Source organism: Notothenia rossii (genome assembly GCF_949606895.1).
Source record: "Notothenia rossii genome assembly, chromosome: 4".
Classification (NCBI taxonomy): Eukaryota; Metazoa; Chordata; class Actinopteri; order Perciformes; family Nototheniidae; genus Notothenia; species Notothenia rossii.
In genome coordinates this window covers 33,869,567-34,013,745 of record NC_136902.1, presented here as the reverse complement: position 1 = coordinate 34,013,745, position 144,179 = coordinate 33,869,567, and the positions used below count along the sequence as shown (strand labels likewise).

Here is a 144,179-nt window from a genome sequence, read left to right as displayed (position 1 = left end):
TACCGGGAGCATATAAGGATTTATCCACCATGTTGAAAATGTTAAAAAATATATGTTTTGAGAACACGGCGTGCGGAAATATACGGGTCGTGCTGCAGCTAGATGTGCCTGTCCTCTGTAAGAAGGTGTCGGCGACTGACATGCAAGGAAGAACGGCTGTCCACAGGCTGTTCCAACTTTAACAACTGTATTAACTTCCAGGGTAGTGAATTGAACATGCAATTGTAATTGGGTGTGTGGTATATTTTCATGCACCGACACGCATGTTCCACAACACACAAACTGAACAACACTCAATTTTCCGATCGCTACCAGCGTCCTTGCGATCTTGTTATAATAACAAGTGCACGTTACTGATGCAATATGGTTGAGACCATTCAGGCTTATTCTAGAGGGGTGCAAGGAATAGTCCAAGTAGTGGGGGAGTTTTATACAATATGTTTAAAACATAAAAATAAAAAGGTTTAAAAAAGTTATTGTTTAATGTTTTAAGGAGGTGACGCTACTCAGCAAATCAAATCGGTGCAGTAAGCACGATAGATTCAAACACACACAGAAACACGACAAGAGGAGAGAAACAGTCGGAGTAATTTCAAATGGCGGAAGGTAGACAGCGAAAACAGAGCATTTAATTACATTTTCTCTTACTGGACCTCTTTGAAATGCAATTGAATACCCCTGCATTATAGCAACAACAACAATAATAATAATAATAATAATAATAATAACAGCAATAATAATTGGGAGGGGGGCCGCGGCTGTTCTTATGTTCTCTGAGGGGAGGCTCACCTACCCACACTTTGAAAACCCCTGCTCTAGTCTAGATCATTCTGTAGAATACTATAAATATGTACTTTTCTATAAACTTCTATAATTAAAACTATAACAATCTAAAGAATTCTATAGGACAGAACCGACTCATGACATATCTATAGAAATCTATAGAAATCTGTAGAAATCTATAGCATTCAAAGAAAAAATGCATGACATTTTCTCTCTGGTGCAACCTACTCAATTCTATAGAATTTAAAATGATATAAAACTCGTCTTTAAATTGGAATAGAGAAAATCATAGTAATCTACATCATTTTGTGGAACTGAGCTGCTTTGCAAAAGCTGTACGGGTAGATCCCTTTGAAATCTTTACAACTGTATACTGGATTATGTGCCCAATTAAATTATGTAACCTATCTAAACAAGTTTCTATGATACAGTATTCTATAGAATTCTATTGAGAAAAACAGTGATCCACAACATTTTATGAAACACATTTAATAATCTGTAGATTTTTTATATCATTCTACAGAACCAGAATTATACCAAATAAATACTATTCTATACAGCAGATATACCGGTAGTTGGCTATTATACCAAATGCTGGATATCCATATATTTGCACAATTTTGAACTGACTTAATTGTTGCTTATATGGGGATATACAAACAAACAAAACAGTAGAGTCACTATTAATGCATTTATTACAATGAAAGGTTCACCCTGTACAATATCTGTACACTGTTGACAGTTGGCAGTTGGCCACCGCGCTGCACTGTGGGATATGCTACATCTGAATTTTGAAATTAAGCGCGAACGGACCGGTACCAGAGAGGGAGCTGACGTTAACTGCATTAGTCTGCAATGACCGGAATAAGGAGCACATCTCAGGTATGTGGCATATTTTATGAATGTATGGATATAGAGAGTATCATACCAACAGCACAAGATAGGTGGCGTTATTGATTAGCGTGTTACAGGCATAGACTGTATATATGGTTATAGGCAGGGCACTTCTGCTTTGTAAGTTGCAGTAAATGTGACCTCAGTAAGATTAATCTATAATTTCGCTATATTGCTAATTATTTGAACCATTATGTTTTAATTATATTAGATTACTCGCTAGCTATAGCGCTTGTTCTGGCCCACAACGTTACGTTAGTATAGCTATATATATATTGAGATTGAGTAACATTAGCAATTGGCCAGCAAGCTAAATAAGGTAGCTCACTGATATCAGTGTGGTTGGTGTGAGAGCGGGAGAGAGAGAATGTGTGTGTTTTGTTTTAATAATACTACACACGTTTCGGATCAAGTTCTAACTTGCGGTGTGTGCGTGTGTCTTGTCTGTGTGAGTGTGAGTGTGAGTGTGAGTGTGAGTGTGAGTGTGTGTGTGTGTGTGTGTGTGTGTGTGTGTGTGTGTGTGTGTGTGTGTGTGTGTGTGTGTGTGTGTCTGGTGGGTATGTGTGTGGATAGGTGTCGTCAGCGTAGCTATATATATATATATATATAGTCTATAGCTAGCTGGCTAGTCTTTTACTGCCTAGTTGCAAACGTTAGCAATGTGAAATGCAGTAACGTTAATGTTTTCACAGGTAACGTTATGTAGAAACAGTGAAGTCCATGCAGAAGTGACCACACTTAGGCCTTAGAAAGCTTAGTGCAAAGCTGACAGCACTTTGATGTTGATTAAACCTGTGGGCTATCTTCACTGTTTTCACGTCCGCTACACCATGATTTCAAATATTCATGTAAATTCACAATTATATTTTGTGTCGTGTAGGATGTGGCGTTCTAGTGGCTCCTGACTGACAGCATTTAACTGAACTACATAGATGCAGAGGACCCTAAGGAGAGTTGGCATATACTGTACTCTGAGCTGCTGTTTCACTTTTTAACTCTCAATTACACTGACTCTTCTGTGCTCTGTCTCGATCCCAGATTCGACCATTCTACCAGACAAAGGCTGCCTGTCCGAACGGCTCTGGGCTTGCAAGAGGGAGATGAAAACCCGAGAGTCTTCACCTCACTTTTCGATGTCACCGCTCAAGTTATCCACACATTGCCTCTAGTTATTGGGTGATAGCTTTTTATTGTTATTCAACCGGATATTTAATGGTTTATTGCATGGTTGAATGGTTGTGGACTTCAGGAAGAAATCACCCGAACCCATCCGCCCCCCCGTGGCGGAGCCCGTCACCGTTGAGACACTTGCACATGATGACCACCGAATGTACTGTACATAGGACATACTACTCACATATCATGCCGCACACACCAGTACACATACACATACACATTACACTATACACACTTACAGTATATACACTACACTTTGTAAATCGTTTTTTTTTATCTTATCTTATTTTGCACTAGTATTTTGTACTTGTACTTTTTACTGTCCTGTCTTTGTTTAGTCCTGTCTCGTCCCTGCACCCTGTCCAATGTTTTCTCCATGTTATGCACCATGCCCGAAAGCAAATTCCTAGTACGTTGAAAAATGGCAATAAAACAAATTCAGATTAAATATATTGTTCCTCTTATCCAGGTGTGAAAAGGCAATGTAACATACCGGTAATATGTATTGTTAATGTCTAAAACATGGAACCGGTTTTGACATGTACTGTTTCCTTTCTGGTCCATATCAGGTCCATTCAGTCTCCAAACTCAATAGCCACTGAGGCTGGTCCCTGGGAGCTGCTCTGCTCCTCCTGTCCTTCCTGGCTGTCATCATCATGGCACACAAGAAAAGAGCTAGTAAGTTAACCTTAATTTATGTCCAATAAATGAGCAGTATGTTTATTTTTCTCCTTTTTGGTCAGGTATTGATGGATGCTTGTTGAATTGTCTTTCAGAGAACAAAATCCTAAAATAAGATAAGATGGTACTTTATTGATCCCAATTTGGGATTTTTTTGTGCTACAGCAGCATAAGAAGACAAAGCAATATACAATGCAAATTAAAAGACTAGAAATAATCAAGAGAGTAGAAAATATACATGTTGAATTTAACAAGGTATTATATATACAAATATATATATATATATATATATATATATACATAAATATATCACAGAGAAGGAATATTAATATTAAATATTGAATATATATAATAATATATATAAAAATAACTAGAGATAATATTCATTCTAAGTGTGTGTAGGATCAGACCACATGTTACCAACACCACAGAAAACCAGCCCAACCCACCAACCAGCACAGACAAGGTTAGAGAAAAGTACCAGCCATATCAGTCAAATAATATCAGTCATTTCATATTAGTAACTCCAGTAGAACATGAAATATTCCTCCATTTGTATGCAAGATCAAGTAAATAAATGCCAAGTTTCAACTGATTAGAGTAACGTTGCAGATGACCTGTTTTTAACGTTTCTATAATCCTACCTTCCACACCTGCAGGATGAACCTGATGACATCATCACCTATGCCTCCATCAACCAGTCAGTCAACATGAGACTGCTCCAAAAGCTGATATCAGGGAAGCTTTTGCAGTATGAGTATACAGCACAACTATGTCATCCCCATGCTATCCACTGTCTAAAGCTTTATTATGTTCTCAGACGGATGATACTGTGGTGATCTATGCCTCGGTTAACACCTCTGCCAGCTGGCAGAAGCCAGAGGGCAGCAGCCAGAGGGGGACCCTGCTGACTACAAGGCCATCCGCATTATCTATGCCGAATTGCCCACTTCAAGGAGGATGGCATCTCCCTTAAAGCTGATGTGAGTATAAATCGCATGTACACACTTAGTGCTATCAAATAAATACTCAAACTTCGACTAGCTGTTAACTTTGGGGGGAAAAAGATGGGATACGCGGAAAATAGCACAGATAATCTAATATATATATATATATATATATATATATATATATATATATATACACAAGGTGGCGTTGGTGGGTGGGCATGATTGGACAATGTCTGGCCATAAATAGCAAATGGAAGTTAAAAACTGGTATTATTCACAAACATTTGAGTTGATAAAACACTGAAACACAACATTAGGTGATAATATATGTATTATGGATTTACAATCAGTTATAAGTAGGGGTGCACCGAATGGGAAATTCTTGGCCGAAACCGATACCGAAAATAGGAAACAGTTGGCCGAAAACCGAATGCCGAAAGGCCGAAAATGATTAATAGAAATATATATATATATATATATATATATATATATATATATAAAATGTATGTACCAATGTTGTTCAGCTACCTGATTATGGAAAAATCCATATCCACAATCAATTACAAATTAAATTACAATTTCAAGAATCTGCAAATAAGGTGGTCTGTCCTCATGAGCAATGTAAACAACAGTGTATCATTTAGATACCGAAAGTACAATATATTGAACACTGTGCTGCTGTCATTTCCCCCTAATGATAACCTGAGATGGTGAATTATAACTCACAATGAAAATTGTTCAGGAAAGTGGGTATTGTTAGAAATTAAAATCAATGTTTTAATGGGGAAATGTAGTTTAAACATGCCATCAGTTTTAATGCTCTTTTATACTGAAAAACCAGAAATTCTTGTGTACAAGCAGTTAAGCTTTTATTCTGAAAATCCTTCATCTCCGGTTAGCATTTAGCATGTGGCTAATATACGATTTCCTAAAGAGGTGAATTTAGTAGCGAAATTATATGGAGTGGTGCAAACCGAAGCCTACTGATTTAACACTACAACTATAGATGTCGAGATACTACCATGCTGAATATTAAATGAAGGTACTATTTGAATACATTATTGTTTACAGACGAGAGTAGCATGTGACAACATCCGGAAACCAAACGAGCCGAGAAGTATTGTTTATTGATTACAGCGTTTAGAATGTGTTAAATGAAAAGTGATGAAAGAGAATATGAGGAGAAACGGCGTGTTAAGCATATATTGAATGTGAAAAGAACCTATCCTCTGTTTAAATGCAATAACGGACATTGGAGACGAGGTGAGCCGGCTGGCGGGGAGGAGCCAGCAGAGGATATATAAACAGCACCGGAGGAGAGATCCAGTCTCTTCTCTTCCCTATCGAGGAGCGGATCACAGCTGTTTGTCTGACTGAACAATATTCTGTCTGTAACACTACCGCGCCTTTTTTAATTAAAGTACCCAATTGAACTTTCACAGAGACTCCATTTAGTCTCCTATTTTAAAGCTTCTCTCCTGGACGGGAGAATAACGAACACAGTTAACAATCTGGTGACCCCGACGTGATCTCGCTGACCGAGGAGAAAAAACCAACCGGCTGTTTCCTGGAGACGCTTGCAGCCATTCGACACACAAGAGCTCAAATCAATCGGTAAGAAGATGCCTGTTATGACAAAGATTCTTCACTAGTTAAACTAGGCAAAGTAAGATTTGTGTGTTTGATGGCAGCCGGCTGATCCTGAAAATAGCTGTGCATTTTAATGTTAAAACAACCCAAATTGATAAAATAATCACTCTAAAACCACGAGGCGTTGTTTTGTCACAGGCAGGGTGAGTTCACATTTTCTTTTGTTCCATTAACCCTGCATGCTATTAACCACGTGTGGGTGTTGAATTTTAAATATATAGTGTGTGGACATTGTACTTCGGATAGGTGCCTTGCTGCTTTCACATGGGTGTCTCTTGTTACGATTAATAGTTAGTTAGCCTATGACGTAAGGGTATATAGCCCATTTGACGACTTTTTGTTAAGATCTGGAGACATAGCGAATCGGTTAAGGGCCGAGAAAGTGAAAACCAGCGGGGCATGGTGAATCAGCTAAGGGTTAAGACCGAAGTCAGTGCTTTAAAGAAAGTCCTTTTCAAGAAAGGCTTGGTTAAGGTCTAAGCCTTTATCAGTGGTTAAAACTGTTCTGTTTAAAAAAAGATATTGCGGGTGGGTTACGGTAATCGGAGTTACAGCAGCAGTGCAGTAATAAGACGACGGTCTATTATCAGTGGCTGATAGGTCTCCATATTAGTCCCAGTTTGGCGTGTCCAAATAGCAACAGTTAACCATAGTCGACTATAAAGTCAAATATTACGTGAACAGGTTTATAGCTAGTGCGTAAGGTATCCTAACTTTAAGTGATGATATCACTAAGATAAAGCCCATAGTCGACTATAAAGTCAAATATTACGTGAACAGGTTTATAGCTAGTGCGTAAGGGTTCCTAACTTTAAGTGATGATATCAATAAGATAAAGCCCATTTTTTCATAGTAAACTAGATAGAAATGTGGTTATTTTAAACTAAGTGTTGTTTTGGCTTGTATTTCAGGGTTTATGATACCACACCAGTGGTTTACTTTGTTACTGTTCGTTTAAAGATCACCTAGCCATTGTTTAAACTCCCACCTGAGAGCCGCATGGACAAATCTCTTTGTCTACAGGTCAGAGTGCGAAATAATCGGGTGCCATCTTGTTTACACCCCACATGTGGAAAAACAAAGACAGGGCAATCGCCATTTCGTGAAATGCTAATTCAAAGCACTCCTTTCTTTGTTCTTATGCAGCTGGTTTCACTCCAATGAGGCATTTTCCTGACCTCCATCTTGTGAAGAACGAATAATACTTCTTGTCACAGTTGGAACTAGAAGGCTGAATCAATTTTTGGATATTAGAGGAAAGGATTGTTGTATTTCCAAAGATTTGAAGTATTGCTGCTGGCAAATGTGTTTTGGCGGTTTTTGAAATATTGCTGCTGGCAAATGTGTTTTGGCGGTTTTTGAAATATTGCTGCTGGCAAATGTGTTTTGGCGGTTTTTGAAATATTCTTCTTTGCAAATGTGTTTTGGCGGTTATGTGTTGTGTTGTTTAACCATAGTGTAAATTCCTATTTTAAAGATATTTTTGAGGAAACTAAGTTTCTCCTTGTTAAAAACGAGTCAGTTTTGAAACAGCTATTCCCTAGTGGATTAAGCTGGAATTTAAAATAGCGCACTCTGGTGGTAGTACAGAATTATTACCCAAATAGCGGAAACACCATAACATTGTGAATTTGAACCAAATTCATATTTCAAAGTCAAAACTATACTGTACACTGTACAATTTTTATTTTTAACAATTTAAAATTTGCACAAATTTTTATTTTTTAAACAATTTAGAATTTGCAAAATTTTTATATTTTAATTTACTTTAATAATATAAAAAAAAAAAAAAAAAAAAAAACCTGATTTAAAGTTAAGATCGGATGACATAGGATATTAAAATCAGGAACAAAGGTGCTAGTCGGAGGATTAGTGCTTCAATCTTTGATAAACTTCATAATTTCATTCGAATAAGAAGAGAACATGTCACTTAAAGACACTAAGTTGAGACCAGACGCAGAACCATGCACAACTGCACATATTAAGGAAAGGGTAAAAATCAGATCAGATGCTACAACAGTTCCAAATCTTAGATGGAAGACATGGACCCAATATGAGAAACTGTTGGAACAGTGGCAAACGAGAGGACTGCTTCCAGCAGATAATCAGCCTGAACCAACGAAAGCCCATAGACAATCTGTAATTGACCATGAGAATGGAGAATACCTGCGAGAGCAACAAGCATGGATCAAAGCCGGACAACCCTCCTGGTATGGACCTGCAAAGATTGCTATGAACAAAGCGGAGATAAGAAAAGTACATGTTACAAGTCTGATGCTCCATTTAAAGTGTTCTGTAACAGTGACGGCAAACATGCACGTCGTTAAAAAACCAAATCCGCTAGAACAGGAACACACAGCGGAAAAAATAGAAGATGTTCCAATAATCCAAACTCCAAAGCTCTATCCAGACCTGCCTCAGAAACCTCCTCCTTACATAACGGAATCAGAACTGTTCTCTCAAGCCTCAGTACAAGCCCCAACTTTTAATGTTTCAGGAGGAATATTGAAGTTCGACGATGTCCCCACAGAAAGAAGTGTTAAAGAATTGGACTATGAAGTAAGAATGCTTCACAGTAAATCTGACCAGCTGCGGGAGATTTTCAAACACGAAATGCAAGAATTGAAGGACATGACTAGACAGCATCAACTTCCGCAAAACACATTACGAACACCTATGTCATTCCAGCCCAACAAGAAACCTCCCAGTGCTGAGGCATCATCTATGGCAGGTTCGGACATGCCGATTTTCTCTCTGCTACCACCAAAAAACACAGGGATGGATGATCAGGAAAAGTCCGGAGTGCAACAGGACAAACAAAAGCAACAAGAAGAGGAGAGATTCCGGGAGATGATGGTAGAAAAACATGGACAGGACAAAGAAAAGGAAGGAAGAAAGAAAACTACAAATAACAGAAACATGGGGAAAATCACAAACAACACGCCGAACAAACTACTCTCCTGACTATTCCAAAGGACAGGAAGATGACGACGGTGCACAGTCGGAGACCAGTGTACACTCCCCATATCATGAACAATCACATCAACAACGCAGTCTTGCAACTCCTACTGAGAATACTAGTAGTGACGAAAATGAGCAACATTACTCTGGGACATGCCCAAAAACTAAAAAAAACAAGACCTCTCAAAGAACCAGGACAGGAGTACATACCTCCATGTCATTGATAGCGCCTGGAAGAGGATTTGATTACCAACCATGGACTCACAGGGACATGGAATCTTTAGTGGCCAAACTACCTCCACTCACCCAAGGAGGACAGAAGTGGGTGAATGATCTGGAGAAATACACAGTCCAAGACCACCTGTGCTTGGGAGACATGAGGGCATTGCTTGGAAGGATAGAGGGAAGACTAGAGGCAAGAACAGTGGATTCCAAGGCTAAATGCACCAACTCTCCAGATGATATTTCATTCAACAAAATCCAGTCGAGGTATTGGGCTGCCATTCGTCACATTTACCCAACAACACGCAGTTTACATGCCCTCAACAGCCTGAGAAAAGAGCCTGGGGAAGACATGCATGCCTTCCTGAAGAAATGTGAAGGAGTGTGGGAGGACTGCACTGGAGAACGACATGACACTTCGCCAGCTGTCATAATGTTGTGGAAGAACGCAGTCATAAAAGCCCTTCCCAAATCAGTGCAGGCAAGCCTGGGAGATGTCGTGGGATTGGAAGCTAAACTCCCAGAAGAATGGAGATTAAATCTCATACACCACGACATGAAATACCAGGAAACAATGGTGGAAGACGATGAAGACACAAAGAAACTGGCGAAAAGACTATTGAAGATGCAGGTAGCTGAGAAAGATAACGAAGCTAATACAAACAAGAAATTGACAAGGCAGATGCCAGCTGTAACAGCAAAAGTCATACTAACAGAGAAATAAGTGCAGACGCCTCAAACAGTTCAAACTCAGATAGTGCCAGAAAATCAGATGCAGAACCAACAAAGAAGTAGAGGAGGTTTCCAAGGAAGAGGCAGAGGAAGAGTTTTCCGGTTTGAGGGATGCTACTTATTAGGGATGGGCATTTTAAGAAATCTCTTTAATCGATCATCGTGAGACGTTAACGATCAATTATCGATTAATCGTTAACATTTATACCCGTCAAAAAAACTGTATGACGTATTGTAACGTCCACCCGGACAGGTCGGAATGACGAGCGAAGCGTATACAATCTTAACAGCTTTATTGCGGTTACAGGAAGGGTCACTGTGGGCCGGGACCACGCCAAAACAACCAAAAACAACAAACCGCTCAACAACGTGCTGCTCTTCCTCTCCCTAACATGCAGCCTTTCTCACCCACACGCACGCGCCCACACAGACACGCACTCAAAAAGCCCTCTGCTCTCCACCCCGCCCCTAACTGCTCTCCTCACAGAAGCCTGACCATAAAACAACCGTTAACAGAACACGTGAACATTAATGCAGGTCGATACAGAATAACAGAAGTGAGAAACTCACTTTTATGTTTATTTAAATGTGCAAATGTTAAACAAAAGAAATATCCCCGACGCCTCCGCGACATTAAAAAAATAAGAGCCAGTGTTCTTAAAACAAACAAAAACAAAATAAATACAATTCCGCCTCTTTTAGACATAAAACATTAACTAACAATAGTATAATGAGAAACTCCTGTGTTTAAATGTGCAAACAATAAACAAAAGAAATGTCGCGGAGGCGTCGGGGATATTAACAAAATAAGAGCCAGTGTTCTCAAACAAAATAAATACAATTCCGCCTATTTTAGACATAAAACATTAACTAACAATAGTATCAGAAACTCACTTCTGTGTTTAAATGTGCAAACAATAAACAAAACAAATGTCGGAGGCGTCGGGGATATTAACAAAATAAGAGCCAGTGTTCTCAAACAAAATAAATACAATTCCGCCTATTTTAGATATAAAACTTTAACTAACAATAGTAAACACAAAACAATAACACGTTATAGGCCTCGGTCTGACTAAAGGCTACGGTGGTTAGGAGGCTATAGCTTACTTAACCTACTGGTTTTTGTTGAGGAAAATTAGCATGTTAACATGCTCGGGGGTGAGACGTGAACGGAGCCGAGTGACGGTCAGTCCAGCGGCTGAAAAGACCCGCTCTGACGGGACCGAGGTGGCGGGGATGCAGAGATAGCGTCTAGCTAATTTAGCCAGCCTGGGAAACTTTCCACCGTTCACTTTCCACCAATCAGTCGGGCTGCACTCCAGAGGTGGGGGTATGTCCCTCAGAAAGTTCTGAGTCTCTGTTTCAATGCCAGTGTCCTGTGGGGTAGATGAGTATTGCTCCCCCAGGAGAAGTGCCATCGCAGAAACGTGCGTAGTGGCAGTGACAGTTGTGGGACTTCCCCGGCATGACAACACCGCCTCCTCTCTCCCAGTCTGTGGGATAGCCGCCTCACCTGCATCAATTGCCTCTCCCAGTTCAACCAGTTTAGCATTAGCAATTAGTCTCTGTGGTGGCGAAAGAAAGCTCAAATGCTTGTGACGGGGATCCAGCATGGATGCAATCATTGGGGCGGATGTCACAAACTCGTCAGACCAAACCTGTATAAATAAATTATAGAAAAATGTCGGATGATCGATAAAAAACGTTTGAAAATATGCCATATCTAAATAAGCAAAGCACATAAGCGACATTTAGCTATGCCTATGTCAGTCTCGTCATCAGCGGCTATTTATTATGAGTGTCATGTCAACTAATTAGTTAGTTTACCTTCATTCTGTTGCTGAGGGAGGACTTCACTTTGGTCTTGAATTCGGTTACTCTGGTCTCGTCTCCTTCTCTCCGCATGAGATGGGTGTTGATGAGGCTGAAGCTTACTGGATAAATGTTTGAGATGGAGACGTCCTTCTCGGCAGACATGGCAGTTGTGACACACTTAAGTGCTGCTAACACAGGCTGTGCGTCCTCCATGAGCCGCCAGTGCTCATCCTTCAGCTCCAGGACCCTGGCATCTTGAAGCTTGGTCAGGGTTCTGTCCGAGAGGACAGCAACAACAGCCCAGCGCTGCTCCACAAGTCGCTCAAACATCTCACAGACTGAGTTCCACCGTGTTTTGCACGATTGAATAAGCCGGTGGGTGGCGAGGCCCATTTGCTCCTGCTTCTCCTTAAGCGCATTGGTTGCCACAGTGCTGTGATTAAAGTGGCTAACGAGTTTACCAGCTGCAGAGATGACCCGATGCAGGTATAGAGCAAACCCGTCATTTATGGCTAATTGGAGAGTATGTGAGAAGCAAGCAACAGACACCCAGCTGACTCTGGTGGGATTGTTGGCAGCCGTAATGTTGGCCGCGTTGTCGTGGACGCAGGCGATAACTCTGGCTTCAAATCCCCACTGCTCTACAGCTTCATTCATCTTCTCAGCGAGAAGGTCGGCAGTATGCCGGCCTGGAAGGCTTTCAGTGAGCAGGACCGCTGAATTCATTTGCCAGTTGTCGCAAATGTAGTGGCATGTGATAGTGATGTAGCTCTCCGCTGTTAAAGCGGTCCAACAGTCTGTTGTTATAGCAACACTAGCTGCTGTGGCTAACTTGTTTAGGAGCTCCTGTTTTCGCTCCTTGTAGTGGGTTTCTATGACCCTGGTGATAGTGCGCCGTGAGGGAATCTGATACGCTGGTTCAAGTAAACTAACCACATCTCTAAATCCTTTCCCCTCGACGACACTTGTGGGGAAGATGTCCACTTCAATCATTTTGGCGATACTTTCTGTGATTTTCTCCGCCCGCTTCGCATCACAGCTCCTCCGGTTTAAAACTGAGGTGATGGTGGGCTGAACGGAGGATTCAGTGCCTCTTAACACGCTGGGATGAAGGCTCTTTAAGAGGTACATCATCGGAGTTGTTGTCGTGTTGTACTTGTAAACCTTGTCGCAGTGTATACAGTGAGCGGACTCGTTTTTTATCTCAAAATGGTCCCACACCGGACTTCGTTTCGCGCGCTTCATGTTGTTATCTTTGTGAGTGAGCAGCTCGCAGGAAGTTTTCTCTGCTGTCGCGACTCCTTACGCTATATCGCCCCCTGCTGGTAGGATGTTTTATTACCGATCATCGATAAGAAAAATACGAAATCGACAAAATCCTTAACGATCAATTATCGATCATCGATTAATCATGCCCATCCCTACTACTTATGCAGTCAGCCGGGCCATTGGGCTAGAGATTGTCCAAATCAACAAACACAATACCCACCACCATCTTTACAATACAACCCTACGCAATTTCAACAGCCCCAGACACAACAGTATCATCCCCAAGCACAGCAACCGCCTGTGTATACCCCTGTCCAACTACAGCCACAAGCACCCATGTACATGCCTTCACAGTATCAACAGAGGGGAGGGCCTAGTGGAGGCAGAGGAGTTCAGGGACAACCAGGAGGAGGAGGAGGGGTGCCAAACATGAACCAGATGCCTCTGACAGCTTGGAGTGGTCCATATGTATGAGGAGGCCCAGAGGATCCAATCACAGGTGATGTAATTCCAGCCCAAGATGAACCAATGGTCACCTGTGAGATTGAGGGGGAGAAGGTGGAAATGATGGTGGACACAGGAGCCACAGCTTCCTGTTTGACAAGATTGAAGGGAAAACCACCACCACTCTCAAATCATACCCTCAAAACAGTTGGATACTCGGGAAAAATTGATGTACAGAGATATACATTACCATTGGTCACAAAAATTGGGAAGCAGCTCTGCAACATCCTTTCCTCTATGCCCCAAACTGTCCCATAAATCTGATGGGGAGAGACCTGCTCGTAAAATCAGGAGCGAGAATACTATGCACACCAGATGGGCTGATAATCCAGTTTCCAGGCCAGATACCACTCCACCAGACATACGACGGACAACAGAGAATCATGATGATGGCAGCAAATCCAGAAAACGGCGAAGAAAATGACACAACCACTGTGTACTGGAGCCGCCTGATCACCACTGAAATCGATACTCCACATGTCCAAAGAACATACATGGCCTGGAAACCATGGATAAATACACTAGGACCCTATGGGCCCCCGCAAGATCCTCTACATTGTACGTACAATTATCTTAGGCGACCAGATGAAGAATATCAAGATGCATGGATGGAAGATAAAGAGGGAAGAATGGAAGATTTGACTGTGGCAGACATCTACGTAGGACCGCAGGGTGTAGCAGCAGCGGTAAAACTCACACCAGAACAAAAACAATGGTACGATCTATCTGAAGAAGCTGTTCCTCATGTCACACTCGCCATGACCATAGGAGCTGAGTCCAGATCATTGGGTCCAATGATAAAGACTGCATTGAACACTGAATGGATGGCGACAGAATCACCTTTTCTGTGGCAATCGATAGACCAGACAATGTGGAGGATTGGGAACAACAGCCAGGAACGAGGACTATTGGAGAAGCAAGAATTGGACAGAGATCATGGCCGAGAACACACAAACCATCCGGACACAGAAGAAATGCTAATTCAGGTGCCTACACATCTTTGGACCACCGGAGACTACGATGTTGGATTAGTGAATCATGAAGTCTCAGTGGAGCTGGTGGAAAATTACAAACCATGTTGGCGGCCGCAATACAAGTTGAAGCAAGAACAAATAGATGGGATAGGAAACACCATTCAAGGATTGTTGCAGGCTGGAGTAATCAGGCACACCGGCTCAAATTGGAATACTCCCATCTTGCCGGTACCAAAAGCTGGAAACAAGGGATGGAGAATGGTCCATGATCTGAGAGAAGTCAACAATGTCACTAAAACTGCTAATATTCCTGTTCCCGATCCACATGTAGCATTACAAAATCTTAACCCAAGTCACAAATATTTCACAGTGATAGATCTAGCTAATGCATTCTTTTGCTTACCATTAGATCCAAAAGTCCAGGATATATTTGCTTTTACGTACCAAGGACAGCGATATACCTATAATCGGATGCCACAGGGTTACAAGGATAGCCCAGGACTATTTAACAGTGCTTTGAAACAAGACCTCAGTGCATTGCACCTACCGGAGGGAGTAATTTTGATACAATATGTTGATGATTTGCTGCTAGCCGGGCCAGATGCAGCAACATGTCTGACGGTGACACAACAATTGCTAATCCTACTGGCCAATGTGGGCTATAAGGTGAAGAGAGAAAAAACACAGATCGCAAGGAGAACAGTTACATTCCTGGGAAGGATGATTTCCTCAAACAGTCTAACTCTGACACCAGCACAACGGACTTCCATCCTCTCCCAACCAAAGCCCAAAACAGTGCAACAAATGCTTGCGTTCCTGGGCCTGACAGGTTACAGTAGGACGTACATACCTGACTATGTGGATTTGACACAACCACTGAGACACATAATTGCAGAAGCAGGAAACAGAAATCTAAAAGCCACTCTCGAGTGGACATTGTTGGCCGAAGAAGCTTTCACGAAGACGAAGCAAGCCCTGAGTCAAGCGGCACACCTTTCCACTCCGGATTATGACGATGATTTTTGCCTTGATGTTTCTGAATCAGGTGGAGTAGTCAATGGAGTCCTGTTTCAGAAAAAAGGGGGAGTGAGACAGGTACTGATGTACCATAGCTCAAAGCTAGACAATATAGAACTGGGCCAGACAGGATGTGCAAGACACCTAGCTGCACTAGCAAAAGTCATTGAGAAAACTGCACATGTGGTAATGTGCCACCCATTGAAAGTAAACACAGCCCATGGAGTAGTAGCATTCATAAATTCACAGTCATTCACATTTTCCCCAATCAGGAAAATCAAGATTCAGACCAGTCTGTTGAAACCACACATAACATACCAAAGTGGTTTAACAAACATGTCTACAGGACTGAGCACGGAAGAGCACACACCCCATGACTGTCAGTTCGTCTCCCAAAAGGATCTCAAGATAAGATCAGATTTAGAAACAGATTCTCTGGACCAACCAGACTTCACTCTCTACAGTGACGGCTGCTGTTACAAGGGAGATGACGGGAATGTGGCCTCCTATGCAGTAGTCCGGCAGGAGGGAGAAAATGTACAAACCATAGAAGCAGAAATCATCCCCCAACCTGCTTCGGCCCAACTGGCAGAAGTAGTGGCACTCACCAAAGCCTTGGAGCATGCAGAGGGACGACGAGTCAACATCTATACAGATTCAGCATATGCCTATGGAGCAGTGCATATAGACGGACCACAGTGGATCAGAAGAGGGTTCCTAACATCTGCTAAGACACCAGTAAAACATGCCGAAGCTCTAAAACTACTGCTGACATCTTTGCTGTTGCCCGCAAAAGTGGCAGTAATGAAATGCAAAGGACATCAAATATTGAACAATGCAATATCCAGAGGAAATGATGCAGCAGACAAAGCAGCAAAGAAGGCAGGAGGGTACAGCAAGCAAATGATATGTACAAAGCAGAGTTGTGGACTCGAGTCACATGACTTGGACTCGAGTCAGACTCGAGTCATGAATTTGATGACTTTAGACTCGACTTGACAAAATCTAAAAAGACTTGCAACTCGACTTGGACTTTAACATCAGTGACTCGTGACTTCACTTGGACTTGACCCTTTTGACTTGAAAAGACTTGCTACTTTCCTCGAACGCAAAGATTAAAAAGTATGTTGACACGGACGTCTCTCTCTCTTTGCACCTGTGTGCATCTGTGTGCGGCACGACATCCAATCAAATTAGATCCACGTTGTTTCGATCTGACAGCATCCAACCAATCAAAGTACGGGACAACCAATGAAGAGGAACAAACTAAATGCGCGCGTCAGTTGGCAAAAATGATACCAAAGGTAGTTTCGTTTGGGTATAAAAATTATGAGGTGCTCAACAAAAAAAGAATTGCAGTATGTAAAACATGCGGGTCGAAGATTACAGACGGAGACGCGACAACTTCGAACTTCGTTCGACATTTGAAGTTGCACAAAGAACGGTAAGTTTTGAATGAAACATTAACACTAAACATTCGTTTTCAAAGATGAGCAACTCACCGAGTGGTAAGTGGTGTTCGTAGTTGTTTTTTTTTAAATATATCGGCGCAATATTTGGTTTCCATCCGTGTTATTTGCTATTGTGGAACTAGCTATGTTTTCAGATACCTCACCGAGTAGGCTATTAACTTGCGCTTGATATTTATCAAATTAAACACGACAGAAACTGTATTTCGCTAAGACACTCGTTTTGGAACATCAACGAACACCACTAACCACTCGGTGAGTTGCACATCTTTGAAAACGAACGTTTAGGGTTGATTTAAGGACCGCTTTATGAATGCCCGTACCTGAAGCATATGGGGGTGATTCTAAATTAACCAAAAGCTCTAGACTGGACCAATCGTCAAAATGTCGGAGTCAAACAGTCTCTTTCATCCTAGACAAACCAGAAATGGGTCTCAAAGTGCAAAATATTGAACTTATCCATACTTATATTGTAAAAGGATAGTTTAGGATTTTTTTTTAAGCGAGATTGTATGTGCTTAGCAGCTAGTCAGTGGATCATACACAGTAGACTGCTGCCAGCAGCAAAACTTAAGCAAGCCTAATCAAATCAAGGTCAGTTTAATGTACTTTATATTAAGAATATGTGTACCATTTTAGCTTGCTGCCAGACGATTTTTTTCCGATAGGAAAACTAAGTATATCTCACTCTCTCCAGCACACCAGATTCCATTGACAAAAATGGCCATTTTACTTTGCAGCACATGGGAGTTGCTAGCTGCTGGTCTACTGCTGCCTCATTGAGGTCGTTTATGTAATTTAGGTAAATCACAACTAAGCTGAACTATCACAGAAGACATAGAATAGCACAATTATACTTAATCATTGAGCCAGCAGTAGACCAGCAATTTCTGTGTGATGCAGGTAAAATTGCTGTTTTTGCCAATGGAATCTGGTGTGCTGGAGAGAGTGAATTAACAAGCATACTTCAGTTTCCTGTCGGAAAGGGCTGTTTGATGGCAAGGTACAGCAGTAAAAATATTATTAATATAGTAAGTGTACACTGAAAATGAAATGTATTTTATCAATGTAATGTTAAAACACACACACTCTTACAGTATACAATACAATTAATATTAACACAAAAATTAATATTAACACAATGTTAGCATTTTCTGACATCTGTTTTATATGCTTACCTGTTACAGATTTGAAGAATACCAGATGAATAAAAGCATCATAGATGACCCACAACAGCCTTCAATCTCACAATTCTTGGACAGTCGTGTAGGGCATTACAGCATGAGTCATCCACAGCAGAAAGCTATCACTAATGCAATACTGTCCGACTTGATTATTGATTGCAACTTTCCCCTGTCTATTGTGGAAAACAAGAGTTTTCGGCACTTTCTGACGGTACTTGATAGTAAGTACAGCCCAGTGTGTCGCAGAACATTGACATCAAAAACAGAGAGCCTCGCTGAGGAGAGACGTTCAAGATTAAAAACTCAATTGAGCAACACTGAGCATGTTTCAGTCACTGTGGACATTTGGTCTGACCGAAAGATGAGGGGATTCCTAGGTATCACTGTCCACTGGATAGAGAAAGAGACAGAGAGGATACAGCTAAAGACTAATCTCTTGGCCTGCAATCGCTTCAAAGGCTCACACACAGCTGAACGAATCTGTGACCAATTTGAGTCAATATGCGATGAATACAGCATCAAAGATAAATTGGACTACATTATTAGTGACAATGCGGCTAACATGCGAAAGGCATTCACTGTGTGCTTCCCCAGTGAACAAGAGGATGATGACGGAGATCATCTTGATGACCCTGATCTCTGGTGTGACTTAACCCTGGAAGAACAGCAAACGGTAGATGCTGCTATGGCAAAGAAACGGCGCCTGCAGTGTTTTGCGCATACGCTTCAGCTGGTGGTGGGAGACGGTTTGAAAGAAACAAAAGTGGCATGTCCTTCTCTTTCCAAGTTATCAAAACTTAGCTCACTGCTGCACACAAGCACAACATTCAAAGATGTGTTTGATAGTGAATTTGGGGAACAGAGAGGCATCCCTGCTGCAGTCAACACAAGATGGAACTCAACACTGAGGCAAGTAAAGGCAGTTCTCCACTGTGATCATATAAAGCTCTGTGCCGTTCTAGAAAAGGCTGGGCATAAGGAGTTGTCATTCACACCGCGAGAGTGGAATCTGTTGAAGGAGTTGGTGGACATCTTGAAGCCGTTTGGAGAAGCAACTGATTTGACACAGGGAGAGAAGGTCGTCACAATCAGTGCAGTTGTTCCATCCGTCTTGTCCCTCAATCACCACCTTGAGAAGCTGAAGCCTAAAGTGCGTTTCCTGAGTGGCCTGGTCAGAAGTCTCCAGGCATCCCTGAACAAAAGATTTCTTGGGATCTTCATTAATGTGAAAATGGCCAGGACTCAAGATGGGATCACTGCCCCCTTTTCAGACCCAGTCTACCTCAAAGCAGCCGCCTTGGATCCAGCCTTTTCTCTGCTGTGGGTGGAGCCCCATGTGCTGGTCAATCGTGACATCAAGGCAGAGGTGGCACAACGAGTTAAAGGTAAATACTATTGACTTCAATGCAACTTTTTTCCTCATAGTCTGATCTAATTGACAGCATCAATAATTGCATTTTTCAGTCTAACACTGTATCACCAACACCAATGGTAATAAGGGCTCTTTTGTTTCTGCTACTGTTGTTAAATGTTTTTCCAGAATTGATCCTGCAAGATGCTACAGAGACTGAGCAACCTGTGCTTCTGGTTGATGAAGAGCAAGATGACCTTGTAGAAGGAGAAGGGCTGTTTGCTGCATACCATAAGAGGCAGAAGAAGGATGTTGGGACCACTCCAGCACTACAGCTAAGTCACTACCTAGACATAGCCGAAGGACAGAACGCCCTTTTGTTCTGGGCACTGAACATGAAGACTCTTCCTTCACTCTTCCGAGTGGCCACCAGAGTCTTGGCAGTGCCTGCCTCTAGTGCTCCAGTGGAGCGAGTTTTCAGCCATGGTGGCATCATACTACGTCCCCATCGTGCACAAATGACTGACAGACTTTTGGCCAATTTGATCTTTTGTAAATGCAATGCAGCATAGGGCCCTGACATAGAAAAGCACAACTCTGTTCATTGTCATGTTCATGACACTTCCAATCCAGTCCCCTTCCAATCTCTCTCTCTCTCTCTCTCTCTCTCTCTCTCTCTCTCTCTCACACGCAGTCTCTCTCTCTCTCTCACACGCAGTCTCTCTCTCTCTCACACGCAGTCTCTCTCTCTCACGCGCAGTCTCTCTCTCTCACACGCAGTCTCTCTCTCTCTCTCTCTCACATGCAGTCTCTCACACACACACACACACACACACACACACACACACACACACACACACACACACACACACACACACACACACACACACACACACACACACACACACACACACACACACACACACACACCAGTCTCTCTATGGATGCATGCCAATTGTTTATCAAGGGAGCAACAGGAACTGATAGAGGCATGAATGTATTACATGTAGATTATTTAGATAATTTTTTGGGAGCGAGGATATCTTTTATAAAGTGGTGACATGTTTGAAAAGGTTAAGGTTACACTTAGGTTTTGAAATGAGTTAAAAAGAGTGTTTGAACAATGTTCTTGCAAAAAAAGGTTTAATAAATGTATACAAATCTTAAAAGCATACATGATCTGTGTAAATATTATTTCCCTGTTGTTAAAAGGACTCGAAAGGACTCGAAACTCAAACGGTAGGACTTGGGACTCGACTTGAGACTTGTCGGTCTTGACTTGGGACTTGCCTGTCTCTGACTCGGGACTTGACTCGGGACTTGAAGGCAAAGACTTGAGACTAACTTGTGACTTGCAAAACAATGACTTGGTCCCACCTCTGGTACAAAGGCTAATAGTCAAGAGGAGTTAACCACTGAACACATCAAAGACATGCAAAAATATGCTGGAGTGTATGAACAGAATCAATGGAGTCAGAAGGGAGCAAAGGAAGTAGATGGCCTGTGGAGAGCCCACGACGGCCGTTTAGTCGCACCTGCAAAGTTATGCCACCTGCTAATAGAACAATCACATGGTCCCACTCATGTAGGCAAAGCAAGAACAACAAAAGACATTGAACAACAGTGGTGGCATCCCTACATGAAGGACATGGTTGAAAACTTCGTTAATGACTGTGACACGTGCAATGCATTCAATGTAAAAAAGCCATATAAGTGCCCAATGGGAAGATATCCAGTCCCAGAAGCCCCATTCAAAGACATTTGTATTGATTATACAGACATGGGAGCAGACAATGTGGTCAGAGGGTTTAGATATATGTTAGTAATGATAGATCGTTATACGAGATGGATTGAAGCCATTCCCTGCAAAAAAGAAGACGCAAAGACAGTCATAAAATGGCTCAAAACAGAACTCGTACCCCGTTATGGAGTGCCAAGGATAATAAGATCAGACAATGGTTCACATTTTACAAGCAAACATTTGGAGGAAGTTGAGTTATATTTCGGTATAATTCATAAGTTTGGGTCAGCATACCACCCACAATCTCAGGGTATAGTAGAAAGAGCAAATAGAACATTAAAGGGGAAAATAGCAAAAGTCATTTTTGGCACAAACATGAAATGGGTAGATGCTTTGCCTCTGGCACTCATGTCAATGAGATCTTCTGAGGGTGCTAAAACACATCTTTCACCCCATGAGTTGTTAACTGGTCGGCCAATGCCTGGGCCTCCTAGAGAAGGAGGGACTGGCCCAGTTTTAGACATCAGACAAATAGAAGTGGATGAATATGTCAGGGCTCTGAGTAATATTATCCAAGTCTTGTCTACACAGGTTCAGAGAACTGCAGAAACACCAGACGAGACACCAGAAGAGACTCCTGTACGGCCGGGGGACTGGGTGAGGTTGAAAGTTCACAAAAGAAAGTGGGCTGAACCCAGGTGGACGGGTCCGTGGGAAGTAGTTGAAAGAACTTCACACGCTCTCCGGATAAAAGGTAAAAAAGGAGCAAATTGGCACCACCTGACACATTGTCGCCCTGCACCGGCACCTTCCAGAAAGCTCTCGGAAGTTAGTACTGATTTGGCAGAGCTGGAACAAAACAAATAACAAATCAAGAGATATTAAGATAGAAACAGCTCAAAAGACGAATTGTCTTTAGGTTTTGTAGATTGAATACTAAAACGGAATAACCAATTCTTGTTTTAGATCTGAGACCTATTTATTTTACTATTCAAAAAAGAGTCCAATATTTTTGTTTTATTATTTTCTATATATTTATTTTTGCTTTCATTATTTGGAACTGATAAAACCATGGGTAAAATTGATGAAGTGCCATTCAAGAAGTCAGAACAATTAAGGGGCACCAAAGGGATAAGAATCGTAATATCATTGTTAGCTCTGTTCATCACAATTGGCATTTTCCTGGTTGGGAAGGGGATACAGCATCATGAAGAACCCGAATCCATTCGTGCACTCGTAGAAAATGCCAATGTCACTAATGAACCTTCAACTGTGTTTGAGAGACTTCCATTTATCCCCAGAGCCAAAAGAACAGCGGAGAGACAGGAGGAAGGGTTAGAAATACTCATCCCCAGAGGTGAAGCGGTTACGGTCAGTCTTGATGTGTGTGATGTGGTTGTATGTGGAGAGCTGCAAGACAAAACAGGCCATGACGTTTATGGGTGCATTCATGCTTGGGGACGGCCAGATGATAATTCATGGTGTCCCAGTTCAGAGAAGGTATATTGGAGTGCTAGGGCAGAAGGAAATAACAATCCCCCTGGGTTGACGTTTAGGTCTCAGCTATCTTTTTCCAAAGGTCGCCATAGTGGAGGCATGAACAAACACAATCCAATAATAATTGCTTTTAAAAGCGCACTCACTCCCCATTTCAAGAAAAAGGGAGACGTCACTGCATTCCATTTATTGATGGGGATAGAAGTTCCAGGAAATGACCCAATGGGATCAATTTTAGTGAAAATAATTGACCCACCAGCTGATATAATTCCTGATCTCGCCCCAATATATACTGAATCCCCTTTTAAAAGAGAACCAGAAATACTCCCTGCTAAATCTGTGAACAATCCATTGGTCACCTATCTGAGTACGACCTCTATACAGAAAGTCATAGCAGTAGAAACAGGATACGAGGACACAAATTCCTGGTTAGACTGGGTTGTTTATTCTGTTAAGCAGAGCAAGATGGCGGACTGTCTGGCTTGTGCGGCTGCCCGACCAAGTTTGGGAACAGTGCCGTTTCCATTTAACGCCCACAATAACCCAAGAGAACAGCTCTGTATGTACAAACTCTATGGGAAAAAATCCCCAGCAGATTGTGTCGACATTGCACAAAAATATCCAGTGGTAAAAATGAATGACATTCCACCTGATTTCACATCTTACGAGGGACTTTATGATTGCATCACAAGGGACTACCTAAAAGGTATAGAAGTAGGTACTCTTAAGTGGTGCAATTCTACAACGATTTTAAGCCAGCAGGATTTTCTCCCAGGTATAGCCATGCCCATCAGGCAGTATCCCAGAACAGATGTGTGGTGGTATTGTGGTACTAAAACCCTGTTCTCAGTTTTACCACGGGATTGGACAGGGACCTGTGCTCTGGTACAGCTAGTGATGCCTTTTTATGCAGTACCAATGACGGCCGAGCAACTGATAAACATGGCGGTCCAACCCAAAGCAACTAGAGCCAAAAGGTCAGTCGGAAGAGGGAGTTTTGATTCCACTGTGTACATTGACAACATAGGGGTGCCCAGGGGAGTCCCAGATGAGTTTAAAGCTAGAAACCAGATCTTAGCAGGGTTGGAATCCATCTTTCTTTGGCCCACCATAAATAAGAACGTGGACTGGATTAACTATATCTACTACAATCAGCAGAGGTTCATAAATGACTCCAAGGATGCGATGAAGGGACTAAGTGAACAACTGGACAAGACCAGCCAGATGTCTTTGCAGAACAGAGTGGCCCTAGATATGTTGTTGGCAGAAAAAGGGGGAGTATGCAAAATGTTTGGAACATTATGTTGTACTTTCATCCCAAACAATACCTCACCTGATGGATCGGTAACCAAGGCTCTGAAAGGACTCACTACTCTGAGCATGGAGTTAGCAGACAACAGTGGGATAGAGAAGAACCCCCTCGAGGATTTCTTGGATGGCTGGCTGGGGAAGTACAAGGGTTTTTTACTAAATGGACTGATCTCTGTCTCAGGTGTGATCGTGACATTGGCACTGGGTAGTTGTTGTTTCTCAACCTGCATCCGCGCTTGTGTAAACCGACTGATTAATGGGGCCCTCAACCAGGAATATGCTAGGGGTCAATATCAAATGGGGGGACAGTTTCCAATGTTAGTAGAACAGGACGATCCACCCCCATATACAGATGTTGATGAAAATGACGAGTTAGTTTGAATGATGTTAAATTATATGGATGTTCAGAGATGAGATTGTTCGATGAATGTCCAGCCGATGAGATTCTTTAAATGATATCATAAGAAGAAGTGAGCAAAATGAAACCATGGAACCAATCCATTTCAATTTATTTTATACTATTCCAAGATAGTATATTTTTATTTTTATTTCAATTTATTTTATACTATTCCAAGATAGTATATTTTTATTTCAATTTATATTATACTATTCCAAGATAGTGTATTTTTATTTCAATTTATTTTATACTATTCCAAGATAGTATATTTTTATTTCAATTTATATTATACTATTCCAAGATAGTGTATTTTTATTTCAATTTATTTTATACTATTCCAAGATAGTATATTTTTATTTCAATTTATATTATACTATTCCAAGATAGTGTATTTTTATTTTCAATTTATTTTATACTATACCAAGATGGTCTATTTTATTGCTATTCTAAAATGGTTTATTTCTTTTCACTTTGTAAAACAAGTGCCTTAACACTGAGCGTGGTATGAGAACGGTTTCTGTGAAAGGAGGGAGGAAGAAATGTTCTGATACCAAGCCATTGCTGCTATTTTGAAGAATGATATTGAATGTAAACACTAGAAGTTATGCACAAGGGAAAACTTTTATGTTTGAACACAGACAAGAATTTATTTTGTATTTTTGTAAAGCCGGCTGTAAAACCATTCCATTTGATTGTATGTTTGTTAATATGCAAAGTTCAGATGAAGAACTCATTGATTTCAGTATTATACACACCTTTTAGGTGTGTAAGGAGGGACTGTTAGAAATTAAAATCAATGTTTTAATGGGGAAATGTAGTTTAAACATGCCATCAGTTTTAATGCTCTTTTATACTGAAAAACCAGAAATGTTTGTGTACAAGCAGTTAAGCTTTTATTCTGAAAATCCTTCATCTCCGGTTAGCATTTAGCATGTGGCTAATATACGATTTCCTAAAGAGGTGAATTTAGTAGCGAAATTATATGGAGTGGTGCAAACCGAAGCCTACTGATTTAACACTACAACTATAGATGTCGAGATACTACCATGCTGAATATTAAATGAAGGTACTATTTGAATACATTATTGTTTACAGACGAGAGTAGCATGTGACAACATCCGGAAACCAAACGAGCCGAGAAGTATTGTTTATTGATTACAGCGTTTAGAATGTGTTAAATGAAAAGTGATGAAAGAGAATATGAGGAGAAACGGCGTGTTAAGCATATATTGAATGTGAAAATAACCTATCCTCTGTTTAAATGCAATAACGGACATTGGAGACGAGGTGAGCCGGCTGGCGGGGAGGAGCCAGCAGAGGATATATAAACAGCACCGGAGGAGAGATCCAGTCTCTTCTCTTCCCTATCGAGGAGCGGATCACAGCTGTTTGTCTGACTGAACAATATTCTGTCTGTAACACTACCGCGCCTTTTTTAATTAAAGTACCCAATTGAACTTTCACAGAGACTCCATTTAGTCTCCTATTTTAAAGCTTCTCTCCTGGACGGGAGAATAACGAACACAGTTAACAGTATAGAGTAGACATGTAGAACTAAATAAGCTTATGATAAGCCAGCCTTGTCTACTTATTAAGGAAAAGTGGGAGGTTCTTTTTAATGAACAGTAGCTTCTCTGCTTTATCAGCCATAAGTCTGTTCCTCTTCTCATCAAGCACATGAGGCAGCGCTGAACAGTCTCTCGCTGTCAGTGGTTGTGATTTGATCATACTCGGCATATTTGTCCGGGTGTTTTGATTTCAAGTGGTGGAGTAATCCCGAAGTGGTGAAAGTCTTTGCAGTTACACCCCCTCAAGAAATGTCAGCTGAACACGTTTTACAAATCGCAATCCGCGCCTCTTTCTCTGATATTTTGAAATATCTCCAAGCGCCAGACATGTTGGCTGTGAGCCAGCCGCGAGCATGGTCGCCCGCAGTCGCGCGCCGTGCTTGTCGCCGCATTTTGATAACGTCATCACAACAACACGTTAGCTTACCTCCAGAAGGACTTTTAGCTGTTTCCCAGTATAGAGACTAGAGAGAGCTGTCAGAGCGGTTGCTCTCAGAAGAGCAGCATTGGGCGGACCAGATAACACCAGAGAAGAACCAGTTAAGCACCAGAAAACCACAAGAATGGTTCTTGAACCGGTTTGGTTTATTGGCAGTTTGCAAACCTCTTAAGAGTACTGGAGTGTGAAACAAAAGCTATTGAGTCAGTGTTGTGGTGCTGTTGCTTTGGTCTAGATCTGTTAGCTAACCACGCCCCATTCATTTGCATATAAGTAATGGAAATGTCTCATCATGAAATACAAGTCACCTGAAATAAATAAATGCATCATTATGAAATACAAGTCATCTGAAATAAATAAATATGTCATTATGAAATACGAGTCTCTTGAAATAAATAAATGTGTCAGTATGAAATACAAGTCTCTTGAAATAAATAAATGTGTCATGAAATAAAAGTCCCATGAAATAAATAAATGTGTATTTAAATGTACATGTATACATATTTATTGCCTCATTTATTTATTTCAGAATTTATTTCATAGGTATATTTATATATATATGTATTTATTTAATTATTTAATTATTATTTATTTAATTTTGGCTTAAATGGCATTCCATAAGTAGACGGTATGCATTCAGATTGTTGCCGCGCATGCGTACCTGCGTACCAGTTATGCACCCCTGTACTACTACAGCAAAAGTATTCTCCGTCGGGACTTCCTGCAACAACACCACGCCGTTATCTTGATTCTGATTGGCCAGAAGACATTATCAAAGATGTTCTATTGAGAAGACGATCACTACGTGACAAAAGTTTTCAAAACCGTTTCTGGTCTTCGGTATTTCCAGAGAAGTGGCTACTGAAATCAATCTTACTAACTGTCTGTGCAATTCTCGGCGCGAGTTGGCGGACGTTATTTTGCTTACTTTAACATCATTTTTCATGGTGGGGCTAAGCCATTTCTTGGTATGGGTGTAGCCTACCCCAGCCATAAACTGGCGCTGCCACTGGTGGGATGTATGGGGCGGGCCATTCTGCACATGCGTTAAATATTGTAACGCAATTAATTCAAAAAATTAATTACCGCCGTTAACGAGATAATCTTTACAGCATTAATATATATATATACACACACACACACACACACAAAAAAACGTATACACACTGCATTGCATTACAGTGTTGTTTTTGTGTCATAATGTCCTCACTCTCTAGTATTGGTCCAGTTACAAACTGAAAAGCCTGAGCTGGCTGTGACTATTTTCCATTTTCAAAGAGATATAAGACACTTCCCACAGGAGCAGGTGCGTGTGCGCGTGTGTACTTCTGAAAGACATCCGACAGAACCTGCATGTATATAGATTACTGGGTTAGTGGGGAATATACATTAAATGATGAAAGAGGCTTATATCAAAATTAGTGCTGTCAATCGATTACAAATATATAATCGCTTTCATCACATAATAACCTGTGAATAATCATGATATATCACAAGTTAATTTAATTTAGTTGACATATGACATAGAGCAACATAACGTTTAGGTGTGTGTGTTCTCAAAAGGCACACACTTTACACAGGAGGTGTTGCAATATTCACAGTTTTTTTGTAACCAGCGCATCACACGTTATGTCCATTTGTTCGTACAGTCTCCAACACTCAAAGCAACACATCTTCAATGGTAAACGACGCTCCGTCAATACCTCGAACGCGTGTAGAGGTGCGAGGACCCTTTCATTGCTGCTTGCATATTTAATTGTTACTGTATTTAGAAGCATTTCAAACCATGAATTCATCATGTTGCAAGACTTTTTCAAGGATACATAACCCCATCTAACATATACTCACACACACACTCCCCCTCACCTTCAGTTTGGAGTAGTCAGACCCAATGTGCATAGGTCCTGTTTTATTATGTTTATTATTCTGTGTATATATAATAGATTGAACAACATCTTTCTCTAAATAAAGGGTCTTTTTTTAAGCTATAGTCTTCTTCTTTCTGTTGCCAGTTGTCATTGGTAGAATAGATTTGAGGTGGTATGTCCCTACTCTAACTGCTCATTGGCACAGTAGGAAGTTATTATGTCTTGGTAAGCTGGATAACTTCTGGGAGGGTTAGAATTGATGCACTGTGGTGACTCTAGTTAACCATAATTCACTTTTGGGTCACAGTTCCTACATGGACCTTGTTTAGTGTAACATCGGAGATATAGGTTGCCAAGCTAGAGCTAGCAACGCACTCTAACTTGACTCTCCTCACTGAGTACATGTCTGATACTACTATTGCTTGATGGAAAATAAAGAGTGGAAATCCATCTTAAATACTCCGCCTCCGATTCCTTCTTACCGGCACTACACTGGTGACCCTGCGTTTTTCGAGATAGTTTCAGATTTTTTTTTAAACAAGGCTGAACGAGATGTTTTCGTTAAGCTGCCGGAGTTTTGGGAGCATGCCGCGGAGGCATGGTTTGCACACGTGGAGGCTCACTTCGCTTGCAAGCATCTCCACGACGAAGAGCTGAGATATTACCACGTGGTGGCTTCGCTGGGGGTTTCTACTTCAGCCAGCTTAGTGGGTTTCATCGCAGCACCCCCACGCCTCGGCAAATACGAGGCTATCAAGGCTCTTCTCCTGAAGACATTTGGTTTATCGACGAGAGAAAGAGCCCGCCAAATTATGGACATTCAGGGCCTCGGAGATGGCAAGCCATCTCAGTTGATGGAGAAGATGCTAAGCCTGCTAGGAGGGGAAGATACCCAGATTTTGTTCATGGAGATGTTTCTTCAACACTTACCTCCCCGGGTCCAGACAGCGTTGGCCAACACAACCATCACGGAGCCCCGCGCGCTGGCCGGAGAAGCGGACCGTTTCTTCCTTGCTACACGACAGTCTGGTGCGGAGGCGTTGGCTGTGGCGCACAGCGGCCCTTCTGCGGGCAAGAAAGCATGGCGGAGGCCGGACACAGCGGCGCCGAGTCGGCGAGGGGGATACCGGTGAGTGCTTCTACCATGCACGTTTTCGGGACAATGGCAAAGAGGTGCATCGCTCCATGCAGCTACAAGCCTCTGGGAATCGGAGGTGCCGACGCTCAGTAGTGGCTCTGAGCGTCGGCGGCACGGGCAGGCTCCTTTTCGTCAAAGACAGTGTTTCAGGGCAGAGTCCTGCACGGGTCTGATTTTCAAGACCCGCTCCCGCCCCGCACCCGCGACGTGCAATACCGAACCCGCCTCGCGACCTGCACATATTACAAATGAGTTCCGCAACCCGACCCGACCCGTCGGCACAGGATCCGCAACCCGACCCGAACCCGCATATATATGAGCAGTGAATACGTGCAATTATTAACACACGCAGTTGCATATTTGTCTCAAAAAGCGTGGGATGTTGGTTATTTTCTCCATCTAGGATGACACCAAAAGCCTCCCAGACGTTGGATTTCACTCTTGAGGAAGTGTTGGAAAATGCTGTATTCTCCGCTAGAGAGCTTCACCTCAGCCATTCAGAATGTGGCGCGCTCAGCAGCAGATAGATTCGCTGCAGAGGTTACGATTATGCTCGGTCCCGCGGGGGAGAGGTCTGAGGATTTAAACATTAAACTAAATTATTATTATTTTAATATATTTATTATGCAACACCCGCGACCCGACCCGCATCATCTTTGTTTTACCCAGAACCGAACCCGGAAAAAAGTCTTGCATCGGGTCGGGTACCCGCGGGTACCACGTCACCACCGAGGGGCCTCCAGTCTACGCCAGGGCCCGACGGTTGAACCCTTCTAAGCTAACCGTAGCGAGGGCGGAATTCGCAACCATGGAACGCCTGGGCATCGTCTGCCGCTCCAACAGCCCTTGGGCCTCTCCTCTGAACGTCGTGCCCAAGCCGAACGGCGGTTTCCGCCCGTGCGGGGATTACCGCCGACTCAACGATGCCACTACACCTGACCGCTACCCGGTGCCGCACATACAGGACTTTTCAGTGCATCTGGCCGGCACAAAGGTTTTCTCCAAGGTGGACCTGGTGCGTGGATACCACCAGGCGCCCATGCACCCCCTGGACATTTCCAAAATGGCAGTAATAACGCCTTTTGGACTCTTTGAGTTCCTGCGGATGCCTTTTGGGCTCAAGAATGCCGCCCAGACGTTCCAGCGCCTGATGGATTCGGTGCTGCAGGACCTGCCGTTCGTGTTCGTGTACCTGGACGACATCCTCGTCGCCAGCGTTTCAGTGGAGGAGCACCTGTCTCACCTCCGGGCCCTGTTCACGCGGCTCAGCGAACATGGATTGATCATCAATCCTGCAAAGTGCCAGTTCGGGGTGTCTGACATTAACTTCCTTGGGCACCGCGTCACCAAGGACGGTGCAACACCCCTGCCGGCGAAGGTGGAGGCTGTTGCGGCTTTTCCTCGCCCGCTTACAGCCCGGTCGCTGCCTGAGTTCCTGGGGATGGTGACTTTTCACCACCGTTTCATCCCCCGGGCCGCCCACATCATGCGGCCATTGTATGAGGCTCTGAAAGGCAAGACCCCCGTTAAGGCGATCGACTGGACAGCAGAGGCGGAAGTCGCTTTCACTGAAGTTAAAACCGCGCTGGCTCAAGCGGCTTTGCTGGCACACCCTTCATCCACGGCTCCCATCTCCAACACTACGAATGCTTCGGACTACGCAGCCGGCGCGGTGCACGAGCAGTGGCTGGGCGGCACGTCAGCAGCGGCAGCTCTCCTACATTTCGGAGTTTACCACAGACATTAAACACGTGGCTGGCAAGTCGAACTTGGTTGCCGATTGCCTCTCCAGGGTCGTCATCGGAGCCTTCCAGCTGGGCCTGGATTATGCTCGTATGGCGGCGGACCAGGTCACCGACTCCGGCGTCCAGAGTCTGAAGACAGAGAGCGCTGGGCTGCGCCTGGAGGACGTGCTGTTCGGCGACGCGGGCATCACCCTTCTGTGCGACGTCTCTACGGGTCTGTCACGACCGGTCGTCCCCGCCGACTGGAGGCGTCCTGTTTTCGAGGCGGTGCACGGCTTGTCTCACCCTGGCGTTAAACCTTCGGTGCGCTTGGTGGCCGTGAAGTTTGTCTGGCGTGGGCTGAAAAAGGACAGGCTTGCCAACGCGCTAAGGTGCACCGCCACACGAAGGCCCCTTTGGAGCGGTTCCTATTGCCAGAGAGGAGATTTGATCATGTTAACATCGACCTGGTAGGTCCATTGCCCTCCTCTCAGGGTTTTTCCTACCTCCTCACCATGGTGGATAGGACGACCCGTTGGCCAGAGGCGGTTCCTCTTGTGTCGACTTCAGCCGCTGACGTGGCTAGGGCTTTAATCGCGACATGGGTGTGTCGTTTTGACACCCCGTCAGACATTTCCTCGGACAGGGGCTCACAGTTCACTTCAGGGCTCTGGGGCTCGGTTGCAGACAGTTTGGGGGTCGAACTGCACAGGACTACCGCTTACCACCCCCAGGCTAATGGCCTCTGCGAGCGCTTCCATTGCTCTATGAAAGCGGCGCTCAAGGCCGGACTTACGGACGGTAACTGGGTTGACAAGCTGCCCTGGGTGATGTTGGGCCTGAGGACCGCGCCTAAGGAAGATCTGCAGTGCTCCACTGCGGAGATGGTTTACGGTCAACCCCTGAGAGTCCCAGGGGAATTCCTACCCAAGGCAGCAGTTCCTTGGTCTCCTACGGCTCAACGGGTTTTCCTGCAAGATGCGGCGGAGGCTTTCGTTCCGGTTCCGACTTCTCAGCACGGCGCGCCGGGGTCTCAGGTGGGCACGTTTTCATCCGCCACGACGCACACAGGGGCCCCCTACAGCCCCCTTACGATGGGCCTTTCCGGGTTTTGGAGCAGGGGGACAAGCACCTGGTGGTCGACATGGGTGGCAAGGCGGAGACCGTCTCGGTCGACCGGGTGAAGGCTGCTCATTTGGACAGCCGGTGGTGTTGGCACGTCCACCTCGACGGGGTCGCCCCCCGTCTTCGATTCCCGCTACAGGTTTGAGTCCTGTGGTCCCGGTTCCCACTTTGCCGGGAACCGCACGTTCAGGAGTTGTTTTGCCTGCCCCCATACTCAGGAGTAGAGGGGGTCGGCGTGTTGTTCCTCCCCGCCGCACGGACTTTGTTTATCTGTGAATTCTGGGGGGGCTTGTGTGGTGACTCTAGTTAACTATAATTCACTTTTGGGTCACAGTTCCTACACGGACCTTGTTTAGTGTAACACCGGAGATATAGGTTGCCAAGCTAGAGCTAGCAACGCACTCTAACTTGACTCTCCTCACTGAGTACATGTCTGATACTACTATTGCTTGATGGAAAATAATGAGTGGAAATCCATCTTAAATACTCCGCCTCCGACTCCTTCTTACCGGCACTACAGCACTGACATTTCTGGTGCCTGTAGTAATTATGAAAGCTGCACTGGAGAAAATCAGTAAGTAAGGAGTTCTTAAAGGTCTACCTATTCAGATATAATTAAACCATCCACATTAACAGAATAAACACGTACCAAAATACAGAGTAACATAAATGGGTTTGACGCAGAAAATGTGTGTGCATTAAGATTAACCATTAAGATGACATAAACATGAAGTCATGAACACTACCCAGACATTAGTTGTCTAACTTGAACCAAAGGCACTTGTAGCCTGTCTCTGCTGACGCACAATAAAATAAATACAGCTTTTAAGCTTGTAACGGCATAATTACAAGGGGCAACTTAACGTCACAGCAGACATAACAACAGCCGGTGTTTCTTGTGAGTGTTTCCCCGGGAAACAAACACAATACACACAAACGCGTCACAGATTATTTCGCGGTATTTGGCTGCCGAACGAAATCATGTACGCAGCTCGCGACGTAACTAGGAGTCTAGTGGATGGTATCAGTACTACAAGTAAAACAAATATATATATAGGCTATAGTTTTTTTTTTTCAAATATAGAGTTCCCAGCATGGCTCCTTGATGACAGAAGGAAGGTCATGTGCTAATGGGCATTAAGCTAGCTCTACTGGTCATTGCCAACAAAGCCTTGAACACTTACTAACAGGGACGTGCAAAGACATTTTTTGGGGCGGGAGCTCAAGTGAGTAAAACGGCCCTTCCCATAATAATTTATAAAAAAAAATGTAAAACTAAAAGTTAAATATAGTTGCACATCTCTGACTTACTGACCAATTTATTTTAATACCCTCACACTCACGCAATTGTTTAATAGGCTACTCAAAAGAATTCTACAAAATAATCAGTTAACACAGCGACAATAGTCTTCTTTAGTATTCACTACGCACAAGAGCAGACAACAAACTAGAACAATTAATAGTTATTAAATGAGCAGCCAACAACCAAAATTATGAAGTTACTGTTTATGGACATTACAGACAAAAATATTGTTTTTTCATGTATTTGTAAATGTTGTTATTTTGGTCTATTTCGCTTCCATGTTTTATTTCACTCTAATGCAGGGATGGGCAAATGGCGACCCGGGGGCCCTCAGATTAATTTATAAACAACGTAATTAATTTAAAAAATACATTTTTTAGTTTTTTTTACTTCTAGTACTGATACCATCCACTAGACTCCTAGATACGTCGCGAGCTGCGTACATGATTTCGTTCGGCAGCCAAATACCGCAAAATAGTTTGTGTGTATTCATTGTGTTTGTTTCCCGGGGAAACACTCACAAGAAACACCAGCTGTTGTTATGCCTGCTGTGAAGTTAAATTACCACTAATTATGCCTTTACAAGCTTCAAAGTTGTATTTATCATCTAAATTTGGCGAAACAAGTTTAATATTCTAAAAACCAAGACTTTGTTTATTTGAAATCATTGTTAGCATACCGCTTTGGGGTTAGCCCTACTCACGGTAAACATTTTGACATGTCATTAGAGTTATTCACTTTTTTTTATACAGGATAATCACAGCCTCACGGAACTTTACAACCATAAGGTAAAGAAAAAAATTGATTACCACAAAAATAGGTCAGGGGGTTAAGTGATCAACTTAGTTGAGAACTTCAGCCATAAGTGGCATGTAGAGTTATTAAGTTTAGCAGTGTAAGTGTACATGCGTGGAAAAGCAGGAACATGCAAAGCTGTGACAAGGAACAGAACTAGCAGCAGGTGCGGCCAATTTACTGATGACCCTCTGCCATGCCCCACCAGAGCAAACACAGCAACAACGAACAGAACATCACACCAAATAAAATGGGTGTCTCTGGATATAAAAAGCCGACTTCCCTATACCTTGATCTAACATGCCAGAGGCTGTTCACCTTAGAGACCTGCTGCAGATATGGGTATACGGCCAAGAGGGTTTTTAAAGGGGCAATGGCACCAGGTGTCGCTAGCCCATGTGTTGCGAACGAGCCCAGATGTTGTGAACGAGCCCAGGTGCTGCCAATTTGCTGATTTACTGACAACCAACACTTACCCGAATAACTTGAGACACTCATTAACTTTGGGACCACTTTATTGCATCACATTAAGTTGTCGTTAGGTTCATCCTAACAATTAGTAAGAGAACACTAGTGGAGGTTACTTAAGAGCACTATGTATCTACACGAACATGGTAAACACATTGGAACCGAGCTTTGCATACACAAGTGCAACTAATGTGCAAAGAATGTTTTTTTTAATGTACAACATAATAGCATCTGTACAAATCATGTTTGTCTACTGCTTCTAAACATGATGCAAAAGAAGATATTTAATTTAGATTTCAAGACAGTTGCTACTATCCTGAGATCAACGCGATTTCCCATAATGTAAAAAAAAAAATCTGCTGCTCTAAAAAAACAAAAACATGATTTAAAATCTGTTTGGAAGGGGCATGCCCACTATCATTTTATAAGTCTGAAAAAAATAAAACCAACAACAAATGCAATAGAATAAATAGGAAAAATAAATTAAATTGAAAAAAACATTTTTTACATGTGGCATCATTGAGCAACAGGGAAAATAGGCATGTCTGTTTATTAATCATATGAAGTCTTGAGAGAATGGAAATAATTACTAAAAGATAAAGAAGTGCAGCTTTGCTACGTGGTAACACGTCTGGCAAAAATGTTATAAAAATAAAGCAAAAAAAATCCTGGCACAGGCAATTTACCTTCAGCACGAAGCACCCTAAAATATGTGAGGAAGATTAAAATAACTTGCGGTATTGGCTGTGTAAAAAAATACAAAAAACCTCTTAGATATGGAAGATCAAGCTTGAATTAATAAAAACTAAATAATAAATACATACAATTGGCCAAGGAAATTTAAATAAACTGATGAAATGCACATACTGTATATTAGGTGACTGTATTATTACGTCTTGATTTATGACGGTGTATTAGGGGACATTTTAGTTAAAGAAAATAATTTTTAGAGATTATCAGAATTTTCTCTTATACATGTTCCGTAATAAAAAAAATACAATGGCCCTAATACAAAGTGTTATACATGTTGAACAGTTACCCAAGTCCGTCTTAAAAAATATATTTTAGGGAATACAAACTGTCAGTCAGACTCGTTAAAAACACGGTAGTAGTGAAATATTCCTTAGCTGCTATAACATTATTGATATAGTTGTGCATTTATTTCCATTAAGTCAATGCTTGGTCTTCCATACACAAAAACAAATTAGTAGAGATTCTTATGGATTTGTCTACACGTTGTTAAATATATTATTGTAATGGTTTTCTTAAAGGACGGATCAGTTAATGAGTCAGCTAAACGCACCTCTTCCAAACTGTCTGTAGTACATGGAAACATAACAAAAAGACCTAAGAAAAGGAACATTCAGAATAACAGGAAGTCATTATGAGTAGAAATAAAATCAACACTTTTTACAAAACACTGATTTTCAGTTCTTCAAACTACAGGCAGCAAATATAAATTGCAGTAAAAAGCACAACTGGCAATGTAACGCTTAACATTTTTTAAGAAAGAAAGCCTGTCCATGGAACCCAAACCTTCCAATAACAGCTCTTTAAACACCACAGAGTAAGACTTGGTAGAATGATTTAAGGAAGCTAAAAGCAGATTGAAACATCCTTCGAATACGGACAGGCCTCAACAGCTCTTTGTCTATTCGTCCTTTACGTAAGACTTGGACATGTTTGAAAACGTGTTCCTTCGTCCAGCACACCTACAGCTTGCGTAGGACTATAAGGAATGTTCAGTGCAGTTCGTCAAGAAGTCCAGCGAACCACGGAGGAAAATGTTTCATATAATGTCTCCCTTTAGTTTGGAAATCCTTACGAGAGAAGTCATGTCAATTCCTTTGTTTTAATGTGCTTCATTTCACATATTCTTCTTTTCTTCCCCGTTAACTCCCAGTGTTCAGCTCATGGGAGTTTTAGAGTCAGTGATCATCCCTCCCTTCACTAAAAGTCAAAATAACAGAATGTGCCATACCTTTCGCATTATAAAAAGATTATTCTTTTCTCCAGGAGACAGAAGCTGCTCCAATTATTGTCTTTTATTTTAGAGGAGAAATGTATCCAGTCCGTTGGGTCATAGGTCAGTGACTTTGTTTTCCACGGCCGCAGCGATCTGTTGCAGCCGGTAACCCAGCTGCATCTTCTGGGCGGTGCAGTCCTCCTCCAGGGCTGTGATGATCTGCAGGGAAAACTACCATTATATGGCTTTCTGTGTTATGTCTGAAATCAATTAACAATTGTGACCCATCGTTTAAAAAAAGAGATGTAAACATGCCACTATAAAAAAAAAAGGCATTGCATAAAGGGGAAGGTTTAAAAATGGATTCTCTGATTCAATAATGGATTTTTATTTGAATGATCTGATATGGATTCATAAAACTCTGATATTCTTCTTTAATATTTGCTTCTTCCGTTGGATGCCCTAATGCTGAGAACTCTGAGATCTCTAGGCATTTGACCAATCACAACAGAGCCGGCCAGCTGACCAATAAGAGCAGACTGGGCTCTGGTTTCAGACAGAGGGTGAAAATCCTTGCTATCCTGGCTCCAAAATGGTGGAATGAGCTCCCCATTGAAATCAGGACAGCAGATAGCTTACACATCTTCCGACGCAAACTGAAAACTCATCTCTTTAGACTCCACTTCGAGCGATAGAATTACTAACAAAGCACTTATATACTAATAAAGGGCTGGCTTTCTAAATGCCAGTTGAGTAGCACTTGAAATGTTTGGCTCTATGAAACCTGATGTACTTATATGATTCTGTTTTCTTAAAGGTTGTATCTTCCTGGTCGAATGCACTTATTGTAAGTCGCTTTGGATAAAAGCGTCAGCTAAATGCAATGTAATGTAATGTAATGTAATGAAAAGAGGTGCTGCAGCACAGGCAGTATGAGAACAATAATGAGCTTTTTGAACATTAAAGCAAGGAGACATGTAGAGACACAGAATACAGATATGAACCTGAAAACGAGCAGAATAGGGCCTTTAAACCAAACCTGAGTATATCATTATTGGGACCTTGTGAATCGGAATCCTCTGGAATTCGGTGGTGATTCACAGCCCTAGCTGCACATGTGAACTGGTATCTATGAGACGCAGCAGATACCATTCCCCTGCTATATTCCAGCACTTACAGAGACTCAATTATTTGTGCATGTAGTAGAGAAGCATCTGAACAACAACACAACATGCTGTGGCGTACTCACTCGATCGTAGTATTTGTTGATTTTTTTTTAAATGTGTATGATAAGACCGTTGAATCCCTATCTATCCCCAAATGAGGTAACACTATGGTAGCTGAGCCTATGGCTAACGGATCAAAGTTATGTATACATTTGCAGTATCACTCCTTGGTGTTTGAGGTCCAGTCTAAGAACATTATGTTGCTAATGCAAACAGAACACTGCAGTTTCAAATTAAAAGCATCTAGCTTCTAAAGCAAGAGTTGAGTTTTTTCCTGAAGAAGCGTTTGCTGCCCCCAGTTTTCCTGGAACTGTAGTAGAATGTATTTCAAAACCAAGCAAAATCGATTAACCCTAACTAACCTGAAATATCCCTCATTAAACCAGTATATAAACAAATCATATTCAGGACCTTGAAAATTGAAATGAAAGAATTTGTTGGCGATACCCAGCCTTGCTGCACATGTGCACTGGTATCTATGAGACGCACAGATACCATTCCCCTGCTGTACTCCAGCACTTACAGAGACTCAATTATTTGTGCATATAGTAGAAAAGCATTTGAACAACAACACAACACGCCCCGGTGTACTCACTTGATCGTAGTATTTGTTGATGTACTTGTACAGCTCATGCAAAGCCACGAGGCAGTTGACCTCTGCTGTGTAGTTCTGTGAGGAGAGAGAAGAGAGAGAGGTGAGGGGGGGGGCGGGGGCTGTTCAGAATTGCATCGCTTGCCATTCATATTTGATTTCAAACTCTACATCTAGCTCGTCAGGCACACAGTGACTTCCAGAAACTTAAGATGATTTATGTGTTGAACCTCGGCTAACATAAAGAAGCTATTCTTGCAGAAGTGGAAGAACAAGAGAGGGGAGCGTACACGAGAGAGTTCAGCCAGAGCGGAGTTCATCTCCTGGTCGCTGGCCGAGATGGTCTGACGGATGTCTGCGTAGTACCTGGAGAGAAAGGAGTTGGTATAGAAATCACGGAAATAACTTCATTGAATTAAGGTTTACATACAAATATATTCATCTTTTCTACTTTTGTATCGTTTGAGAATAAATACACAGCTTTTTGAATTTGAAATGGACTATCATGCTCCTAAGTGTCTTCAATTCTATTGGACAGGACGTTCACCTCATCCTGACTGCTGTCTGCATGAAGTTCAGGAGATACAGACACATTGATCTGAAGTGGCCACATGCAATCTGAAAAGAAACTACTCATCTTTTTAGACTCAAGGATGTTTTCTTCAGTCACTTAGAAAGAAAGACATATTCTCTATGACCTTCAGCTCATCGAGTAGGAATCCAAAAGACAAAGTTGCTTTTGTTATGCAATTGGAATACAGAGTTTGTACATAAATGCAGTGTTGGACCCATACAGCTCTGTTGGTAGAGGGGGGGTGCAGCCAGCTGGGTCCCCCTGTGGAGGACCACGTGTCATCCCCTTACTCTCCCTGTCTCACCACTGTCACTCAAATAAAGGCACTATCTCAATATTTAAAAAACAAACAAAAACGCAGTGCTCAGTCATCTCATATGAAAGGATGCTTACTCCCAGTTGTGTGTTAGGAAATATAGTTTTTGATGCAATTTGGACAAGGTGTATTATATATATTTAGTTCATTGATACCAAAGGAAAGCCCAACAAGCTGTGCACACTGAACCATGGAACTTCCTCTGTATATCTTTCACACCTCTGTTTAAATCAAACATTTAACACTTCAGTGTTTCACAAACCAAAATAAAAAATAATACCCGTCCCTTCCCATGTAATAAATAGAATCAGACACAACTGTGTGATTGATTAAAGGAGCAGCATAAAAAGTAATACCGACTGAAATCAATAACCACAGGGTTGACTAAAACAATTGTAAAATAAGTTTGACCGGGTGTTTTTTATTTTACGCCATGCAAGTTTGATTTCACACAGTTTGCAGGTAACACACTTTTTACTGTTGTTTCAAGTGTCCCACGCTGTTGAAGATTTGAGTCGGACCGTGCTTCTCTAAACCTCCGCCATTTTTCAAATATCAGTGATTTTTGTGACGTAGCCAGCTCCGTAAACAGAGAGTAACAACACAGACCAAACAAATCGATAACTGAATTTGTTGCCAACTGTAATGTATTATTTATAATTAGCATATTTATATGTCTTGCAATTTTCTTAATTTTAAAATAGTTTCAAAATAGTTTTTATAAGTTCTAAAGCAAATTCCTTGTAAAAACTGCAAATTTATATATTGTTTCTCTTGTGCTTATTTGCTTTGGATTTACTAGTTAATGCAACATTTGAACAGTCATCCCTCTCACCCTGAACAGGACCGATGAGGCCGATATGTTCCTCAGGAGTCTGTCAGCAGCTCTCCCAGCAGTGTGAGGAGGAGCAGCAGACAGCAGCAGCAGTGTAGTAGCTGCTCTCAGACCAGCCATGCATAGAGACTGGCAGTCTGCCCTGTCTGCCTCCACAGATTGTCCCAGGCCTCGCTGTCTCTTTCTCTCTTTCACTCCCTCCCTGAGTTGTTATGCCTGGGGTCAGTTGGGAACCTGCTGCCATATTCTTACCTCTCCACCATCTGCTTGTAGCGAGGGATGTCTCTGGCGTACAGCAACTTGTTGATGGGCGAGTCCTGTGAGAGGAAGACAAATGGATATCACGTTAAACAGGGCGTATAAAGAGTTGTTGATTTAAATATGCTACTGGTATTAAACATAGCTTTTTCTCACATTATGAGAAGATTATTACTAATTCGCTGATTTGTTTATATTGTTCTTACTGTACCTAGTGCATTTACATTTAATACAAATAAAACTGTAATTACTTTGCTAACTTATAATGTAAACAGTATATACACTAGTGTTCTATGTATCTGTTATTTTATTATAGTTTTTCATCTGTAGCCCCTGTCTAAAGAACATATCTTTTTTTATATAAATGACGATAGATTCATATAAAGTATAGCATTTTTTAAATCATATTTACTACTACACAGCGGTACAGTGTAATAATGCTTCGTTACAGTGACACTGATCTCACCCGTCCCAGCTTGTGGTCGGCGATGGTGCAGGAGTCCATGAAGGTCTGAGCGATGACGGACAGCACGGCATCCACGTGGTCCGAAGTCTGCACGTCGAAGATGAACTGCGGGTTCTTCAGGATGTTGATCCAGAACCGCAGCGGTAAACTGACCAGAGAAAAAGAGACAGTCATTTATATGGCAGATAATTAATAATAATTATAATAATAATAAAAACTATTCTACTTAGGTTACCTGTTGGTTTTCCAGATATGGATTGTCTCGGGGTCTGTGATGCCGTGCTTCAGAGCCTGATCATCCAGCAGGTCGAAGAAGTATTTGACCGCCAGAGGAACGGGGCGGCTGGTGCTGAGGATCGCCGTGAACAGATCATCCACAAACTTCTGCAGCGTGCCCTGAGACGGAGCGGATAAAAGACAAACAGATGGATAAACAAGATCTTCACGCAAATCTGCACACATGTATCCACACACGCGTTATCTTTCATAGTGTTCTAATTTCCATCATTTATGACAATCATAACAGAGGTTTTAAACTGAAAGTGGAAACTATTCTGAACATATTTCTAGTTATCTTTTTATCTCTATAAGCTTACTTTTCAAAGTGAGGCACACATGTTTAAATATGAGTGTATGTGTGTGTGTGTGTGTGTGTGTGTGTGTGTGTGTGTGTGTGTGTGTGTGTGTGTGTGTGTGTGTGTGTGTTACCTTCATGGAGAGCAGGCGGGTGAGGTAGATCTCAGGGATGGCCTTGGCCCTCTCCCCCCCCCTCTCACTGCCTCTCCTGTGTTTGGGCAGCTCAGACTCCTCGCTGGCTTTCACCAGGTGCCACAGCCTCACCCCCCCCTCCTCCATGTCATCCAGCATGGGGGTCTCTGGAAGGAGGACACAGCATCAGGACAAGATTTGAGAGTGGTTCAGTATGAAAATCCCAACCAAGGACAAAGCATATTTATCCGTCATTTCAGTGTTTTGAATAATGTAAAACAAAGTTTATTTTGTCATTAATCAATGTTAGTATTATTATACATATGAAAACAGATGATGGAATAAAGAAAACAGCTATATTCAATAATATTGCCTATCTTTCTGCGATGTTACCACTACCTTTAATTCTGACTTTGAGTTCCTACTTCCATGTATCCCATGCAACACAACACATGCATACATAGTCAAACAGCGCCCTCTCCTGGTCATTTACACTCGGTTACACTAATAGAAATTACTTTTCCAAATCCAATCAAACATTATTTAAATCGCACTTTTCATACACAAAACGTAACACACACCAGAAACAAAAACAACAAACAATCCCCCCACCATCCTAGGTAATAAATGCCAAGTAACATGATTTTGTGATGGATGAAAACACTTAAAGCCAGCAGAAGTTAATGAACTACGTATGGAATACAATTAAGAAATATATACAATTGAATAAGAATAAAATAAATAAATAAGAACAGACATTTCTTTAATAAATACAATTCCATTAAAAGCCATATTAAAAAGGTGGGTCTCTTTAATTTCCAAAATACAGTATAAAAAAACATACAAATAATGTCTAAAATACATTTTTGTGTATATGTAGACTTATTTTACAAGTGTCAATTCAGAGTATGTATGTACACTCACTTTCTCCAGGCATGTAATCATGGCTGTCATGGACATGGTTTTTGGTGTTCCTGGGGACGAGGGCCACCGTTGCTCCGTCAGGAACCTGCCTCAAAAAAGTGATACCAACTGTAAGACTTCCAGCCTTACACAATCAGCATGCATGTTTAATGAGAGTGTGTGTTGTTGTGTGTGTGACTTGCACTGACCTTATAGTGCTGCAGTGTATTCAGGCGCTTCCATAGGCCTTGTACTACTGACGTCAGGTCCTCGTCTGAGAGGATCAGGTGACCTGCAACACCTGAACGCCACTCTGCAGGAAAAAACATGTTTGTTATATAGTAAGATATTATAACATGTTCATATATGACACGTGTTGTTCCAAAAAGAGGACAATTTCATTTATTTGTGTAATCCCGGTTCACATTGTAAGGGATTGATAATACTTTGATCAAAGGATTTAACTGTTTGTTTACCTTTGTTGGTGATTGGCTAATGGTTACACAAGCCAAAAAAACATTATGACATCATAAAGTTGCAGGTTGTGTAAAGTTTTTATATAAATGGATCAGGACAAAAAGTGAGATAATCTTTTTTCCTGAAACTTTCAGAATCTCTTTACACAGAGGGGACACATGTTGATGTATACAAGGTGACCTTTAAGTGAAATCTGAAATTTTAAATACAATATTATATTTCATACAACTGAGCCATCTGACCCACAGCCCACTTATCAATACCAAATTGAAGCCTGATTTTCCTACATGCAACAACGTGTATGTACCCAGGTGTAATGAGTCGATGTGTGGCCTCTGGGAGAAGGAGGTTCCCTTCCAAGCTTGTTCCAGAAGTTTCTCCTTCACTTGCGTGATGGTGTCACAGTCTAAGACTTTGGCAGGTACCGTCTGAGTGGTAGCCCCCCCGGTGGAGGCTGCAGCAGGCATCACAACATTCAGGGTCTGCACAGAGGAGGAGGGGGGGTTAATGGGGGACATATTGTAATACTGAAATGCATTATTTCAGGCTTCAAGTGTGTGTTTTTACATTAGGGAAGTTTTTCCCTGAATCATTAATTTTTTTAATTTTAATTCAGAAAATAACTCACTTTATTTAATACAATAGTTATCAAATGTAAATGCTGTTCTAGCACAAAGTTATTTTACATTTCCAATAAAATGTTCAGTTTGCATCAATTGTAATAAAAATGATACGAAGAAGAATTAAAAAAATGGAAAAAGTCAGATTTTAAAAAGTGTTTACAGAACAGATTCTCTTGTAAAGTGTTGCTGGACTGAATCCTTAAACAAGGTAATGAGTCAGCATTTTAACACATCTGGTTATAAGAATACCAAAAGCAGTCATGCATTAGCCACCTTTAGCATATATATATATATATATATATATATATATATATATATATATATTTAAGCAATAGCTCACGACAGGCCGTGGTATATGCTCATTATATCACAGCTAAGGGGCGTGGTTCGGCCCGACACGAAGCGTTGTTTTGTTGCTTTGTTTCAAGACCCGCATCAGAAAGCTTTTGAATGGTGGTACTTTTCCAGTTGGTCTACCTGCTCTTCACGTAGCTCTGCATGTCTTTTAAGATGGACCTGAATTCCCCCATAGTGATTACATCTGAGAGTTTCAGCTCCTTCTGTACTTTGTTCCAAGCTGTGGGGGCAGCATATTTAAAAGCTGTTTTACCCAGTTTTGCTCTCACTGTAGGAACCAGCATCTGAATCAAATCTTGGGAGCGCAGGCCATAAAGACTTTCTCTTTGACACATATATGTGCAAATGTACGAGGGAACCAACTCAAGCAGAGATTTATAAATAAAACCCAACCAATGGGAAAGTTAGATGGCCAAATAGCAGCAGCATATAAAGTGCAATGGTGTACTCAATATCCACACCCAGTAATAAAACATAAGGCACACTGGTACACAGTATCCAAGCTCTTTAGGCACTGGTCAGAGGCATTCATGTATAGCAGGTCACCATAATCTAATACAGGTAAAAACGTTGCAGATATCACATTTTTCCTTGTCTGAAAAGAAAACTGGATATATTTCTGTAAAAGAAACCTCATTTTTTTTATTTTTGAAACAACATTTTCCGTGTGTAACTTGAAAGACAAGTTCTGTTCAATAAGAAATCCCAGATATTTGTAAGTAGTGACCCTCTCAATGTATGTAATGTACAATAGCAACAACTTACAGACATACATAAACAAAAAGAAAAAATGCAAAACATGACACACAAGACAAACCACATACTGTACAGTCTGTTAAGTACAATTCAAGCAATGCACACAATCATTACAATCTGAGAGACAGTCGAGCAAATCAGTTTCATCAATAACAAGTACAGACCAGTTGAAAGTGAGATGATAATGCATGTTTAAACATACCCAATGATGCAAGAGATCTAATAGCAGCAGGTAAAGTATTCCAGTCTGTTGGGGCTTTGAAAATGAACGCTCTTCTGCCAATAACATTTTTTGCAGAGGGGACAGAGAAATAAATCTGAACAGAATGTCTAACTTGATGATGGTACGATCAACTGTGTCAAACGCCTTTGACAAATCAATAAATAGAGCTGCACAGTACTTGTTACAGTCCAATGCCTCAATGATGTTGTTCAGCACTTTAATAGCAGCAGTTGCTGTGCTGTGTTGTTTTCTAAAACCGGATTGGTGCTCTGACAAAATATCATTTGTGTCCAAGAATAATTGAAGTTGTTCACTGAGAAGCTTTTCAAGGACCTTCGCTACAACACATCATTTTTTAAATTGGCCTACAATTATTAACAGATGACGGATCCCCTCCTTTCAGTAAAGGAAGAACATATGCAGATTTCCATATGTTAGGAATCTCATTGTTGGAAAGAGTTAAATTAAAAAGATAAGTAAGCGACTCAGCTATAAAGTCTGCAGCTAATTCAAGAAAATGAGGAGGAAGTTGGTCTGGACCTGCCGATTTATAAAGCTTTAAAATAACAAAACAGCTTGGTTAGTTATCATTGTTGATTTTTAATAATTTAATAATAATAAAATAACATTTTTTTTGTAATGTATTATTATTTATAACGGCTAAGGTCCACTAAGGTTTAATGGACCTGAGCCGTTATAAATAATAATACATTCTAAAAAATTATAAAAAACATTAAATGAAATTGTGAATCACAAACAAAAAGTGTTAACACGCTTTGCTACAACAAATAGGTAGATTGTCTGCACACAGACACACACACACACACACACACACACACACACACACACACACACACACACACACACACACACACACACACACACACACACACACACACACACACACACACACACACACACACACACACACACACACACACACACACACACACACACACACACACACACACACACACACACACACACACACACATCCAAACTATTTTCTTCAAATTTGCAAACACTTTGAAACAGCTGAATCCATAAATTGGCATAGTTTAAATAAGTTAAAATAAGTCAAGTTAGTCGTTAGTTTGTTCAGTATTTGGCCGTGTAATAACCTGGATAATGTGCAGCGAGCCGGTCATTATTGGAAAAAAAAACACAGACAGTATGATCACAGAGACCGACGCGAAGCGGAGGGATCTTGATCGGGTGTTTTTCTTTTTACGTTTGAGATGTTCCCGCATCACTGTGGTGCTCCCGAGCCATGCAACTTCGATTTCACACAGTTTGCAGGTATCACACTTTTTACTGTTGTTTCCAGTGCTCCCACGTGGTTGAAGATTTGAGTCGGACCGTGCTTATCTAAACCTCAGCCATTTTTCGAATGTCAGTTTTTTTTTGTGACGTAGCCAGCTCCGTAAACAGAGAGTAACAACATAGACCAAACAAATCGATAACTGAATTTGTTGCCAACTTTTTTAGCAATCGATTTTTATCGATTCGTTGTTGCAGCCCTACATTACACAGCACCACTCAATTGTCATGCCTCTGACATTGTTAACATTTTCAGCAGGCCAGTGTTTATGCTTTGTATCTATTTGTGTTTTTCTTACCAGCGTTTTGTACTCCACGTCCTCTCGCAGCAGCCTGTTGTCGTTCAGTGTGTACTTTGCTTTCCCCGTCACAGCGTCCACAGGGCCCTTGTCCACCTGGTGCTTTATGGCTCTGAACAGCATGTAGAAGGACTCCCCGGCTGATTCCTGGCCAAGCATAACGGTCAACAAATTATTAACACAGAATTGAACTTTGAGTGATTCAGTGTGCATCCTGACAACATACCCTCAGAAAGGTAAAGAGGCAGATGGACATCCAGTTTGTCAAAAGCTTCTCCACCACAGATTCTGTTCTGGAATAGAAAAAGTGAGCAAATCATTTATAGATGAAATAAGTTAAAAGTTATAAAGATACATTTATAAAGACACCTACTCCAGCCTTACCTCCTGAGCATCAGTTTGGGGTTCTTGGCCACATACTGTTCCACCAGGTCGTTGAGCAGCGTCTTCAGGATGTCGGTGAAGTACTCCAGTTTACCATGCAGGGCCACCGTCAGCAGAGAGGCCACGTAGGCCCGGTCCCTGGGGGAGAACGTCCGCTGGACCTCCAGAGTGTGAATAAACTGGAGGGAGTAAAAACAAATAAAGTGAAATTCTGGTAGAGTGCACATATTTTACTGTTCATATTTTTTATTTATTTGTTCTCTTACTGTGTTTATGTTTGCACAAACAAATCCTTGTATTTGTGAACCTACTTGGCGATGAACCCTATCCAGATTCTGAACAAAATGCGTGGTCTATATTTTAAAGGCTGAAAAAAGTTTTACCAGGTGGAAAGAAAAAAGGTTTTGGGAGGTTCTTTATTTTTCATACCAGACTTTTTTTTATGTTATTGGGAAAAGTAATGTTTTGGAAAACAAGTTTAGAAACAAATACAATCCCATTCAACTTTACGGGGGAAGACGATCATTTTTCCTTATTTATGAAAGAAAGCATGGGAATATTGATATCAGCATCTTCCCCAATAACAAAGGATTCCTGTAATGTGGTGCCCACCCTTAAGAAAACTGTTTATCCAAAAACCTGCTCTGAATATGAAAACATAGCCCTGCTGTGTGACCTTGGTGAGGAAGAGTTTGCTGTTGAGCAGGTTGGACAGCTGCACCAGCCCTTGCTCCACCGTCTGCCTCCGACTCTCCGGGACGTCCAGATCTCGTCTCAGGGGTGACTCCTGGTGGCCGGGGAAGAAAATGCGCTCTGCGTATGCCCGGTAGTCCAGGAAGGGAATCCCCGAGCCCACCAGATCACTGGACATGTCCATCATCTCCGTCATCAGGTCTGGAGGAGGGGAGGGCAAGAAAAGCCTTAGTTTGTGTATCTTATGACCTTATTTTTATTTGTTATCTTGTCGCTATGTTTACAATTAATGGAAGGAATGAAACTACAAAACCAGGCTCTGTTCTTATGAAACACTGACTTGTTTTGTCCCAACATTTACTCTGCTAAAAATCAATATGTAAGAGCAGTATATGTAAAACCAAACTTAGAAACATGCCATATCGTAAGCTTAACACAAGACAGAAAAAAAACATAAAGCATAAATAAATAAATGATAGTTAAAAAAACAACAACAGCCCCAATAGGTATGAAACCAAGTTCATATATATATATATATATATATATAAAATCAAGAATTGACAATATGGATTAAAAAAAATATATAATATCTTTTACATCAATATGTTATAAAACAAAAAGGACAGAATAATTGAAAAAACTACCTCTAAAAAATAAACTGTAAACATTGAATATTTATCCTAAAGTGGGCAAAGTAGGCTATTCATAATAATAATAATAATAATATGAATAATGATAATAATAATAATATGGCGGGGTAAAGTTGCACACTAACATACTGTTGCTATGTGCACTTTATTACCATTTCCTGCATTGAAGGCCTCTATATTGCATGTTTTAAATATTTTTTAGAACATTTTGAAATGTATAATTTTCTTTTACGGTGACACCGAAACATCTGTCGAGTGACTACAGACGGCTAACTATGGAGCATTCACAGCAATGATTACGCAAAAAGCTGATGTTATTTTCTAAAGTCCGATGTTTTGGTTGGTACCTGTGAACTCCTTCTTACAGCGGTCCCTCACACTGGTCTCCAGGTTCTCCAGCTGGATCTGAACCTTCTTATAGTCCCTCATGGCCTGCTTGCTCTTCCTCCTGATGAACAAAAACAAGGCTGATAACATTTAGGTAGAGAAATAAAGTAGCACTGTGTTAGCAGAAGATGTGCGGAAGCCCTGAGAGGCATGGCAGAAGAAAACAAACGGATACATTTTTTTTTGTTCATGACTTCAGAACAGGTGAGAAAGTTAGTTTAAAATAACACATGTTCCTCCCTGAAAAATGTAGACAAAACACTTTGAAAGATTGCCAAAAAGTGTGTATCTATTATTTGAGTAATGCTGTATAAAAACAAAAACAAATGTTCTCTAGTGGGAATACTATTTATAAGAATGAATTGCTGTTGTCCCCTAAGTTGTGTCATTAGGCTTTAGTAAAAAAGAATAAGAAAAGTATAGTAAAAGACTTTGAGGTAAATCAGTTTAAGTGAAGTGTGGTCTGTGTTCACCTGTATATGAGGACTATAATGAGAACGATGAGGGCCACGATGGAGGCGCCCACCCCGACCCCCACCTGGGCCTCCAGAGGAAACGTGGACTGGGCCTGGCTGTCGTACTGCACTCTGCCCAGAGAGAAGTTCAGGTTGCCCATTCTCACCTGAAAAACACAGGGACAGAATGTCTGGGTCATTCTGAATGTAAACGAACATTGAAATTCCAAATGTACAGTCAAATGTTCTCACTGTGAACTCGGGCAGACTCTCCATGCTGTCCTGCTTCTTCCCGGCAGTGAGTGAGGGCTGCTGAGTCGGCGGTTCACAGTACAGGTGGTTGTGGGTCAGGGTCTTCACGGAACACACCCCCGCCCCGATCCGAGCCTCCACCTCATGCTTGTAGATGGCCAGATCCAGGTTCTCTCCCTTGATTGAAAAAAGACACAGAATCCAGGATTCATGACAGAGTTTGACCACCATGATTATGTTTGTAGGGAATGTCAGTGTTTCATTGGTCAGTTTGCCGTTGGCCCCTACCTCCACGGAGATGATGCTGCCCGGTTTGTGGTGGTACGGCTTGCTGGGGTCGTTCTGGCTCAGCAGGTAGAGCCTCGGGTTGGGCTCGTAGCTGAAGGCCTCGCCCCCGACGGCGCTGAAGTCAAAATGGAGGCTGTCCAACAGGAATTGGACTTTGACCCTGGCCCTCCGGGCCTCTGGGCCCACGGCAGGAGTCGGACACAGGATGAGGGCGGAGCCGTTCACCGTGCAGCCAGACTCATACTGTAGGAAAAGAAACACAAATACGTTTATCACTTATATTTCCTGAAATGCCCTCCCTTATACAGGCAGCTACTATGGGAACTAACATAATTACACATGATAACAATTAGTCTCAATAGATCAATAGAGCCCCAGATGTACCAGTCATAATGCATTTCATTTTCCAAGACTGTTCAAAGACAAGATTCTGAAAACATTTGATGAATAACTGAAAGGACATATTTTTGCTGTTTGCAAACATGCAGGATTTCTGCCCCAGTTATGCATCGGATGAGCATAACTATAGCGTGTTTGTAGGGAATTCTTATTGGTATTGATATAAAAAATGTTCCTTCACATATCGTGCCACGAAAGGTCAAGGAGCCCTGTGAAGATGGCAATGCTAGTTTTTTCTTCGAGCTGTCCGTCTATTTCTTTTTGGTGGCCTTGTTGCAGACAAAGAAGCATGACATTATTGGCACATGGATTCTTGAGGGGTCTTTTGTTTCATTTGGGATCTGTATCAAATGAGCCTACTACATCCTCTGAAAGACAGAATGTGGAGCAGCAACCTGTTGGATTCTTAAGAGAGACAATAAAATAACACAAATTGCACATATTTAGAAGAGGAGTTCATTTCTCTCTCTGTGTGGAGCGTACCTGTTTGACGTGACAGAGCGTTCCCTCGGGGCACTCTGCCTCTGGGACGATCCTCCTCCATCTCTTCATGCTCCCCCGGTGCTCCCGTCCTCTGCTCAGACTCCTTCCACCCCTCCCTCTGACGCTCCTTCTCCTCCTGGGGGGGAGGGTGTCAGGAGGACTGAGGGTAACCCTCATCTTGGGCTCCTGGACCACATCCAGATTGTGTCCGGAGACTCTGATGATACGCCCTCCACTGCAGAGGGAAATAACAAAATAATATTAGAATCGTTTCTTCATTACATTCAAGTTAAGATCTAAAATAAATAACAATAATGACAGTTCCCTACTTACATTTTTGGAGCGTAAGCATTTTTATTGAACCATATTTGTCTTGTAATATTTGTCTTGGACGATATATAATCTAAATTATACAAAAAAACGTTTTAAAAACCCCAAAATTGAATGCCATAACATGAGCAGAATATATATTCATTTCAGATTGCTCTGTTTACACTGATGAGCACCTGAGAAAGCTTTTAGAGGGTGAAGCCATGGAGATGTTGGGGTTGGGGGTGTACTGATACACCAGACCCTGCAGGTGGCGCTCCGTGCCTCCGAACCGCACGATGATGCCATGTCCCCCAGTTCTGTTGCTGCCTTTGGTCAGACAGCTGATGTGATCCTCCTGGATGTTCGGCCTGAACAGAAACACACATTATGACCCACTTTCCAGTCACTTACACAAAGTATGTTTATAATAGTCGTCACAGTGCACAGGTGCACTATTTTGCAACGGCACCTTAAACAAAAACTCAATTGGAATATTCGATTGAGTTTTTGGGATATTGCAGAAAATAAGATCTGTGGCAAACACATGTTTATTATACCTACACATTTTGTTCAGCAGGATAATCTCCACATATTAACACCACTTTTATAATTATATACACACTGCTAAGCTAAAGTCTGCTCATAAACTAATTTGGTTTTTGGGAACATTTCACATTCACAAGAAGACATTGACTCACTCTTAACCAAATTGTGCCCATTTTAACTTAGAATTACAACAATATGGCACAACTACAAAAGATATTAGAAATAAAAAAGCAATAGAAACCAAATTTGTATTTGATAAATACTTGATGTCTTTCTTTATGTATATATATATATATATATTTTAAATATTGTTTTGTTCTTTGACTCTATATGTGTACCTGTGTGGATAAAATTATAATTGAAAAACATTTTGTATTTAGCCACCGACATTTTTATGATGCATCAAGGTGTTTACTGACATACGTTATGTCGTAAAACCAAGAAAAGAACGTGTCTAACCATAGATATGTTTTCATAACTCATACAAAAATAAATAAGACTTTAACAGGATTGATAAAGTGCTAAAATGCGGACTAATTTCCAGGTTTAGGACTCCTGAACTATTAGCAACACTTACTCCACACATAGAACCCCTCCGATGAAGACTTTGACATCCCTGGTGTGTCCCGTCCTCAGGCTCCGGCCCCTGATGGTGAAGGAGGAGCCCCCCGCTTTGGGCCCTCTTTGGGGGGAGATGCTGCTCAGAACAGGATCCTGGTGATGGAGAGGAGATGAATGAGAAAGATAAAAGGGAAGAAAGTGAGAGACAGGATAAAAAGGTGTAATCAATAATGAGCGGGTGATTTATTGGGGAGATAAAATGGACACAGGGGCATTCTGGGAAACACTGCAGGGCTGCCTCACAGCCAGATTGTATAATTAATTAGCCTGTCACTTGGGCTAATTAATTAACACCGGTAGTCCTTTTACTGCAATGTAAATAAGGCACTTTATTACATCACAGGGCCACTTACATTTACGACGCCACATTTCAAGTGAAGCGTTATTACCAAGAGATACTGTATGAGAGAGCTGTCTTTACTTAATTCATCAGAAATAATCTTTATTTTTCATGAAAACAAACACATGTAACAGCTACAATGGTGGACTCTTAGAGCATGCTTCCTTTAGTTCAGTTACAGTTATACAGTACAGTATATTTGTTCATAAAAATAAATAATCTTTCACTTTAAAATGGTGCTACTGTCATGAAACCTAAACACCCAAGATGAATAATAATAAAACCTCTCTGCTTTTAGCTTATGAACCCAGTAGAACCCTCAGTTCTTCAAGATCAATGATGTGACCAACCCTTTGATTTTGGCTTTTAATTGAATTGTATTTACTGTATGATGATTTAATTTTTAATTTAATTTTAATTAAAACAATTTTTTTATTGTATTATCTTATTGTATTATTTTCTTCTAGTTTTTGTATTCAGTCCTTTGTTTATTGACTTTTGTTGGATTTAAGTGTTTTTCATCAATCACAAAGTCGTTTGTTATATTTACCTGGAAGTAGTACTGTTTTTATTTATTTGTATTTCTTTGGTTTGTGAAATGCTTCATGTCACCTTTTGTGTATGAAAAGCGCATATAAATAAAGTTTGATTTGATTTGCGTTGTGGGGACAAGCTTCGCTAAATTAAGTGTGAATCCAAACATACGGAAATGATACAGACACTTGCATGCACACTTTTTTTCTTCAATCTTTCTTTACCTGGAATCTGAAGATCTGAGCAGAGAGTCCGAGTCCACCCCCCCTCACTTTGACCGAGGCCAGGCCGCTCTTCTCCCCTCCACTGCTGGTGGTCTCACACACTATCCTACAAGGTGAGGACATGTAGTTGTCATGGTTAGAAAGAGCTGGAGAAGCTTTAGCTTCAGATTATGATCGAGTTAAGTCTCCACTTGCCTGGAGGAGACTTCATATCTGCTGCTGATGACGCTGCAGGGGACCCCCGCCACGGTGACCGAGTTCTGGATGTCTTCAGCCCTCTGGCCCAGGTTAGAGCCTGAAATTGTCACAACCGTGCCCCCCTCTACGGGACCGGACACCGGGTCCAACTGGAACACAACGGGAGCAAACAGAGGGAATTCATATCCTGTCTATGTCGTCTTGTTTTGACATCACATGGTAGCATGACATCTAGTAGGGATGTACTATTTAGCACATGGTTCAATACATTATATGGAGCTGTGTGATTACTAGCAGGATAACAATGTGACAACGCATTTCAAAACAAAGCACTATACTGTATTATAGGTAGAGGAACTGCCTTGGTTTTCATCTAGGCTTCTTTCATTTTTCATTATTTATGAATGTCTTTGTTTTAAATGCAGCAGGTGGACACCTTCATATGTAAACCAAATAGTGTTTGATTTAATGAATGTATTAAACTAAAACAGCATTTGTTAACTTGCTGCTGTCTTGCCCCCCGTCAGCAGCAGTGCATTGCTTTTCTTGTTTTGCTGGTTATTGTCAGTTTTTTCCTAATTTGCATGGCAGTTGGCAATAGTCTAATGTGGAGGTAACACAACGCCCACATCCCACAGTCAGGATGAGACGGCATTGTGCTTGCTTTTTTCCACGACAGTGACAATAATTAAATAAAATCTTACAGAATTCATTTATTTTCCCCCTTCACTCATTGTTCCTACTTTCGCTCTCCCAAAAAGTGCTTACGAAGTGAATGACGGGAGCAGGGCAGGAGTGTTTGACGTTGTCGCTGCAGGAGTCCTGGAACACGCAGTGAGAGCCGGTGGCCCCCCCGCACCACACACAGCCGTACTTCGGGTCGGCTGTTCTACACCGGCTGCAGTCGGACCGTCCCACAGAACAATTAAACAGGGTGACTGAAACAAGGGAGAGAAAATACATGAATAGATGTCAAAAAAAAAGTAACTGGATTACTATCAGGATACAATACAAGGTAATCCCTTACAGCTACATCAAAAAAGATGTAATCTGATCACTTTTACATTTTAAACATTGGGGATCACTAGCAAGAGTGTTTGTTGTAAAAGGATCAGATGTTATCTCTTCTCTGTCAGCTGTACTGTTCTGTAAGCTAATACTTTAAGGGTGAATCTATACGCCTACTGCCTGAATCTGCTAACTGTACGTCCACACAGCAGCTTTAAAAGAATCTTCCAACGCTTCCAACGCTTCTCTGCCCATTTACTTTGAATGGGAGTGACGTCACTTTGCCTCGCTTTTCGCCGAACTGCATTCTGGGGAAGCGAAGCGAAGATTTACAGGATGTACAGGATTTTCAGGATTCAAAAGTTGAGCAATGCCCACATCCCACAGTCAGTCAAAAGTTGAGCAATGCTCAACTTTTGAAGCTGAGCTGGAAGCGTCAGCCAATCAAATCACGTTTATGCAAATCTGACAGCACAAGCGCTAGCCAATCAAACCGCGTGCAAGCTGGGAGAGCCAGACCGCAGTTCATTTCCTCATATTCCAAAGGAGAAATTACGGTAGCAAATCACCCGGTTCTTTACGACCAGAACTATTTATCGGGATACAAACCGGAGGAACCAGGCATGGAGGGAGGTGGCAGAGACAGTGGGTGAAACTGGTAGGTTTTCGCCTGTTTGGGGAGTTTATATATATATATATATTGCTCGCATAAAATCCCCGGGGTTTTTTGCTTTGTATGCCGGGGGCGGGAGATTCATGTGATTGGTTGTTGGTCGCGTTGCTCGCGAAAAATCCCGAAGCTCTCAGACACGCCCAGCTCCAAGATTTTCAAGATTTTTTCAAAGCTGCTGTGTGGACGTACCGTTATGGTTTTCACTATTTTTTCATTCAGTATGTGAACCTGTATGTTCATACGATGGTGTGTGTGTGAGCTTAACTGTGTGTATTAAACTAAAACGGAGCATTTTCTGTCAGCTCAGATTTTTAACTTTAGTTTCTGCTTATGTGTTTTATTGTTGGTGTATAGGCTACTGCCTGAACATGCTGGATGAAAGGCAGATTTGGCTATGAATCAAATCATTTTTGATACTCAATATCTTTTTTTCCACTTTTTTTCTAAGGTCACATTGAAACATTAAGGTCACTCAAAAAGTAATAAGAATACATCACTTGTTTATTCTGATACTCAGATGAGGTTACATACCGTACAGATCCTCAGTGCTGTCGATGAGGAAGTTGTTTTTTCTCCTCACGTTGATCACGGCGGGGTATTCCTCCAATAAGGCAGAATAGGCATACTGAAACAAGGAAAGCAAATAACAGTCAACACAGCACAAGTTGAGATACGGAAAATCAGATGATGTTATGCACATCCACAAACAATTCAGATCTGGTTATGAGAGATAATGAACCACACTGCTGGAAACAGACATGTGTGATTAAGAGAGAGAGAGCAGTTCATGGGTGTTGATTATGACCTTTGTTTTAATTTACATCTTTTATGAATGCTACCAGGCGGGTGGAGTTTACTCCATCAGATATACACAGAAAAAGAAGTTGTTAATAGTTACTGTTGCAGTTTAATAGTTGCTTAGAAAAATGTTTTTATTGCTGCTTTATATCAAATTTAAAAAATGTGGATCAAAATGATTGTAGTTTATATTAAAACTAAATAATAATAATGATTATTAATATATTTTTTTAGGGGGAATGAGGCAAACTTACAAGAAAAAACTTTTCTTTTAAAAAGGGGTACATTTAGGAGAAAAAACTATGCTAATGTACCATGAATCTCTAAAATGATTAAGTAATTAATTTGCAATAATTCATTCGTATCTGATAAAGAATACTTGCGTTGCTAAATATACATAGTATATAGACAGTGTCCTCTACAGAAAATTCACTAAGAAAACATGATATATTAAAAATGCATACAATATGTTATAAATTCACCTGTATAATACATGTTGGTGTACTTTGTGAAAGAGGCCTAGAATCATATGCTTTCAATCAGTTGAAAAGTCAGTGTTATTTCAAATTGCAGATCAATGTCTAGTTTTTCTCACAGTATGATTTAGTTAGGAAATATCTTCAAGCATCTGAAAATACTTTTTCAATGGCTTTGAAGAAAGTCAAGACTGCATTATGTTCACACTTGAAGAGTGTAGAGAAAACACAACAACACACAGAGATGACTGTAATGAGATGTGTTCTGACCTGGTGGGGTTGGCAAGTGATGGAGAACACTGATGGTTTTGTAGCATCTGGCTCCACGGAGGCCTCCACCACCACCGACTGGTTCTCAATGTCCAACACACACTCGTAGTCCAGATTCTCATCCTAAAGTACACAGACACACATATTTGCATACAAACACAGACAACATCATGTTGTTCTTTTTCAGTACAGTTAGGTGTGAAAATCGGGATTTGTTCTGCCTGTCACCGTACAGTACCACACTGCAAAGCTGATTTTTCAGATTTCATAAAATAAAAACAAGACACCTAACATGATAATGCCCTTTTAATTTGGCAGTAATTATCCCTCCTTAACAGCAGTTCACAACACAACCTATAATGGCACATTGGGGCTATTTTAGATTAGAAAAGAAAAAATGACATTGGGGGAAAGGGGGTATATTCTGAAGAAAAACTCCTGATCTACGAGATAGAAGTCTAAAGTTTAAAGGGAAAACCTTTCCTGAGATTTAAAGAGTATATGTAAGAGAGAAAACACAAACAATTACAAGGAAAGAAAACTGAAATATTATCTTAAACATAAGACTTAATCCAAGGAATTCACACTTATTTTCCTATAACATTGTCCCCTCCCCCGGCGGTATATTTAAACATATATATGAAGTATAAATAAACAATATGCACCTTTATGTCCTTAAACAATAAATATACTTTCAAGAATGTTTGCAAAGTTTGTAACCAATGCTGGTAAAAAAACGTTACATACTTACTCATCAATACCATGTTAACCAGTCCCTAACATACTGAGTACTGCTGTAATGCTCCCTTTAAGTCAAGGGGGGGCTGAGCTTTGTTGGGCTCCGTTACCTGGAAGAGGTGGAGGTGTAGTCCCAGCAGAGTGACCTTCCTCTCCACGTTGACCGGGAGCAGAGAGGAATCCTGAACCTCCTCCACACACGGACACTCCTGATGACACAGTGAGAAATAAATATATACACAGGGACAAGGAAATTTAGCCATGAACCTATATCTGCTTAAAAGGATCCATTATATAATCATTGACATGCATTATGTGATTGACTTACACTAGATGTTTGAATACTTACATTTGAAAATGTCTCCTAATAAAACTTTTTTTTCCCAAACGTGTTTCTCAGATAAAACAAATAATACAATCATGGAACTTTTATTTTCCACAATCACAGGAGTTATAAAAGAGTTGGTATGTCACAATGTCTAAAATAATATTGTAAATTAAAGACTTTTTTTTAACATGAACAGCGTTTCCCTGAAATGTTCCTATTTGCTTATCGTAAAACAAGACAATCAGCTGCATAAAATCATTCCCCCCCCCAACAAAACATCCCAGGTAAATATCTGATGCACCTCAACTCATCTTTGATGTATACACTGTAATAAAAAAAGTGCATTTTCTAATGATTTACAGAAAATCCAACATGGGAAAAGCTACCCAAGGCATACGGATACCTAGCTCAGGAACTATGAAGATGCAAGAACAGCAAACAAAACTAAAAGGAAACAACAACTAAGAGGTCATAACCACAAAAACACAACAACAGCCATGAAACAGCAAGTAAAACACCAGGCCTGCAGGAGAAAATAAAGCTGTCTTTGGGTGGCATGAAGATAAATGATATGGAGGGTGTGGAATAGTCAATCATTCTGTCAGGTCAGCGCCTCGGATTGATCAGTTCTGTCCTCGAACAGTCACCCTCCTTCTCATCTACAAGAGAGCTAATGAAGACAGTAGCAATACAAGTTTGGTCTGCAATATTTTGTATTGATGTCAAATAAGTCCTAAGAAGATGTACTGCTTATATTTACTGTAGATACTTACAAAGACATGTTAGATAGTATGTGAGACATCGAGAGAGACATTAATAAACTAATAAACACTTTGATATAATGCCAACTCGAAAACTGAAATGCTTGCGGCTCCAGCGTGGACAATGTTTGTTATTGTATTCATTATCTTATCAATCAATTATCTTATCGTAATTGATTTTTCCAATTTTTTCATTTTATGTTCTTTTATCATCACTTATTTTATTGTATTTAAATATCCTTATTGTATTATATTTTTTTGTTTTGTTTACAGTTCTAATGCTTTAAATGTTGTTTAATAGTAAATGTCTTATGTTTATGTAAATAGTTTTATTTTAAATGTTATTGGTCCTTTAACTTAAACTTCTCATGTTTATATATACATTTTATTGGAAATTTTTCCTTAACTTTTTATGTTTATATAATATACCTTTTTGTTTTATTGCATTTTTTTATTACACGGTCTTTCAACTTCATATATATTTCTTTTCAATTTATTGATTTATTTAATAAAACAATTTAGCACTTTTACTACGAGAATAACAAAATAAATCCTGAAATATTCGTCTAATGGTAACTGCAGGACATCTAGACCATCGTCACCCTTGGTTTCAGCACTCACCCTGAAGTAAGAATCAGAGGAGGAATCTGATTGGTAGTTATCTTCAGATTCAGAGTTGGGCTCAGTAAATATGTCGGGTGTTTGCGTGGCGATGAGCGGCATTTCTCTGGGGCTCGACTCTGCAATGGAGGAACCTGTAGCAGAATCCGCCTCAGACACTTCCTCCTCCTTCTCCCATGGAGCTGTCTGACTCTCTGCACGCTCCGTATGGTCCCTGAGATGCAGCTCTGTGAGAGGGACCACATCACTGGAGCTGGTGGAGCTCACTTCAGAGTACACCGCTTCCTCAGTCGGCTCTAAATACCTCACATTAGAGTCTACATAACCACTAGTACTGCTGGGTAATGTAGTTTGGGAAGTTTTCTCAGTGACATTCAAGGTTTCAGTCTCTGCATCCTCTGAAAAAGCTCCTGCAGTGCTTCCATCCGTCGCCCCCCAGCCTCCTGAGGAGGAGGCGTGTGTGGTGGTCGCCTGGCTGAAGACCCTGACAAAGGGGGAGGTTGTTGCCAGCGTAAGGGGGGAGGTGGGTTCAGCTTGAAGGGTGGTGGGTGGTGTCACTGTAGTGGAAGTTGTAAGGACAGCTGCCGTGGTGGGAGTGGGTGTCTCTGCAGGTGGTGGCTCTGTTGTTGTTGTTGTTGTTGTTGTTGTTGTTGTGGTAGTTGTTGTTGTTGTGGTGGTTGTTGTGGCCGGGACGGTGGGAGGTAAAGTGGTGGGTAGTGGGATGGTGGGTGTGGGCGGTTTGAACTTGACGATGGGAGAAGAACAAAGGAACATGAAAGAAAAGGGGAAGACAAGAAAAAAAAAAAAGGGGGAGGAAAAAATTAGGATAACACATAAGGGTAACGTAAGGAAGCAACTTATGAATAAAAAAAAGAAAATCATGGTAAAAACAGTACTTAAAAAGACAAAACAACAACAAACACACATGCAGGGACTCATATGTATACAGTATGATACATGCTCCTCTACAGATCTAACCTTTAAAATCTCTAAAACCCCATTTCCACAGTTTACCCTAATATATACTCAGTTATGTACACCTCAGATTAACGGCGTGTAATACAGCTGTCAAGCAACAAATCTTACCTTTATGATGGATGCAATGTTTTTTTTTAAAAGGTGTTGATGCAACTTTGTGGTTAGTTTGGAGCAAGTGTTGGTGATTTTACTCTATTGGTTTTAGGGCTGCATGATATTGTTATATTTTACAGGAAAGCGAGACATTTTCATCCGTTATGTAGCCAAATTAAGTTTTGTTTTCTGTCGCAATGAAGTTTTAATTTTCAGTTTTTTTTCATTTGTTCCTGGCTGATTTTCAGGTTGTTGCCGAAATAGCAACAACTCCATGCATCCAAGAACCCTTTACTCAGAGTGAATGGTTTTCTATGAAAAAACCTCTCTTGTAGATTAGTCGTAGACAATCATGATACAAGTTATAGCATGACGCATGTTTTACTAGAGAGCACATGTTCTGTGATGTGAATGTTGTACATACAATCGACGCAGCCCAATGTTGATGCCGAAACGATACACAACCCTAATTGGATTTCATTCAAATGATTAGCACCCTCATGAATAGGGATGGGTACCGAGCCCCGGTATTAAACGGGCCCCGGGGCTGAATTATTAAAGACCGTGGTACCGTTAAACTCTGACGTTAGCGGTCTTTTTATCGGTACTGGAGACATGTACAAAATATACTGTACGTCATATGTATTATTGCTACACAAACATTATATTGGAGTTTTAGTGTCGCCAACTCTGTTTCTAATATGCAAAAAGACTGCAAATGCGTCTATGATTATTTTTAGTATTTTTGATCTTTCCAATCCAGACGAGAGATCTCTCTCCCCCGCCTGCTTGGGAGGGGGCGGGGCAGTTTACACACACGCAGCTGCTACATGCAGCAACACACACACACACGGAGGAGATGGCGGAGAGAACGCGCTCCAAGGTGAGGTTAAACTTTACCCGTCTCGATGTGGACAATGCTCGTTACCAAAAGTGCAATAAGCGTTTAGCATGTAAGGGCGGTAAAACGAGCAATTTGTCTAAACATTTAGCAAAAGTGCACCACATTCAGACGGAGGAATGCACCGGGTTCGACTGTCTTTCTAGTAGGTCTGTAGCCCCATCCACGAGTAACGTTTTCAAGTCAGGTGTTATGTATGCTAGCAGCAACACACGGAGTTAACTCAATGATACAAACAACGGTTAATGATTAGAGGTAACTGAGTTATTTATTTAGTTAAAGTTTCAGCTATTCTGAACTGCACAGTTCTGTCATCAGATTATTTAATATGAATTGTTAAAGCATTTTTGTTTCTTTTGATGTGAAATATTAGCCTATTTATTTAATTTAAATTAAAAGCAATGTTAGTTTTGTTCACAATTTGTTTAGTTAGTTTACCTTGTTTTTTTCTCCAAAAGAACCGATAAGAGTACCGTTAAAAGACCGGTAAAAGTAGTAGTACCGTTAAAACCTTAACGATACCCATCCCTACTCATGAATGTAAATGGGGTGAAAATATGATGGAATAATATTTAACAGTACCAAAAACCCCATTCACATCCTATGAGAGAAGTAGCACCCCTTTACAAATACGTATCAATATCGAAAGCTTCCTTTAAATGCACACTCACATTCTGGTTGTAGATGGTGACTCCTCGGCTGCAGGTGTGTGTGTGTGTGCAGATGTGCTGGTGGATGCACCAGTTACACCCCCAGCGGCTGCTCACACACCCTTGGCATCTAGAAGAATAAACAGTGGGGGGACAGGCAGAACAACAGAAAATGGAAATTAGTGGCAATAGACATTTTAGAACACTTGCTCCTGATTTGCTTTTCTTATAGCAGAAAAAACATGATCTCTACCAACCACACATTTTTGGAAATTGTACTATTTTAAATAATGTTTTCAGAGGTCACAAGCTGTATACAGTACACCTATGTAGACACAGAAAGTATTTTCTAGATTTGTATAACTTAGTTCAGTTTAGTTGGTGAACATATACAACTAAAATACAGATAAAATAATAGAAAATAAACAATAATAATTCAATGCTTTTGAAGTAGGGACAAACCAAAGCAGCCTTGTCTTATTTCACAGACCCTTTCATGTTTTAATAATGTTGTAAGGTTCTCAAAACATGTATAAATTGTTCTCAAACAATGTTATTTTATAATTATTTATTTTAAAACACATTTTAAATATTTTATAAAGTTATTACAAAATACGTGTTTATTGTTATAATGGTTTACACTCATTTGGAACGACATGCAACTTTGCTTTATACATACAAATATGCCGTTTTTAGAGATAACCAAACATATTTTGGTATGGTACATGACATCTACTTTTAGTTTACAATTCTTATAGCTTTATGTGGCATAAAAATTGTATTTGTGATTGTTTTGTATGTATTTCCCCAAACATTCACAAAGAAGAAGACTTCTCAATGTAATGAGAATGTATTTTATGTTGTTGTGTTTATGTTATGTTGTGCAATATTACAATGAGCTTCTTCAATTTGATCAACTTGATTTTTATGATTTCCAGAATAGGTTAAGGGTATTTTTGAATAACCGATTGATAGATTAGATTTGAGTAATATGTGTTGAGTACTCACGGTCTGCGTCCGGAGAGCTGTTGGACCAAGCTGCAGTTGTAGAAAGTGAATTCGGTTTCTGCCACAGTCACATTGGTAAAGCGCAGTGACAGGGTCACCATCACAAACTCTGTATGGGAATACAAAACATGCGTCAACTTCCAATTATCTCACCACCTTCTCATAAGCATTATAGTTTGTGTTTCCTTTCAAACTATTTTGATTGTTTGGTATTTTCTAAAAATATTTTGTTGTGGGTACAATTGCTGGCCAAATACAAGACATTCACCATCTCCATGGCCAATGGGGGGCAGTCGGCTGGCATCGGGGGTGGGGCATGTGACACCAGTGTCAGTGACTGAGGCAGGAACTTCTGTGTCCTGGAAGAAGCAAGAGTAGGCCTCTCCCTTTCCTAGGCTGGGGAGGCCCTCGACTGATACTGCGATCTGAGCGAGGGAGAAAGGATGTAAAGAGAAGAAAGGAAAGGAAGTGAGCAGGACAAGAGACTCCTAGTACTAGGATGGGTTATAAGCAGAGGCCAAATTTCACTGTGTGTGTTGTGTGTGCTGCATGTGTGGGTGACCATTAAAGAGGGTTTCATCCCTCCGATTCTATTCATCTAAACTAGTGATGAAACTTCTCCAGTTGATAATGTACATAAGGGTATTATTATTGTATTACAAGTTTACACATCCAGAATATGGTAGAGCCAGGTAAAACATTATCGCTTGTTTTGTTGACATACAGACAAAGGACTCCTAAAGACAACAAAAAATTACATTTTTTCTATCACTCCATGAATCCGAAAATATAAGGGTTTGAATGTGCAAATGTGGCATTATTTATTGTGAAATATTGGTGAATTTGTCTGAATAGAAGACATTTAACAATATAGTATAGCCCTTCAAATTGACCAGTCCATGACAAGATAATAGTTTGCCTGTAGTTTCTTGGCTTCAATTTACCGTGTTTTATAGAACTAAAACTCTAATGGATAAGATGGAGAGAGCAAAGAAAGAGTGTCACATAGTAGTCTATTATTGTGCATTACTCCTATCTGTTCCCCACTCTTCCCCCTTGCATTACATCTGTTTTCTCCCCGCGGCTGATGTTGTACTGGCTGAGGTGCTGGATATTGAGGCACTGCTGCATCTGGTTGAAGCTCCACAGCCACTGGCCCTGCGTGGAGCCTCGCTGGCACTCCCAGCGCTGGCCACACCTGAAAAAACACAAGGAGGTCAGAAGGACGAAGACAAAAAGTAGACGGGATACATGAGAACATTCGCAGTAGCTCCGCTGACTCACCGTCCCTCCAGGACACACCAGCCACAATAGGGGTCTTTGGCAGACAGACACGACTGACAGTCAAGGTGGGCTCCACATTCTGCCACTGGACGCTTCTCTACCTAAAATATACAAAAAATAAGTTAGGGTTAGTACGTGAAGAAAAAAAAGATGCATAACGTGGTTTTATATGTGTATCTGTGTCAATTGTTTTGTATAAAAGAACATAATTAATGTCATTAAATACCTAATAACTTCTTTAATTCATGAAATTGCCTTCATGGTAGCAAATATGCTTACTACCTTACATTAAAAGCTACAGGAAAGTCAAGTCATGTTAAAGTTTTTTATTCTTTAAAATTCTTTCACTTTAAGCCATCCATAGTATGGAAGTCAACACCATACTAATTGTGGACTGACTGAAAAGCAGAACAACTAGCTAACGTTAGCAATAGCCTTTCTGAGCATCAAAATACAAACTTGCTGAATTAGCCCATCTATGCTAGGTAGTTGTCTGCTAGTACGCTAGTCTAAGCTACAAATTAACAATGAATTTCCAGCTACTAATGACAGTGTGAAGGTCATTTATTTGACTTATTGCTTCTTCTTTCAATGTGTAAGCTTAACTTAGTGCTCGGATGTTAAAGTTGAATCATGCTGCTAGTTATCTATCATTTGCTAAGATAGCTTATAATGCTAACTTACTTCAAAGTAGCCGTAACATTAGTAGCTAATTCACAGCTATCTAGCTAGCTTTATATCATAAACATAGTTGAGTTTTGTAGTTATCTTGACAAATAAAAGTTGAACAAAAGAAATAGGAGCTGGCGTTAATATGTTCTGAAACAGTTGATTTCATAGTATTACATAGTATTAACTTTTGCCTGGTTATGCTTATAGCATTATTATGGTTCATTATCTTTGCTGACATTCCTTAAAATAATTTTGACTCAAAGAAATTACATTTAAATTGGTTAAAGACACTTTATTAGAAGCTGTATGACAATGGAATGCTTATAATCCTGATGATTTGGTTTTACTTGAATGCATGTTAAATATAACTGGAGGCTACAGCTCTACACTCAAATCAAGATGTTCAGTTTGTGACACAAGCCATTCAATGCATAGACTGGCAGTTTCCCACATTCATCCATCAGCATGTATGGCTACCCACACAGGCACTCTGTTGGGAGTGTGTCAATACAATAGACGCGACTTTCTCTGATCAATACCATTGTTATGTCAGACTTTATACCTCCAGCTGACTGTTGTGCCCAACACACTGGGGTTAGTCACCTTTGACCTCAAACAGCCAGCTGGCCTCTTCATTTCCTCTTATGTTCTTTGCCTCTTATTCTTTTATCCTATTTTTCGGATGAAAGGGACACAGCTTGAGGAAGTATCAAAGCCTGACAAAACTCTGACAAACGATAAATTGTCTGGCTATGAAAGACAAGCAATGTTCAGTCTCGTGTAAGGAGACATCTGCGGTGAGTCTTTGAATGGATAGACGCACCAAGATGGGTATTGCTGTTTGGAAGCTACATCTGTTGAGTAGTTCAAAGAAAAGACATACGAAAAATGTGGAAATAATCGGCTGGACTTCATACTTTTTTTTAAAACAAATATAACATTTACCAGCTCTAACTGTCCAAAACAACAACAGTGTTTTAGGGCCAGTCTAGGTTTGTCATTTCTAATGTTAAAGTTATTTATTTAAGAGGAAAAAACATGGATATTCCTAAAGGTTAAAAGGTAAATTAGGAATTAACTCACAAATAAAACCATAAAGAACTCAAGTATTCTTGCAAGGTTGGATCAACCTCATTCACCTAAAACGAATCTAATAAGCAATTGTTCAACACAGTGTTAGTTCATTTGAATACTTACAGTAGTTTTGGTCATGATGTAGATGTATGCTCCATTCTGGTCTAATAAAAGGTCACTTTTAATGGGGGAGTTGGGCTGGATCGTCGTGTTTGCATATACCTCCACCCGGCCATCTTGGCCCAGATATACCTGTAAAAGTAAAAAGAAAAAAAAACAGACACTTAGAAATCTATCTATATATAATATATATCATGCATATGACTTACAAGAAACTTGATTTATTCCTCACACTGCAAGACTAAAATAAAGAGCAGACAGACAAGAAAATAATGCGAAAAGGAATATCTTGTTCAGTTTAAAGCTCCATGGCAAATCAAATCACGATTGAGCAGGATCGCAGGAGAAGTGGCCATGAATGTGATTATGGCACAGTCAAATCTAATATGAGTCACAGGGAGACACCTCTGGCTTAAGTGATTCCCAGGCCTTCAAACTCTCATGTTACCTCATGCTAATGAGATTAGCAGAGGTTTTCCTGCCTCTTTCCAGAAGGCTCTCACTTGATCACTGTGAACAGGATGGAGAATCAGTCGGCCCATTAGGAGGATGCACTCAACACATAATGGCATGGCAAATAGCCCTGTATTGCTTGCTACTTGGAAACATGTATGTAGTTTGTCATGTCGCATGACAGGTTTTGTAAAGCTGAGTTGAGCGACACTTAGGAGATTAAGATAGGTAGACAAACGGGAAAACATTGGTAGCTTTAAGAACTTTTAAGAAGGCCCTATTATGCTTTTTGAGGTTTTCCCTTTCCTGTAGTGTTGTTAGTTATACAAGTTGTTTGTGCATGTAAATGTTCTGCAAAAGCTAAACACTCCGACACATTGTTTCTGATAGGCTCAGAGGTGGGACAGGTAGTTGATCAAACGGTCAGGTAACCAATCAGAGCAGACTGGGCTACAAATATTAACCCGAAGAAATTGCATAATAGGGCCACTTTAAATTGCAAGGATTTACACTATTTCCAAATTCCTACCATTGGGGTTGCTAAGGTAGATGATACATTACATTACATTACATGTCATTTGTTAGATGCTTATATGAGTCATACCTACAATAGCCTTGAAGACAAATTGGACCAGGAACTATACTATATAAGGTGGGAGTTTTTTTTTGTTTGACTGAGCCAAGTCAAGTTTCAACCTGCTTTTGTGCTAAACTGAGCTAACTACAGTTGGCTACATGGAGTGCTGCTTTGATCTGCTACCTAAAAGCACTATAGACGCTTTCACACCAAGTACTTTGCCGAACTTAGTTCATCAGAACTCTTTAGTTTTGATGAACTAAAGAGCAGATCACCTTCACACCGGAATAAGTCCCTGCCACCCGAAGTCCCCGGCCGGAAATCCCCGGAGTTGGGGACTGGCTTCAGTAGAAGCTGCTGGCACTCCCGGATTTTTTTGGTGTGAACGCACATTTTTGGAACTATATCGGGAAAAGTACTCCAGTGTGACTATGTCCCCACCTCTCTTTATCACACATCAAACACACACACATACACAGCAAAACAGACCTACAACAAACGCCTTGAATACCTCACAGCAAAGTTATGTGTACAATCAGATCTATGCAGATGATGCTAGAAAGGTAATGATTCGTGGATGTTTTGGGACAATATTCTTTTCAAAGCACAACTCGGACCTGGACAAACAAGGAGAAGCGAAATCAAAATTGAAAATACATTCCAGCTCTAAAAATGTTTCACTGCTCAAAACCTTTAGCTCAATCACACTCTGAATTTTACTGAACAAAAGTATTAGGCATGGGATTATGGTGCTATGCTGGTTTGTGTATCTTGGAAAACTGTTGGAATGACTAGAATCTTTCAGGTGTGGTTGCATTGTGATGTAGAAGAAGGGTATGGGAATTGGCACAGATATAAAACAAATAGCTGGGAATTGATCCATGGACATCCTTTGAAGGATTATGCAGAAACAACTGCAAGGGCAGGGTGTGCCAGTATCACAGTATTAGGCAAGCTCTATCGGTGCGCATGAGAAATTAGGAAACAGCGTTAAATTAAATTAAATTGGCTAATACGTCTTAATTTTTCAATGACACACAGATCTTTGTTATCCCAATTATGTGTCCAGGGCGTCTCCCACCTAGTGCATGCTGGGGCAGGCTTGTAGTCCAAAAGAAACTGGCACACAAATGAAATGATGTCATGGGATGAGATACCTTGTGCATAGTTCCTTTGGAGTCTCCGAGGAAGGCGATGCTGTGTCCCTCTCTGGCGCTCACAGCAACCGCAGTGAGGCGGGCGGCAGAGGTGTGCCACACCACTTCAGCTTCCAGCGGTGCCCGGCTCGCCATTGGACTGGGAGTGTGGTCGGAGCCACAGGCATATGCCTTAAGAGTATTCTAGAAAGATAAGAAAGAAGGTTTTATTTCCTTTACTTAGGGTTCATTATTTAGTTTATGTACTCATGTCAAGGGGCACTTGTCTGAAAAAGTGAAGCCAATGCAGTCAGTGCCTGCAATAATTTAATAAGAAGGTAGATTGTCTAGAAGTCTATGAAAAAAAGTATCTTTCTCAATTTAGGTGTTACCTCAGTAAACATTTTAATTTGTGATATACAGTAATCACTGCCACTGCATTGATTAGCAGTTGGTTATTCTTAAAATAAACTAATACTTTTTTTGCTATTACATCTGGTTATAAACATGCAAGCCAAAATTAGCAATTCAATTGAAATCACAGTTAAGGTGAGTATGTATGCACCTTTAAAACTAAGCTAGCTAATGTTAACTTAATCTGAAAACTTTGCATTTAATCTACACTAATGACACAAGGCTCTTTTGGGCAGCTCTCTTCTCCACCCTTCTGTCCATATATGGTCATGTCTAGCTATTAAAGAAACACGATTGTGACGGCCAAAATACCAAACTAGAGGTTTTAAAATTAAAATTATTATTATTTAAAATGTCCACAAAACAAAAGTAACTTCATGGTTGCTACATCCGATTCTTTCCTAAGTGTAGGATGTTAACAGAATGCATCCGAATGACCTGTGTTTCACTGATCTTAACACATTAAACACCTACGGTTCAGACGAACAACTTCATAGTCACGTCTTTCAATTAGTTTTCCATTCTTTCCTACCATTGCCTCAGAGCCTTTGAATCCTCTTAATTCATAGTAAGAGGATTGCACCATAAATTAGAGCAGACTCATACAGACACAGCCAGCTTGCTCTTTGGTTGTGCAAAACAACCACCCTAAATCCTGTTTTCTGGTAAGCGCCCGAGCTCTGGCTCCACATAATTGGCCCTGAAGCAGGAAGTAGAATAGGAAATATATTTTGTTTAAGTCTACTAAAGACTTTGTTTATTAAAGAAATAAGATGTCTTATCATGAAAACATCGTCTCTGTATTTAATCAGGTCTGTTTCCTTCAGCATCGCTTTTTTCGTCCTCTGTTATTTTATTCCAATGTTTGCTAGTCTTCTTTCCCATGTTTCTACGCCCCCTTCTCTCTCTACCTTCTTATGTCATTACGTTTTTTTCTTTTTTTTGTAACTCCTATCCTTCCTTGTCAGAGCTCATTAAGCAGCATCACAGCTGATTCAGGGTTAGCTTTGTTTATCGATTGCTAACGATCCCATTAAATGGTTCTGAATCCTGCAGGACCTGAGTGCAGCAGGGGGTGGGGGGGGGGGGGGGGGGGGGGCTGCAGCTGGGAAAAACTACTCCTAGCGCATCTGGGATTCTTGGGATTTTTTTTTAATGAGGTCCTCATTACAATGCCTTCATTCTTCCTGTTACTAAACTTAATCTGGGCAGTCCAATTCTACTTTGTTACCAAGGTATACTTTCTGTTTTGTCTTTGTGTGCCCTTGAAATCAATTGAGTCTATATACTCAAGGTATATAAAGACAGCAGAACATAATGTATCCTCATGTATAGCATGTATGTACTAACCCTAACAAGCCCTCAATGCATACAAAACCGCCTGACGGTTGTATGCCGCTAAAAACACATTCAAAATGCAGTTCACATCCATGTTTTTTCAAAATGGCGTTACGTCATCATTTTACCCCATTAAACCTTTGTGTGAAATGGTCATAATTAGCATATGAATGGTTGAGTAATGGCCAAAAATATGTTGTGTGAGGTCTGATAATATATCCTTGGATCTAGGTGGACCGTTGTCCCAAACTTGAAGCAAATCCCTCAAAGCATCTACAAGGGATATCGTGTTTACAAGAAAAGGGAAGATTTAAGGACATAGTGACCTCCATCGTTGACCATTGACCATCAAAGTCTTCTCAGTTCATTTGTAAGGTCAAGCTGAAGTTTGCACCATATGTGAAGAAATTCCTTTATGGCATTCCTGAGATGTTCATGTTCAAGACACACAACTCGAAAACAAGATGGCTACGACCTGGGCCATCACCAACTTGACATTCTAACTATAGTGTCATTCTGATACGTAGATCAAAGAGAAACATTCATATGAGCATGTGATTGGCACAATCTGTGTTTCAAAATACCCATTTGGCCTGATGCCTAAACATGAGAACATTAACCTTCTTTCTTATTTTTCTGGATTCTTACCATGGGCAGGTTGGCACAGCTGGACTTGACCTCATACTCTATGTACGCCACCTCTCCTTCCCCCTCCACCCGGCCGTCCTGGGTGTAGCAGAGGTCGCGGGTGGAGTTGATGTGTCTGTCCAGCTCCTCCAGTGGGTAAACGCACAGAGCCGAGGAGGCATCCAGGGGATTGTTGTTTGTGGAGCCGGCACGGGTGGAGAAGACTCCCAGCAGATCCTCACCTTCCTGGTCTCCACCTTGTCCCACCTGTTGCAACAAAGGCGTGGGAGAAACTTGAGAAAGTTAAACACAGCCAGCATCAGAGTAATGTTGATTGAAAAGCAACATTTCACACTGTATAATCAAGCAATTTAACCATACTTAAATTGCCACTCCCTACAATTTATTCAAGGAGTCTTGGCATCGTTTGGAGACAAATAACTAGACAAAATAACTAGACAAATGTATTCCGATTCCAATTTCTTAATACCCATTAAAAAAGTTAATCAGTAACCTCAGTAAGTATGACAATATTAAAGTAAAGTCACTTGGTTACGTCCAAATATGCACGAGAGAAAATATAAGAAATGCTCAAATGTAGCCTTTTTCTCTACCATGTACAGCAGAAGTAACAATAACGGATACATTTCCACCAAGTGAATGTATATATATATATATATATATATCATCATCCTCTTTTTTTCTGTACTTTGGACGCAATACAGATTCCTTATTAAATCAACAACGTTCCATTCATTCCGTTCCTCCCCAAGCCTGCTTATTTGATGATAACATTTAGTCAGAACGTACCTGAGCAGCCTGGAGAAAGTTGTAAGTCCTGGAGAAGGAGGGGGATCGGCAGACAAGAGGAACTTCCACATAGGAATAAAAGGAGGTGTCGTCCAGGCACACTCTGGCAGCATATGTCCGGTACTCCCTCGATGCTGACTTGATGTCACGACGGTAAAACAAAAAGTAAACATAAGAGCGCCGTGTGAAAGACATCACAAAATGGTGGTCGTATTCCGACAGACGTCCAGCGACTGCAAGCTTAGCCGTCTCCTCGTAGGAAAAGATGGGTTCGGATGAAAGGTGGCGGGTGGAGATGGGCGGGTGGCTGGAGGTATAGCCCCTCCCCACATACATCACTGTCCTTTCCCCACCACGAAGCCCCACCACAAGCCCCACGGTTGAAACGAATGGGTCATTAGCGGCGACATACTGCGTATCCACGGGCCTCTCGGTGGAAAAGACAACCTCTTTGATCGACTTGAGGTTGCGTTTCTGGCAGGTTCCCTGGTAGATACTGCCGCAGGTGATCAACTCCAACGCCGTGGGATCCACCAGGAGTAGTTTGTTGTGGTTACTGGTTCTCCTGGCCTGGGGACAGTTGAACTCGTTGACTGGGGGAAGGCACTCTTTGCTGTCGCTTACTGGGCCAGTCGCCTCCTCTTGCTCCAACCGGAGTCCGTCCAATCCGTCCAGCTGGAAGAGGTGGTCCCTGGCCCCCACGTACACCGTCCCCACAGTGGGGTCTGGGTGGAGCACCAGGTGCTGGAACTCAGTGTCATTACGGGAGAAACGAGGGTAGGAGCGACCATGGGCTGTGGCAAAGAAGATGAGGATGAGGAGGAGGAAGAGCAAGGTGGAGTTCAGAGTCTTCCCATGTAGCATGGCAAATATTCTGAGGAAGGAAACAGAGCAGGGTCAGAGGTCTGAGCCAGAGGTTTTACATCATTCACTAAGGCTAAAAGCTGCTTACCATATAGTTGAGTATAGCGTAAGTTTAAGAGTTTTAGATGGCTTAGGTTTAGGCCAAGATAAATGTTAAGATGCGGTGAGAGGAACTTCGTAAGAACGTAAGATTGCAAGAAATAGGAGATGGTGGAGGAGTTATATCACAGCACGCAAATGAAATGTCAGCATGTCCACTTGGTGTTACTGTCAAAGAAAAAGGTTAAAACATATTTATTGTTCAAATATTTGAAGTGTAGTTGTGTATTCTCTATTCAAACAAACAGCTCACAGTTGAAAATATTTGTGTACATTGCAAAGTTTCAAATCTGTTAAAAATTATTATTGTATTATTGTTATCAAACCCAGAAAATATCTATAAGGCTACCTTTCCTTATGGGGCAAAGAGCAACGTTTGATGAGCAGAAATATGAAAAACAGTGTGCAGGCTGTTAGATCCATGAAAAAGGCAATATGTTTTGTAATTATGGATTAAAAAAACAGTTGAAAAACATTTCTAAACCTCTAGAACATCTTATTCCCGATAGTAAACAAGTTAAAATTGCCTTACTAGCGGGAAAAGGAAAACAATGATTTCAAATGGCCAGCACAGGGTGACTTTTCCATCTTGTTTTTTTAATTTATTGATAAACTCAGTGAACTTTTTCGTACAATATAATACACATATAAATACACAATAAATACACAATATTGCAGGGTATGCTTTAGGGCGTGGCTACCTTGCGAGGCAATTTGATTTGCAAAACATTTCTAAAAATATTGCCTTACTGGCAACAAAGGGAATTGATCATCAATATATGATACAAACGGCACAAGCATAACATACACACTATCCCTGTTCGGCTTTCTCTTTAGATTTATAGACAAAAGAAAGTACAATATTGCTGCCATTATTGTTATGTAATACAGTTCTCAACGTTTACAATTTTGATCTCATTATCTATGTTCTTTGTTAAGCCTGGAATCCCATTATTTCCTCTCTGTCTATGAACGTTGGCAACTCTCAAAATTACTCATCTGATTACAAAGTAAAAAGAAAGAAACAATTGAGTCATAATTCAGAGACAGACGGAAGCAATACTTGAGATGATTGTCCCGTTATTCTCCATAATGTCACAACATCTACTCTAATATGATTAGTGAACATAAAGCTGTGTACTGTAGAGTGTTTTCATTGCTATCCAAACAGCAGCAGCCGCAGTATCCCTTACAGCCGGAGCATCTGAAACAACAACTCTCATTTCCCATTTCCACAGCTATCACTCAACACCTCTGAGCAGAGTGGTGTGTGGACACTGAGAGCCACTGCATTAACAGTTAAAAACGCCTTTCATTATTAAACAGATTACTCAGACCTTTCACTGACCTCACTGAGAAGTAGAGTAACTACTGTAACCATAGTGTATGGAGCAAGCTTTCAACTGGGGATTTGTAAGATATACACAATGCAACATACAGATTATAATGAAACAATTAAATTGAGCTCTGGCAACAATCTCCCCCAAGTATTATAAATGCCCCAGCACTTATAAAACGAGAAGTACAATGTTTAGAAAAAAGCTATTAGACTGTAAAAAACACAGACTGCTGCCTTCGGTCTTTATGGGGCTAGTAGACAAATTATTATGTCGTTGTTGTTTTTTCCATCTGTTATTTGGAGTGTTAAACAGTATTGTAATAATACAAGGAACAAAGGTTTTTCCACAGCTTTAAAAAGGGATATATTATTAGGATTATTTAGGATTTTAGCCTTTGCAGACCATTTACATGCACACAAACATAAACAGACTACAGGAAAGGGAAAATCCAAAAAGCATGAGGGAGCCTCTTTAATGTCACAATTTTGCTCAAAGATTGTATGGCAGCCATTTGAGAAACTCTAGGCATCAAACTACCATAATAATAAATAGAGGCTTGCTAACAACATTGTCTTTGGCCCTAACCATTTGCAAAACAGTGAATAGGAGATAGGATTCATTAAAGTTAGACTGAATCACTATTTGGCTGACCAGTTACGTTAAATCACAGGTCAATTATATGTTAATTGGTCTTAAAACCATTGGTGGAAATGTCATTAGAAATGTGTGTTTTTGCTTTTTTCTTGCTATAAGTATTTGTTCTTGCTGCTGTGATGCAAGAACATTTCAGACTTGATCCGACAATTACGTATAATTGTAGCGTATGATATTAAAAAGGGAAATGCCGTTTCTGCACCATTACCTTGCAGTTTGAATAGATTGCTCAGATATTACAAATGCAGTGCTATCTCACCTAACTGTCGACCCCCTGGGGATGCAATCAGGACAAATACGAGGGGTGTAGAATAAAAAGGGAGAAGCTGTGTGTGTGGGTGTGAATGTGTGTGTATTTGTGTGTGTGTTCATAACCAGGAGCAGGTGCATGTGTCTTAGTATGTCTGGCAAGTGGATGAGTGTGTCTCAGGCCTCCGTTTTACTTATTCATGAGCAGAATAAGACATATAATAACTAATAACCCCCACGCCCACTGTCAGAGGATTTGAATTTGGTGTGTATGTGTGTGAATGTCAAGAGGAGTGGCCAGTAGTCTGTTAAACAGGGCTTGAAAATCCATAGTTGTTTGTGACAGGGGAGGGATAGTCCTCATGAAATATATATACAAAACAAACCAATTCAGTGTGCCTCATGTTTTATTGAGGCAAATCTCTAGAGCTCTTAGATACACTTTCTCTTCCGCCACATTATTGGTTTGGCTTTTACTGAGTAGCTTCACCACTTTGACAGACATGAATGTTCACCTCTGTATGAACTGTTGCATCTTTGACAATTCCTTAGATCTGTGGAACTATATTCAACTTCAAATGTGTCAAATTCTACCAAATACCAGCAAGTCGAAGGACACTTACATCAACTTCCACTGTACTTTGCTTTAGTGCTGGTTTGCAAATGTTAGCTCGTTAGCATGCTAAACAAAGATGGTTAAGATGGTATTGTATCATGCATGTTGGAATCTTTATTGTGACCATGTTAGTGTTTAGCTCAAAGCAATGCTTTAAAGAGAACAGGGGAGCTAGCACGAGGCTTAGATATATCGATAACAGATGTTAGAGCAAAGACCATGTGACCTTTGCTGAAGACCAAAACATTTCAACACAAGCTACAATTACAGGATAATGGCAAATGCTATAGCATTATTCACAATAAGAGAAGAGTCATTAGTCAAGTCGTCAAACTGATGCAATAAATAAAGTAAACAAATAAAGAACAATGATGAAATCCTGTTATTAAGACAGTTTGAAGACTGGGTCTCCTGCCTCTCTTACACAAACATGTGTGTGGACATAAAAACTTTATTAGGGTATTGATTAGATAAAGTGTTTGCACTGAGTAGCGTAACTTCAAACGGTTTAACCTATTTGAAGCTAATGCACAACCACTTATAATGGTTTGGCCTATATGAAGATGATGTAGGGCCCATGTCATGCTTTTCCAGTTATTACCCGTCCCCTTGTGTGTTATGAAGGTTTTTATGCATGTAAACGGTCTGTCAATAACCCTCAAAGTACACCCTGTAGCGAGTAAAACTCTAACACAGAAAAGACCTGTCTATGCTGCCCCAGAACGCCTCGTTGGAGATTTCTCATTTTCCAATATTTTCTTCCTGGGTATCGTGACGTGCCCATACCCAAATGAACAACAAATGACCGGATCGGTCCAAATGGACCAATCCGCGCAGCAACTCACACTCCAGGATCCCTTGGCGTCATCTTGTCTACTACAGGGAATCCCATTGACTTGCAAAGAGCTCCCTGAACGCTGGTAATAGACGAGTTGGGATCGCGGAGAAATGCTCTCCGCAGACCTATTCTCACAGCGTTATAAACCCTTTTCTTACTCAATATCAAGCCACACTTATTGTTTTTACTTCGGCTGTGAGTGTTTGTGTGTAATCAGGATGAGTTTCGCTGTGTCTCGCTGTATCGATAACCCGGAAACCACACCGCCAGCGACCCACACTGCAGCAGCGAGCCTCGCAACGTCCCGACCAATCAGAGCACACCGGGCTCACAGGGAGGGGGGGGGCAGGAGCTCCAACAAGCCGTTTAGGACAGAGTGAAATTCAGTGAATACACATACTATACAGAGATGCTGTACGAGAAGCCAATGTGATTTTGGAAAATTGCACAATTTAAATATATTCTAGTAGACCTCAACAATGGAATTATGATCAGTAGAAATGGTCATGACATGGGAACTTTAAGACCCTAGCCACACGGAGACGATAACGAAAACAAACCGAATTCGATATCAAAAAAGTCTTCCGTCCATACGCAATCGGCACCAGAAACGTGTCCATCCACACGAGACTGCTCGACCCGCTGGAGACGCTGTAGTACATATGCCGGGCCTTTAAGTGGCGCTGTATTTCCGCCACAAAATAAACCAAAAGCAGTGAATAAGACCCCCGAGCATGGTTGCCCTTCTGTTTATTCTCTGCGGTGGATTTAGCAACATGTAGTTCATGTAGTTCTCCATGTCCACTTGTTACTGATGGTTGTGGTAGAGGAGCTGTAGATTTTGCACAAACATCTGTAGCATGGTCAGTAGCGTCTGGAGCACAAAAGCAACCCTGTGATCTGCCATTGTTGTTGTTGGCGAAGCACAACAGCAGAGGTGTGGAGAGGCAGGGCTCTGGCTGTTTCGGCGGCTGCCGTTTCTCTTTGTCTCCCTCCCCAAGGTGAGCGTGTGCTCCTGCTGTAAAAGGCAGGTGCACCTCACCCACTGCCACTAACTCTGAGCCTGGCTCTCGAGCAGGACGTTCTCCCCGGTAGTCCACCAGCAGATGAAAAACATCAACCTCTCCGCCTCTTCCAAGGGACGAGGAAACGGTGCGGGGGGGTCTGCTGGAGGCTCCTGCCGGGTGCACTGTCCTGCGAGATACCGGGGCCTGGCTCGAAACACTCGGAACACTGTTGTTGGCGAAACACATCAGCAATGACGCGGGAGGGAGCAGTAGAGGTGGGGAGAGGCGGGGCTATTGCGTCATCGTTATCAGGAAATGATTGTAAAGGGCCGTACACACGGAGCCGTTTGACCCCCCAGAGCATTGCGTCTGCAGATCTACCCACCTTGGGACCCGCTATCGTTATCGTTTCTGCGTTTCCCTGTCAGCCTCTTGTGGCCGAACCGTCTATATGATAGAGAACTGTAGCGGATACGACCCGTATCGTCTCCGAGTGGCTGCAGCCTAAGAACCTTTGGACAGCAGCGTTAGATCAATTAAATTGGTGGGTTTTTTTGTTTCACAGCTGAATAGAAAGAAATAATTTTACACTTCAAGCTCATCATCTTCAATTCAGGAATGTCCTTCAATCACAACTCCAAAACAATTTGTTTGTCAGGTACCTAACACTAACTAACTTTTTTTAAGCTGGATCTTTTCTGCCACAGAGAGCCTGGGAACAATTCAAGACAAATTCTCACTGCTCCTCTGAGCAGCGTCCTCACCTGCTCTTTGACCGGCCAACATGCCACAGCAGACATATTTATAGCGCGTGACGACCCCATCACCATGGGAACTTCCTCTTACAAAACAGCAATGATGGTTTCCTATGAGCTAACATGAGAACAGACTTCATGACTGTGGTGGGAGATGGAGGGGAGGAACAGAAGCATAATAATTGTAGCTGTGGTAATGAAAAAGCCAAAATAAGATATTTATTTTCCATAACCGAGACCTATTAAGCATTTCCACTTCATTTATCAACTAAATTACCCCTCTTACACTTAGATAGCTCTTTCTATAATCATCTATTTAACTGTGAGTGGAGGACATTTATGGATTCGCATTGGCGTAAATACACAAGGCATCTTTTTGTGCCTTTCAGCCAACAATGAGCACAAATCTGCAATCTTTATTCATTCGCAAATTCATTCGCAAATGCCTGTATCCTAATGTTTAAAGTTAATCATCAAGTTTACTCCTACTGTGGAAGTGTTAGGTAGTAATACAAATACCACCACCACCATTCAGAGAGGGGTCTCCTCTCATGCTGTTCACCAACAATCGCAGAGTTCCTCAGTTGTGTCTGGTATGCAGCAAGTTCGACGATGGGGCACAGTCCAACAAGCTATAAATAACCTCTAGTAGACCATTAGGCTGTCAACTGAAATGGGGAGGGGAACGGGTGGTCTCAAAGAAACTATGGAGCCATATTCCCATGGACACTAGCAGAAACATACCAATACCAGTGACATTATGCTATTGTACAAACAAAACAATCCTTTGTTGCCCTTTTTATACTGTATTGATAATGGTATAAATGTATTTTAGTATACATTTTAGTTGCTGCCAAAACTGTTTATTTGCAGCAACTAAAATGAATCTTGTAAAAAAGGTAGAAGGTAAAAATGTTACTGCATCTCAAAAACAATGTTCTTATATCAACTGGAAGATGGTACCATATTTGTTGTGTCTCGTCAAATGTGTTAGTTATGTTTATGTATTTTGTCTGTCATTTCCTGTTTTATGTTATACTTACTTACTCTTGTCTTTCATTTCCAGCCCCGTTTTCTTCCTCCCCTTTTGTGTTTTTTCCTGCCATCATCAGTGTCTGCCCCGCCCCTGATTGTATCCACCTGTTCCCACTCACCTGACGCTTAAATAGTCCTGTCTCTCCCCTGTCCTGTGTCAGTTCGTCGTGTTTGTTTCCCCGAATGGTCGTGCCAAGCCTCAGCTCTGAAAGGATCGCTTTTCACTCATGTCAGGTTTTGTTTGTTTATTTTGTTAGGCTTAAGTTTTTTGTTACGCTAGTTTTTTCCTCCTTGTGAGCGCTTTTTGTTATTTACGCTACCTACTCTGTTAAGAGGGATTACCTGATCTGTTAAAATAAATACACTTTTTTTATTACATTCAAGACATTGTCTCTGGGTCATGCATTTGGTTTCATCAGGTTGTGTCGAGGTCCTGACAATATTATTCTGGAGTCTTAACAGTAATACCAGACATTACATTACCTGCAGTAGTGTAGAAAAAGGAGTAACGTCAAGTTTTCATTATGTTGGCATCAACTTGGTACCAAGTCTTGCTTCTGGTGATATCCCTCAGAGTTATTTTTTTAGAAATGTAGAACTTGCTGGTCTCTGAAACTGGACCTTGACTAGAACTCCCCACTTAAACCTAGAATATTTGCATTCTTTTAGCTGCTGATGGCAGGGTGACCTACCCATCCCAATCAACAGCAGTAGATACATTTATACTGTGTGTGCCAAGTGTATTTATAGAATATTAACTCCTCAGAATGTGTTCTCCTCAGTGAACTTTTGCCCCAACCATTTCTATCCGTCCCGCTTTCTCTCTCTGTCCACATTTATTAATCACTGAGAGAGTCTGCTGTGCAAGTTCATTTCTATAGCACTTAATGAGCCGTGACAGCCCACTGGAATGCCTAAGACCCCATAAAATATGTGGGGTCAGCAGCTCAGGGACAGTGGGGAACATTGGGCCCAGAGCCATGGAGCATTGCTCTCCATTGTTATGTTCTGCTGGGTTGACTGGGTCTCGCCCCGGGCCCCGACTCTGCAGCACTGGCATCTGTGGATCCTATCGAGAATACAGTAGAAAGACTACTGAAAGTGTCTGTTTGAGATCAGCAATAACCGCCCGCAGGGAGGCAAGGAGATACAGAACAGACACAAACGTTTGCCAGTAAACAACTAGATTTAATTTAAAGTAGGGAATGGAAAGAGTTGGCATATGTTTGGGTGACGTTCATGAAACTGATAGGAGTTTAGTTGACGACACATTTTTAAGAAAGACGGAAACGCCCTTCTTGGAACCTTTTAGGGCTGTACCCGAATATTCGTTCGTTGGCCAACTATTCGGGTTTCAATTTCATTATTCGGATATTCGTTTTTTTTTCCTAAATGTATGCTACTGTATCAATAAAGGCGAATTGCCATATTCTTATACTATATTTATACTTTTGAATCGCACCGTTAAAATGTGGAAATACAATCTCAGCCTGTGCTCCTCCTGACATCGTGTTCACTCACAGTCACGAACGCAAACGCCACGCTTCACCTCGCTTCACCTCGTTTCACACACCTGAACACAAAATGCCGAAGACTTCAGCTGTATGGGAGCATTTTAAATTGGACGACGGTAAGAAGAAGGCAGTGTGCCAAATATGCGACAAGAAACTGGCCTACCACGGTGGCACAACAACTCTGAAAAGTCACCTGGATGCTGTAAGTAGTAGCCTAGCTTAGCTTAGCTGTTGTCAAGTTGCCATGATGAAGCTGCTTTATCCTCCATTTAAACAGTAACGTTACACATTATAAAATCGTGCACTTACTTTGCTTGGAAAATAGTTAGAAGCAAGCAACCAAATTGTTTTTTTATATTAGTTTTTCAATTTTATCCGAATAGTGAAAATAATAGGAGTAATGTGGGAACATCTGGGGCTAAGGCAATTATTGGCATACAGTTCGTTCATTTATTTTTTGTTCTTCATTTATTTAAATACTGTTTACTGTATCTGTAACAAGTATTACACTGTTAGGCCTACTGTTACGGCTATGGTATTAAAAGTATTGTTGTTATAACAGAAATATGTGTTTTGTATCTTCAGGTTGTAAAACGTTGTAGACGGAATTTGGAACCAGATTTGGTCCCAGGGCGCTGCGGCTGGGTTAAATGCAGAGGACACATTTAGTTTTAATGTATGCGAGTACTGAGACAAAATAAAGCCAAATTGAAAAAAAAAAATTGAACCAGTCGTGTCTGGCTTTCTGTGGCAGTAAATTATCACTAATCGAGAAAATTGCATCTATCTGGTAAATATATCAGTGACATCAACAGGGGAGGTCTAAAGCTAAACCTTAAGTTGCCGTAGATATCTATAGCTGGAATCCTGTCAACCATTTGCACCAACTATAAATCCAGCTTTAGCGTGATGTCATGCATTGGACAAAGTTGCAAGGTGTTATTCACCAATGTTGAGTGGTACACAGTACACCAAGGGTAGCACTTATGCCAAGTTAGGCAGGACCACTTTCTCCTTAGAAACACAACGGAAAAGTCATCCAGAGCAGTTTTACCGTGTTTCATGTGAATGCAGCTTTAGTGATTCACAGTAGAATTTTCTGTAACTTCATGCCACAGCAATATTAGACACTCAGAGCAGTCAGATGTGTTTCTCAACTAAAGTGAGAAATAAAGTACTCTTGAAAGGGGTTGGGTATGTGTTTGAGACAGCTGTTGCCTTCTGATTTCAAACTGAGTACTTACATTCCTACTTACATTACTATTCATATATATAGCAGCATTTTACTATTCCTCAGTCTAACCAAATTTTTTTTTTTTGCTTTCCCAACGCTAACCATGTGTTCAATTCTGCTTCCTTATTGGAGTAGTCGTGAATGAAAAAGAAAGGTTAAAATTCAAGGACAAAAAAATACCTGCTTTCCCACCCAGATTTACATCAAATTCAAACTGGGGCCGTGATCACGCCCTTTGCATAATTTAATAATAATCCACATACAGTTAGCCGTTGCTTGTGTGTCCCTACTTAGACAGTTAGATCATTGAAAGCGCTAATATTATCAGAGGCAGATGTACACATGCTTGGCCCCTTTCCACTTCCGTCACCTTCTCTGGGGTCAATGGCCATCTCTCTCCCCTCAGTTCACATGCAGACACAGAGGGTCTCTCTCTCCGGGCCCCTCCGGTGTGCTGAAGGGGCTCTCTGTCTGCTGCTGGAGGGAATAGTGTCCCTTTCACAGCTCCTCCACCAAGAGGCTGTGCTGAACGGACACAGGATAAAAGCCACTTCCCTTGGAAAGAGAATCCACACACACACACATCTACAACACACTTTTTCATGTGCACACACCCAGACTCGGTCGGACGGTTTTATGACAGGATCTTTTTACTCTGGAGACAGTTAGCTCTCCCTGGGAAAAGCAGGTGTTGAGCTGAGCTGCTTTAGGCAGCACGACACACTAGACCTCAGATCAACTGTAAAACGATTTGAGCTTCATGTGCTGTAATCTGTTATTGATGATTATTCATAATATGCCAGGTTTTGTTTTCTTTTAATGGAAACAAATTAAATAATTAAATAGACGGCATTATGAAATAGAAAGTTTAAATTCAATGACCTCAAAAACAGACAAAAAATTATTTTTTACTTCAAACTATTGTTTCCATAACTATGAGTTTGATTTATTTATTATATTGTTTTTCAATGTATTGTTTTTATCATATTGGTTTTATAATGTAATATTTATGAATAAAAAAGCCCATGAAACTGAAACAACTTCATAAATATGCCATTTTTTTTTAAATTGTTACTTATTATTATTTACGAAACTCTTCAAAATGTAATATTCTTTTAAAAAAGCCATTGTGAAACGTTGCATTATGAGAAGTAACCTTTTAAATGTTGTGACCTCGGAAAAAAGTAACCAGAATAATAAAACATTTTATTACAATGATTTCAATCAATTGTATTAAATCATTTCACAATGTATTGTTTTTTTGTTTATTTTATTCATACATATATGATATCAGATATCATAATGCCATATCTAGTAAAATGCAGAAAGAGTAAAATGACATGATATGCCAAAACGTCATAAATAGGCCGATGGGTATTTTTTTTAAACAATTTATTTTTCAATACAATTATTAAACAATGTATTGGTTTTTTGTATGTTATTCATAAATGTATCATATTTATTTGATAATGGCATATTTATGAATAAATAAAAATGGCATGATACTGCAACTTCATAATTTTTTGTTTTGTTTTTTATGAAATTATTCAAAATTAAATAATGAAATAGGGCAGAAGGAACAAAGAACAGAGTTTTATTTAATTCAAATAATTATTTAATTGAACACGTTGGGGCTTCTTGTATTAACATCCTACTAATTTTGCCATGAGGTTACCATAGTGAATTAAGATTATATGGATTGATAATCTACTATATATTATAATGCTACATACAAACATACTTTACTTTTTTAAATTTGGCATGAGTGGTTATCTAAGACACTTTTTGAAAAGCGTATTTTCTAAAAGGTTGAACTTGTTTCTCTGAGTATCTGGCTCCAAGGCCATTTGACCTTTTGACCTTGACTGAGAGGGAGGGAGAAGAAAAGTGTGCTGTAATGCTTCAGCTCAACACTCAACAGGCTCAAGGATCAAAGAACAGCCAGGTGATGGACTGACCAAAGCATCTGATGCCTAATTTAACTTCTTAACCGGGGTCAGGCAAACGGCTTTGGGACCCATCTGGCCCTGGAGTGCGGTAAAATATGGCAACTTAATAAGCATGTGTGTTAAAAATCTAAAAATGCAGAGAGTGGGTATACAGAGAGTGTACAGTGCCGGTGGTTAGATCCTTAGAGAGGCCTCTGCTGACAGGGATGGAGCGCACACAGCAGCGCAGGCAGCAGCCAACAAATCCTGCCACAATTACAGACCTCAGCTCTCTGGACTCCCGTAGGAGAGTAACACAATGAGTGACAACGTGAGAAAAATGGAGGAATGGATGACCAAGCAAAAACGTTTTTAAAAGAAATAAGAGTACAGTGCCTGTTACATTTAAAGCTTCAAGCACAATGACTTCCTTGACTTCACTGCACCCGAGAATGATTCAGAGGCTGCATTTGTCTACAGAAATATTTAGGCAATACAAATCGTAGGTCCACTGACTCTCGTACAATACAACCTACAATCTACCTAATGTAAAATAAAAAAAGTCAGATTCCTTTTCCCCTGTTCTTCAACATTGATGCTAACTGTTGCTTCATATTTAATCCTCTCATCCAATTCTGGCCAGGAAAGCTAACAATTAAGAAAAAACTTCCCACAAACCTGAAAAGAAAATCAAGAAATCCAAAAATGGCCAAAACAAAGGCTAGTAGTATTGTCTTAAAGGGATAGTTAGGACTTTTCAATGGGGATTTTTTTAATAAATTACTGTATTCCCTAAAGTAAATGGGAGTTGACGTTCGGCAAATGTATAGAAACAAACAGGACTACTAGCACAAAGCAAAGTACTAGTGGATGGGGGGGTAAGCATTCAAATATTTTAGCCACAAAAAATCTGTATCAGAAGTAAATGAGAGTTACCACAAGACTATATTCACTGTTTTATCTTGTGTGATAGGCTTTTCAATCCATCAGACTCCTTTGGAAAGACATCAATTTTTACATGTAGCAAACACTTGGTCTGTTGATGCTTCGCTCTGTGATTTTGGCCTTTTAAAAAGGGATTGTTCGTTTTCACAAAAAAACTGGAAAAGTTAACAGACAAAGGCATTAGTATTTAAAAAAAAAAAAGACAAAGAAGGCTTAAAAAGCTTGTCTGTGGCCAGTTTGGGGTTTGAATTTGTCCCGGGCCATATGCTCGAGTGAAGCATCACGTCATGGAGGACGCTGGTATGGTCATTGTGTGGCAGAATGCTAAGGAGGTGGCAGTGGGACGTGCATGCGTATTCATTTGTTTGCGGATGGTCTGCATACATTACCACCTACGGCTTGTACAGCCACATCTCCAGTCCAAGTCACACACACACACGGCCGCCTCTTCTTTCACAGTACTCAATAGCCTAAGAAAGTCCTTTGTCGTCCTTCGTTGTCGTGGCGACGTGCCTGGGTTGAGTGAATAGAGAGCGGAGGTCTAGCTCTCCCAGTCTGCGGGCATTTTAATCAGCTTGTCACACTGTCAGTGGTCTAACAACGCTTGTGCAAACCCTCTGTCCCTTGTGACGGCCAAAGATGCTTCTTAGCACGTTTTTTTTTTTTTGGGCAAGCACATTTTATGATTCAGAGAGAGCATCAAGCCTGATTTTCTGCTCTGTTATTGGATTAGACAGTCGAAAAAAGTGTCGCTTCCAGGCAGAAGACCAGATCGTGAACCAGAGTATTATTGTTAATATTACTTAGCTGAGGCTAGAAAATCTGGTCTGCTTTCTGCCTACCCTCCAGTTTAATAAGTGCTGTGGTTATGAAACACGCAGTATGCCTTTTCAAAGTCTCAGGATAAGCCTAAAAAAAAACATGCATTCCCAGAGGAACGTATTTGCTGGCGGTTTTGAGTTTGGAACAAGAATCTGAGAACATGATTTGTTTTATTCATGAATGAGTTTGCAGCTCGTGACCCCTGGCGAACCTTTGACTCATAACATGGTAAGTGGAGGCCGTCCTGCGTCTCCTTCTGTCTCAACAAATCCTCTCGCCTGTCTCTGCTTCTTTCCCCCCACCCCCTCTGTCCACCGTTCCGAGTGTCTCAGGCGCCTATCTGGATACCACGCATTTTCGAAATGTTTGGTCATGGATTCTTTGCGGCTGTTGTCCCTGCACGACTGGTAGTGATAACCGCTGAGGCATTATATCATTACATCATTCCTCCATTAAGAAAAATAAACTCTTGTGGTTAGACCAAACCATGTATCTGATTAAAGTCAAACTGAAATGTGGTTAGGCTTCATTTCACGAGTAAGCTAATACAAACTATGGTAATACTACAAAATGTTTAGGACATTTACGAAAACGTAAACGTTTTCATTTTCCATTGTTTTCTTCCTGGGTTCTGTGACGTGTGAATACCCAAATCAACAACAAATTACCGGATTGGCCGAAATGGACCAATCCGCGGAGCACATCACACACCAGGATCCCTTCTTTTAATAAAGCTAACAGTTGATAGAATAATCTACTAAGAGTGCATTGACGTAGACACGCTGTGCCTCTTCACCTACATTTTGGTTCTTGCTCTTTCACTTAAATCCTAAAAGCTTGGATCTTATATTTAAAACTAAGATTATTACTACTTCTCATTCTTCTAAATCTATTCTCTCTCTACTTCTCATACTCTACTCCTGTAATCTATTCATTCTATTGTCTCTTTATCCAAAACCTTTGACCTCTGACCTCTCAAGGTTCCATTAGATCAGTGGTTCCCAACCTGGGGGGCGCGCCCCCCTTGGGGGGAGCCAAAGATCGCAGGGGGGGCGCAAGGCCTCAGATGATTTGAGGCCAAATATCATATTTAGACTTTTTTTTTTACATATAATTGTAAGGCAATACATGATAGTCACTAAAAGGTCTCTACATTACAATAAAATATAAAAAATTATTGATTAATTAATTTGAATAAAAATTCAGGTCGTAGCTAATAAAGGCATAAAAAGACAAATGTATAAATCTTTCTTTAATAGAAATGTTTCTTCTGCCCGTAAAGTGTCCAAACCAGGCTTTTCTGGAAGCGCATTTTTAAAACATAGTCATTGTCCATGCCGGTTTCAGTTGGATTATTTGTCACAGTTGCTCCAATCAGATCGGTCGCCTCCATTTTGTAGATTATTTACGACTTTTGAATCCACATAAACACATCGGCAAAATCCGGCTTACTTTGAGCATGTGTTTTAAACAGTAATCCCTTTGAGAATTGTTTCCACCTGTGCCGTCCTTTAATTTCTTCATACAGTGGGAATCCAAATGAATTAATCCAATAACCATCAAAGTCACTCCAATAGTGCTCCTTAATTAAGCCTTCATCCTCCTTTAACAACATACTTCACATTCATCCAGTTTGTGACAGCAGTTGCAGCATTTTAGAGACGTTTAGAGACTTAACTTTATTACCGCTGTTGCGCCCCCCCCCCTTGTGTGTGTGTGTGTGTGTGTGTGTGTGTGTGTGTGTGTGTGTGTGTGTGTGTGTGTGTGTGTGTGGGGGGGGGGGGGGTCGCAACTTCTAACAGGAGTCATTTGGGGGGGCTCTTGGGAAAAAAAGGTTGGGAACTCCTGTATTAGAGGGCAACAGGTTGCAGAGAGGCCTATTCCGGCCGGGGAGTGTTATGACCGTAGTCACAGCGTACCTCTTTCCTCTCACCAATTCCAATTAAGGTTCCAGTGGGGACCTTTCTCCATGTGTGTGCCTCTCCACCTCTGTTTGCTGTGGTCGTGTGTCCTGGATCCTCTATCCTGAGTTCTGGATCTGAGTCCTGGACTTCGAGTCGTGGCTGAACCTGTCTCTGCGGTCCTGCCTGGGTCCCGTCGTGCTGCCTCCCTGATGGCTCCCACAGGACTGTTGACATCCTCGTGGATTCCTCTTCTTATTATAGACACATGCATTTCCAAACATTCGGTCTACCTACGCTGTAAAATGTATTATCTCTTTGATTTACACACGGCATCTATTGCACGTCTGTCAGTCCTGGGAGAGGGATCCCTCCTCTGTTGCTCTCCCTGAGGTTTCTCCCATTTTTCCCTTTAAACTGTGGGTTTTCTCTGGACGTTTTTCCTTGTACGATGTGAGGGTCTAAGGACAGAGGGTGTAGTTTTCTCATACTGATATTCTGCACAAACTGTGCTGTTGTATTTGTTGTAAAGTGTCCTTATTGTAAAGTATTTTGATTATATGTACAGCACTTTGGCTCGACCAAAAATCGTTTAAAAAAATGTGCTATATAAATAAAACTTAATTTTATTTGGCTAAATAACAGGGAGTCCCATAGACTTGCCTAGAGCTCCCTGAACACTGGTAATAGACGAGTTGGGATCGCGGAGAAATGCTCTCCGCAATCTTTTCTTACTCAATATCAAGCCACACTTATTGTTTTTACTTCGGCTGTGAGTGTTTGTGTGTGCTCAGGATGAGTTTCGCTTGTTCTCGCTGTATTGCCGACCCGAAAACCTGTCCGCTCCTTGCAGCACCGGCGAGCAGCAGCGAGCCTCGCAACGTCCCGACCAATCAGAGCACACTGGGCTCACAGGGAGGGGGGGGACAGGAGCTCCAACAAGCCGTTTAGGACAGAGAGTGAATACACATGCTATACAGAGATGATGTATGAGAAATCAATATGATTTGGGGAAATCTATTCTAGGAATATGGAAATATGATCAGTAGAAATAGCCATGACATGGGACCTTTAAGTCTTTTGAGTCACCAAAAACTTTCAGGAAGACCCATTGTTCTGCTAAGTAAGAAAATCTACGCTAAATAAATCCTCTATGAAAGTGAAAGCTAGCTAACCATAGCTTGCTAATGTTAGCACAGATTAGGAATACATTTTACTTTCTGGACTCCTCCAACTACCAGACACTCCTGCAAAAGTGAGGTGGTCTGGCTAGCATTAGCCATCTTTTTCACGGTTCAAGATGAAGGAAAATGGCCAGAAAGGACGTGATTAAGCTAGCCGAAGTTCTTATGGTTCAAGATTAACATTGACTTAGGGAAATGATTAATGTAGCCAATACGAGTTCAGAACATAATGAAATTTAGAATTTTTGTATTGAAATACTTGTTAACGTGTCCTTATAAGCTTTATGTATTTTGAAGTAGTGTCCATTTGTGCTTGCAGTCAGTTGCTAGGGTCTGTTCTACTAACACACTGACGTTTATGTACAGTGGGGCAAAAAAGTATTTAGTCAGCCACCAATTGTGCAAGTTCTCCCACTTAAAAAGATGAGAGAGGCCTGTAATTTTCATCCTAGGTATACCTCAACTATGAGAGACAAAATGAGAAAAAAGAAAATCCAGAAAATCACATTTTGTCAGATTTTTAAAGAATTTATTTGCAAATTATGGTGGAAAATAAGTATTTGGTCACCTACAAACAAACAAGATTTCTGGCTCTCACAGACCTGTAACTTCTTCTTTAAGAGCCTCCTCTGTCCTCCACTTGTTAACTGTATTAATGGCACCTGTTTGAACTCGTTATCAGTATAAAAGACACCTGTCCACAATCTCAAACAGTCACACTCCAAACTCCACTATGGCCAAGACCAAAGAGCTGTCAAAGGACACCAGAAACACAATTGTAGACCTGCACCAGGCTGGGAAGACTGAATATGCAATAGGTAAGCAGCTTGGTGTGAAGAAATCAACTGTGGGAGCAATTATTAGAAAATGGAAGACATAAAAGACCACTGATAATCTCCCTCGATCTGGGGCTCCACGCAAGATCTCACCCTGTGGGGTCAAAATGATCACAAGAACGGTGAGCAAAGATCCCAGAACCACACGGGGGGACCTAGTCAATGACCTGCAGAGAGCTGGGACCAAAGTAACAAAGGCTAACATCAGTAACACACTACGCCGCCAGGGACTCAAATCCTGCAGTGCCAGACGTGTCCCCCTGCTTAAGCCAGTACATGTCCAGGCTCGTCTGCAGTTTGCTAGAGAGCATTTAGATGATCCAGAAGAGGATTGGGAGAATGTCATATGGTCAGATGAAACCAAAATATAAATGTTTGCTATAAACTCAACTAGACGTGTTTGGAGGAGAAAGAATGCTGAGTTGCATCCAAAGAACACCATACCTACTGTGAAACATGGGGGTGGAAACATTATGCTTTGGGGCTGTTTTTCTGCAAAGGCCAAAATACCAGCAACAGTGTGTGAAAACCTTGTGAAGACTTACAGAAAACGTTTGACCTCTGTCATTGCCAACAAAGGGTATAAAACAAAATATTGAGATGAACTTTTGTTATTGACCAAATACTTATTTTCCATCATAATTTTCAAATAAATTCTTTAGAAAATCAAACAATGTGATTTTTTGGATTTTTTTTTCTCATTTTCTCTCTCATAGTTGAGGTATACCTAGGATGAAAATTACAGGCCTCTCTCATCTTTTTAAGTGGGAGAACTTGCAAAATTGGTGGCTGACTAAATACTTTTTTGCCCCACTGTATGTTCAAAGAAAACGCAAGTATTAGTGTGGGCGTATACAACCTTTAAGGTCTTTCTGTATGTGGGTCAACCCAGAAAAAACTCTGATAACATGTTCTAATGGGATGTATTAAGATGAATGGAAAATATAATGGTGACTCTTTTTAAATGTCTCCGTGTTGTGGGTATATTTGAAAAACATCTTCTCCGCTGTGTCAGCATTTGTTTCTACTCGTTGGTTGTTGATGGCTACCTGACCACAAGAAAACAATACAACAATACAACAACGCTTGGCTTTTATACCTCACTGGCGTGGCTGGTCAACTCAGTTTGCATGCATGCAAAGACTGCCTTTCATCCCAGACGTGTTTCATCTGCAGCCAGGGCACCCATGCAGACATAATCCCACTGAATCCCTTAAAAGAGACCAGTGACAGGCGTTCTTAATTCACATGTCATTCCAGGTCGCTCTCTACAGTCCTACAGGCTTTTTGCTCATTGGATAGCTACTGGAGGGTACTTCCTGATCCCAGTGTGCTCCATAATCCATAAGCTAGAAGTGGCTGGTTAAACAACTTTAAATTATAATGCTGTCATGGATGTAAACTCAGGCCAGCAGGAAGCAGCTATCTAAGTAAAAGGAAATCTATATCATTGATTTAGATTTGTTGATCTAGGAACGTGTCACAAGTGGAGTGGTATAACGCTATCGGAAAACAATGATACCATGTAACACTGAACGGATTCACTGACATCTAAAGAAAAATAACCTGATTTATAAAGTACAACTCCTCAAAGAAATATACGTTTTCACAAAATGGAGAAAGTGATGTTGTTATTGTCACGAGCAATGAATAGAAATCAGATCACACTGTCAAACAATGTCGAGTAAGATGAATCTATGAAGCTTAACTAGTCACAGGAGTGCTTTGAGCTGAATGCTAATGTTAGCATACCAACATGCTCAAAGTCACAATGTCAATATGTTGATGTTACCAGTTTTACCATGTTGGCTGAATTGATTAGGTCATATATTGATAATCAACAGAGAAATAGTCTGCAAATGTTATGCTAAACGATTACGCTATCCAAATAAACCAATAAATCTAGTAGATTTGGGACATTTCACTCTTGAGTGAAAGTAGTAAACTAACAAAGATAACGATGCAAATTAGATTAGATTAGATTTGTATTATTGTCACAAGAAGACACAAATTCTAAAACAACATTGATCCAGAATTCAGCGCAGACCCTATCAAGCAATACTACACAAGGTCAAACAAATATTACTTCCCATGACTTACACATTTTTAATTTTCAGAACTGCAAAAACAAAATCCCTTAAGAGCATATGTTATTTCTTTCTTTCAGGATTTTTCTGAGCCATTTGTGCTCTCCAGAGCACTTAAGTTTAAAATAATTAGTTATACCCGCCTAATGATTCTAAACCATTTCCAAACAAAAATGAGTTTCATGTTTGGTCAATGCTACTCCCTTCCAAAATGTTTCATGAAAAATCAGGCTGAAATCAGATCAAAAAGTAAAGAAACCACATATTTAGCCAAACATATAGGAAACTGTGGAAAGGCATTAATGCAAGTCATATAGTCACATTAATCTTTATTATGTGACATATTAATAGTAACACACTAACTAAGTCCGTTCAGTTTGAAGCTTGTAGCAGGATGTTATACCCCAGTGTAACGTCCCTTCTGAATGACTAGTGAAACACTAATGTGTACTGCAAGGCAAAATGAAGACTACAAAATGCTACTACTACTAAAAATCACAATATTTTGATTAATTTCCTCTTTCTTTTTCTTGGTTCAAAATGACAGTGGCTCATTTAGCTCCCACACTATGGAGTGTAGGCAGGTGGGAGTGATATCCTGGCCTTCTGTCAACAAGCCGTGTGACGGACAGCTTCATTATAAAGAAAATGGACGGCCCCCGGAGACACGCCATTGTCCCCCCCCGGCTCTTGGCTTCCTGGGATTGGGAGAGAGGACAATCTGAGCAGGTCTTTTAGAGTGGGAGGTCTTCAATTGTCAAATGCTTAATAGACTGTGCTCTCTCCATCTTGCTCAAGAACACACGAGTAGGACGCAATGAACACACACACACACACACACACACACACACAAACAATCCCCGCTTCCAGACACTACGCCAGTATAGAGTGGCGAAGTCCCTCCCCTTCCGGTGGACCTCCATGGGACCTTATTTCGAAAAAATTATGTATTGAAGCCAATGGAGAGAGAAAGATTATCTTTCGATCCCGTTTGAATTGTGCCACGAATTACACATATGATGTTTGTCAATTTAAAAGATAATTTTGCACGTCAAAAATTGTCGTAAAACTGTGAATTAACACATTTGTTTGTTTGAAACGCTCAATGAACTACATCTCTGGTCTCGCAGAACAATACACGTCACCAAGATGGCCCTCACTACTGTCTTGTCAACAAAACAATTGACTACCCTCACTATCACCACAATGAAACACGTCCAGAAGAATGTCATCTCTCTGAACTGCCTGGTCTTTTTAATGTTTAATGTCAACCATTTGTGCAGATAGCATGAAGTAGAAAAAATCGCCGATGCGAGCTTTAGCATTTCTCCCCGGGCTTAAATTGTGTAATATAGAATGATCACACCGGTGACAGTATTCTTCAAAGGGTTCACAAAATATGACTACAACTCTTACTGTTTAACATTTTGGGTTACTTAATGTTACTTCATATTAAGGCTAATGAAAATGACGAGGCTTTCATGCTAACTATTGTGCTAGCTACTAGCTAGGTAGCTAACTTGATCCAGCCACTCCTGGTCCTTTCATCAGACGGGAAGCGAAAGAACGAGCAAGACCCATTGCTGGTATGATAACAACCTGGTACTAAGCACACAAAGTTATCTTAGCCAGTGCCATATAGATAGATTATATCTATATGGCGCTGATCTTAGCTATCTCTTAGTGGAGGAAAACAATTGTGACATCACTCTGGGATTTGTAGTCTTTCTAGTTGCATATTTTTCATAGTCTTATATTTACACAGTTTTAAGACAAACTGTGACTTTTTTGACATGGAAATTATTTTTTTAAGATTGACAATCATCATACGTGTAATTCATGGCACAATTCAAATGGGATCGAAAGATACGTTTTTTTTCTCCATTGACTTCAATACATTATTTTTCCGAAATAAGGTCCCATGGACCGGGCGTGACTTCGCCACTCTATCTGAGGCCCCATTTACACGGGAACGGAAACGCAAACGAAACGCAAACGAACCGAATTCGATATAAAAAAAGTCTTCCGTTCACACGGATACGGCTCAATAAACGTGTCCCTTCACACGAGACCGCTCGAGACGCTGGAGACGCTGTAGTACATATGCCGGGCCTATAAGTGGCGCTGTACTTCAGCCACGAAATACACCAAAAGCAGCGAAGAAGACCCCCCCTGAGCATGGTTGCTATGGTTGCCCGGTTGCCCTTGCTGATGGTTGTGGTAGAGGAACTGTAGATTTTGCACTAACATCTGTAGCATGGTCAGTAGCAGTAGCAGTAGCTACTGCTACTGACCATGCTACAGCAGTGAGCAGCTGAGGTGGGGAGAGGTGGGGCTATGGCTTCAACGTTATCAGGAAATGATCGTATAGGACATACACACGGAGCCGTTAGGCCCCCCCCAGAGCGTTCCGTCGGCAGATCTATCCACCTTGGGACCCGTTAGCGTTTTAGGGGTCCGTTTCCGTGGTTCTGTTATGGCCTTGTGTGAACGAACGCGCTATACGAAAGAGAAAAGTAGCTGATACAACCCGTTTCGTTCCCATGTAAACAGCACCTGAATCTCTGGCAGAAAATCAAAGATGATTGATGAGTGGAGCCCGGCTGTGTTGAAGGCCTGAGGTGTGTGATTGTGATCTAGGGACAAAGGAATCATTGCCAAAGGTTAAGCATGCGATAAAACCCGCGGGAAGGCACAGAGAGCCTTCTGGATGTCATTAATCACATCAAGTCACCCTTTTTCGTCAGTTGTCATTTTTTTCTATCAATAACCAACATTGTCATTGGTCAGCTGCAGTCATATCAACATGGAAGTCAAGATGAATCAAATAAACCATAAACAATGTGCCAACGCCAATGCGGCTATGAATCAGGAAACGCCAACCAAAGAGCTTTACGAATCCTTGAGAGGTCTTTGTTTGGAGAGAAGGGGCATGGGCATGGACCCAACACTAATACGGCTAATGGCTTAGGGAACCCCACTGGGTCTTTAAGTGAAGCCGGCTCTCTAATGTCAAGTGGGTGGGGAGCGATAAGAAACAGCAAGAGAGAGAAAGAGATTGGGGAAAGGCCAACGAGTTACTCTGATCTTGAAAAGCAAAGGAGGGGGGTGGTGTGAGAGGGGTGCAGAAGGTGTGTGTTTTTCTATGTGTGTGTGTGGGGGGGATGCGGCCAAGGAGAATTTCCCCTGAGGTCTTGGACACCTGGGATCATCAATGATTGATCAAACTGGAGGGTTTAACCAAGGGAGAGGTGGGTAAAAAAGTGGGGACTAAAGGGGGCAAGATATACAAAGGAGTGTGTGTGTGTGTGTGTGTGTGTGTGTGTGTGTGTGTGTGTGTGTGTGTGTGTGTGTGTGTGTGTGTGTGTGTGTGTGTGTGTGTGTGTGTGTGTGTGTGTGTGTGTGTGTGTGTGTGTGTGTGTGTGTGTGTGTGTGTGTGTGTGTGTGTGTTAATGAGAAAAAAAAGGAGTGAGAGGGAAAGGGAATTCAAACAAGACAGAAAAACAGAAATGGACAGAAAAGAAACATCAAACTTGCCCCGAAGAGAAACAAAAACCGCCGCGGACAAAAGGCTGCATAAGAAGTCAGGTCCGGTTGACTGTATCTAAACCTGAGAGAGGCCGCTGTGGAAGCAAACATCCCATCAAAGCTAAACCGCTGCCGCTCTACAGAGACCCCACTGCCTGCCCAGATGGTTTTGGCGGTGCTCAGACCGGCGAAAGACAAACAGGATCTCAAACCGATCCACATGGACTGGAGGGTAATTCTTAGGTACACACACAGCCCACAGCAGTGCCCTCAAACACTAGTGACATATGCTGCCATCTTTAAAGGGAAATCTAATTATTTCAATCGCCTTTTCTAGGTGCTTTTGGTTAAAGCAATAGCTTCTTTGTACAGAGTGTGGACCCAGCGAATCAAGACACACAAACACACACACATTGGAGTGAATTACCACTACTATCTTGGGCCCCTTTGGTTTTCCAATGTCTAATAGTTGTTATTGTTCTTACTATTATTCCCGATGTAAACTTCTCAGATAGTTTCATTCAATTAAATGTGCGAGGGCCCAAAATAGTACATTTTACGCAAAATTGTGTCAGAACAAACTCTGTTCAGCACACAATTTTGGCCAGTAGTTTTCCTATTATCCTGTGTAGAAACCGACAAACGGAACCAAAAGAATACAGTATAACCTTAACACAAGTTATAACAAGCTCTGACCAGAATCAACCTGACAACAATAAAATGCTGCTTATATGCATAATGTACATTCTAATTATGTAATATATAATGATATATCAGTCACATTGGAACACTTCCCACATAATTTGTACCTGGGGCTAATATTTTTTTGAGTCCTTTGTAGAGTTAAAAGGTTGATCTAACCCTTTGAAGTGATGGAACCCATATGTTTTTTGTGACTTTCATTTTTTTACTTTATAATTGAAAATAATATTCAAGTTGTTTTTCTTATAACTTAGTTTTAAATGAACCAATTTAATCCTTATGCTTTCTTTCCTGTTGACGTATTTCTTTAATTTCTGAAATACTACGTTTTTTCTCAGAATATTGTCTCCACCTTTTTGTAATCTACAATGGTCCTTATTTTATTTCCCTTTGATTAGTTTATTCTTTGCTATAAAGACGGATTATGGACTGGTATATATTTATTTCTAACAGTATTTTAATTGCCATGCTACCCGTATTGTTTCAGACCCTAAACCAGGCTGAAACCTGTCTTGGTTTTTGGTTCCAGGGTTGCGGGTGAAGCAGATTTGCTCCAAGGGGTTGCCTGGCATTGTTGCTGAATCTTTGAATAAAGACTTGAATCCACTCCCTGTGTCAGGACTGCAGCTTAGAAATGCATTATTAATGAGTAGTCTGACTGATGCTTGGGATTAATTACAGTAGCTTCGAAAGAAGCCCCCTACCCCCTTTTCTTAGCTCAACGCAACCAAGGATATATTTTCAAGATAAGAAATAAAATGTTGAAGATTTTTGCATAAGTCTAAATTCTGAAGACACGCTAACCTACTATACTGTCGGGGGAAATAATTGATACACCACATTGTATAAAGCGTGCGTTGCGCTTTTCTCCTGAGCAACAGATGCACTATGCTCTTGTCACCTGCTTGGTCACACAGAGAAAAGCTAAAAAAAAGGCTAAGAGCTTCTTTATTTATCGGCCATTTACATCCTCTTTTGTCAATAGACTCGCTTACAAGTGCAGCTGCCTAATGCAGCACAACCAACATGAGCTAAAGTCCTTTTAGTGTAAGAGATCTCTTATATCATTCAGTCATGTGCACCTTGTATTCATGAATAATAAAAGTATACCAGGGCATTTAAGGCAATAAACTGTCAAATCTAACTAAATAACTCATGAATTCCGTTTTTTCTTTGGGATTTATACAGCTTTATAGTTATTTGAGGTACATTCTATAAAAAATTTATGTTAGAAAACTTTTTCTATGGTTTGCAACTGAAACTGAGCCATGAGCAGACAAAAAAGGAAAGAACAACAATTCATAAACAGAGCTACCTCAAAACGGCAAAACCTCTCCCATTCAAAAATGTGTTCTGAAAAACAAACTACAGAGCACTCATGTTTTAACTAAATTATGAAGCTTTACTTATATTAACTCAATAGGTTTGTACCCTGATTTTAAATATTAACGTCCTGGGTAGAAACGGATGGCCACTCACTTATTTATATCCAAAATTCTAAACCCACATTCATCTTTCTCCCAGACTGATGATTGAGGAACAATTTTTTTTGGTAATCGTGCAAAAACCGCGTTCACAATAGCTGAATGACTTGGTGATCACCATGTGAATGTATCAGATACTCCATTCTCCTCATTCATCAATCCAACACGCACACGCATGCAAGAAAATGCTCAATCTCACTCACCGCGGGTTGTTGTTGGTTTCAATTAGCGGACCAAACATCTGACAAGGGGCCACATGAGTCTGTATTGATTGGCCAGAGCTATAGAAATGCATGTGTCAAGGGCAACTGGGGTCAAACTGTGGACCCCGGAAAAAGAAAAGAGGGCAGGAGGGAGGGACAGAGGGAGGGGAGGGAGGCAGACGGACATAACCTATGTAGACATGCCTCTGTAAGAAGAGGGGGAGAGAAGATCCATTTAGATGGGACACAAAGCCTGAAAGCCACTATGTATGTGTGTGTGAGGAGAGGGTAACTGGCTTTGGGAAAAGCAGTTAGACATTTGAAGTATGGGCATTTTTCTAAAGTGACTCAATCCTGAAAAAAAAAAGATTACGACTCAGATTTCATTTGGGTTAGTCTAGGGTTAACGTTTGTTTAGGATCAGGAATGAAAGCATGAGTGCAAAAAGTGTGTGTGAGAGCCTGGTGGGGGGTGATTCAGCAGCTGGACAAGCAGAGTTGATCCGACTACTGTTCAACTAATGGAGCGGCCTGCAACACACACACACACACACACACACACACACACACACACACACACACACACACACACACACACACACACACACACACACACACACACACACACACACACACACACACACACACACACACACACACACACACACACACACACACACACACACACACACACACACACACACACACACACACACACACACACACACACACACACACACACACACACACACACACACACACACACACACACACACACACACACACACACACACACACACACACACACACACACACACACACACACACACTTTCATGTGAAATCATGATATTATAGTAATAAGCATGGTGCATGGCTTGTGGGCCGAACCGGGAGGTATCATTCGTGTAAACCTAAGACAACAAGGAACGAGTGGGCGGGGGGGTACCTAGGGATGGACGTGCAGTGAGCAGCTACCATCTGCATGACCACTGTGTAGTCAAGTTCAGTCAAATATGTTACTCTACGACAACTTTGAAGAAAAACATCTTAATTGATTCATGGAGCCAGGCTAGTTGGTAACTCTGCGAATAAGTTGTTGTTTTTTTCGTTTCTTTTGTATGTATCCTGATTGTCAGAAGGATTCCGGAAAAAAACGTCTGAGACAATTTTCATGAAACTTAGCAGAAGAGTGTATCATTGTCCAAAGCAGAACATATTACATTTTCGAGGTTGGCATTCTTTTCAATTTACTATGTTTCCAGTCTTAATGCCATGCTAAGCTAATTGGCTGTGGCACAGAGTGTGGTATCATCTTAACTAGGCATGGGCGGTATCATTTTTTTCATACCGTCATACATTGCTGACATCATACCGTGGTATACGGTATATGACGGTATCAGTCCCAATTTAAGGGGTAATTTCTCCCCCCCAAATTTTTTTTACTCACTATATCAACAGCCCCACCAAAAATATTTTCCACCAGCCGCCACTGCCGGTATGACTTGGGTCGACTTTAGTGAGGTGGCGTTCGGCGGCAAAAAGATGTTTCGAACGGTATATTATATGTTCGGTGTAAAATGCAGCCCGAGCCGGTAGACGCTCGCAAAGTGCCGCGACGTGCGCGCAAGTGCAAAACAAGGGCTGCATCCATGACACATTGTGCAAATGGCACGTTTTGAGATCGGATAAAGGACGCGTTTGTAGATGTCCGACGTTGTTTCCATAGTGAGCTAAGTTAACAATATATCATCATACATAAACATTTTCCGGGAGTAAATACTTGACTTATTGAATAAAGTTTGCTATATTCACTAACTAGTTTGGCAATATTATTCCGTGCATGTGTTAAAAACATTATTTCCATTTGATTCATTGGATTACTCGCGTGAATGTTTAGCACGTAAAGGCTTTCGTTTTTAAAACCGTCCGACCTCGACTACAAAACCATCAACCAGTTGGATAGGATTAAAAAATGTCAACACTCACTCACCCCGTCTTAAACATTCCCAAAGAAGTGCCTCTGTCTCTCGTTGTGCTGGATGAAGTCACTGTCGACGAGTAAACCCAAAATAGTCCCAAACAGGCGCAGAGGCATTTTTCTTTTTTACTAGTTGTCCGAGTTCGGGGCCGGCAAATGCTGCCGCCATCTTGCTCAGCTCAGCTCTGTGCTGAGCTCTGAGAGCGGGAAAGACGGACTGCCCTCCCTTGCCCTCTGCTGGCGCGTGCTGTGCATTACAACCAATGTCGTCCCTGTCAAAACTCCGTGTCAGTGTAATAGAATGAAACGCATCTGTGATTTGGCGCACAGTCTGTGACGTCACGGTATTGAAAATCATACCGACGGTATTTCGAAATACCCTGGTATACCGTAATACCGTCATACCGCCCAAGCCTAATCTTAACGGCAAAAGATGGCGTATCTACATATCTTTTTCTTATTTAGATTGATCTCCTTAGTACAAAGTCTTGAGTGGTTCAGAGTTGTTAAACAAGTGACAAGTAATGATCAGATGCCATTTCTGATTGTCCAGAAGGGGATAAACACTCATTAAAAGGTAAGCATCACAATGAAACCTAAATTAAGTTGGAATTCAAATGAAACTGAAGTGAAGACTAAAATAACCCTAACGCAAAGACTAGACCATTACGATTCAGTGGTTCCTATAAATGCTCTCGTGTCCCTTTTCCGCCAAACTGGATCCGGTTCAAGAACCGTTCTTTTGCTTTTCTGGTGCTGAACCGGTTCTTATCTGTAGCACCTCTGTGTTTCCAACGCTCAGACCCCGAGTGGAGCTCGAGTGAAACAGCGTCATCATTTGCGCCATCACTTGCGCCATCACGTAAACGTTTACGTGTCTTTTTATGACACCCACACAGCGCGAAAATCCCTCATATCGACAACAACAACAATGATCCCGGTAGTCTTTGAGTTTTTTTTAGCTTGTTGCTTGAGTCCGGTGGAATCCAGCGGTGGCCAACTCCCGTGTGTGTTGCAAAACAGAATTTGTGGCATTTTGTTGTTGTTGATCAGGGTAATCCCGCCCCCCGCCTCCGACGTAAGCCTGAAGCTCTTGGTTCTTGCCGGGCAGCCGAGTGGGGTCAGCTAAGAACCGGTTTTCAGTGCTTAGAGCCAGCTCCGCTGTGGTGGAAATAGGAAGAACCAGAGCTAAATCAGGATGTGGCCCGGAACTGGCCCTGGAACCGGTTTGGTGGAAAAGGGGCATCAATCTACCAGTACCCTAAAGATCTTCAATGTCACTCAATTTATAACATTTTTTCAATCCTCATTCTCACTGACATCTCTCTAAGACTGATTGCATCTATAGTAAGTCATGGACAGCTTCTCATTAGCATTATTTATCATCTATCATTATGTCAAACCAACCAAGAACTGAACATTACTTTTTTGCATTCACCACGGTTTTAAGAATCAGAACCTTAGCAAGTAGAGGGCAAAAATATATTTTGTTTAAGCATTTAACAAAATGAATAATTGCCGGTTTCCATTTAAGGAAAGATGTACCTGGATAGGTATTGTGTCTTGAAAGGCTAAGATTGCAGAAATGTGATTTCAGTGAAAACTATCTGACTAAAGGGATTTCCTTGCTTGTTTTGTGTTCCAGAGGGTTCCTGAAATTGGTTTCCTTCATAAATGGTATCTGTATTTTTCTGCTGCAGCATTTTGATGAAACACATGAAGCTTGGTAAAACCATTCAGTATGAAGTTGTTGACTGAATGTGATACAAGTGACATAAAAAGACAAGATAAATGCCAAGCTGTCACACATTCAGGACTGTACATATCTGGTTACTGTGTTTGTGTCGTTCCCTTCTGTTCTCTCACTGTGTGGTCGGCTGTGCTGTAACCACCGTGGAAATATATACTCCCCTTCTGCACCCAGACACACTGTACTGTGTTTGGTTAACCCGCCCAACGACTGCTGGACCACTCCTTCTGTTACATCCGTAAAATCTAAACAAAGCACTGAGCATTAATATCTTAATTTCTCTTAAAGTCCATGAAATGTCCAAAATAAACGTTATTCTGTGTTAATAAATCGCTTCATCACTTTCCACTGTTTCATTTGACATATCAACATCAATGATTCTTTCCATAAATACCCCCCAAATAACATGAAATGTGTGCCACTTTCCCGTGTTATTCCGCTCGGGTAGCGAAAAGCTTGCCAGCCATTAACCCAGCTGTGTGACGTCACACGTGGCAAACACCAGCCTCGTCTGGATTGTTTGTTTTGTATCCTTCCACTATTTTCGCTCAACATATGTGTAACCGGACCTCGCTAAACTTTTTTTATCTAACAATTCATGATGGGGAAGCGATGTGTAGTTGTGAGCTGTGAATGTTTCCTGATTGCTATAAACATTGATCATGGGTGCTGGAAGATTGTGCACAAAACTCGGGTCAGAATTAAGTTACTACAGGTGTTATGCCAGCTTGAGCTAAATGTCACCAGAGTACAGTGAACTTGCCTAGTGACTGAAATATATAAAAGTTGAAGTGAAATAAGTAAGGCCAAAAATGAATTATGTCTGAATATCTTTATTATTTTTACCACTTTTAATTATTTGTGGGCTCGCACATATACCAAAATAGACTAATGTACACTGCAATAAAGATCAAATGTTACAAGTGAAAAATTAACAAAAGAACCCTTTTTTATTTATCAAACAGTAAATTAATACAATCTTACAAACTTGTGATTTGGAAAATGTTGTTATATTTACATGTTTTTTTGGAAAAATAATATTGTAAATTATGTACTTTGTAAATTATTTACATCATGCGAAACCATTTTAACCAGTTCAGCTGCATGACTTATGTCAAATTACAGATTTGGCCATTGAAATCCCTGACAGTGGCCTCCCGGTTCAGGGTAAGTCTTCCGTATCTCGGTTACAGCACATGCAGGCAGCGGGACTCTGATTTTTGGGCCGAGTACACCCCAGCACCAACGTACAAACTGTCGATAAGCTGTATATCGATACTTCCTAATGAAAAAAAAGTATACAGATTATAAATATATTTGGAGAAAAATAAAATGTTATGTAGTACTATTATGTAGCAATGGTTACAAATTGGCTTATAACATGATATTTGTATTTTACTTGTACAAAATAAATATGAGGTTGTACATGACTGCTTGACAGAATCATAGGCCTCTTATATATTTCCTCACATGTGTAGTTGTTTCTTTTCCCAAGCATACATTGAACTTGCATACACAGAAAAAATAAAAGCCAAGCTGTTTTTGACTGCTTGAAAGAGTTTAATGGTATCTTTAAAAGTGTACCATATCTGTAGCGACTAAAAGTATTATATGAAAGCAAAGCTGCAATAGGCAGTTGGGTCAATCAATATTTACTTACTGGTGTAGTGGGCCATCAACTGCTCTGTGTTGTTGTTTGTATTGAAGATACGCTATTTTCAGTGTCCAAACACTGAGACAGCCTTCTCTAAAGCCTGGGTGGCTAATAATGCACCTTGGTTTCTCGTCGGTGTCTTCTATCTGGCAGAGTCCTGCACAGGTCTGATTTTCAAGACCCGCTGCCGCCCCGTACCGTGCAATACCGAACCCGCCCCGCTACCCGCACATATTGCCAATTAGTTCCGAAACCCGACCCGACCCGCCGGCACTAGATCCGCAACCCGACACGAACCCGCATATATATAAGCAGTGAAAACGTGCAATTATTAACACACGCAGTTGCATATTTGGCTCAAAAAGCCTGGGATGTTGGTTATTTTCTCCATCTAGGATGACACCAAAAGCCTCGTTGGAGACGTTGGATTTCGCTCTTGAGGAAGAGTTATTGAAAATGGTGTATTCTCCACTAGAGAGCTTCACCTCAGCCATTCAGAATGTGGTGCGCTCAGCAGCAGATAGATGCACTGCAGAGGTTATGATTATGCTCGGTCCCGCGGAGGGGAGGTCTGAGGATTTAAACATTAAACTAAATTATTATTGTTTAAATATATTCATTATGCAACACTCGCAACCCGACCCACATCATCTTTGTTTTACCCAGAAGCGAACCCGGAAAAAAGCGTTTGAAAAAATACCACCCGCAAATCACCTTTTTTGCGGGTCACCCGTCGGGTACCTGCGGATACCCGACCCGATGCAGGACTCTGCTATCTGGTCAGTAGGTTGCAAACTGTCTATTTGTTCCATCACCTGCCAGATCTCTCTGCAGCATACACATTCATCTGCAGTGGGCATGCTTTCACAGCATTGACATGTACACCTGAATATTGTACATAACATTAAAAAAAAACAATATCTGCCGGACGTGTGAGGAACAGATGACAAATTAAGATCGACATTTAGTGCAGGTCAAATTAAATAAAACAGAATTTACCATTCAGTATTGCCGACTCGAGTCTCGCCGGCTGCGGAATCCGCTTCTCTTTCACAAGTTTCTGCCTCGTTGTTCGATTGCCGGGCAGGAGGCTCGTACTGATAAGGCAAGATGCCTTGAAGTGAAAGGCTAGCTGGTTCACTCTCTACTTCTGTAACTGAATCCAGATAACCCACCGAATCTGAGCTTGAATGATCGCTGTCGCTGTCACAAGTTGTCGCGTTGCTTGCCATTTGGACTGATTTGATCAAATGGCAATATTTGCCACGTGTGACGTCACCGCTCGTTCGGGAGTGATCGGGGGCGTACTCGGCAAACTTCGGAACCAACATCGGTTTTTAACGTATATGTCATTTAATTATGACCAAACTTTAAACATTTTAATTTATTTTTATTCTGGTGATATCTAAACTACATGTTAAAAAACACCTGTGTTAGATGCATTACATGGCCTTTAATGGGAAATTCCTCCCGGACATAATGCATATTTTATTGAAAGTTGAAAGAGCTTAGTACCAATGCATTAACCGGTTCTCAAAGTGTAAACCACTGGTGAGTTTCGGGGCTTTTAAAAACTATTAATGAAAACAATTGTTGCATCACTGATGACTGCACACTGTTATGTGTCTAAAATCAGATGACTGTTTGTTTTTTGGTGTTTCCGTTTATCAGCAGGATAACGGAAAAAATAACTGGTCCAATTTTCATTAAACTCGGTGGAAGGGTGGGTTGGGCGACGGAAGAACTCATTAAATGTTGGACCGGTTAGACAAATTATTTTCTGCTAATGCAAACGTCCTTGGGGAAGGTCTGTTCTCTCCAAGTACCCAACTTTTTTAAACTTGTTTTCGCTTTATTTCTTTACAACGATTGATTCTTCGTAGAGTGAGACACACAATTGTTGTATAGTGTTTCTTAAATTAAACTTGGTGAACCGGCATTGGACGCTAAACAATTCCAGAAACAGCCAACTCAAAAAGGCCTTGTGATACTGAAAACCCAGCACCAGAGAACAATTTCCCCAGGGATTCTAGGTTACTCATGTCAATAATCTTGGCTTCACGAATAGGCCTACATGTTTTCATTGTGGTTCACTGCCAACTCGATCAAAGAAATCAGGCAGACTTACTGACTGCCATGTTCAAACCGGTCAAACAAACCATCTAAATGATTTCCTCCTCATGCTGCTGCAGCTGCTGCATTTGGAGCAAACGCACAGAATCATGGTTTTCTCTGCCTAAGGGCCAAGGTCCTTTATTAAATTATAGAGTTTGTTGAGAACAGTAGCTATCTCCTCTCCCGATCTAATAAAACAGTAAGTGAGCAGCCACACAAAGGCTTGGAATAATTCAGCAGAAAAGCATGTATCTGTAAGTTTGAAGGAAAAGGTCATGAAAAACGCCAATACCAACTTTCTGTACAAATCTCCCAGAGAATAAGATCAGTTTTTCCCGTCGAGCAATCATTTAACATTACATTGTATTTAGTTGACATGTTTGTGCAATTACCATAAATTAAACCAAATTCAAAAACAGAAGAAAAAAGTGTAGGTGTATTGCCTACAAATAAGCCAAACTATTGTAGGTGCTGGTGCATCAGATTCAAATGGGCTAAACTCTGTATGCACTATTTTTGTTTTTTATTTAATGGCCAAGGTAAAAAAGGACACAGGTGGGTTTTCAGTTTACATTGTAGGATAGGTAAAATGTATTCTGGGTCGTAATTGTATCCGAAACAATGTTAAAGGCCTTGAAATCAGCATTGCTTCAAAATCATATCAATGAAATTGGCGTGGTAGATTTGTTTTCAGTTGCCACATAAATCCAGGCAAATTGGTGAACTTTGATCTGTGAAGTTAGGCCGTTGAATATCAGACTTTGACAGTCCAAAATGACTACAAGTGTAGACATTTAAAGTGATGTCAATGCATTAGGGCAATATCAGTATTCTCTTCTTAGGTTGTATCACCTATTAACAGACGAAACATGTTTTTTCCTTGAGATATTAAGTACCAGTTCTTGCATACAGTCTGATATGCAGATAACAGCATGCCAATTAATTTATTTTGAGAAGAGGAAAAAAAGACCCACACATGGGTTTACTCACAATGCTTTTAAGTACACCAGTGGCCAGCTTTATCTGCCGAACAGTGAGTGGACTTCATACTGGGTGGCAGGCAGACTGGCTCTTGTGGTATTATGGTTTAATCTTCAACCTTATTACATTGCCTTAGCCTTTTATTAAACAGTGGGAGACTTAAGAGGATTTTACTTTCACTTACATCAGAACGTAAAAGTCGGAACTACAGAGTGAGCTGATTCCCCAAGTGGGAATACTTTGTGAATCCGCTTAAAATACAAGAAACCAAAAAGAGGTGGGAAAGAAGCATAGCAGATTGATTACATAAATGTAGGATATGAAAGCATCCTACACCGGAGGTAAAAGAGTACGACTTCATATCTTTTTGGGTTCTCCATGGAAAATATATACAAATATATAACAATACGTATTGAATGTTGAATTCAAAGGAATAATTCAACAAAACTGTAAAAATTAGGGCTCAGTAAATATTTAATTCAGCTGTAAAATTCAAATAGTCATGGAAAACCCTTATTTATATTAGTGATTGTTTAAAACAGACAAGTAAACCACATGGTATGCAGCTAATCAAGGGGCTTATCAAGAGTCGCAGAAAGATGTGGCCCTCCAGAAGAATATCCCTTTTTCCTGAATAGCCTAGGGCGATATATAACCCATCCAATGTCTACCAAGATCTAATCTGACACTCCGCTTCACTGCTGATAAACCTGAGGATGAGCCCCCCCGTACAATAGTAAGCCCCTACAGACAATAGAAGGAGAAAGCTGACTTAGCGGTAGCCTCTAGACCTGGTCTACAAACAGGTAAATCCCAAAATCCATTAGCTCGATTGACAGCATGGTGCAGCAGTTGAATCAGGTTTGTTTGATCAATCAATTCCCACAATGTTATCTTGACAAGTGCAAAGGATATTGATCAATTCATTGACTACTGGTGATTCCTTGTTAGCAGAAGCAGATAATTCAACCCCATATCTTGAAAACTAACAATGCAACCTATCAAAAGCCAGTGGGGGTGTAACTTTCAGGATTACATTTCAGGGCATTAAGTGACAGTTGCCAGTACCACCAAAGCCGCAACTCACACCAGATAAAAACGCTCTTCAAGAAAGGGAATGCTCCACCTGTGAGTCGGGCAGATCACTAGCATAGCTGTACTGGGTCGAAAGGCAACTGTCTAGAGGCCTGCTGCTGGGAGTCAGGGGCAACAGCTTAGGGGGAAGTGGGTTTATGTTTCTGGCTACAGGCAACTGGGCCCACATATGGAACTGTCTAGCAGTCAGGGGCTCAAATGTAGACAGAAGGGGAACAGACAGAACGGGAACCCCTCATTCCAATTAAAAAATGTTTGTTAATTTGGTGTAAGTGTACCAATCAATGAGCCCAACGCATCCTCATACCTTGAGGGCAGTATAGGTTGTTTGCAAAGGACTCCGGAAACGATTGTGAAACAAGTTGGTTAACCTTGTAAATAAACCCAAACTACTTGGTTGGATGTACGAAGAGATCTAGTTTTGGGCTAATATACGTTTTACTCATCTATCCATCCTCCTTATGCGTCATTTGTCCCTCTTTATACTTCGTCATCAAATTTCCTACTTTCTGTCCATCATCTTTTTGACGTCCACCAGAGGTCGGATCCTGACACTAAACATAAATATGGGTCATAATTAGCCACTTTTTAGGGCCACTTTTAGGGGCGAGGGTTGTCTGAATCAGCCCATAGTCTCCAGCAGTGAATGTGGGGTTATCAGTGACATTGTTTTTATGAAGCATTTGTGGAATTACCCCGAGTAGTCGAATCCAGATCAGTCGGAAATGTATCCTAAAAAACTGACTTGCACACAACTAGTTGATGTAAATAACCAGCCAAGTAATATAGTGCACACAAGCGTTAAGGTCCCCATACAGGGATACATGAAATGAACTTGTGTTGACAAATTAATTCTGATAAAATGGTCAGTCATTGTGTGAAACAACTCAAATTAAACATTGCATTATCCAAATAACCAAGCTCGAGATGTTATTCCAGTTATTTAGATGTTGCAAAGACTTACCTTACTGAATACACAAAAGGAAAATATATATTCTGATGCTTTAGTTAACATGGCCTGAGGCAGTGAAGTAAAAGCAGCTGGGGTGTAAGGTTGTGTCTACAGGCTGGGCCCTCCTGGGAGCTGAGTAAGGGGAAAGGGGCTGGTGGTACACAACTGTCCCTGGTTGAGAGCTGCCTCGCAACAATAAAGAACCACACCCTCTGGATTTAATATGGCATAAGTACTTGTTACCTAACAGATTAGATTTCCAAAGAAGGATGTCATTACTGAAATATGGTAAAAGATGCTTACTTTTTACATCATAATAGGCTAATCTTGCTGAATTACAGTAAATGGTTTCATTGACATTTGGGATGTTGCTCATTTTCAAATCATTCTGTTTAAACACTTTATTATGTAACTGCGTGTTTGTATTTGAAATGTGTCTTTTCTCAAGTGAAGTTGTCACGCATAACTGTTTAGCATTATCAATGTCTCAGTGTTCAGAAATGGGCTAAGAAAGGCAATTTCCCAATTATAGAACATATCCTACATGTCTCCTTGTTACTGCTACAGGTAAGTCAACTCCAAAACATACATAGACCAATCAGGAGTCACTCATTTGCAATCTCACCAAATGTGTGAGGGACGAGAGATTCTATTTTCCCTAACAAATCCCAAGAACAAACATATCAATTTTGAATCTTAACAGAATCTTAACAATTATCCCTAATAATAATAATTTCAATGGAAATGTTAATAAAAGTTCCCTTATACCAATATCAGTCAAAATATGCAAATTAACTCCAAACCAGTCAACCCTGAAAATGTAAATTCTAATCAACATTCATTCATTCCAACACACTTGATTTGCCAGGTTTTAAACAAGGGTCTGGTGATTGTGTGTTAATTAAGCGGATCATAACTAATTCACGAATTATACATATGCCGAAAAAAGACCACAACTTGATTACAGCTTGACAACAATGTTTTCCAAGTGACTTTTCCCAACGAGAAAGTAAACTTTTACGAGTGAATGGATTCAAAGGTCTTTACCCGGGCAAGCATCTGCTCTTATGAGGAAATATGTGTCATGATAACTCTGTTTTTCTTGATAAAATGGTCTCCCTCCTCCTCACCTCACCTCTGTCTAAGAGTGTGTATGGCAGGGGTGCCCACACTTTTTTGGCTGGTGAGCTACTTTTGAAATGACCAGCTAACCGAGGTCTACCAACCAAAAATAAAATCCCAAATTGCAAGGGTTGCTGAATAACACGTTTTATTTTTACATGGGATAACTACAATAGGGCTGCAACAAACGACTAATTTGATTATCGATTAATCTATAGATTAATGAAACGATTAATCGACTATTCGGACTACTGCTGTGTGCCTTGCACAATTTCTCAAACGCTCTTATTTAGCCATCAACTTTTAGATTTAGTTTGAGGTTGTTTTAGGCATGTGGAAACTAACAATGAAGACAATAAAGATGAATACTTGATTCAAAAATACATATATTATTAAATTAACTGAACAAATTGTGAACAAAATTAACATTGCTTTTTATTTGAATTAAATAAATAATATTTCACATCAAAAGAAACAACAATGTTTTAACAAATCGTATTAAATAATGTGATGACAGAACTGTAAACAGAATAGCTGAAACTTTAACAAAAATAAATAACTCAGTTACTAAGTCTAATCATTAACCCATGTTTGTATAATGTAGTTAACTCCGTGTGTTGCTGCTAGCATACATAACACCTGACGTGGAAACGTTACTCGTGGATGGGGCTACAGAGCTACTAGAAAGACAGTCGAACCCGGTGCATTCCTCCGTCTGAATGTGGTGCACTTTTGCTAAATGTTTAGACAAATTGCTCGTGTTACCGCCCTTACATGCTAAACACTTTTGGTGACGAGCATTGTCCACCTCAAGACGGGTAACATGTAACCACACCTTGGAGCGCTTCTCTCCACCATCTCCTCCGTGTGTTGCTGCATGTAGCAGCTGCGTGTGTGTAAACTGCCCCGCCCCCTTGCAAACAGACGGGGGAGAGAGAGATCTCTTCTGGATTGGAAAGATAGAAAATACACCGACCATAGACGCATTTGTTTGTCTTTTTGCATGTTAGAAACGAGTTGGCGACACTAAGACTAAGAGATAATGTTTGTGTAGCAATAATACATGACCTTTCTCTTTCTCAACTCGCTACTCGGAGGGAAGTCGCTGTCATATGCCTTGTGAACACTCCGATAATGCCTCTCCACGTTACCTTTCTTTGGCAGAGCGACGCTTGCTTTACAAATAAGGCAAATAACCTTTGAATGTGACATCACAAAAAAAGATTCTCCCTCCCATTCTGTGTGGAAGTGGTATGTCTTTAGCTTTTTGCTCGTTCCCGCACTCATTTTGTTGTTTGTCTCTCCCGGCACTTGACTGATTTTGTATCGCTTTGCATTCTGGGTTAACAGACTGGAAAGCAATAGGTCGCTTTTTCTGTCAATCAAGTAAACTCCTGAATTAAGTGGCAGGGAGGCCAAGGGAGGATGAATCAAAAGCTGTTTTGTCTATTTTAACGGAGCTGGATTTTTTTTTTTTATGAATGACTCGCGATCTACCAGCATTGCCCCCGCGGTCGACCGGTCGACCGCGGTCGACGTACTGGGCACCTCTGGTGTATGGTAAGAAGGGTGAGAGGAATAAGGGGATTTTCTTTTAAGTACATTGGATAGACGATTGCTGCTAATGAAAATAAGTATTTATTAAGCTGCCAATTTACCCATCAGCTAAACTCCCACCAGGGCTTTTGGAGGCCTCAGATCCAATCTACCAAGCAGATAGCCGGCATATCTTAACTAGGGTCAACCATTTGTGAAGTATTTTCTAGTATGTCTGGGAAAAAAAGAAAGTTGTGAGCTGAGCAGAGGGAAATATCGGTTTAGGGCTTGCACAATGCCATTTTCCCTTATCTTCCCAAGGATGCCTGTGGCTTCAGTGGAGCCCCAGCAAGTGTTCTCTGCACAATCTCCACTCCCACACCCCATTTAAACTCAAACACACACACACGCAGAAGAATGTACCATGAGGGTCCAGCAGCTGTTGCAGTAGCCGATATGGGGAACGCCCAAAATACTTCTATCATCAAAATGTTGGCATGCGCATTCTCTCAAAGTTACACACCTAAGATCCACATGGCTTGTTATATACTCCATTATTCTGTTCAAGATGCCTTATCGTAAGGTTATAAAATCCAGAGGGGGTAAATAACTAAATACATTTATTCAAGTACTGTACAATTTTGAGATACTTGTACTTAACTTGAGTATTTCCATGTTTTGCTACGTTGTACTTCTACTCCACTACAATTCAGTGATAAATCGTGTACTTATACTCCACTACATTTATTTTGTACCTTTACTTTACAGATTTGGAATAATAATGTGAAATATAATCAACACTTAAATAAGACTTTAATCACAGCTGGAGTAACATTCAAGCTACCCTGCAGTATACAAAGTCATTCAAACTATCTGCACCTTTACCAGCTTTGAGAACACTTTAATGCATCAATAATTGTACAACATATCATATATATTATTCTGAAATGGACCAATCTGTATAATTTGACAAGTGTATTGGGCACTCATCGTATCCCATCATCCTGACAATGCATCACCCAGGTGACTAAATTCTAGTTTGACAAAATACTAAAAATATATCTGACAACCTACGAAGAGATTAGAAAGCACGCTGAGGAGGGTTCATTTGGCGTCTGATTTCAAAAGCATAAACACTCCCTTTCCCTTTAATGTTCCCACTCATTTCCATTTCTCACGCTGTGGAGAAGCAAACTACTTAACCTACGGTGTGACCGACACTTGACGCCCGTAAATCACATCACCCTGTCCTCGCCGCTTACGTGCCCAGCAGTCTCACTTTTTATGATTCACAGACAGTGCTGGAAAATAGTGGTTTCAGCTGCAGAGCATCGCTTTTCAATGACCAGCTGCAACTGAAGTGGCCTTCGACCCATTCACCCTCTGCGTGTGTTTGAGAGGTTCGAGGTCCGGATAGTAGACCTAACCACTTCCTGCATGCCCCTTAATGAGAATAATCAACCCATAGTTTGATTTCAATAGCGCTGCACGCAGTGATGGCAACGGTCCTGCAATGTTGTTTTGGCTTTACAAGCAGATTATCTCTGGCTCACATGGAACCCCAAAACTGACTGATGTTGCAAAAGGTTACCAGACAAGTCAAAAATATTACTGAAGACATCAACGGACAACAAAGGCTTGCAAGGCTTTTCCATAAGTATAGAAATAATGCTTGTATACAGAACGTAATTCGATATGCTCCAAACATTAATGGGTTCTATCTTGGCCAGTACTAGGGATGCTCCGATCGATCGGTCGCCGATCGATTTCGGCCGATACCTACTCTCTGCCGATCGATATCGGCCGATACCTACTCTCTGCCAATCGATCGGTGCGCTCTAAAAATGCCGATCGCATGATGTAAAATGATGACGTAAAATACATGACACTTTTGTCTGTGCGCGGCAAAACAAGCTCGCCAAAATGGCTTCACCAGTCTGGCAGTATTTTAAGGTTTCCAAAAATGATAAAATAGCGGTATGCAACGTGTGTGAAGCAGAAATCCTGCAGCTCCACCCGCTGTGACGGACCGGTGAGCGGAGCAAAACACACACTACGAGTTAGACCTAACACACTTAGCTATTTTATCTACGTCTGGAACAAGCTAAACTAGTTATACATATATTTATTCTTCACTGTAGGGTCACTCATTACTGGATCAGTGAGCTGCATGAGACGATACTTACAGGCTGTCAAGAGAGAGAGAGAGGGGAGAGAGAGGAAAAGAGAGCGCTTCCGCTCATTTCTCCCGTGTTATTATCCAAAGCGAATGTAAACTCGAAAAATGTACTTCATTTGAATGTAATAATTATGTTGGTTGTTGTTTGTGGAAGCGCCAGTGAATGAAACCCATTAACTGAGTTTTAAACATCACTTTAAATGGAAGATCCCCAAAGGCCCCGCCCACTCGATCGGATTGGCGATCGGTATCGGCCGATACTGATTCCGGCGATCGGCCCCAAAATTGCGATCGGAGCATCCCTACAGTACTACAGTATACATTTCCACCAAGTTTCATGAAAATCAGGCAAGCAGTTTTTCTGTCCTCCTCCTGACAAACAACGCAATGAACTAAGAAAATGAACCAAAAACATCACCCTATAATAGTTAAGTAGTTTAACATAATGCATGAAGTTAAAAAAACACTTTATACTTCTCCTTTAAGGCCCAGTCAGTTGGTAAATATAACAAAACAAGTTTAATACATTTAAAAAAAACGATTAAATTAAATAATTATTTTTGTACCTTTCATTAGCTCATTTTATTTTCCTTCTTTTATTTCCCTCAATATATTATTGAATGTTCTGAATGCCTATAAGGAGATGGGTGTGCCAATATATGTCCGGGTCAGTTATTGTTCATGGGGTGTGTTATGTAACGTCACTGTATCAGTAAAGCAATTTATTTTAGCTGGCAACACATCCTAAAAAGAAAGGTAGCTAGCCAAGCACTGAAAATGTCAAAAAAAAAGGCGAAAAAAAAAATCACACACCTACTGTATACAAAATGTCATTGATAACAGAATTGAGTCTAGGTGAAGACACACAACTTGAAGATTAACTTAATGTTGTATATAGAACCTGTGTAAGTAAACCATCCAGCTAACGGTGTTGACCTAAGGCCCATAAGGAGTATTAAAAAGGGTATGAAAATAAAAGCTTTATGTTCCATTCTAATTATTTAGCAACCAGTGTAACTCATAGGTTTGTTCTAGTTGTATTTTTGATTGACGGATTGAACATGTCTCTGATAGTGCCATAAACCCACACACTTTCATTCATCCCCCACAGTCAAGTGTGGGTAATGTGATACTGGGCCTCTGGAACAGACCCTTAGCAAGCAGATGGCCAGACATTCAAAATATCTGGATGCTTTTGGGACCCCAAGCAAAACCAGAGAAAAGAGGAAAATGAGGTTAAAGGCTTCACTATAGAACCACAAGAATCTTAACTTGGGCTGTATATGAAATATGCTCCCAAAACATTTAAGAAAGGATAGTTTGGATTGTTTGAAATGGGGTTGTACCAGTTAGTTATCCATTGTATTCCCTACAGTAGAGCAGTGTACTGCTGTGGAAGGAGCAACATATTTTAGAAACCTTAAAAAAATCATTTTAAAATGCACAATATTTTTAGAATGTTACCCGTTTTACCTTGCCAGGTTTTTAGACGAGTTACTGAGGCCATCAGAATTGTTTGACAAAAACAGTGACCTGCGAGGTAAAATTAATGTTTTTGTCAATTGAGTGTGGAGGCTTTAAAGAGAGCATAGATAGATCCAGCTTGAGTTCCCCTAGGATGGAGCTCTTTTAATGCAAGGTCAAGCGGGTAGCATTGTAACACTTAGTACACTTAAACTGGGATTGATTTTTTTTTAAAGTGGGCCTTCCTTTTAGGTGTGTTTTGCTGTTGCCCCTGTCCACACCAGTACATTGTTTAGCTTCTATACTGTACACTATCTATATGATAAAGCATTTCAACGTTTCTCTGCAAAGTCTAGGGGTGAGGTATAACTGGAAAGGCTGAGTGTATCATTAAAGCAAGACAAAAGAAGAGGGAAAAATTCATCCTTGTCCATCATCACCAGCCATCAATGACAGAAATCCCTGAGAACAATCACATATCTAAAAGCCACTGACTGAACTCTAATGCCAAGTTCAATAAACAATGTCAAAGCAGATCACTTGTTTCCTACATCAAGCAATAAACAGGCAGCTGTGTGTGTCCAGCAGAATGCTAGCAGGTGAAAGAGGCATTTGACATTTGGCTCACACACACATTCCGACATCAGCTGACAAAAGCGTGTGTGTATGGTGTGTGTGAGACCAGTGCTCTCTGTAGTCAGGAGCTACTGTATGCCCATTGTCGGGAGCAGTCTAGTCTGAGTGTGTCTGATGTTTGGCTGTAAAAACAAAGCAAGTGTATGCAAATGTCCTGCACCCACCTACACAATTATAATTAAAAAGAATATCTGCCATTTCAGACCTTCAAATAATCAATTAACACTTTGTGATATGAAATTTGATATTGAATGTGACAACATGCATCACACAAGGGGGCGTCTCCATAGTCTATTAAAACGAATAATCTGTTTTAGTCGATATTTTATTGGTTTATTAGTCATTTTCAATATGTTTTATGTTAAATGACCTATTCCAAAAAATATATATGAGCACTAAAGTAAAGGCAAGATTTTAAATGTTACTTCTTTCAGGATTCTTTGTGGAAAACTCACGTTTACAGAAAGACGTTTTAATGAATGAAAAGTTAGTCGACTACAATTTTCGCTGGTGGTAGAAAGCCTAAGTAGGGTATGCAATTTAAGGGTCTTGTTTAACTAAATAAAAGTATTTTACCCAACGAGTAAAAGCTTTTATTCACGTTTATTTTACCTTATCCTCTTAATAAATATACTGCCTCGAACTTACCTGTAAGGTCAATGAAGTGTGCGAATCAGCCGTCCATGATGTTGATTCAAACAGAGCCTCGCATCCACGCTTACAAGTATCTGATGGGTTCCAGCTCCTTACTTCACGATATTGTTGGTTTTCCCTTAAAACCCGGCGGAAATGTAAGGGGGCAGTAACTTCTCTAAAAGTACAAACAAACTCCGGGTCCAGAAAGTGTGCTGTGCTCTCCCCTCAGTACCTTTCACTCTCGCTCAGGACAGACAGGTCTTTCCTTCTGAGAAGCTTCAACAACAGAGCAGCGGACAGCCGCGCCAAGACACACAGGGTCAGACAGGGTGGGACAGGAAGTGCGAGGGTGCTGGCTTCAAAATAAAACAACAGACAACCTGAAACGGTAAAAAAATTAGGCTATGTATTTTTAAGTGATGTCCACATCCCCCCTGTGGCACTGGCCCCCCTCCGAAAGAAGACCATGATTGCACCTTTTTTTCATTCTATCTTTTTCAAGAAGCAGATCATGGCACTGTTGGCACAGTATCAGGTTTATTTTGTGTCTTTGTTCCTAATTTTTGGTTCCCCTTTTTTTGTATTGTAACCATACTAATGTAATGCCCAAGTACCTCAAAAATGTACTTATATACAGTACTTAAATGCATGTACTTTGTTGCTATCCACCACTGGATAATTAAGTATTATTATCATCACTGCACCTTTATGACTCAAACATGTAACCCGACTTTTATTCAGAAAATGCTGCTCAGACGTGTTCCGTTACATCTGCAGGCTTGACTGTCCTCTGTGTCACCGGTTCAGACAGTGTGCTCCAGTTTCTAGGTGGGTCTACTCGGGATTCATTGTGGAGACATTAACGCTATAAAAACTCATTATAATACATAACTCTATTATGGTGGTCACAGTGTAAAGTGCTCTTCAACTATACACAAAATAAACAATGGATACTGTTTAATAGTATTTCTGATCAGTCTGTTTTCCCCTCCCAGTATGGATGGGTGTGTATGATTGACCACATGTCAAATTATGATGATCATGATGTTTTTTTAACAACCAAATCAGAGAACATACTAATTTAATTCCATACAGCACACTGCATGCTGTTTTAACTGAAGCCATTTCCCATTGATAGTCATTGTTTACTTATGTGGCAAACAGATACAAATATAGGTTATTTTTGTTTTATTTGACTGATTTACTTCAGCTTTGAAATCCTCGGAGATGAAAATGAACAATGATTTCAGACCTACAGACTGGGGACTCTCCTCCTTGTCTAGTTTAGCAGAATGACTTGAGGCTGCCCTCTGCTGGGCAATGCAAGTAGATATATTTTTACAGTTTAGACACAAGGATAAAAAACATATATTTTACAAATTAATTAAACAACAAAAAAGCGTGAAAACAGCCCGGTTATTCATTTAGACCTATCTTTACTACACACCCACTAGCTACATTATTAGGTACACCACTACAGTTTAGTGTAACTCAATATAAATGCCAGTCTACTATATTATTCCCATAATATTCAGGGTTCTGTATTTCACTTTCATAGAGATGTTTGACCAATGAGGACACAGTTAGCTTCATTCTGACCTCTGTTTTTGTGCTAATGTAAATATCCTCATGCCAGTCAGGGGTGGACAATCCCACAGTCTGATATGTAGATATAACATTGTATGGGAGTTTTTGGCAGTGGTGAAATGCAACATTGTAATCAACATTTACTCAAGTACTGTACTTAACCCTCCTGTTGTCTTTGGGTCAAATCTGACCGATGTACTACTTTTATCAATCATAACTTTTTTGTTTTACATTCGATTGCATTAAGGCTTTATGATATCCTTCACATTAGACATTTGAACATATACAATTGCAGATCACCACTTTCATTGAATTTTGGATGATTTAGTCAACTTTGTAACAGCCATGGTGTTCCCGGTGAAAAATGACCGCCATAAAGAAAAGGAATTAGTATAACCATCCGGATCAGATAAAACACACAGAAACACACACACACACACACACACACACACACACACACACACACACACACACACACACACACACACACACACACACACACACACACACACACACACACACACACACACACACACACACACACACACACACACACACACACACACACCCACACACACACACACACACACACACACACACACACACACACACACACACACACACACACACACACACACACACACACGTGAGGCGTGTGGCGCAGTGGAGTGGAGTAGTGCGTTGGTGTTCAGATCGGGTGGTCACAGGTTCAAACCCCACTGCAGTCAGCATGTCGTTGTGTCCCTGGGCAAGACACTTCACCCCAAATTGCTCCTGTGGTGATTGTCCACAGTATTGAGAATGTAAATCTCTTTGGATAAAAGCGTCTAACAAGTACACACACACACCTTGATTATATTGTTACATTATGGTACTTTATAAATGTACACCACTACATTTTGAAGGCAGATGTTGTGCTTTCTACAACGCTACATTTATTTTTCCAAACTTAGTTACAACTCACTTTGCAGATTTAAGTTATTTATACAAAATATGAATCGACAGATACATAGTCTAAGAATATTGAAGTGTTAGATACCAAGCGTTAGAGTCATTTAAATAAACCCCACCTTTACCAAATGCAAAATTCAAATGATGAACACATAAATGCATTAATAGTTATAATACAGTAATTTTTAAATATGTGGTGCTTACATGGGCTATTCTGCATAGTGAGTAGCCTACTTTTTTACTTTTATTTCTCAACATATATGTTGATGCTAATACTTTTTCACTTCTACAGTTCAGTTTTGAATGCACAACTTTTACTAATAAGTAACAGTGAGTGTATTTTAAATAATATATAAGTCATATTCTTAGTACTTTTACCACCTCTTGTGGTCACCATTATCAAATACCTGCCCAGTTTTTAACAAAAAGAAAGAGTCACCATTAAATACTTTTCTACAAAGAAGGTTTTGATAAAATCTGAGAAAAAATATAATATTTTAAATATTGCTTGATTTTTTTAGGCTGTAATTCCCACACACACTGTATTTAACGCGGATCTCAAATCCTTTAGCAGGCCCTTTTTTGTATTCAAGAAAATATAAAGTGTAAGAACATTATTAATTATATACACATAAAAAGTTGACACCAGGGGAACAGAGCTACTGTACACGTAGCTACAACGTTTAAACAAAAAGCTAAATAAATATTACAAAATGCAAAAAGAAAGAAATAGAGAAAGAACGAAAGAAAGAAATAGAAAAAGAAAGAAAGAAAGAAAGAAAGAAAATAATAGTAATAAATAAAATAAAAGGTCGTTAAAAAATACAATATAATACACATCTGGTTTCGGTTGCCTTCTGATTCCTAATAATGTTGTAATTCTCAGTGTTTCAACATGTTTTTGACACACACTGTTGGGAATGCTCCCCACGTGACAGGTTGTTGTGCAGGAATGGAGGCGTTTCACTGCTCTGCTCTTACCTTTCCTGCAAGGCTCACCTGTGGGGTTGAAACTCCAGATCTCTACAAACGTCTTATGATTTAAATCCCGACTGGCTGTCAAGAGGAACCAGCACCATGGCGTCTCCAGGGAAGGACTCCCCCGTCAGAACCGGCTATCACAGACTGGAGGTCCAGAAAACCACGTGGGACGTCCCGGACAAATACACGTCGCTGCGGTCGATCGGCTCCGGAGCTTACGGGACAGTGTGGTGAGTTTCCCTCTGGATGGGTGCACCACCTCGGCTGCACTGACGAGGAAGATGCCGCACAGTAAATGTCAGTTGTTGACTATGATATATATTTGTATATTTTACTCCAATAAAACATGCTTATCATGTCGTATGTTCTTAAAGGTCCCATTAATGCCTAAGGCATTACTAATACATATATAATTATTATTATTATTATTATTATTATTATTATTATTATTATAATAATAATAATAATAATAATAATAATAATAATAATACACTTAATTAAGCGTCTATGTAAGTAGCTACTCATTACATCAAGAATATACAAAAACTGTAAAACAGAAAACAGCAAGAATAGGCAGATGTCATGGGGGGAGAATTTAACCGAAAAAAGCAAAGCCTGAAGAAGTGGGTTTAAAGTGTATTAGTAAATGGTGAAAGGTGCTTGGTTGCTGGCCACTATCGGTATTTAAATGTTTGCCATTGCAAGTGATTTTCCTCGTGTAAATCCTAAGTCTGCATTCTGATCCCAGACTGAGCTGCAAGAGGCCGAGACATTTCTCTGACATCTGCTAACAGAAGCACTATTGTCCGCCTGAGGCGAGGCAGCAAGTCAATGCAGGTCCTCCGATACGACAGGAATCTCCTGAAGGAATCCAAGATACCACAGACACAGGACTATCTAATGATAAGCCACTGACAGACAAGACGTGATTACTGATAGTATCTTGTTTGGCAATTATATGCCAAATATATTATATGGGGCCCAATTTTCAAGTTGGAGATTTGTTTATTTTTCTATAAGAACTACAAACATTGTTTTAAAAGTTCCAATAACATGTCTGATAGCATCTCCAGGATAAATATAAACTTTTAAAAAAACATAATAAATCATTCTTAGTGTTTTAAACTGTTTTTCAACCAATTACAAAAATGAGTTAAGTTTAATGTTTAACATCTATATTGTTTTGCTTGTTGAGCCTATGGAAACAAATACCCTGCCTCAAACAATACATATTTTGTACATGGAAATGTATAATACTTTGCACAAATTATATTTTTCTTGTTGAAGTAATTGTATTGATTTCAGTTCTTCACGTTAAATCAAAACAATATTTTTCTCTTTTAAGGAAATAAACATAACGTTTTTATCTCATTCCAAAAATAAAGATGACATCACTGTTCCTCAACACAAATCGATATCTACGTGTTTATTACTTAAATAAATAACACACAACCCAATGTTCCAATACAATTAGACTATTTCAAATGAGGAAAAAAATGGTTTGCTGTTTAAAAAAAAAAATAACTTTAACATTATGACACTGTTACTGAAATGATCATTTCCTATCCTTCAAAGCCAGTGGTGTAAAGTAACTAAAGTACATTTACCCAAGTTCTGAACTTTCCCTCCACTACATGTATTGAATACCTTTACTTACTTCACAGATGTGGATGAATGATGTGAAATATAATCAAGTGTTAAATCAGACTTTAGTTCCACCTGGAGTAAATCCACAAGCTACCCTGCAGTATACAAAGTCATTCAGACTAGCTGCACCTTTACCAGCTTTGAGAACACTTTCATGATCAATCATTATAAAACACATCATATATATTATTCTGGAATGGACCAATCTGCACAATGACTACTTTTATTTTTGTTACTTTAAGTATATTTTGATGCTAATACTATTGTACTTTTATTTGAGTAACATTTTGATTGCAGGAATTGTACTTGTAACAGAGTATTCCTACACTATGGTACTTCTACTTTTACTTAAGTAAAAGTACTTGTTTTACCTTTGCATTTAGCAATAATAAAGATTTGAAATACTTCCTGATCCTTTTCTGTTTATATGTTTCCAAACGTAGGGCAAACGTAGGGTAAGGTCATTTTGGATTCTGTCAGACCATCAGGGGCAATCAGCAATGTTTTCTGTCTTTTGAAGACGAAACAATCGATGAATTGCAATCAATCAAAGAATATACAATTCCAATAGTGGATATATGCAGCCCTAGATTATGTTTCTCACACTGTGTATTCTTACTCTGTGTTTGATTCCACATCAGTTCTGCCCTTGACCAGAAGACCAAGGAGAAGGTGGCCATCAAGAAGCTGTACCGACCGTTCCAGTCCCTGATCCACGCCCAGCGAGCCTACAGGGAGCTCAGGCTGCTGCGACACATTCAGCACGAAAATGTAGGAACTTCACAAAAACAGGGATGTGGGATTTTTTAAGAGGGTGGTCACAGTAACATCAACAACGGAAGAAGGACCTACATGTGAATAGGCTTAGAATAAGAATATCACCATGCAGCTTTTCCCAGTCAATTAGTTAAAGGTCACCTATTATGCAGAATCCACTTTTTCATGTCTTTTAAACATGTGTCCCCTCTGTGTAAAGAGACTCTGAAAGTTTCAGGAACAAAGATTCTCTCTCTTTTTGTCCTGATCCATTTATATAAAAACCTGTCTGAAAATGAGCTGATCAGATTTTGGCCACTTTAAGAGGTCATAACGATGTTTTGGCTTGTTTAACCATTAGCCAATCACCAACCAAGGTAACCCCCCACCTTATCACCTGAATCTCCTCCTAGAGCACCATTGTGTTCTTTTTAACCAAATCTCTCTGATGCGGCTTTCACACCAGCGCTTTTCCCTTTCTAGCTCCGAGCTAGAGCTTTTCTGGTTCAGCTCCGGTTTCCCTTTTCTGCTCCCGCTTTGTTCACACCACTCAGAGCCGGGATGGTGCTGCCACTGCTGCATCATGACGTCACCGTTTACATCGCTGATTTGCTCCCCAACGGCGCTCACAACAACAACAACAACAACGGGGGACTGCGTCGGGTTGATGATCGTGTTCCTTTTAAAGCAAAGCCAGATTAAATTACATAACGACTTCTCCAACCTCATACTTTTCAGCCTGTGCAGCCCATGTATGGATTCCATCCGATGGCTGCTATAATAAAAAACAAAACGTCTGCCTGCTCTCCACAATGATCAATAACAGCAAACGGATGGTCACAGTAAGGTGCAAATAAACAGAATCACACGAAGCCTGGTTAGTGTTGCCTGACTTTATAAAGTGTGTTTCTTTTTATAAATGTGTGGTTGCCTTCTAGTCACTTTGCTCAGCACTACTGCTTGCAGGCAGGCATGACGAGACTCTTCAGTCGACCAAAGTTCAGGGGAGGTCGGTTTAGTTTCCTGCACGCCGCAACGTAAGAGAGACGTAAGAGAGACGTAAGTGATGCCGCCTCTTAACTCCGAAGCTCTTGCCTCTAGACCGACAATTTTTTGGAGCTGGAAGTGAACCGGATTCCGGAGCTAAGAGGCGGCGCCGCTGCGGTGTGAACAGGAAAAAACGGTACTTTACAGGCTCTAGCTCCGAGCCGGAGCTGCTAACGCGTTGGTGTGAAAGGGGCATCAGAGGGGCGTGGGGAGCGGCTCCTTATTTTCATCTAAAGTAACAGACAGAGAATCAGCACTTTGGAAACAGAGGGGATTATGGGATGCTGCAAGGATCTGTTTGGTGTTTCGAGACAAACACTTCAGAGACATGTTTTGAGACCTATAATGTATTGATGAAAAACAGTATAAGGGACCTTTAAGACAATTTATTTTATTTGTTTATAAAATATATGATTAAATATGCAAATGAGGCATTCTTTAAATAATAATGTTCTAAATTGCATTGATTTTTTTACTTATTAGAGTCAAAAGTTGTTACCAAGAGAATTTGCATATACTGTACTGCAGGGGTAGGCAAGTAAGTTTGGCCGTGGGCCAATTTTTTTCTGAGCCACAAGATGGCGGTCCAGAACATAATCAAAGCCTAATTCAAGGAATTTATTTTGGTAAGAGGGCGCAGCGCCCCTGTTCCCCGGTTCAGAAAAAACTCTGATATCGCTGATAACCCTCCCCATCAACACTCTGATGCGCAGTCAAATCCGCTGATTGGTTCACTGATGATATAGGCGCCCAATCCAGAGCCTCTGGCTAGACCCGCCCAAAGGGAGGCCCGTCCTCTCTAGCCCCATTTCAGTCCCATGTTAAAAGCCAGGGCTATTATCTGTATTTTAACAGACTTATCTTCTAAATTGAGGTGTATTTATTGTTCTCTTCTAAGTTTATTTTTCTCTGAAATTTTAGGGAGGATGGTCCTCCCTTTCCTCAATGGACAAGCCTCCACTGAGTAAAGTAGAGTTATTAACTAGGTAGCAGTGTTATTTAACATACTTTTATTGTCAAGTATTGTCAAGTTCTCTGGGTTTTTGGCATTTATTTGAGTGTTTGTCCACATTTGAGAGGCTTGAGGGGCAACAGAGGACGCATGGACAACTCAAATCCTTTTTTCCTTTTCTTTATTTCAACTTTTCAAGGACACATTAGGATTCTTTCAGGTTCAAAACCTTTGAAAAAAAAAGATTACAGCATGTTTTGCTTTGCAATTTAATATATTATAACCTAAATTAATCAGTAACTAAGTATTTTACTCAAACTCAATGTATTTAATAGTTAAATAAGTACTTTAATTGACCTGGTTCCCCACAACCACACATTTGCCTTATGTGACCCGCTCTATCGAAATCAGTCAGGAGTCGCAACGGCTCATTTCAAAATAAACGTGGATTTGCGTAAAAAACTAGTTTTTCGGGGTTCGGTTGTTTTGTTTGATTTAAATAAACAAAGTCTTGGCTTTCAGAATATGAAACTTGTATTTCCAAAATCACACGATAAATACATGTTTGAAGCTTGTAAAGGGAAGATGACAGCTCTCACTCACGCTCTGCTCTTCCGCAGCGCCACCTCCCCCCCCCCTCCGCCGACATTATGAATGTAATCATAGATAACACGGCAGGGTCCGTTACAGTTTGTTTTCATCTGATTTCAAATGAACAAAGTATTGGCTTTCAGAATATAAAGCTCGTTTCGGCAAATTCAGATGATAAATATAACTTTGAAGCTTGTAACGGCATAATTACAATCGGAGAACGGAGTAACTTGACGTCACAGCAGGCATAACAACAGCCGGTGTTTCTCGTGAGTGTTTTCCACGGGAAACAAACACAATACACACAAACGCAAAAATACACAAACACAATGTTCCCTTCCACCTATACATGCGAGTCGTCCTTTTCTTCAATTAATGCGATAAAGACGCACGAGAGGAATCGATTGACGCATAAAAACCTCGAGAACTGCCTGCGGATTAAAGTGACGTCCATATCACCAGATATCCAAAAAATAGCGATCGATGGGAGATGTCACTCTTCACATTAACGGTACGTCCACACAGCAGCTTTGAAAAAATCTTGAAAATCTTGGAGCTGGGCGTGTCTGAGAGCTTGGGGATTTTTCGCGAGCAACGCGACCAACAACCAATCACATGAATCTCCCGCCCCCGGCATACAAAGCAAAAAACCCCGGGGATTTTATGCAAGCAATATATATATATATTAGGGCCGGGACTTTAACGCGTTCATTAAGATTAATTAATTACACAAAAATTAACGCGTTAAAATAATTAACGCATTTTTATCGCACTTATTTTTGCACCGTGGAACGTTTCTCACTGGATGAGTTTCAGGGGTACCGATTATACTGGAGCACCAACTAACGTTCAACAACAAACCACAGTGAACAATAGTCAAACGTGAACGAAGAAGCTGATGAGACCGCTTTGGTTGGCCCCGTGGATGGGACATTTTGTTTTAAAAAACGGACGGATGGAAGCTTCGATAAGAGCACGGTTGTTTGCAAATTATGCAAAAAGGAATTTGCATATCACCGCAGCACATCAAGCCTCAAGTATCACCTCAATGCAAAACATATAGCAGCTAGCGTGGAAGCTAGCGTGGACGTTAGCCCGACTCGGAGTACAAGGACCCACACCCAATTCGCGTTGATCAAACAGTGGCCTATGCAACAGAGAGATTTTATTTTTCATCAGGATATTGGAAGAATAGGAGGGATTGAGGTCAATCACTGGCACTTTTTTATTTGATTTTAAATGGTACACTTTATGTTGAACTATTTATTACGTTGTTGGTGCAACTGGCACTTTATGTTGAACTGTTTATTGTTTTGGCCAAGGTTATTGAGAGAGTTGGACTGAAATTGATTAGATTTTTTAAATCAACTGTTGGTAAATCAACAAAGTCTGTTATGGCCTCTGAAGCAACAGAGAGATGTTTTCTAATAGTCAGGGTTTCCAATGTTCTGAATGTACTTGAAAGTATTGTGTTTTACTTAAAAAACAAAGTGTTATAGTTTACAGAAGGTCTACCTACCTATAGGCTACCTGAATCTCTGAAATGTACTATATTCCTAAATATGCTATTGCTACACTTTATGGCAAAAATTGCACTTTTCTGTTGGTCTTTGTTAAGTACCACCTTGAAAAAAATAAACAATGTTTTGTTGCTTAAGCTTATGTATTCAGTCATTATTCAATGGTATACTAAAATCCATGTGAAAAAAATTGCTTCTCACTGTTCTCAGGTCAAATATTTACATGTGATTAAAAATGCGATTAATTTCGATTAATTAATTACAAAGCCTGTAATTAGATACAAAAATTTAATCGAGTCCCGGCCCTAATATATATATATAAACTCCCCAAACAGGCGCAAACCTACCAGTTTCACCCACTGTCTCTGCCACCTCCCTCCATGCCTGGTTCCTCCGGTTTGTATCCCGGTAAATAGTTCTGGTCGTAAAGAACCGGGTGATTTGCTACCGTAATTTCTCGTTTGGAATAGGAGGAAATTAATATGGCTCTCCCAGCTTGCACGCGGTTTGATTGGCTACTATGGCTAGCGCTTGTAATGTCAGATTTGCATAAACGGGATTTGATTGGCTGACGCTTCCAGCTCAGCTTCAAAAGTTGAACATTGCTCAACTTTTGAATCCTGAAAATCCTGTAAATCCTGTAAATCTTCGCTTCGCTTCCGCACAATGCAGTTCGGCGAAAAGCGAGGCAAAGTGACGTCACTCAAAGTCAAAGTGACGTCATTCAAAGTCAATGGGCAGAGAAGCGTTGGAAGCGTTGGAAGATTTTTTTAAAGCTGCTGTGTGGACGTACCGTAAGTGAGTACCAAGCCTGTCGTAATTGTATTTAATCGCCTAATTATATTTTTTATATTTTTGAATGAATGGCTCATTGTAATTATTATCTCTAATGTAGCGTGTTTGCTCTGTAGTTTCAGGAGCATATGCACCACCACTCCTCGCCCTCCATGATCAAGCGGCTTCTCCAATTTTGTTGTCAATGTTTTGCCTGAACTTTGTTACTGTTCACATATAAGTAAACATTACGGTTGAATGATTTAGTGAGCTGGTGTTATTTTTTTCAAAGCACACACCGAATGTTGGATATTTCAGCAGCACACGCTGTCCACCTATTGATCCACTATCAGCGTCAGTGCCTGATTGTGCCTGTGCTGTGTGTCATTCACTCTCAACATGGATAAAGTACAATAAGCATTCTTCAGGTGTAGGTAGATTCTCTATTCGGACATTATAGCCTATATGTGCGACTGTCGGTCCGATGTTGTAAAAAAAAAAAAAGAAATCTCAAAATATTTTTTTATTTTTTATTCTCAAAATTACGGGCCAAATATTATTGCTGGCGGGCCAACAATGGCCCGCGGGCCGCCTGTTGCCGACCCATGCTGTACTGTATCTTCTTTTTGGATGAACTTTTAATGAATATTGTTCTTATCTCAACCTCTGTAAAAACCTTTATAATTTAAGTAGGAATGGCGTATGTTTTGGTGTATGTTTCTGATCATAGTGCAGGTAAAAAACACATAATGGGTAAAAATAAATAACTGATTGATCTCACCATAAAACTGAGCCAGTTGAAAAACTTACATTAAGAGATTTTTTGTATTATTATTATTGCTTATATACAAATAAGGTTATATTTAATCAAATGTTTTTGGTGTATTTAATAAAAAACTACAAATGAAAATAGACAATGTTAGTCAAATAAATTAAAATAATGTTTTTTTAGTTTTTTTTTTTTAATCTGGTACAGCCGGCCAATGGCAAGAGACTCACTGTCATACCATGACTTGTTATCTGAGCGTGTTTGTTTAGTTCTACTCACACAGAAAGGTCAACCCTATGAGATTAGTTGATTTTGAGGATAAGCAAACTTTGCTGACCACTCAACAAGAAGAGCCCATACAGATCTCACCAGTCCTCCCTGACCAGCTGGTAGTGTTGTGTTTCGTTGGAACCCTCATGATTCAGTGTTTTAGCTGAAAACCTTACATAACCTCCATTTACTCGGCAGGTTTTTGGAAGTCAACAAATTAAATGAGTTTCAACTATTTTACCACCACCAAAGAGGTTATGTATTTGATTTGATTTCTTTATATGTTTGTCAACAGGATCAAGAACAAACTACTTGCCAGATTTTTTCGGAACTTGGTATATTTACAAAATTGGCTAAGAAGGAACCCATTACAAATCTGTATCAAACTCAATTAATGGGGAAAGACCATTATTTCTGCTCTATCATACCACCATCAGTTCTGCCTTCATCCAAGTGCCTTCATCCTAGTGCCTTCATCCTAGTGCCTTTATAAGAGTTCATGAGTTGTACCTCGTTTACCTCCGCCAAAGAGGATATTTTATCGGTTTTGGTTTCTTTATCTGTTTGTCAGCAGGGTTATGGAAAAACGACTGGCGCAATTGGTGTACCAAGGGGGAACCCATTAATATTTGGACACATTTGGAAATGGCAAAATATCACCCTTTCAGAGTCCCCTTCTAGTAAAAGTTGTGTTTACTTTGTCATAGAAAGACAAGTTAACATAAGACTTTCATTGCATTTTGTATCCTGTGTTGTTAGTTTCTGTGTTTGGATTTAAAATCAATAGAAGGACTGCCATTTAAAAATTGGCCCATACATCTTACATAGAAAATGATGTGACATTGGATGGAAAAGACTGTGATACTTAGAAAGAGAGTTGAAGGAGCCACAGAAACGTCAGTGCTGTAAACATGACACTCAAACCATTGAAAAACACTTGAAAACACTTCATTGCATTGACCTCTTCACAAAAGTGTGTAAGCGTTTCCTACATGTGTATCACTGGACGTGTATATTAACGTCCTTACTGTTTTTCTTTTTTAAAGGTGATCTGCCTCCTCAACGTCTTCACACCCGACTCCACACCAGAAAAGTTCCAAACCTTGTGAGTCTGGATTCAGAAACTGCATACTTTTGCTCATTGTCGCAGCTTGTCAAGACCCTGTGTGCAAGTGTGTGCAAGTGTGTGCAAGTGTGTGCAAGTGTGAAGAGTTCAAGTGAGGATGTGTGAGAGCAAGCTTGTTCATGTTTGCTGTGGTTTGTGCGGCTGTATTTCCTCACCATAGCAATGAGCAGTGGTGGTTCTAGACTCATTTTACTTGGGGGGGCCGTGATGGGGCCAGTTGTATAATAAGAGGGGCCCATTAAATGCGGGACAAAGACAGTGTTCATAACTTTTTTAGTTCAGTATAAAGTCGTAGTGCATAAAAACAACATAAAATACCATTATTGGTGTTTGATTTACTAATTGAGTTTGTGTCAATGACTTAGTTACAATTTTAGTGTAATTAACTGTATGTAGTTACTTAGGCCCAAGATACAAACCATTAAAGCAGTTTGGGGAAGTAATTATTTATACAGCCAACTTTATTTTTTTTAATTTCCTTCTGTTTGTTGGTATTTGTCACAAAACTTGTTTCAGTAACTTAGTTTCAATTTATTAAAATACATTACTGAGAAAAAAAAACATCCCTGTTGACTTTGACCCAGGTTTGTCAGGGTAGAGCGAAGCAGACAGGACCCAAATGCAGATTTCACAGAATCTTCCTTTATTTCAAGGTAAACTAGAAAACAAACAGAACTCTTCCCCGTGAACACAGTCAAGACAAACAAGGAACTAACAATGACAGACAGAAAAACCAGAACTTAAATACACACAAGACTAATCAAAGAAACAAGAGACAGGTGAGCAGGGAGGAGAAAACACAGGGACACAAGGTGAACACAATCGGGTAATCAGACAGGAGGGAACACAGACAGAAAGCAACAGGCAAGACAGGGGGTGAACACTTTTTAAAATAAAAAAGGAAACCAAAGACAGAAAAAGACAAGACAAAACAAAACACAGACAGATCGTGACAAGTGTATAGCACAGTGTTTGCTGCAACACTTACATAAAATAAAAAAATAGCATTGTCATAGATTTATTCTTTTGGAGGGGGACCACAGGAGGGGTCCAAGCTCAGTCACGTTGAATTGACCCCCCCCCCTCCCTCCAATGATCGCAAGAACATGAGACAAAATTGCTTGGAATAACCTCCGATGAGAAATGATCACGGTCTGAAATAATTTACAACATTGTGAGAAAAATGGGAAGGAGTGTGTCAAGAGTCATAAAAATGACACCACAAGAAGCCATTAGACGTTTTTTAAATCCATTGGTTCTGTCAAAGCTTGTTAAAAATGGGATCCTATGCTTCATATAGCGACAGCAGGAAACAAACAAAGTCGCTGAGAGGCTGAGGCCGGGCCTGTTTGGTATTGTATGACACGTTAAAAAAGAGTACTTGCTGAGATCAAAACTCTGTTGAATTGTAATGTAGTTTAATTAAAAAAGCGCGGTGATCAGACATAGACATTGTAATAATAATGATCAAAGCAATCATAAATCTTGCGGTCAACAAAAAGTACAACGGCCCTGTGTCACCCTCTCTTCCACACACGCTTCAATTTGTTTTGAAACAATTATTCAGAAATTATAATTGAACTGTGTCTGTGTAAGACAGCTGCCCTCTCGTGTACCTATATTTGTTGATTTTATCTTTCTATGCCTTCAGTTTCTCTTAAGTCCTGACACGACGCTCATCGACGGCCCGACATCTATCGACGGCCGAGATCGGCTTGGTGTGTAAGCTGATTTCGGCCGTCGATAGATGTCGATAGATGTCGATAGATGTTTGGCCGTCGATAGATGTCGATAGATGTCGATAGATGTCAATAGATGTCGATAGATGTCTGGCCGTCGATGAGCGTCCTGTCGCCCTACTCAGATTGGTGTGTCTTGGTGTGTCCCGCACCGCCGTGTCTTTTCAGCCTTGCCGACACCTTCCGCCGCCAATTCGACATATCGAATCGGGAGACTGTCGGCTAAAGGCCGTCAGCCAAAGAAATCACTCTGATTGGCTGTTCAGCTTAGCGAATCAGTGCATGAGAAGCGAAACGGAAGTGAGGGACCCAAACAAACGATTAAGAAGGCAAATCTGAGATTTCATTTAACTCCAGCTCTCGACACAGGTTCGGGAAAGCCCCATGAACTTCTCGCTGTAGAGTGAAAATGGAACGCACACGCAATTTGTTGTTTGTTTATATCACGCTGTCTGTTCTTCTTCTCTCGGTGTATCACGCAGTCTGTCTTCCGGTTGTTGCGTCTTTTGAATGATAAATACACACTACCGCATGCGCAGTTCGTACGTGCAACTTGGCCGTTGGCTGAAGTCTTTGTGGGGTGTTCCAGTGCGAAACATGGACAAGACACAGGAGACGTGAGGCAACGTTCCGTCGGGACATGTTCTTTGGTGTTCTTTGGTGTTCTTTGGTGTTCTTTGGTGTCAGTTTGGTGTGTAAGGACCTTTAACTTTTCTTCTTCTCTCTGTAGTTATATGGTCATGCCGTTAGTAGCCCAGGATCTGGGCCACATAATGAAGAAGCGGAGATTAACTGATCGCATCATCACATACCTGTTCTACCAGCTGCTCAGAGGACTCAAGGTAAGTGATTATTACTTTTCTCACTTGATTGTTACACATATGGGTCAATTACGTTTTTTTAACGTTTATTCAACATTAAGCATCGCTTTAAATAATGTCATATGAGGCTATCTTAAAAATAAGTCATTTTCTTAACATGCTTAACCATTTTTCCAAACGGTATTCTTAAAAGGTGGGGTATGTAATTTTGGAGAAACCAACTCGAGTGCGCTAGAATTTGAAACTACGCAGCCGAAAAAAATCTGCTGCTTCCTTCAGACTTCCTTACAGAGCCCTGCCTCCAACACACACGAACGTGCACATGACCAATGAGGGCACGAGATAAGTTTGTGCACAGATGGAAGGCTGACAGGCAGGTAGGCCATCCACTTATTTTAGCCGGGCCGGCTCAGATGATTGGTCGTGCTTTTTACAGCGCTACGGCTTCCACAGATGACATTTTTTGTATGTATTTATTGTCAAAGCACTTAATATATTCATTGCTATCGGGATGTTAAGAGCATTCCATGGAATATAAAAACAAGTGTTTCTGAAATAAATGACATACCCCACCTTTAAATGTTTAGAGTATTTGCATTTCTTCTGAGATTTTGTTAAAAGTGATATGTTTTGTTAATTAATGTTGCTGTTGCTTTCTTAAATGTATTTGATTTGTCCTGTTAATCACAAGTGAGACAAATATTTATTAAAAAAATACAGTGGAAATACAGGATCAGTGATTTATATTATATTTGTTGTGTCTGTTCTGGGCTACTGTAGAAACATATCAGTGAACTATGGCAGAACCCTTGGAAATGACCTGCTCTCAATGTAGAAATGAAGTTGAAATGAATTTGAAACTAATGAAATCACAACAATTCTTAGTTTTAGGTCAGAGCAGGGTCTCAGAATTCACATGTCACTGCTAACCAGCCCAGTGTGTGCTGGAGGTCAACACAAGGTTGGCAGCAGCTTCAGAAAGCAGAAATGCTAACCCTTGGTGACACTACTAAACCCCTTCTCCTCCACGTGTTGAGAAACTTTTGATTAAAAAAAACGGAACTTTTTGTAAATAAGGCTTAAGGCATTCACTCCTTTTAATAAATGAAGCGAAGTGCAATATCAGTGGATGTAGGACACGATTAAGCAATTTACAATCTTTTGACAGCTTTCAACACCAAATGAATAATGCACATTTAAAGTACAGACAGACAATTAGTTTTCTTATATATCTTTTCATCACATAAAAATTTACAACCTCCGGCAAAAAGGTCAACAAATAAAATTAGATAATATTACTTAGTCCTGTGCTAATCCAACGTTTTGTATTAACAGTGGATCATGTGTGTCATCTGAAATAATTCATTCGTAGTGAATAACACTCTCCGCATTTCCCCAGCACTAGAGAGCATTTTTGCGTCTTTCCGATAATTCTTTTCATTTTTTTCACTGTTTCAAGGTCTTCACAGGCAGATATTTTCAACAGAAACCTCTGAAAAGGCATTGTACACTCCCTGCTCAGCACCAATCAGCGACCAGAACCAGTAACAAACTAGCGTTGGAACATAGTGGAGCATTTAGCAGCTATAGATGTAGCTATTTCCCTCAAGAGTTGGTGGAGACCAAATCTGTTTTGGTCTCCAGATAAAAGAAGAGTTAATATTGGCTTTCCACAAACTATACGAGGGCAAGCTCGTATATAATGCAATGTTGCTCAGCACCAGCTTGATTTGTAAATATGCAACTGTATGTATTATGCCAATGTAATTCACAGCGTGTTATGCAGGGGAAATCAATGTAATGTGCATGTGCATTAAAATCCTAGCCTAATTTGTGTTCAGTATTATGCTCACTACTCCCCAAATACGGTGTGAAAAAAATGTCTTTAGAAAATTCAAGGTACTAATGTTCATTACGGGAGAGGGAGTATATAAGTAAAGTATAATAAAAAGTCACTACAGCACTTCCCATAATCATTATGCCATGTTGGAGTAGATTTATAGCGCAAATATGAGTTTGGATAAATGAAGGTCGCATGTCTTGCTGGCATTTTAAGTACAATGTTTTCACTTTACTCACAGTCTGCTTCACCCTTATTTATGCTTTTCCACTCACCACTTGTCAATGTGCAACCAAGAGGGCTCGATGGAAAGGAAAGGAAAGCACGCTTTGAACTGGAAACTAAGACTAACTTCTCCCAAATGCCTCTTTGTCTTTGAATTAAGCTGCAGACATCTCTCGTTCTGAGATTGTTTCCCTTTCTTATCTGTGTGCTTTAAGTGTGCTGTAAGAGCCTGGATTTACTCCAAGGGCTGTAAAATACACAAAACAGAGCCGTCACAGTGGGCTGCGGGTGGAGACTATAAGTATTTTTAAATCCACAAGTCAATACCATGGCATTTAGAGAGCCTGCTTGCTTTGCTACACTTTGTCAGAGAGAAGAATGTCCATTTGTGTTGTTTATTCTAAAATCTGTGTTCTCTTTCTTTACAGTATATTCATTCTGCAGGCATCGTCCACCGGGTTGGTTTTTATTCTTTTTTTGTATACAACACATATTGTAGAGATTGTTTCCCACTCATTACAACATTAGTGTTTAATTAAGTTATACATCCAATGAAATAGTTCACACATTTAAATGTCAAAGTTCTGGTTTTTGTGTTGGTCAAGTTCTAGGTCTGAATTGTGTGTGTTCCTTTACAAAAGATATTAGATGGATAAATTAAGATTCATATTCAAAGATATTTCCCAGAATGACTCACTACTTACTCAATGTAGCCTTATTCAGGTGTAGTGCAATGGATTACATATATGGTTTGTTTTATAGGTTCCTTTAACGCAGGGACTAAACAATTTCCCCTTCTTTTTACTTTAAAAGCTAAGCTAGGCCGACTGTTGCTCGATAACTATCATACAGACGATTGGTATCAGTCTTTTTTTATCAAATGCTCAGAACGAAAACAGCAATTGAGTATATTTTGACCTATTACAAAGTGTGTTTACTATTTCACTATAGACTTTATGCAAATAAGACATCTCATGTGTTGGATTTTAGGATCTGAAGCCTGGTAACCTTGCTGTGAATGAGAACTGTGAATTAAAGGTAAGCAAAAAAAAGTTGCATAATCAGAATGTAAGATGATGATGAGTTGCGGCCTTAAATCGGATCTTCAGGATTTGTAACTTTAATTGTTGTACTTGCGAAAAAGTGAAGAGGAAATAGATTCAATGGTTAATCCAAGTGTCACTATCCTCAGATCCTGGACTTTGGACTTGCAAGACAGGCAGAGAGTGAAATGACTGGTTATGTAGTGACGCGCTGGTACAGAGCACCAGAGGTCATATTCAACTGGATGCACTACAGTCAAACAGGTAACAATATTACCTTTCAGTTTGTAAAAAAATAGAACTGAATATTGCAGTACGCTAAGGCAAATGATAACATTTTCATTATTGAAATGCTCACCCCCACAGTGGACGTGTGGTCGGCCGCCTGTATCCTGGCTGAGATGTTCACTGGCCAGGTGCTTTTCCCCGGACACGACAGTATCCTCACACACTCAGATCACTGTGTTGCAATAAGGCTGTGTATGTTCAGCAATAGCAGTCAGAAACCCACACTGCAACCGGCATTTTTAATAGAATATTTTGAACAACTGAAGACAGCATGTGGTGGCCAATATATATATATATATATATATATATACACTGTCGGAGCTGGAGAAATATTTTGACAAGAAACTCAAAAATGTACAAAGAAAACTAGTTGGGGAATTGTTAAGCTAATTTATGGCTATTCTAATCTCCGATAATTTTTGATGTTTAGCACTTTGATCTCTGAGAATATCCACTTTTTTAAAATCATAATTTCATAACTTTAATCCAGAAACAAGTGTATTTTTACTATGAATGTTCCCTCCCTCTCCAGCCTGCAATAGCCCTCAAACAATTCAATAAACCGATGCAACATTGTGAGATTTTGGAGTGTTCCATATAATTTACACACTTCGGTTTATTGTAACAAGTACTGTTATCACAGTATCACTCTAGCACCAGGTGGGAATGGACTCAAATGTGCAACCACAGACAAAAGAAGGTTGAATAAGCTCTACCTAAATAAAGAAAAACATATTTTCTGTTAACTATCAAAAAAGGAGACAGAAGAAAGTAACAACAGAAACACTTGGCTATTAAGGGGCAAACTCATAGAAAACATGAGAAAATACCACTGGAATACCTGTGCCGCTAACAGGGAACAGACGTAACAACTGGCAGAGACAAAGGAGGCAGCACAGACTAAATAAACATAGGGTGATTAGGGACAGGTGACCCTGGCCAGAGCGGCAATCACAGAGAAGCATAGACACAGGGCCAGCATGTGACAACTGAAAACTATTTCTGCTGCGTTTAGGCAGTTTCCTAATTTAAAGGAGCATTTGCTGATTTTAGCAACAAGGATATCTCACCTCAGGCAAAGTTACTTTGCTTCATCACAATCTGGAGGTGTGAAGTTTCAAAAACAAGGATATAAAACAGGGTCAAATAAAACAAGGCTTTTGGTTGATCTATGCAAAGGCACTGCTCTTGGAGCTCGTCCCATACTATTGAGTAAAAGTCAGGATAATTTCAGCCTATGCGGCTTAAACTCTGACTATTTTCCACCCAACTCTGTTAAAGTGCAGAACTAAGTCACTGAAGCATCCCTTTAATGATATATCTTATTAAAAATGAGCCTATCAATCCTAACTGCATGAAAAGTATACACAAATAATACCCAATCAAATATTATAAAATATAGCTGCTTCTTTATTTTGTAATTCAGTTCGCTATATCACGTTTGCAGATTGAAAGACTTGCAGAAATGCATTTTATGTTGTACATTCTTCCTGAAGCAGCCTGTTCAGGTATTGATCAGCTGAAGAAGATCCTCCGGCTGACAGGGACACCGGACTCCTCCCTGGTCCAGAAAATGCAGAGTAAAGATGTACGTTATGCAATGCTAGCTAACATAAGCACATGGTATCTTCCATATATAGAATTCAGGCATAGAGGCATTTCACAGTGGAAATTACACGTGTCATTTTGCGTCAATTTCTTGTTTCTGTTGTTAGCTCATGCTTGGGAATAAAATGTAACTGCTCTTAACTGTTTTCTAGGCGCAGTCGTATGTGCAGGGTCTACCTCCACAGAAAAAGAAAATCTTCAAGGAAGTATTTCCATCAATGGAGGGAAATGGTGTGCTAAAGCGCTCCTGCTCATTGACTTTAAACTGAGATTCATTGCATTTCTCTCGTCTTGAAATACACAATACCTCTATGCCGGTCTTGGCAACCTGTTCTTGACCATCGTGTCGGAAAAAATATTGTACTGTAGATAGCAGGATTTGCCTTATGTTTATAACAAATAGAAAAGCGAAAATAATCAAGTTAAAAATATGAGTAAAAAAGACAGAAATTTTAGTTAACGTTTAAGTAAATGAAAAGAATGTCATTGAGTAGTGATGTGTTTTTATTTGTTGATGCTTCCAGCTGTAGACATTCTGGAGGGCATGTTGATACTGGACCCAGAGACCAGGCTGACAGCCAAGCAGGGCCTTGGGCACCCTTTCCTGGCTGAATACCATGAGCCAGAGAGCGAGCCGGACTCTGACCCCTATGACGACTCCTTTGAGAGCCTGGAGCTCGCCGTTGGGGAGTGGAAGAGTAAGTTCTGAATACACACAATGCCTATTCTGAAAATGGGCATTATGTGTTGTAAAAGTGCAATCATTAATTTATTGCAAATAAAGTGGTGCAGTAATTACGTTTTTTATAAGCAGACCTGGAAGTTAGCATTGCAAGGAGACCTTGACAAAAAAGCAAATGGGATTTGTCCATTGGATTTGAAATATAAGAAAATAAGCTTTGAGGCTAATATTTATTTATGATACTAACAGGGTTTATTCAGCAGGGTAATCTCCACATATGAACACCACTTTGACAGCTTTTGAACTACTAAAACTATGAACTACATCACGGTATCATGGCTGTGTATCCCCACCGCTAAGCTACAGGCATCTAATGTTTAGGGTGATGAAATGTAGCCACTTGTTAGCAACCATCATTTGTACCACATGATAGCCTCATACAATCATGGGGTATTAGCTGATTTAATTTATGTCATAGATCCAACATTTTAAATCTCGTAATCTTGTGTTAACAATAAACCTTATTTCAGAAGCCTTACCAAAAACCAATCAAAAGATAATTGACTTTAAGATAAAGGAACCGGAGGTGCTTTTATTCTAACTTATTTCAATGTTTTAGGAGTCCTCGCTGCTCTACTATATTCACTTATAAATACAAATAACCTTAAGTGATTTCATGGGAAATGTCTAATTCTGTTTTATTTTTGTAATTAGGTCTTATCCACATGGAGATCATGACATTTGACCCTGAAAACCCCAGTAAGACGGCCATGTAGGAAGCTTCGATGTGCTGGCGCCATCAAGTGTTGATTTTAATACAGACACAAACTGAATGGTCAACAACATTGTCAAACACTGAGAAACAAATATAAAAGAACATTCAGATATTGTCTGAAACATCTGAGAGGCCTTACACATTTAAATGTGTTTAATTGAAGGGCAGCTTTACTTGGTATGGTGGTACAACAGTGCAAAATAGTAATTGTAGGTCAAGAATAAATACCTTACTGAGCCATGGAGGGGGTGTATCTTCTGAGACTAAATGGTTTGTTTCCAAGAAAAAACACCTTTTTACTTTATGACAATTATTGTAGATTTTGAGAAGAAAATTACATATATAGGCCTTCAGTGAAAAAAAGTGAGCCCTCCTCATGCAATCAGGTTTGCAACACTGAGATACTGGTTGTTTTGGCCTCAAATGAACATATTACCATAAGCATCTGAACTTTGACAGGACAGGACTGTGAATCGGGCCTGTATTATAACCTTCTCGTTTTTTCTTGGGTAAAACCTCCATTCCCTGGAATGTTGTCTTTATTTTCACCTGCAATGGCCCTGATGGTATGGTGACCTGTACAAGACAATAACAAACAGAAAGTCTATGCGGAAAATCTACTATTTTATGATAGAAAGATAACCCGGTCTTATAATAAAAAATACCCTTGGTTGCATTGTATCTAGCTTCACAAGGACAGTTATTATCCATGTCTCCTTCTGTACGTTCTCGTGCTACATACTGTATATAAAGGGTATAACATGCAATTTCTTAAAAAATATGCTGTTTTTTTTATTGTTGGAGTTCACACATTTTTTTGCAAATAAAACATGGTATAACATGACACACGTTGTTGTTATTCAATTATGTTCAAATGACTAATTGGATCGATTTCAATAAATCAAAGATGGATACTGGTAAAAACTAAACAAACAAAGGCAAACAGTGTCATACAATCCTCCATCACTAGAGGGCAGCATCATATCATTGTAAAATTCATTTTAAGAGGATGAAGTTAAGTTGTGAATGTTCTTGGTAGCAAAACCAACGGAGACATACGGTACAGAATAAAGCTACTACAGCAGAGGTGGCAAACCCATGCGGTGCACAGTCTCATGCGGCTCGTCAGTTAATTTCGATTTTTAATTGTGTGTTTGTTTGTTTTTGCGCAAATGTATCCCAGTTCACAAAGAGTTAATAACACAAAAGTTTCAGGCCAATCGTTACACAGAGTTTTCAACAAAGAAGTGCTTTAGCCAATCAGAATTCAGATCCTGCAGTACCGGAGGCGGGCTTTGACTTTGACTCGCGATTTGATAGTGAGATATATCTGCTTCCGATTGGCAGAAATATAACTCAGATAAAACCGTTATAGCTCAATATAATGTTGTCAAATCAAAACGGTAACACTTTGCAGTTGTATATGTGTGTCTGAGAGGGCCTGCTCCTGGAAAGCTGGCAACTGACACAAAAGGACTCAAAGAAAGAGAGAAAGTGCATCTCTTGTCAGCAGAGCTTCCGTCAATCATGTCATTTGAGGAGAATTAACAAAAATACACTTCATTTATTTTTAAATAACTGTCATGAATCTGTGTGTGAGATACAGACAGGGAGAAAAAAGACCAGGCATGTTTTTATTAAATTATCAACAAATATCGCGTATGTGCCCTTTCATGCATTTGAGCCCCTTCCACATCCTCTGCACGTTTCAAGAAGCAACATGCATAGTACCCGGCCCGTCTGCGTCCAACCCAGTTTAGATTTAACCACGCCCACTTCCGCATTACGCAAGAACGTAGCTTTAGCGTCATAGACTTCATCTTCGGGAGTCATAGCGGTCGCGGTGTAAAGCAGGATATTGAATAGTTGTTTTTTGTCTTTCCAAAGGATTTGTTGACTGAAAGTAAACGATCCAGAGTCCTGAGATTGTATTACTGGTGTATTATCATCTCAGCTGGTGTAAGAGCAGAATATTGAATATAACCTTGACTATTACTGTGTAGCCTACTTCATTTATCTGACAGCATTATTTAATGATACTATTTTATATATATATATATATATATATATATATATACACACATTTATTCATTTATAAACATATATATATAAACACACACTTATATGTACTCACACATGTATTTATTCATTTATACACACAGATGTATTCATTCATTTATACACACACACTCACATATATACACTTTAATTAATTTGTACACACACACATACATATATATATATATATATATATATATATATATATATATATATATATATATATATATATAAACAAAACAACACAATATAATAATTAATAATTATTATAATAATTAATAATAATAGTTGCAATAATAACATAATATGGTATGATCAATTCTACCCTTTTGTTTTTGCTCCCATATTTCAATTAAAAGATATTTTTCAAAATCAATATTGGTGGGGGCTCTTTTGCAAAGATAATCAATAACACCGCATGACAGTTGTTGCAGATTATACAGCATACTTGTTACTTACACACATGTGCCATGATCGGAATGATCTCGTCTTGTACCTTTACTCAAGTACAAGATCTTATCACTTCTTACACCTCTGGAAAGCACTTTTATGTACAGGAATACATTTTTATAAATGTCCCAACATTTCATTTTTACATGGCAAAAAGTTTATATGTTATTAATGTTAAAATAGACATTTATAACATATTATAAATGTCTATAAAATATTAGATAAACGTTAACATGTTACATGACAAAAAAAAAACGGAACATTATACGTATATAGGCTATATATACAGATGTTTGCTAATGTATCCCTCTTATATCCATCAGGGATTAATATTAAATGATGAATTAACATTACCTCAGCACTGCATAAGTGTGGTCGTCAGTCATATTGACAAAGAAGCACTATTATATTGTATATTATGCAGCGTTTATAAGGACGGTATTTTGCTTGTCAGATTCAGATTTTGTGGATGTTAACATTACCTCAGCACTGCATAAGTGTGGTCGTCAGTCATATTGACAAAGAAGCACTATTATATTGTATATTATGCAGCGTTTATAAGGACAGTATTTTGCTTGTCAGATTCAGATTTCGCGGGTGTGCCGTGTCTATGACGCTATCGCGTAGAGCTACGTCGATCCTTGCGTAATGCGGAAGTGGGCGTGGTTAAATCTAAACTGGGTTGGAATAACGATAGACGCGGCCCGTCTACACTACAGGCATAAAAAAATCTTGAAGCTGGGCGTGTCTGAAGCTTGGCGATTTTTTGCGAGCAACGCGACCAACAACCAATCACATGAATGTCCCGCCCCCGACATACAAAGCAATAGCAATGTTAAAACGAAGTAAACTGGATATAAACTCTCCAAACAGGCGAAAAATCTACCAGTTTCACCCACTGTCTCTGCCACCTCCCTCCATGCCTGGTTCCTCCGGTTTGTATCCCGGTAAATAGTTCTGGTCGTAAAGAACCGGGTGATTTGCTACCGTAATATCTCATTTGGAATATGAGGAAATGAACTGCGGTCTGGCTCTCCAACCTTTATATATACAGTCTATAGGCTTGTTTGAGACGCGTTGCGGCTCGCCTCGAAAGTAGACGAGAATAGCCTATCGCAGCCGTGGGGCGTCTATCGTTTTTACAACCCAGTTTAGATTTAACCACGCCCACTTCCGCATTACGCAAGGATCGACGTAGCTCTAGGTGATAGCGTCATAGACTTCATCTTCGGCAGTTTAGAGGTCGCGGTAAAGCAGGATATTGAATAGTTGGTTTTTGTCTTTCCAAAGGATTTGTTGACTGAAAGTAAACAATCCTATAATCAAAGCCATATTGAAGAGTCTTGAGATTGTATTACTGGTGTTTTATCATCTATGAATACCCTATGTGTATCCTCAAATGTCGTTTAAAACGTTTTAAATATCTTATCAGCTGGTGTAAGTGCAGAATATTGAATATAACCTTGACTATTAGGCTACTGTGTACTTCATTTATCTGACAGCATTATTTAATGATACTATTTTATATATATACACACATTTATTCATTTTATATATATATATATATATATATATATATATATAAACACACACTTATATGTACTCACACATTGTTGGAGATTTGGAGGATGTTTAAAACCAACCTCGTCTCCGCGTGTCGTTTGATAAGCTGGGTAAATTCGTAAAAAGGAAGGGATTAAGAAACACCAGAATGCAAGTGAAACAATAATCTTGTTTTAATGATACAAGGTAACAATACAAATACAAAGGAATCACGAAGCACTCTGCAGAGTACTCCGGGCTCAGGTTCTACCACGTGTGAGACAGGTCTCAGGAACGGCCGGTCAAAAACAAGAGCGCGAACCAAAGGAAAACACAGGCTTTCATACTAAAACACAGGAGGAGGTGTGTGCGTGCTTTCCCCCAGAGGTCATCTTATTGGGAGAGACCAACACATGGCCTGTCGCAACCAATCAGTGCGACACAGCAGAAGAAACCCGGAAACAAAAAGTCTCTTTCAGTTTGACGAAGACCAGACACCTTTTGGTGTCTGGTACGAACCTGCTCTAAACAACAAGTTTCCTTATCTTATTTCACATCTTGCAGCCAGCACACACACATCCCCTTTATGGCCCTTTGTCCCTGAGTCCATCTTCCCCCCTCAGGTTACCACACACAAGTTAAAAGTATGTTTTAAGATATAGTTGTTATAGTTGGCTAACTATACGTAATACATGTAAATCACTTTCATATCAATAATAACGAGGAACACATTACCTGTGCTCTTAAGCAGTATTAGAGATGCTTTTCAAATAGTCAAACTTCACACAGGCCTAATATAGAGAACACACTCATTTGTCCTACCGCCTTTCCATTTGTTTGAGCTATCGTTCACATCTTTACTTCAAATAAAAGGTTTCACATTGTATATTTCCAGCTTCCTTTACACATACTGTTATTATTAATACAATGTAATTAACCACACACATCTATTGAAAACAAGTAGATTTCCCTGATAATTGACATGCTGAAAATGCTCTCTCGTCCCTATCATAAAAGCTGCTTCCATTTCATATAGAGTAATAAAACATGTTTAAGCTAATTTCTCCACAATGTTTGTAGCCATTTAGTACCCACACATGAAAGAATAAGAACAGAGGTATAGTTGAACAGTAATCATGCAGCACATATATTTACTGCAATGAAAACACACACATTTGCCCCAAGCATGTGTAACGCACACTCTTCTTTTATGAGGGAAACATTCCAGAGTTTTGGAGCTATCCCCAAATTAGGATGTCCCCTGCTTGCATTCCTCTCTAAACACAAAGACTTCACCTCAATATATTGGGGAGGGAAAATATACTTTGTCCCTTCAAATTTAACACACATGAATATATATAAGGTGACATTAAAAATGAATATACCAGATTTAACTTTCCTGCCATAACACGTTACTTTAATCCTTCAAATAATTCAAATAATCCTTCAACATGTATTCATTCATTTATACACACACTCACATATACACTTTATATTAATTCATTTGTACACACACACATAAATATACTGTATATTGTAGTGCCGAGAGACGGGAGTCGGAGGCGGGGTATCGAAGGTACAAGCTAGACTTTTATTTAACATCAGAACAACATGTAAACAGCTTTCAGCCCGGGAAGATAAGACCGGGGGAAACAGGAAGTCCGGTCAACTCACTAATGTCCGTGCGGAACAATACCCCAACCCATAGTTCCGAGGATGAATAATGTCAATCACCACACAAGCCCCCCCAGAATTCACCCATAGTCAAAACCCTCGCGCCTGGAAGGAAGTACCGCCCGACCCCGGCGCGTACGGACCACAGGGGCTGAGGAGGGCGGGGCCGCAGGCGAGGGCAGGGGCGCCAACGAGGGCGAGGGCATCCCCACAGGGGGTGGGGGGCGGGACATGGGAGGGCGGCCCCGACGTGGGGGCAGAGCCAACTCCAACGGCCTGGAAACGTCCACGTGAGCAGGCTTAATCCGATCAACGGACACAGTCTCAGGCCTGCCACCAACGTCCACCACCAGGCTCTTGTCCCTGTGACGTATGACCCTGAACGGACCGTCGTAAGGGGGGCGCAGGGGACCGCGGTGAGCGTCGTGGCGAATAAAAACGAAATCCGCCGACCGTAATCCGGGGGACACCCGGAAAGCTGGGTTGCTGTGCTGCGACGTGGGGACGGGCGTGAATGTCCCGGTGGTCTCCAGCAGGGAGGAGCGCTGCCCGGCTGCAGACCAGGGCACAGTGGCGGTGGGAATGAATTCCCCGGGGACCCGTAGCGTCTGGCCATAGACGAGCTCCGCCGACGAGGACTGCAGGTCTTCCTTGGGGGCACACCTGAGGCCGAGCATAACCCACGGGAGCTTATCCACCCAGTTGCCGTCTGTCAATCCGGCACGCAGTGACGCCTTCATGGATCGGTGAAACCGCTCACACAATCCGTTAGCCTGGGGGTGATATGCGGTGGTGCGGTGCAGCTTGACCCCCAAACCCACAGCAACAGCGTTCCACAGCTCCGAGGTGAACTGAGAACCGCGGTCAGAGGAGAGGTCAGACGGGGTCCCGAAGCGCGCCACCCACGTGCCGATGAAAGCGCGGGCGACGTCGGAAGCTGACGTCGAGGTGAGGGGAACGGCCTCGGGCCAGCGGGTCGTCCTGTCCACCATCGTAAACAGGTAGGTGAAACCGTGAGAGGGGGGAAGCGGACCTACGAGGTCGACATTGACATGGTCAAA

At 40.5% G+C, this 144,179-nt stretch overlaps 3 protein-coding genes across 5 annotated transcripts; 1 reads left to right on the top strand and 2 right to left on the bottom strand.

Moving 5' to 3' along the window:
• Positions 1-10,327: 10,327 nt before the first annotated feature.
• LOC307036894 (E3 SUMO-protein ligase ZBED1-like) lies at positions 10,328-13,274 on the bottom strand. Its single transcript, XM_079677518.1, has 2 exons — positions 11,877-13,274; positions 10,328-11,707 (listed from the first exon to the last, which is right to left on the bottom strand). Exons 1-2 carry the CDS (start codon positions 13,107-13,109, stop codon positions 11,162-11,164), a joined length of 1,779 nt encoding a protein of 592 aa, XP_079533644.1. The 5' UTR covers positions 13,110-13,274; the 3' UTR covers positions 10,328-11,161.
• A 21,761-nt stretch (positions 13,275-35,035) lies between these two features.
• On the bottom strand, positions 35,036-115,788 carry plxnb1a (plexin b1a). 3 transcript variants are annotated; one of them, XM_079677497.1, is made up of 39 exons: positions 115,415-115,788; positions 93,944-94,023; positions 71,480-72,353; positions 70,691-70,936; positions 68,312-68,494; positions 66,128-66,256; positions 64,259-64,359; positions 64,040-64,172; positions 63,243-63,399; positions 62,975-63,083; positions 61,988-62,096; positions 59,345-60,088; positions 57,745-57,843; positions 56,897-57,019; positions 55,884-55,977; positions 54,440-54,609; positions 53,669-53,820; positions 53,474-53,579; positions 52,332-52,468; positions 51,403-51,576; positions 50,897-51,131; positions 50,015-50,257; positions 49,727-49,903; positions 49,493-49,641; positions 48,980-49,080; positions 47,966-48,183; positions 47,290-47,468; positions 47,132-47,198; positions 46,906-47,052; positions 43,635-43,809; positions 43,060-43,163; positions 42,872-42,956; positions 41,948-42,114; positions 41,475-41,635; positions 41,240-41,387; positions 40,768-40,832; positions 39,081-39,156; positions 38,794-38,868; positions 35,036-37,191 (listed from the first exon to the last, which is right to left on the bottom strand). In XM_079677497.1, the coding sequence occupies exons 3-39, from the start codon at positions 72,341-72,343 to the stop codon at positions 37,087-37,089; spliced, it is 6,507 nt and encodes a 2,168-aa protein (XP_079533623.1). In that variant the 5' UTR covers positions 72,344-72,353; positions 93,944-94,023; positions 115,415-115,788; the 3' UTR covers positions 35,036-37,086. The 3 variants fall into 3 exon arrangements, with proteins under 3 accessions (XP_079533623.1, XP_079533622.1, XP_079533624.1); XM_079677496.1 differs by lacking the exon at positions 93,944-94,023 and having other exon boundaries at positions 115,415-115,787; XM_079677498.1 differs by lacking the exons at positions 59,345-60,088; positions 93,944-94,023 and having other exon boundaries at positions 115,415-115,786.
• A 3,062-nt stretch (positions 115,789-118,850) lies between these two features.
• On the top strand, positions 118,851-138,238 carry LOC307036908 (mitogen-activated protein kinase 12). Its single transcript, XM_079677538.1, has 12 exons — positions 118,851-119,151; positions 121,210-121,339; positions 128,294-128,352; positions 130,843-130,954; positions 133,427-133,456; positions 133,989-134,036; positions 134,191-134,305; positions 134,408-134,479; positions 135,838-135,917; positions 136,090-136,168; positions 136,462-136,635; positions 137,334-138,238. Exons 1-12 carry the CDS (start codon positions 119,018-119,020, stop codon positions 137,393-137,395), a joined length of 1,095 nt encoding a protein of 364 aa, XP_079533664.1. The 5' UTR covers positions 118,851-119,017; the 3' UTR covers positions 137,396-138,238.
• Positions 138,239-144,179: the final 5,941 nt, after the last annotated feature.

Bases quoted from the DNA above. Each gene is read 5' to 3' on its own strand.
- LOC307036894 (XM_079677518.1), bottom strand. From the start codon at position 13,109: ATGAAGCGCGCGAAACGAAGTCCGGTGTGGGACCATTTTGAGATAAAA. The intron at 11,708-11,876 runs GTAAACTAACTA...TTATTTATACAG, and splicing joins CCCTCAGCAACAGAATGAAG to GTTTGGTCTGACGAGTTTGT.
- plxnb1a (XM_079677497.1), bottom strand. From the start codon at position 72,343: ATGCTACATGGGAAGACTCTGAACTCCACCTTGCTCTTCCTCCTCCTC. The intron at 52,469-53,473 runs GTAAAGAAAGAT...CTCCATCACCAG, and splicing joins CTCAGATCTTCAGATTCCAG to GATCCTGTTCTGAGCAGCAT. The intron at 43,810-46,905 runs GTAAGAAAAACA...TCCTCTGTGCAG, and splicing joins ACGTGGAGTACAAAACGCTG to ACCCTGAATGTTGTGATGCC.
- LOC307036908 (XM_079677538.1), top strand. From the start codon at position 119,018: ATGGCGTCTCCAGGGAAGGACTCCCCCGTCAGAACCGGCTATCACAGA. The intron at 134,037-134,190 runs GTAAGCAAAAAA...CACTATCCTCAG, and splicing joins ATGAGAACTGTGAATTAAAG to ATCCTGGACTTTGGACTTGC. The intron at 135,918-136,089 runs GTACGTTATGCA...ACTGTTTTCTAG, and splicing joins AGAAAATGCAGAGTAAAGAT to GCGCAGTCGTATGTGCAGGG.